General features: G+C 50.7%; 1 protein-coding gene across 1 annotated transcript; it reads left to right on the top strand.

Annotated features, from left to right (window-relative positions):
* Nucleotides 1-36,110: 36,110 nt before the first annotated feature.
* On the top strand, nt 36,111-134,008 carry RAB31 (RAB31, member RAS oncogene family; the record flags this gene model as incomplete). Its single annotated transcript, XM_080714543.1, has 7 exons — nt 36,111-36,146; nt 80,953-81,032; nt 83,016-83,097; nt 102,603-102,674; nt 105,079-105,185; nt 123,636-123,745; nt 133,911-134,008. 7 exons carry the CDS (start codon nt 36,111-36,113, stop codon nt 134,006-134,008), a joined length of 585 nt encoding a protein of 194 aa, XP_080570669.1.
* Between the last annotated feature and the right edge of the window lie 8,447 nt (nt 134,009-142,455).

The following is a 142,455-nucleotide window of genomic DNA, read 5'->3' as shown; positions in this document are numbered from 1 at the left end:
ATATTAGTTTTAAAATCACTGAAGGTACAAAGTGTTTCAATAGTAGTAAAGTCATTTTCTGTGAAAATAATTTCCATTCCGTAAATTTAGGTTTTTTGTACCAGAGACATTGGGATCGGGACATACGAGTATCTTCCCTTTGCTTAGCTACAAGCAGCGCACACTCTCTGGGGAAGAATCCACCACATTTTCCCGGATAATAAGCGGGGATTAGATGGAACATAGCTTTAAATTCCCAGCATAAGGAAGCCAGTCCTGAAATTCTAGTTTCCTTTGCTTATCCTAAGGGATTAAAACTACAAATGGAAAATTGGAAAAGAAAATTACACGCGGAAAATCTGAATGGTTACAAAGATGAACCTTTTCACGAATCAGACAAAATTCTGCCATTTCAGGTCAACGAATTCCCTTGTGTTTATCTTTTAAATCAAGTTCAATCTATTAAAAAGTTTTCTCTGAGAAGACTGGAATGCTTTCTCTCCGTCTTTGAACAAGGTGCAGCTGTTCTGAACTCGGCCTGCGGTGTGAAGATCACATAGGTGGGGCGTGGTGGGCACGTTTGTAATCCCAGCACTGGGGAGGCTGAGACCGGAGGATCACGGTTCACAGCCTCAGCTACTCCTTAATGAGGCCCTTTGCAACTCAGTGAGACACTGTTTCAAAATAAAGAATAAAAAATAAGACTAAGGGGGTAGCTCTGAGGCAAATGATCCTGGGTTCCACCCCCAGTACCACATAAAAAAAAATCACATAGGTATTACTGTCTTTTTCATAAGATTAAAAACTTATTATTTTTATACTGGGGATTGAACCCAGACACATTCTACCTCTGAGCTAAACCCCCAGCACTCCCTACCCCTTTAAAATTCTGAAATAGGATCTCAGTAAGTTGCGGAGGCTGTGGAACCTGTGATCCTCCTGTCTCGGCCTCCCCAGTACTGTGATTACAGCTGTACGCCACCATACCCTACAATAACACTACGTTTTACGCTACGTGTTCAAAGTGCACCTAAAAGCAAATGTGTTTATTAATTAGTATGATAAACGCCATTTGCTAAGCAGAAATACAAATATTTTCTTCTCTAGTACTGATACTCAGTTGTTTTGGAAAATTACACATTAATATATCACTCATAGAATTATGTATTCATTGTAAAACAAGCTAACAAGACTCTTTTAAAACGCTTAAACTGTTTTAGACTAGAATACTTCCTTGCTAGATTCCCACGTACCCAGAGCCGCCGGCGTTTAGGAAAGCTCTTGCCTTTCTAGATTTTTTCTCTCACCTCGTTTTATACTAAAAATTTTCTGTGGATGGATGGATGGATCTCTTACAAACCTACTCTGTCTTGTCTTGTCTTTTTTTTCTTTTCTTTCTTTCTTTCTTTCTTTCTTTCTTTCTTTCCTTCTTTCTTTCTTTCTTTCTTTTGTGGTGCTAGGGATTGAATCCAGGGGCATATTATCTCTGAGCTATACACCTCCAGCCTTATTTTTCCATTTTTTGAAACAGGGTCTCACTGAGTTTCGAAGGGCTTCGCTAAGTAGCTGAGGCTGGCCATGATCCTCCAGTCTCAGCCTCTGGAATGCTGGAGTTACAAGCATGTGCCACCACACCCAGCTTTTCCTTCCTTCCTTCCTTCCTTCCTTCCTTCCTTCCTTCCTTTCTTTCTTCTTTCTTTCTTTCTTTCTTTTTGCAGTATTGGGGATGAAACCCAGGGGCATTCAACCTCCAAGCTACACCCCCTGACCTATTTTTATTTTTTATTTTGAAACAGGGTCTCATTGAATTGCAAAGGGCCTCACTAAGTAGCCAAGGCTGTCGTCTTTGAACCACAATCCTCCTGTCTCAGCCTCCCAAATTCTGGGATTACAAGCATGCACCACCACGCCCGGCCTCTACACCCAGCTTATTCTTTATTTTGAAACAAGATCTCACTGAGTTGCAAAGGGCCTCACTAAGTAGCTGAGGCTGTCCATGAACCCAGATCCACCTGTCTTGGCCTCCCATGTACTGAGATTCCAAGCGCGCACCACCATACCGGCTTCAGTCTGTGTTTTCTAAGAGTTCACTTCATTGCATAAAGACAGGAGAGCTATTGGCCAGCAGGACCCCCATTGTGCAGTCGCGAGTGCCAGCCCCTCCCGTTCACAAATGAGCATTGTTTCTCATTCACCAGACTCAATGCTTCCAGAATCTGGGCCGGCAGTGTCACGGCTGCAGGCAGTTACCTGGGTAATCTCAAGATACCCATCTTTTGGAATGTTTAAAAAGGTAAGAGCCTAGTAAGAGTTTCTCTCAAATAACAGATCAAGAAATTAGGCAGGACTGTCTCCATTTCGGTAAAATAAAACCTAGGCGCTTTCCCAGATAAGAGACTGGCACCAAGATGTCGTAGCCTGGGACAACACAGACAAGCCACTGATGGTCTCCACAGAGGAGAGTTGACTCTTCCTGAAAACGGTGTGACGCTGTTGGCGCTTTCCTGATTCCTTCTCTGTGCCACTTGTTTTCTCTTTGACCAGTTGCACGTGTTTACGTATCTTCATGCCATTCATTCATTCATTCATTTTTTGTTGTACTGGAGATTGAACCCAGAGGCATTCTACCAATGAGCTACACCCCCAACCCTATTTTATGTTGAAACAGGGTCTCACTGAGTTGTGGCCTCATTAAGTAGCTGAGGCTGCCCACGAACTGCCATCCTCCTGTCTCAGCCTCCCGAGTACTGGGATGACAAGTGTGCCCACCACACCCAGTTTATTCATTTATTTATTTGTGTGTGTGTGGTGCTGCGGATGGAACCCAGGGGCAATCTATCTCCAAGCTACACCCTCAGCCCATTTTTTTCTTCTTTATTTTGAAACTGGGTCTCACTGAGTTGCGGAGAGTCTCACTAAGTAGCTGACTCTGGCCGTGAACCCGGATCCTCTTGTCTCAGCCTCCCAAATGCTGGGGTTACAAGCGTGGCCACCACGCCTGGCTTCCAATTTTTTTTCCTTGACCAATTGCACTTGTTTATGTATCTTGATCTTATTTATCTAATTATATATTCATTTATTTATTTTTGTGCGTGTGTTACTGGGGATTCTACCCAGGGACATTCTACCTCTGAGCTACACCTCGGCCCCATTTTATTTTATTTTTTGTGTTAACTCATGTCTTTCATTTTATTTTATTTTATTATTTAATTAATTTATTTGGTGGTACTGGGGTTCCTGGAAACCCTTCTACCTCTGGGCTACACTCCCAGACCCATTTTATACTATATATATATTTTTTTAATTTGGAAACAGAGGGGCAGCCCAGCCCGCTCCTGGGAAGGCCTGTTGCTGGGAGAGAGGCCGAGCCGTGGGTACTGAGGAACTCAGCGCTGCCGTGCTGCGCCGGCCGTGATGCGCTTAGAACAGCAGATCCTGCTCTGCGCAGTGAGGCTGTGGGACTCTGCTCTTGGAAAAAAAATTCATTGCCGAGTGCCTGATCCCACAATCTCTTCAAACCGCACATAGTGTCTTCTCTTATTAAAAAAAAAAGAAAAGAAAGAAAGAAAAGAAGAAGACAAAAGAAAAGAAAAGAAAGAACATTGGAGAGGGGTCAAGATGGCCGCGGCAGCAGCCAGGATTCTGGAGATGCAGACAAAACATGTCCAACTGACCTGGAACTTTTGGAAAAATTCCCCGCGAAGGGGGACTGCTTCTTCCTTACGTGCTGGACATCATTGTAAGGAGGGAGCTCAGCGGAGACCTAGGAGGAAGGCGGTGTTGGCAGCGGTGGCTGCGGTGGCAATAGAGATCTGATCCAACCCATCCTGACCTTCTGAAGAAATTGCCCCAAAGGTGGAATGCTACCGTCGCGCATGCTCAGGAATACTGGACAACATGCAGTGTGGGAAAGGAGTTTGGGAAAGAATTGAGATGGTGGAGCTGTGGCAACGGCAGTGGCCAGTACTTAGGAGAGGCAGAGATCTGATGCAACACACCTGGATCTTTTGAAGAAATAACCCCAGAGGCAGAACGCTACCACCGCGCACGCTCAGCAACTTGGGACAACATGCAGTGTGAAGAGGGTGCTCAGATCGGAGCCTGCCGAGGAGTGAGGCAGGTGCCGGGGACAGCGAGGCCGGGATCAGAGCCTGCCATGAGGCAAGGCCAGTGCAAGGGCCTCTGAGGCCTGGATCAGAGCCTGCTGAGGGGTTAGGCCGGTGCCGGGGCCAGCGAGGCCGGCATCGGGGCCTACCGTGAGGCAAGGCTGGTGCTGGGGCCTCCAAGGCCAGGATTGGAGCCTGCTGAGGGGTGAGGCTGATGCCGGGGCCACCAAGGCTGGGACCAGAGCCTGCCGTGAGGCAAGGTTGTTTCTGGGGCCTCCGAGGCCGGGACTGGAGCCTGCCAAGGGGTGAGGCTGGTGCCGGGGCCACCGAGGCCGGGATTGGAGCCTGCCATGAGGCAAGACCGGTGCTGGGGCCTCTGAGGCTGGGATCGGAGCCTGCCGAGGGGTTAGGCCGGTGCCGGGGCCAGCTAGGCTGGGATTGGAGCCTGCCGTGAGGCAAGGCTGGTGCTGGGGCCTCCGAGGGTGGGATCAGAGCCTTGCCGAGGGGTCAGGCCAGTGTCGGGGCCAGTGAGGCTGGGATCGGAGCCTACCATGAGGCAGGACTGGAGCTGGGGCCTCTGAGGCCGGGATCAGAGCCTGCTGAGGGATGAAGCCAGTTCCGGGGCCAGCCTGGTCGGGATTGGAGCCTGCCATGAGACAGGGCCTGTGCTGGGGCCTCTGAAGCTGGGATTGGAGCCTGCTGAGGGGTTAGGCCTGTGCCGTGACCAGCGAGACCAGGATTGGAACGTGCTGTGAGGCTAGGCCAGTGCTGGGCCCTCCGAGGCCAGGATCGGAGCCTGCCGAGGGGCCAGTGAGGCCAGGATCGGAGCCTGCTGTGAGTCAAGGCTGGTGCTGGGGCCTCCGAGGCCGGGATCAGAGCCTGCCGAGGGGTTAGGCCAGTGCTGGGGCCAGCGAGGCCGGGATCGGGGCCTGCCATGAGGCAAGGCTGGTGCTGGAGCCAGTGAGGCTGGCATCAGAGTCTGCCAGGTGGCCAGGCCAGTGCTGGGGCGGACAAGAGTGGGATCGGAACTTGCAATGTGGCATACACAGAGAAGTATCACAGAAAATAAAAAACCAGATGCTTTCCCTAATATGCAAAAACTAGGAAGAAATAGGTAATAGGAGGAAATCTAGTTGAAGAAAGGGTCCTATAGAGGAGCAATTAAGGTGACCAATCAGAGGGGATGGGATGGGGGAGGATGGAATCTCTTTAAAACTCATGATGTACGTAAACAAATATATCAAAGTTAATCACCAAATCAAGCATGGGATCGAGGGCGGGGGAGGAAATGGGATGGGGATAGGATAAAGGCTAATTGGATGATGTGTGCTTGTGTATCCTCACAAGTCTTGTATTCCATTGTGATGTATGACTACAATGCACTAATAAAAAAATATATATATATATATTTTAAAAAATTGGAAAGAGTCTCTTCAGCCATCGTGGCTGGCTTCAAACCTGCGTGATCCTCCTGTCTCCACCTCCCAAGCATGGGGATTACAAGCGTTTGCTACCACGCCCAGCACATTTTTATTTAAAAAAAAGTGGAACGCTTCATGAATTTCCACGTCATCCTTGCGCGGGGGCCATGCTAATCTTCTCTATCATTCCAATTTTAGCATATGTGCTGCTGAAGCGAGCGCCCCATTTTACTTTTTATTTTTGTTTGTTTATTTGCGGTCCTGGGCATTGAACCCTGGGTGGCCTTTGCGGCGTCCAGCCAGGCCCTTGGGCTCTGCCCTCTGGTTGTCCAGGCCTGACCCTCGTCTGTAAGCCAGGGCTTGGCCTGGTGACACAGCAGAGCTGACCCAAACACAAGCCCCACGTGGTAGGACCTGGTGGGGCCCGTGAGCCACTGCCCTCCCCATGTGCCGGGCCAGCCTCCCTGGTTCTGATGGGCCCAGGGACTCTTACTGGGTCCTTAATTTGGATAAGTAACCGCATTTTTATTTTTTTCTTTGCTGTTTGTTTTTGCAGTACTGAGGATTGAACCCAGGAGCATTTTATCTCTGAGCTACAACCCCCAGTCCTATTTTTTCTTATTTTGAAGCAGGGTCTCACTGAGTTGCAGAGTGCCTCACTAGGTACACCACCACACCACGCCTGACTACATTTCTTGAGCCAGAGGTTTTTCATTTACAAGTAGGGGCTAATAATGTCCAGTTCAGAGGGCAAGTTTAATGAAACTAAAATATCTAGCAAGCTGGTGCCGTGGTCCATGCCTGTAATTCCAGTACTGGGAGGCTGAGACAGGAGGATTGTAGGTTTGAGGCCAGCCTCAGCAATTTAGGGAGCATCTGCTTCAAAATAAAAAATATAAAGGGCTGGGGGGTATAGCTCTGAGGTAGAACATCCCTGGGTTCAATCCACAATTACAGAGAGAGACAGACAGACAAACACACTCAGGGCAAAAGTCACCCCAGAACCGAGTGGCCACTTTATTTATTTATTTGCAGGTCTGGGGATGGAACCTGGGGGCATTAGACCTCCGAACTATACCCCCTGCCCTATTTTTTATTCTTTATTTTGAAACAGGGTCTCACTAAGTTGCAGAGGGCCTCACTAAGTAGCTGAGGCTGTCCGCGAACCGCGATCCTCCAGTCTCAGCCTCCTGAATTCTGGGATTACAAGCGTGCGCCACCACGCCCGGCTTTCTAGCCTAGCATTTCCGTAGTGTCCAGATCCCACTGCCCAGGAAGAGGGCGTGCTGATTCCAGGTGAACTCCTGAGCCTGTGTGCTACCTCGAGCGAAATGGTTCACCTTTTAATTTACTGCTGTTGGCCCAGGACACCCTGGACTTGGTCTCCACTCACCCCCAGGCTCCAGCTGCACCAAGACTGCAGGTCCCATGGGCCTGGCCTCGGCGTCCAGCACAAACAAGGTGGCCCGCGCTCTGACTGCGAAGAATGGAATTCAAAGTTGGGAGGAACCTAGCAAGCATACCTTTTTAAATTTTTTCAGCTTCTCTTATGGATGGGGAAATGGAGACCCAGGATGCTAAGTGGCTTTAAAGAGACAAAGGGGAGGGCCTGAAAGAGGCCAGGGCAGGTCTGTGGGGGCCAAGGCTTTCTCTCCCCAAAGATGGGTGACACTCGAGCTGTGTTGTTGCTGTTGTTGACTGTGTGGCCCAGGCTGGCCTTGAACTCACAACCCTCCTGCCTCAGCCTCCGGGATACTGGGATTTCCCACCTGCGCCACTCGGTCTGGCTGATGAAGTCGCCCTTTAACCACAAAGTCATTGTCGCCCAAGTGTTACAAGACGACCCTGGTAATGGTAGAAAAATAAGGTGATGGTAGAAAAAGAAAAGTCTTTGTTCTAGAAGTATGCATGGGGCTACATGTGGTCCAACTAAATATGTAACAGTGAAAATATTAGATTCTCAACAAGCTACTTGCCTGTGTTTGCAAACTTAGGCGGTGTGAGGTCCCTAGTACTTGCAGGTGTATTGGTGGGGACACCCTCCCCCAGGTCCTGGTACGAGGAGGGGCGCTGCACCCCCGCCTCAGCCTGCGGGTCCAGGAGGGAGCGGGCAGGGACCCCTTGCTGGAGGGTGACCCCGAGCGCCCCAGGCCCTTGCTCAGGATGCAGTCGCTTATTCCTTCACGGCCAACAAATACGTCGTCATTCTCTGTGGTGTAGCTGGCTCTGTAGACACGGAAAAGAATGAAATAACTGTGTGAATTATTTAATAACTGGATGCATAATTGTGTGGTCATTTTTTAATAGAAGCTTACTGCCCAGAAGAATGGTTCAGGATACTGAACCTTCATGTAACCCAATTCTGTTAAATAATCCAGGCAGATAAACACAGCCTTGGTCAGAAGTGCGTGGCCGGCCAACATGGCCCCAGAGCACCCCAGAAAGGAGGCAGAATGTGCCGGAGAACCTCCTCCCGCCCCAGCCTCTGCCGGGCCGCGCCGGGCCGCCAGAGCTGCCGTGCCCAGCGAGGGTGGAGAGCTGCCGTGCCCAGCGAGGGTGGAGAGCTGCCGTGCCCAGCAAGGGTGGATCACCAGGGGCTCAGCAGGCTGCACGAGGCCACGGAGCCACCGCTTGAAAAGCATGCTGGGACGCGGCCTCTCTAGTCAGGACATCTCAGCAGCAATCTTCTCTCAAGCAATCTTATGCTGGCTGCTGTGTTGGGCCCCGAAGCGCAGAGTGGCTTCCTATTTAGCGATTACATTTATATTGTAAATTAGCTTCGAATATTAAAAAGGGAAGAAGGCTACTATAGATGACTTTATCTATTGGCAGTACTGGGGCTTGAACCCAGCAGCACCCTACCGCTGCCCTACACCCCCAGCCCTTTTATATTTTTATTCTCATTCTCTGTGGTGCTGGGGTTGAACTCGGGGACAGCCTACCTCTGATCCAAGCCCCAGCTCTTTCAATTTTTGGTTTTGAAACAGGGTCTCACAGGAGGATGGCGGTTCGCGGCCAGCCTCGGCTGCTCAGTGAGGCCCTCCACAACTCAGTGAGACCCTGTTTCAAAATAAAGAATAAAAAAAAGGGCAGGGGGGTTGCATCCCCAGACCCCCCCCCCCAAAAAAAAAAAAAGTAAAATAGGGCTGGGAATTCCCTGAACTCAGAGATAGAATGTCTCTAAGCACGATCCTCAGTACCAAAACCAAACAAGAAAAAGAGAACAACAACAAAAAAAAGACGGAGAAGGAGGAGGAGGAGGAGGAGGAGGAGGAGGAGGAGGAGGAAAACTAAAACAACAGTGTTCTGGGAAAGGCTCCGAGGCTCACCAGGCTCCCTGGAAGTTCATGCCCAGGAGCCGAAGGTGTCCGCGTGGCCCTCGGTTCTCATCCGCCTGCGCTCCTGCTTCTGGCTCGGGAAAGACAGAGCCCAAGTCTGGACACGCGATTTCCTTCGTAGCCTGCCTCACTGCTTAGCGACTTAGTCACCAGGCCACACCTGCCGTCAAGGGCATCTGGACAAAACACGTGGGCCTTACCTGGGCAGCCGCGTGCTCAGGTCAAGCTCCAGACGTAGGAGGCTGGCTCCCAGGTAGCAGAGGCCGGCCCCAGAGGCAGCCGGCCAGTGCTGGCACCTGGGAAGGGCGACCTCCGCAGCACAGCAGGACGAGAAGGCGCCCAGGCCAGGATGGCGGAGCTGCTCGCTCTCCCCTCTGGTCGCAGAGTCTGGGGCATCTGCGGGAAAACCAGGTGGCAGGTGAGGGCCGGTGGATGGTCCTTGGCAAGGTGTCTCAGATAAGCGCATGACCCTGGGCGAGCAGGGCATTCCACTTAAGTCTCAGAGAAGACTGTGGAAGGTGTGAGCACTGGTCAAATACTGTGAATGGCTGCTCCTTCCCTTCTTTTCTCTTCTTTTCTTTTCTTTTCTTTTCTTTTTTTGGCCCGGGGGATGGAACCCAGGGGCATTTGACCTCCGAGTTACACCCCCTACCCTATTTTTTCTTCTTTATTTTGAAATTGGGTCTCACTGAGTTGCAGAGGGCCTCGCTAAGTAGCTGAGGCTGTCCGTGAGCCGCGATCCTCCTGTCTCAGCCTCCCAATGCTGGGATGACAAGCGTGCGCCACCACGCCCGGCCCGGTGGCTAATTTAAAATATACCACTCAGTGCCTTTGCTCTCTGTGGCTAGGAGCTGAATCCCACGAGCTGGTGAGTCACCAAGAAAAGGTGCTTCCTGTGGCGCCTAGTTCCAGCCCAAGCTCAAGGGTGGCATCTAGCCCTGGTTTTCGTGCTGGCAAAGTCCGAAGGCAGGCCAAGGGTCACGTGGTGAGGGAGGGCATGCCCGAGAGGTCCTGCCAACTTGGCTTTTATAGTGGGCCCGCCCTAGAGATAACCTACTAGCCCCTTAATCAAGTGAACACATTAACCCTTGAATATACCTCTTAACAGCTCCTCATAGGGGTGAAATCTCCATATGAGCGTCAGAGGGAACAGACCACATTCAAGTCACAGCACTTGAAAACAACCAAAGATGGCCCAAACTGAGCACCTCTGGGGAACAGGCTCAGCCCAGCCCTCCCTCCCTGCCTGTCGGGACTCATACCTTTCTTCTCCTGGGAAGCAGGCACCAGCAGACAGCAATGGCGCCCTGCCGTACAACTCAAGGAGAGGTGTTGGGATATGCTAAGACACTGAGAAGGTTCCGGCCTTGAGAACTTGGAGGGGTCAGGGGAGTGAAGCCCCCAAGGCACGGGTGAGGGAGGAGCTTCAGGAGAAGAGGAATTGGCCGGGTACAAGCTGTAATCCCAGTACTTGGGAGGCCGAGGCAGGGGATCGCAGGTGTGTGGCCAGCCTCAGTGACTTAGTTAAGACCCTCAGCAAGTTAGTAAGATTCTATTTCAAAGTTAAAAAAGAAATTAAAATTTAAAACGGCTAGTATTGCCCAGCATGGTGGCACACGCTTGCAATCCCAGCATTTGGGAGGCTAAGACAGGAGGATGTGGGTTCACGGCCAGCCTCAGCTACTTAGTGAGGCCCTTTGCAACTCAGTGAGACCCTGTTTCAAAATAAAGAATCAAAATTAGGGCTGGGGGTGTAGCGCAGAGGTAGAATGGCCCTGGGTTCCATCCCCAGCACTGCAAATAAATAAATAAATAAATAAATAAATAAATAAATAAATAAGGCTAGTGTAGCTCAGAGGCAGAACGTCCCTGGGTCCTATCCCCAGTACAAAAGAGGAGGAAGTGAAGAAAGAAGGAGGAGGAGCAGGAGGAAGAGGAACAGGAGGAGGAAGAGCCGAGAAGGAGGAGGAGGAGGAGGAGGAGGGGAACTAGAGTCATTGCAAGGCAGGTCCCACAGGCTCAAGGGGCTCTCTGAATTGTGCACCCTCCCCTTGGCGACGAGTGTGACTTGGGCCACACCGCAGCAGTGAACGTGTGAACTCCATCCGAATCTGTTCAGAAACTTGAGTTTGGGAAGAGTTATAAATAGGATTCTCATGAACACTTAGGAAAAAATGCAGAAGTTAAATACAGCCACAAGCCAAGGCTGTGGAGACGGAGCTGAATAAAAGCTCCTTGGCGGGCACCAAACTCACCGGGACTTTTGCAATAAGCTTCACTCTGACGCTGCCAGCACCAATGCTGGCCGTATCAAAGAGCACATCAGCTGGGCGCGGTGGCCTGAGATGGGAGAACTGCAGTTTAGAGGCCAGCCTCAGCAACTTAGTGAGTCCCTCAGCAACCGAGCCAGACCCTGTTTCAAAATTCAAAGAAGGAGGGGGCTGGGGACATAACTCAGACGTGAAATGCCCCTGGGTTCGATCCCCAGTACCAAATAAATGAAATAAAATAAAATACGATGGAGACATTGCAAATAAGAGGTAAGAGACAGAGTCAACAAGTAAGCAAAGCAAGACAACAATGAAACAGCGACCACAGGACAACTAGAAGAAAACACACCTGAGTATTAATCAGACCTCTGGTGTGTATGTGTAGGAGACGATCTTTTAAATTTAGAAGAAATTATGCATAAAGAGATGTCCAATATATCTGGAACTTCAATATTTGTTAAGCTATTAGCGCTGGCCTTGAACCTGCGATCATCCTATCTCAGCCTCCCAAGTACTGGGATTACAGGCGTGCACCACCGCGCCTTCCATTTTCTTTTTCTTTTTTCTTTGCAGTTCTGGGGATGGAGCTCAGGAACATTTTATCTCCAAACTCCACCCCCAGCCCTATATTTTATTCTTTATTTTGAAACAGGGTCTCACTGAGTTGCAGAGGGCCTCACTAAGTAGCTGAGGCTGTCCCCGAACCGCTATCCTCCTGTCTCAGCCTCCCCAATGCTGGGATGACAAGCGTGCGCCACCATGCTTGACTTTTTTCTTTTGACGTTATGATTCTTTCTCTTTGTTCTCCTTATGGAAAAAAGGACTTAGAAGAAAATGTGATTTTGTCTGATAAACATGTTTTCAATTTTAAAAAAAGGTATTTTTTTTCATTCATTCACTGAATAATTTTCACTGTCTCTCTGTGCTGAGCGAGGTACTAGCCAAAAGGAAAATAAAAATTTCCTTTTTATAGGGAGCCAGAACTCGTCCAAGCACACCGGTCCTCTGGGAGTCTGAGGAATGGTTTTCTGGAACATTCCACAGCTGGCCTGGCCAGTGCTGTCTTCCCTCTGTCTCCATTTATCTCCACCTGGACAGTTTCCTGGCCGCGTCTCCCTCCCCTGACAGAGCATCCGGCCTCTCAGACCCGCGTTAGTCACTTACGTGTTCCGACATGCGTGGGTCATGGTCCCACACGTGTTTCTTCAGAAACCTCTGCAGGGAGGGCCGGGCGTGTTGGCACGCTTGTGACCCCAGCATCTGGGAGGCCGAGACCGGAGGATCATGGTTCGAGGACATGGTTTGAGGTTCAGCTCCTTAGTGAGCCCCTTTGCAACTCAGTGAGACCCTGTTTCAAAATAAGGAATAAAAAATAGGGCTGGGGGTGTGGGTTAGAGGTAGAATGTCCCTGGGCTCCATCCTCAGAATTGCAAATAAATAAATAAATAAATAAAGTGATACTTAGTAAGTGTAGGCTTAAACATCTAAGAATCTGTTTCTTCTTTTCTTTTTTCTGGTGGTAATAGAACCTATAGGCATTCAATATATGAGTTACAACCGCATTCCTCTTTTATTGTTTTGCGTACTGGGGATTGAACCCAGAGACATTCTACCTCTGAGCTATACTAGCAGCCCTCTTTTTTATTTCTTATTTTTTTTTGAAACAGGGTCTCACTAAGTTGCTTACAGACTCACTAAGCTGCTGAGGCTGGCTTCGAATCTGCGATCCTCCTGTCTCAGCCTCCCAAGTACTGGGATTACAAGTGTGTGCCACCACGCCCAGTTCTATTTTTTTATTTTTGAAGCAGGCTGTCACTAAGTAGCTGAGGCTGGCTGCGAATCTGTTATCCTCCTGTCTCAGCCTCCCAAGTACTGGGATTACAAGTGTGTGCCACCACGCCCAGCTCTATTTTATTTTTGAAACATGGTCTAAGTATCTGAAGGTCTCACTAAGTCTCACCTCCTGTCTTAGCCTCTCTGTACTGAGATTACAGGTATGCACCACCACGCCCAGCTGTATCTAAGAACTTCTAACCTGGATCCTTGTGTGTGTGTGGCACTGGGAATTGAACTCAGAGGCGTTTAGAAAAACTAAACCCCCAGCCCGATTTTATTTCTTATTTAGAAACAGGGTCTCACTAGGTGGAGGAGGGCATTGCTAAGCTGTCGAGGCTGGTTTTAAACCTGCGATCCTCCTCCCTCAGCCTCCCAAGTACTGAGATTACAAGCGTGAGCCACCATGTCCAGCTTCCATTTTATTTAATTAATTAATTAATTTATTTATTGGTGGTACTGGGGTTCCTGGAAGCCCTTCTACCTCCGGGCTACACTCCCAGACCTATTCTTACATTTTTTTATTTGGAAACAGGGTCTCCTAAGCCAGCGCGTGCGGCTGGCTTCGAACCTGTACGATCCTCTTGTCTCTGCCTCCCAAGCGCGGGGATTACAAGCGTGTGCCACCACGCCCAGCTTATTTTATTTAATTTTGAAAAAGGGTCTCACTAAATCATGGAGGCTGGCCTCCAACCTGTAATCCTCCTGTCTCAACTCACTTGTAATTTTTTTTTTTTTTGGTGGTACTGGGGGTAGAACCCAGGGGCTTTCTACCTCAGGGCTATACTCCCAGACCTTTTTTTTTTTTAAATATTCTTTTTTTTTAGGTAAAACTATCATATATTTATATATTTATTTTTCAGAAAAAAATCTATCCTAATATGGAATATGGACTCTGGATACCGCAAATGATCTCGAATAGCCTCTGTTTCAAAATTGAAAAAAATAAACCAAACCAGAATAGGGTTAGGGGTGTAGCTCAGAGGTAGAGTGTCCCGGGGTTCGATCTCTAATATCAGAAAAAAAAAGTTTCTCGCTTAGCGTAACACTCTTTGGTCGCACCCGTTCTCCTGCTGATGGCACGTTGTGGTGTTCTTCGTGGCTGGGGAAAACTCCAGTATGTGTACCAGCACACCTTTGTCATGCTGTCATCTGGCTGGGTCCCCTGGCGGTTCCATAATTTGGAGACTGAATTGTGCTGATATAATGAGATCGGTCAGTCTCAGAAAGTCCAGCGTCAGATGTTTTCTCTCATGCGTGGAAGGTAAAAAGAAAGGAAACCAAAGGGCTTCCAGAGAAACGAGGAGAAAGGCTGATGGCGCAGTAGAAGGGGCTGGGGGGACGCCAGCCATCTCGCCTGTACGCGTGGGACCTCGCACACGAGCACAGCAAGACCCGCGTGCACCTCTGTCTGTATGAACCTGGACCTCATTAGGGTGTGGACTCACAGTGCACCCGTACAAATAGTTCTCAAAAAAGGAATAAGTTCTCTTTTTTTATCCCCCCCCCGGGACTAAGGATTGCACCCAGGGACACTTCTACACTGAGCTACCCACTCAGTACCACAAATAAATAAAGAAATAAATAATAAAAAATAGGGCAGGGGGTGTAGCTTGGAGGTAGAATGCCCCTGGGTTCCATCCCCAGTACTGCAAAATAAATAAATAAATAAATAAATAAATAAAATCTGGGGATATGGGTAGGAGGTAGAATGCCTCTGGGTTCAACCTCTAGTCCCCCCCCCCAATAAAAAGATTAAAAATGAGGCCAGCGTGGTGGCACACGCTTGTAATCCCCGCGCTTGGGAGGCGGAGACAGGAGGATCGCGCAGGTTCGAAGCCAGCTGTGCGCGCTGGCTTAGGAGACCCTGTTTCCAAATATAAAATGTAAAAATAGGTCTGGGAGTGTAGCCTGGAGGTAGAAGGGCTTCCAGGAACCCCAGTACCACCAAAAAAAAAAATTAATAATGAAAAAGATTGAAAGTGTAGCTCAAAGATAGAACTCCCCACCCCCGCTTAATCCCTAGTACCAAAAAAAGAACATGCATAGCTGTCTCAAACTTCCTCCTTATTTGTGTCCCTTTTATTCTCTCTCTCCTCCCCAAATTGCAATATATGGGACTAGATTTGAAGGGACAAAGAACAGTAAAATGCTCACGTTGGTAACTGGAAGCCTGGTTTACTGAAAGAATACCTCTTTAAGTCGAACAACACGAGGAGAAAATAACAGTCAGTGCTTGACAAGGAAAGCACAGACTCTGCCTGCCCACCTGCCCTGCCCGTCTCAGCAGGCCGGCCTCCGCCGGTGCCATCCCAGCACAGGCAGGCTCATGCGGGGCTCCTGCAGCGCAGGCTGAGGCCAGCCTCCTCCTTGGGCCGGTGTGGGAGGCTGCCTCAGGGCTGGGACGCCAGCGGCCGGAGCTGAAGAGGACCAGGACAGACAGAGGCCTGATGCTGTTGTGGCTGTAGACAAAGCCACTGTTTCTGGCCACAGCGTCCGGCCGCCCCCAGGCCCACCTCTTTTCAGGGTGACCATGGGTTATCGTTTTTGTGGGCCAATTTATTTATTTATTTTTGTGGTACTGGGGATGGAGCCCAGGGGCTTTCTACATCCGAGCTACACCCCCAGCCCTATTTTTTTTACTCTTTATTTTGAAACAGGGTCCCGCTAAGTTGCAGAGGGCCTAAGTAGCTGAGGCTGCCCACGAACTGCGATCCTCCCGTATGCTGGGATTACAAGTGTGTGCCACCATGCCCGGCTTGACCTTTTTATTTTTATTTATTTATTTTTGTGTGTGTGGTACTGGGGTTCCTGGAAACCCTTCTACCTCTAGGCTACACTCCCAGACATCTATTTTTTATATTTTTATTTGGAAACAGGGTCTCTTAAGCCAGTGAGGCTGGCTTCTGAGAACTCGGGGTCCCTTCCACACTCTGCCCCACAAGCAGTATCTCGCGAGAGGAGGGAGGCCTCACAAGTAAATCCCACCCCCCCAAGGTGGATACCTTAAAAAGGAAGGTCCCTCCCTTCCAGCCTCAGATGGGCCCGCGGGTCTCCAGGACTGCTCAGACCCCATCCCCGGGAGAACCGTACCATTAAAGGCTGATGCCACGCGTACTGGACCTCTCTCGTGTTTTATATTGTATATGGACTTGCATTTTACTTTACATAATGGTGCCGAAACCGGGTCAGACTCTTATCCTTGGTTTGCGCGGCCTTACAGTGGGCCCCGGGGGAACCGCTGCTTTTTTTCTTTCACTGACCGCCACACCCGCCACTGAACTGTCGTTTTCAGCGCTTCCCGCTGCCTCTATGCTCACAGCGTTCGCACTCCCCATGCCGGCATCCCGCTCTTCCCGGCTTCACCTTCGGCCCGGACTCTACACGCTACATGGACCCCGGCAAGTACTCTGGCCCTCCCTCCCCCCGGTCGGACCCGTGGGGGCGCACGCCACGTGGCCCGGGCTCAGAGTCTGCCCCGTGCCTGGTGCATGGACCCGGCAACCATGCCATTCAACTGGTGGCCTAGGAGCGGGATCAGCCGGCAACCATCTTAGATCCTCCTACTTGACTCCCAGCCAATCCTGGGAGCCGGCAGCCATCTTGAAATCTCATCCTGCCCTGATTCCACCCCACTGCATGCTCCCGGCTCTGCAGCCTCTCAGTGCTTACGCTGCGGTAAACTTCCCCTGCCTTGGGGAAGCGGATTCGGCTTTCAGCCTTTCAGAACTTGGGTTCACGGCTATTAAATAAATCCAGAATTCTGGTACTCAAGTTTTCCTGGGGGCCGGGCCTCCCAATGGTTGTGTAAAAGAAGCGGAGACGTCCTTTCACAAACCCAACCCCATTGTTTCCGGACGTTAGGCGGATTTGGGACGCCCAACCCCTGCTTTCGTCCTGGCCCGGTGACCAGTCATGGGGGCGGTCAGCCATCAAAGATCGACTCCCAGTCCGCACTAGGCCATGTTCTGGTTAATCTCCAGACTCTGGGTTTATCTGGGGAACTGTGCCCCGAGCGGCTCATTTTCTTCTGCACAAGAGTTTGGCTGACATATGATTTAGATAATTTTCGATGGCCTGAGATGGGTACGTTGGATCTTAGAATATTGACTGCTCTCAGTAACTTTTGCAAACGGTCTGGTAAATGGTCAGAGGTTCTGTACGTACAGGCCTTCCTGTGCCTGTGTTCCCGGCTTTCCTCCCTTCCCAGCTATACTGCCCGCGTCATGCTGGCTGGAGATTCCCTCCAGCCGCAGTTGCCATCTTGGTTGCACGTGGCAACTCACAGGCGCCACCTGGTGGTCCTTCTAGGTCACAGGCCTGCAATTCTTCTGACTCACAGCAGCCATTTTGCGAGGACGCGTGGATGCTGGAGTCTGACCCGGCCGAGTTACAGGCCCCATTCCCCTCTCTCTTGGCCCCACTTCGTGAAGTGGCTGGTGCAGAAGACATGGTTCGTGTCCACGTTCCTTTTTCCCTTCCTGACCTTGCTCAACTTGAAAAGAGACTGGGCTCTTTTTCTGCCAATCCCTCCGGTTTTATTAAGGAATTCCAACATATTGTACAAGCATATGATTTAACTTGGCGGGACTCTTCATGTCATTTTAACCTCTTCTTTAACTTCAAATGAACGTGATCGTATTCTGAAGGCTGCCAAAGAACGGGCCGACCGGGCTCACCTAACCAACTCACAGCTCCCTACTGGTACAGCTGCAGTCCCCTCCAAGGACCCGCAATGGAATTATAATGGTGGGGAGGGAATAAAAAAGAGAAATCATATGATGCAATGCCTTCTTGATGGTTTGCGAGATGCCTCCCATAAGGCAGTTAATTATGATATGCTTAAGGAGATCACCCAGGGTCCAAATGAAAACCCAGCGATTTTTCTTAATCGGTTGCGAGAGGCCTTTACCCTCTATACGCGCCTAGATCCATCTTCTGAGGCAGGCTCGGTTGTATTGACCACCCATTTTATCGGGCAATCAGCCCCTGATATTCGGAGAAAATTGAGAAAGGCTGAGGACGGTCCTCAAACTCCAATCCGAGATTTGGTGAACATGGCATTTAAAGTTTTTAATTCCAGAGAGGAACAGGTGGAAGTGGAGCGTACTTCACCAGATGGCAGATCTACAGTCCCAAGCCCTGGTAGCAGCCCTGAGGCCAGTGGAGGGAGGGCAGCCCTCGGGGCGACGAGCGCCACCTAGGGGAGGACGACAGCAACGACAACCACCTCCAGGAGCCCGTTTCAGGTGTGGATCGAATGGCCACTGGAAAGGAGAGTGCCCATGGAAAAGCGGTGAGCCCCAGGTGCCTCAACACAGGGGGAGCACCCTTCCAGGCCAGGACCCGTCGCAGGCCCTGCTCGGCCTGACTGAAGACTGACAGCTCCTGGATCCCTCACCCTCCTTCCTCCATCCTCCTTGCTGGCCCAGGGTAACTACAGGCGCAGGGTAAGCCAGTCTCCTCTTTGGTGGCCTGCTCAGTCTTTCCATCCTCCCAGGCCCTAGTGTCCCTTCCCAAATCTCGGTCCAGGGGATTGATGGCAAGTTCTCCTGCCCTCGCACTACAGGCCCTACTTTACAGGATAAAATTGCTCTGCCCGATGCTCAGACCATATCTAAAAAGGGCTCCGTTACAACAGTCCCATGACAAATTTTCTTGCACGGTGCTGGGACCTACTAAGCTTCGTTTTTCTCAGCATAACTCTCTTTGATGTTTTTATTTTACCAGGTCCAATTGTTTACATACTGCGGTGCTCTCCCTCTTCAGATGCCAAACTGCCATAGGTATTAAACCTCTGACATCCGTTACTGACGCTCCTGACCCAATAGCATGTTTTCATTTGACCAGATGGACCCAAACCCACTCACTGCTGAAAAGAGTGGCAGGTGTTTCTCTCAGGAAAATGCTGCTATTAATGGCTCTGGGCTAATGAAAAACTGCTAAAGGGGCCGTGTATGTCTTCCTCAGGGAAAATGCTGCTATTGTATTAATAAATCTAGTGACAATCTACCTCATATCTAAAAGGGCTCCTGCCCACCCTGGGATCCGCTCTCACGATTTGTTTTTTTCTTGAATAGCCCCTCGCCTGTTAAAGTCTCCTCGAACGCACATCACCGAGCTGTCCAGGGAACCTCCAACTCTTGCTGCAGCCACACTCCCCCCTGCCCACTTCTGGAGGACCCGGCCTCTCCCGGCCAAGGGGCCCCCTGACGACCCCCCTTGACAGCAGGAAGTAGCTGGAGACTCGAATCTTCGCCCAGTACCACCAAAAGGCCGGGATGGTAAGTCGGGGTCCCTTCCACACTCCGCCCCACGAGCTGTATCTAATGAGAGGAGGGCGGCCTCACAAGTAACCCCCCCCCCCGAGATGCATACCTTAAAAAGGAAGGTCCCCCCTTCCAGCCTCAGATGGGCCCGTGAGTCTCCAGGACTGCTCAGCCCCTCATCCCCGGGAGAACCGTACCATTAAAGGCTGATGCCACGCAGTACGTACTGGACCTCTCTTGTGTTTTACATTGTATATGGACTTGCATTTTATTTTACAGCTTCGAACCTGTGCGATCCTCCTGTCTCCGTCTCCCAAGCTCGAGGATTGCAAGCATGTGCCACCACACCCGGCGCCCTTTTTATTTTAAAACAGGGTTTCACTAAGTTGCTGAGGCTGGCCTTGAATCTACAATCCTCCTGTCTCAGCCTCCCCAAATCATGGGATTGCCGGCATGCACCTGCTTCCGGCTCCTCTATCATTTGAATCAGCATGTGCACTTTTGTTTTGTGTGTGTGACATTGGAGATAGAACCGGGGCCTCTGCCTCTGGGCAAGTACAGATTACGTCACACGCGGGGAGGCAGGAGGTTGACTTCCCTTCCAGATGGTCCACAGTGGCCACACTGCTGACCCTGATCCAGAGGCAGGCTCTCCCTCCCTCCGTTCTCTCCTCCCCCTCGGCTGAGATGTCTCTGATCTCTTCCCAGCTGTCGCTCTGAGACCGTTTACAAGGGGCTGTGCCCTTGGGATGGGGAAGGGGCCGTAACTGCAAGTGTCCCAGGAGCGGCCGTTGAACTGTGCAGGAACCCGGCCCATTGACAGGCCATCCTCACAGTTGAAGCAGAAGGATCCAGGTTCAAGACCAGCCTCGGCAACTTAGTGAGCCCCTGCCTCAAAATACAAAAGTAAAGTAGAGCTGAGGGTGTAGTTCTGCAGTAGAATATTCTTGGATTCAGATCACAGTTAAAAGTCACACATGCACGCACGCACACACACACGCACACACACACACGCACGTACATGCACGCACACGCACACACACACACACACACACACACACACACACACACACACACACGCACGTGCGCCCACGGGCGTGGGGGAAGTCCTTTTGGAAGCTGGAGACAGGCTTCAAGGTCGTCTTGCCCAACTTCCTTCTCAGCAGTTAGAGGAAATAACCGACAGCTGGAATTTGATCCTGGAGACACCGTGAGAGTGGGAGCCCCGGCCCTCTGGGGTGTGATGAGGAATCAGGGGAGAGCCAGAGGAGCCAGGCCTGAGGGGCAAGGCAGCCATCGCTAGGGAGACCAAAATTCTGAATTTTAATGCACAGCAGTCGGGCGCGTGCCTGAAATCCCGCACTTGGGAGGCGGAGACAGGAGGAGCGCGGCTCAGGGCCAGCGCCGGCAAGCTTAGCAAGGCCCTCTTTCAAAATGACAAATAAGCCGGGCATGCAGGCGCACGCTTGAGATCCCAGCGTTTGGGAGGCGGAGACAGGAGGAGCGCGGTTCCCGGACAGCCTCGGCTACTCAGTGAGGCCCTCTGCAACTCAGGAGATCCTGCTTCAAAAAGAATAAAAAATAAAAGAATAGGGCTGGGAGTGTAGCTCGGAAGTAGAATGCCTCTGGGTTCCTTTTTCTTCTTCTTCTTCAGAAAGAAAGAAAGAAAGAAAGAAAGAAAGAAAGAAAGAAAGAAGAGAGAAAAGAAGGGAAAAAAAGAGAAAAAACTCACAAAATGCTCAGTGGCAGGGCATCCTTGGGTTTAATCCCAAGTACAAAAAAATAATAAAACCGCACAGATGACTGTACAGAGAGCTTGTCCAAACACAGACTCGGGTTTTTGACTTGGTCATCAACTTGGATTGTTAGCAGTTTCTCTGATGACACTGGTGTTGCCAGCCTGGGAATTACGCTTTGAGAACTGCTGTTAGTATTCAGTCTTTGGGGCTCCAACCAATGTGTAGCGGTGAGAAGGTGGAGCGGGCTGGTGGAGTAAGACAGGGGAGATTTGGTGGAATAGCAAACGCTGAAAGTTGGGGTTTTGTTTGGATAGGCAATGGGGAGCCATACAGAGTTTGGGCAGAGGAGTAGAATTTATTTACTTATTTATTGATTTTGCAGTACTGAGGATTGGACACAGGGGCATTCTACCTCTGAGCTACGCCCTCAGTCCTATTTTTTATTCTGTAATTTTTTTTGTGGTACTGGGGTTCCTGGAAGCCCTTCTACTTCTGGACTACACTCCCAGACCTATTTTATATTTTTATTTGGAAACAGGGTCTCTTACGCCAGCGAGGCTGGCTCCGAACCAGCGCAATCCTCCTGTCTCCGCCTCCCAAGCGCGGGGATTACAAGTGTGCGCCACCATACCCAGCAATTTATTCTTTAATTTTGAAACAGGGGCTCACTGAGTTGCAGAGGGCCTCACCAAGCAGCTGAGGCTGGCCGTGAACCTGCGATCCTCCTGTCTCAGCCTCCAGGTACTGGAATCACAAGCGTGCGCCATTGCACCTGGCTTTGAAACATGTTTTGAAAGAATAAAGAAAAGGAAGAGCAGCACTCAGAGCGACTGAGCCTTGTGCAGGAGTGGGTCTTGAGCCTGAGGGAGAGACTCGGGGCCCAGCCTCGAGGGCCTGCGGAGTGGAATGGACTGGGGCAGAATGGCGGGCACCCACGCCCGCCCCGGGCTCCGTGGCCTCCAAGGCCTCCTCGGTCCCACATCACAGGACTTCATCTGTGCACCTGTCCATTTCCAACAGTACTTACTGAGCATCTGTTCTGTGTTCCACCGAGCGCCTGAGTCCACGCAGCTGGGCGGGAAGCCGTGGCCTCGCTGTTCTGTCCGGGGGCTGGCTAGCACTAGACTTTGTATTCTTTTCTTCCTTTCATTTTCTAGATATGCCAGTGTTCTATTCCTGCATGGAGCCGCAGCCTTCTATCTCTGTTCCCTTGGATAATAAGGAAGCAATGCCTTTTCTCTTTTCTTTCTCTGGATCACGTCCTTGAGACAGGGTAGATAATGCAGTGTAGACAAGGGCCCGGAGACAGACAGTGTGGTCAGTAAAATCTTCCCAAGAGAGCCGGGCGTGGCGGCGCACGCTTGTAATCCCAGCATTCGGGAGGCTGAGACCGGAGGATCGTGGTTCACGGACAGCCTCAGCTACTTAGTGAGGCCCTCCGCAGCTCAGTGAGACCCTGTTTCAAAATAAAGAATAAAAAACAGGGCTGGGGGTGTAGCTCAGAGATAGAATGACCCTGGGTTCCATCCCCAGACCCCCCCACACACACACACACACAAAGTCTTGGCGAGGGGGGCTCTTCTCTGCCAGTGGCCTCCAGCCTCTACCTAGAGGCCTTGCTGCTAGGAGAGGTCCCAGAAGGCTCCTGTGCAGAGTCCCAGCTCAACAGCACTCTCAGCTGGAATGGCTGGGTCAGGGTTCTGATCTCAGGGAATAAGTCCCCTGAGGGGTTAGTGATGTGAGTGGACTCACTGGCTGGTACTTTAAGAGGCAGGGAGTGTCTGGGAGGCAGGAGGCTGAGGTGGGAGGCACCCTGGGGACCACATATGGCCCCGGTGGTGTCCCGTCACTCTCTGCTTTCTGGCTGCCATGAGAAGAAAAGAACTCCTGCCTTCTGCACACGCCGAGCCTCCATCACACCTACCTTGGAGCTGGCGCCTGTGGACTCACCGCCCAAGCCGGAGCCAAATGAACGCCCCTCCTCTCTGGGAGCAACGCAGTCACCGCCGTCAGTTCTCACGTCTCTGTTCCACCGGTGCTCGGCCCCAGTCCTGCAGCTTCTGGGTTACCATGTAGAACCACACAGGCCCGCCCTTCCTTCTTGTTTTTACCTGGATCCCACGTCTCATGTTTTGGGGGCTTGGGCATTATTATTTTCTCCTTGCAGCATTAACGTGGTCCATGCCTGAATGACGAATCCTCATATTGTGGTCACAGCAATAGAAGGTCGGGAAACAAGCCGGACAAGGTGGCACGTGCCTGTAATCCCAGTACCTGGGATGCTGAGACAGGAGGATCACAGGCTCAAGGCTCGTCTCAGATGCTGAGAAGGACCCTCAGCAACTAGTGAGACTGCAAAAAAAAAAAAAAAAGAATGGGGGGTGTAGCTTGGAGGTAGAATGCCCCTGGGTTCATTCCTTAGTACTAAAGAAAAATATTATAAAAAAAGATAACGGTGCACACCAGTAATCTCACAACTGGGGAAGCTGAGATAGGAGGATTGCAAGTTTGAGGCCAGTTTGGGCAATTTAGCAAGACTGTGTTTCAAAATAAAAATAAAATGAAAAGAAAGAGCTGGTGGTATAGCCCAGTGGTAGAATACCCCTGGGTTCAATCTCCAGTACCATACAAAATGAACTTTTTTTTTTAAAAAAAAGGAAGAACTCTAGGGCATTAAGAATAGAATAACAGCCGGTCACGGTGGCATACGCTTGTAATCCCTGCGCTTGGGAGGTGGAGGCAGGAGGATCGCACAGGTTTGAAGCCTTACTGGCTCAAGAGACCCTGCTTCCAAATAAAAGTAATATAAAATAGGTCTGGGAGTGTAGTCTAGAGGTAGCAGGGTTTCCAGGAACCCCAGTACCACACGCACACACACACACACACACACACACACACACCCCAAACAGAATAGAATAACACACTGGGCGTGGTGGGACACGCTTATAATCCCAGCATTTGGGAGGCTGAGATAGGAGGATTGTGGTTCATGGGCAGCCTCAGCTGCTTAGTGAGGCCCTCTGCAACTCAGTGAGACCCTGTTTCAAAATAAAGAATAAAAATAGGAGAGGACTTCCGGGAAGATGGCGACGGAGAAAAGCGGGGCTTACAAGCCCCACTAACAACCAATCTCTATTACCACAAAATCAGCGCCTTTCATAGCCAGAAAACACCATAGCAGAGAAACAAAAAATGTAATTACAAAGGACAGAGGAGAAGAGGGCTGGAAAAACGAGACAACAGAAAGAAACCAGACCGCAGTGCTGCGGCCGGAGCCGCGGTGCATCGCTGGCGCCATCTTCCCTTGTAGCACCAGGCCCCAGAGAGGAGGGGGACTCAGAACGCAGCTCAGAGCCAAAAAGGAGGTATGCTGGCCTCACTCCCGAGGACGCGGCAGCAGCGCCTTACTACAGATGGCAGTGGCGAGTTCACTGTACGGCTCCAGATGAACGCACTCAACAGCCCACCGGGCTCCAGAGAGGAGCCGCGGACAGCGAGCCGAGGTGAGCCACTGTGGAACAGCCGGGAGGAATTTGGCAGATTTTTCGGTGCAGAGAACATCTAAAGCTCCCAAAGGCTGGGCTCAGCACACCCTGCAGATACTCAGAGCAGAGCTCAAAAACAGAGAAGAAATACGCCAGCCTCATGGCCGAGGGCATGGCAGCGGCGCCATATTGCCACCGGGGCGGCAGCAGCGAATTCACTGAGTCCACTATAGCTCCATCAGCGCACTCAACAAGAGTGAGTCAAATTGCACCCCCTAGAGGAGAAATCCCAGTACTGTACTCCTAGGGACTTGACCCAGTGGGGGAGTGGCGGTGGCAGAGATATCACACTATAGGGGAATGCCCAACCTGGCACCCCCCCATGGTCTAAAGCAGCCTCGATTGACTCCCTGGGTCTGAGACTCTGCGATACAACCCAGTAAAGAAGTAGTAGGGACTGAAATACCACAGACTCGAGATCCAGAGCACCTTAAGTGAAGTCGTAGTGACCCAAGGGAAGAACCCAGAGAAGGCACAAACTTCCGAAATCATGGGAAAGAGGAATAACAATGGAGCAATGAGTGCCCACAACCCCACAACATCAGAACCCGATAAAACAGAAATTCAGAGATTTTTAGAAGATTAAATCAGGAAAATAACTGTAGAAATAATAGAGGTGTTTCGAAAAGAATTCAGAGAGAGCCAAAAAAAGATAAAGGATGCAATTAATGAAGTAAAGGCCTCAATTCAAAGTACAAACAACCGATTAGATCACATGGAGAATAGAATCTCGCTCTTAGAAGATGATCACTCCAAAAATGAACGCATAGTTTCTAATTTAGAAAAAGAAATCCGACAGCAGGAATCTGACATTGAAGAAATATGGGCCCATTTTAAGAGAGCTAACCTAAGAATAATTGGAATAGAGGAGGGAAAAGAAGGTGAAACCAAAGGGATTAACAATCTTTTCAAAGAAATAATAGCAGAAAAATTTCCAAACATAGAGCAAGAGGTCGATACACAGGTCCAGGAAACGTATAGAACTCCCTTTAGAGAGGATCGGAGAAGAGGATCCCCACGCCACATCATTGTCAAAATGACCAATGTGGAAGGCAAGCAGAGAATCTTAAAGGCAACAAAAACAAAGGGCCAAGTGACATTCAGAGGCAAACCAATTAGAATCAGTCCAGACTTCCAAAACCAAGTCATGAGAGCCAGAAGGGCTTGGAGTAACATATTCCAAACTCTGAAAGAAAACAACTTCCAGCCAAAAATTTCCTACCCAGCAAAACTTTCTATGAAATTAGATGGGGAAATAAGAAGCTTCCATGACAAACAAAAACTGAAGGAATTTATGTCCTCAAAACCAGGCTAGAGAAAATACTCAAAGAGATTAACTACAAAGAAGAAATAGGTAACACACACCAGAACCAGAGAAACAAGATTTTCCATCCAACAGACAACTAAGATTGGTTATCTGTGGAGATTCATTATTTATGTTAGTCTTATACCTATGTCTAAGTTGTATTGTTTGCTTTTATTGTTGCTAATTTATATTTGGAATATTAATATACCTTCAGATATAGCACTTGAAAGTATTTTATCCCATTCTATTAGTAACTGTTAACTCTGTTTACATTGTCTTTGGATATACAATTTTTTTAGGGAGTTTGTTTACCCTTCTGTTGCCTGTGCCATTGAAATCATATCCAAGAAATCACTGCCAACTTCAACGTTGTGAGGTTTTATGACCCAGATTTTCTTCTAAAAGTTTATAGTCTTAAGATTTATATTTAGGTCTTTTATCTATTTTGAGTTAATATTTGTATATGTGATTAGGTAAGGGTCCAATTTTATTCTTTTTCATGTAATTATTATTTTTCAACAATATTTAGCTAAAAGATTATTATTTCCTCCACCAAATGTTCGTGGAAACCTTGCCAAAAATAACTTGACAATATATGGAAGAATTTAGCTATAGGCTTCTATTTAACTCCAATGGTTTATATATCTGCTTTTATAACAGTACTACAGTGTTTCAATTATTGTAGCTTTATATGATTTGAAATCAGAAAATATACATCTTCTAGCTTTGTTCTTTTTCGAGATCGTTTTGCGTATCTAGAGTCCATATTCCATATTAGGATAGATTTTTTCTGAAAAATAAATAAATAAATGTATGATAGTTTCACCTAAAAAATATTCTCTGGTAAGAAAGAAAGCAAAAAGAAATATTGAAATGTTTTCTTTAAGTCATCAAAAGCCTGGTATCAGACAAATGAAATGGTTATGAGAGAATATCATTGTTAATTTTGTAGAAATTGCTATAAAACTAGATGTCAACCACTAAGCCAAGCATGGGAAGGAGGGATGGGGAGGGAACAGGGTGGGGATCGGGTAGGGGCTAATTGGGCGATGTGTGCATGTATGTCTACAAAAGTTTTTTTTTTTAATCCCATTATGATGTATGAATACAGTGCACCAATTAAAAAAAAAGAATAAAAAATAGGACTGGGGGTGTAGCTCAGAGGTTGAATGCTCTTGCTTTTCATCTCTGTAACACACACACACACACACACACACACACACACACACATACACACACACGAGCGAAGAGAATAACATAGCCAAGTGGGAAATGTATTTCATAGACATTTTTTTGTGGTCAATCAATATTACTATTTTTTATGCTTTGGGAGAGATTCCTCACTCCTGCAGAGAACACTTAAATGCTGGAGATACTCTTGCAAACCCCCCAGAAGCTTCCAGTCATCAGGGAGATGTCAGCTCTGCACCACAGCCTTGTGGATTACGCCAACCTGTGTTGACTCCTTCATCCGGGCCTCACTCCAGATTCTCCACGCCTGGCTCTCATTTTATTTTCCGGTGCTGCACTTTTCTTTCTTTCTTTTTTTTTTTTTTTGGTGGTACTGGGGATGGAACCCAGGGGTATTCGAACTCCGAGCTACACCCCTGCCCTATTTTTTTATTCTTTATTTTGAAACAGGGTCTCACTGAGTTGCGAAGGGCCTTGCTAAGTAGCTGAGGCTGTCCGCGAACCGTGATCCTCCGGTCTCAGCCTCCCGAGTGCTGGGATGACAAGCGTGCCCACCACGCCCGGCTGGGCTCCACATTTTCACCTTCACATCTCTGCCCCCAGCCCCCCAACTCAAAACTCCCTGACGCTGGTCTCCATGAGGTGTGGTGTCTGCTTGCTGGAGCCTCTGGCTGTGGCCCATGGAGGCCGGCTCTCCTTGGTCCTGATATTAGTAGTATTGCTTCCCAGGCAGGCGCCCGCAGGGTTCCGCCTCCGGTCCCGCTGAGGGGTCACGTGAGGGGAGGAGAGGGGAGACTCGACCTATCAGTGTTCAGAAGAGTATCCCCGGTACCTACACCACCACCATCACCACCATCACCACCAACACCATCAAAAACCAGACCTAGGCCGAAACCTTCGGCCTGACTACCTCACTTCCAGTTTCTGGGGGAGCGCCCTTTTCTCCAGCTAGAACTATCATCAGCCCATTGTGGTGAGGCAGAGCACTTGAAACCAATTTTGGTCCAGAGTGCAGCCCGATTCCAGGACCATGTATAAGGCCTGCAAGGTCTGCAATTTCTTGTAATTTTCTCTGTTTAGCCATTCCATAACTTGAAACTCAGAGACCACCAAGTGTGTTAATTGAATAATTGTTTAGAAGAGTGCTTACCCAAGGGATGACTTTGCTATTATTATTATTATTATTATTATTATTATTATTATTTTAGTACTGAGGATTGAACTCAGGGATATTCTACCTTTGAGCTTCACTTCTAGCCCTTTTAATTTTTATTCATTTGTCGGTGGGGGCTAGTAGGGATTAATCCAAGAACATCCTACCTCTGAACTACACCTCCAGCTCCATTTTATATTTTATTTATATTTTATTTTTTATGGTACTAGGGATGGAACCCAGGGGCATTCTACCTCCGAGCTACACCCTCAGCCCTATTTTTGATTCTTTATTTTGAAACAGGGTCTCACTGAGTTGCAAAGGGCCTAAGTAGTTGAGGCTGTCCGCGAACTGCGATCCTTCAGGCTCAGCCTCCCGAATGCTGGGATGACAAGCGTGTACCACGCCCGGCTCAATGTTGTTTTTTCAACCTGGAGTCTTTTCTACATTCACAGCTGAAAAATTGCGGAAGGAAGAGAGGGCGTTTGAAAGTTAACAGTTCCTTTTATTTTTTATTTTTTTGGTGTTGTGCTGGGGGATTGAACCCCGAGCCCTGTGCATCTAGGCAAGTTGCTCCTCCACCGAGCTACCTCCCAGCCCTAACTCTTCCTTTTTAGAGGACAGTTCACAACCCCAAAGCAGTTTTCTGAGTGTGGAGAAGGCTGAGAAGCATTCTGGCTGGCCCCAGGCCAAGGGGTTTCAGGACGTAGTATTTTCAGCACTAAACCTGGCCTCACAGCACTACAATTTGTGCAAATGGGGACAGCTTGTCACCTCTGTTTGCTAGTGACACCACAGGAATCTCATATAAACCACCCTCCCCAATAGTGCACGCCTTTTTATGTCTGTCTTTGACGGAGGATGAAACCATAGGCCGATGGCATTCAGAAACATACTTAAATTCACATGAACTGGCCAAGCACGGTGGTACATGCCTGTGGTTCAAGTACTTGGGGGGCCGAGACAGGAGGATTGCAGGTTCGAAGCCAATTTCAGGATCTTAGAGAGACTGTCAGCAACTTAGAGGGACCCTGTTTCGACATAAAACATAAAAACAAAAACAAAATGAGGGTAGAACTCAGAGGTAGAATGCTCCTGGGTTCAATCCCCGGTACAAAAAAAAAAAAAAAAAAAAAGAAAAAAGAAAAAAATTGCACCGATAGGATACTGGAGCCTAGGTGTGAACTTCATTCCGTGTTACCTGGCGCTGCCCTTCCTGCCTCGCCACCCTGGAGATTTGCCAGTTCAGCCAGTTAATTTACTCTCTCCTTCACCTGCTCACCAAATATTTTCAGAGTGCAGAACGTGCTGCTTTAAGTATAGATCATTCCTAACAGTCCCTGTCCTGGTGAACTGAGAGGGTTGCTGGATTACAGTAAGAGCAACCCTTGGATAATAATTTGGGATGAAGTCCACGGAGCTCACGCACCTCACTAAGCCTCTGAGGCTGGCCGCAAACCCGCCGTCCTCCTGTCTCAGCCTCCCAAGTACCGGGATTACAAGCGTGCGCCACCTCGCTCGGCTTGAAATTGTGTGTGTGTGTGTTTTAACAATAATAATTGCAATGATAGAAACAAAATTTTTAAGAGTTCCAATGGGATTCGAGCTTTATTGGAACTTGGCTAGTGATTGAATACTTAGTCCTTCAATATTCTTGGTACAGTGCAGTATTTAGTCTCAAAGGTGATTTAAATTCATGCATGTTAGCAGAAGGCTCTGCCGAGTCTGGGGCAGTCTTGGGAATTCAGACAGAACAAAGATATGTCTGTCCCTCTTTTGCACACTAACATGCACACACGCTTTCACACACGGACTCACACATCAGTTCTTACACGCCCTTCCCGGGTCGTGTGGACTTTTATCTTTACCACAGTAATTTAATTTTTCAGTCATACCAGTAAGCAAGGACACAGAACAGGACAGGGAGTCAGGGGCTACCTTCCATGGGGGTATTAATAGATTGCTTGTATTTTATTTTCTTTTAACCCAACACTCCAGGAAATACAAGACCCCCTAAGATTAAGAGAATAAAATCTTTCCATGGGGATGAGACAGCCAAGCCAGCTCTTGGTCTTGTGGGGTTGACACACATACCAGAAAATGAGTTAAAAGTGGCGAGTCAGCCGGGCATGGTGGTGCTTGTAATCCCCGCGCTTGGGAGGCTGAGACAGGAGGATCGCACAGGTTCGAAGCCAGCCTCAGCTACTTAGTGAGGCTCTCAGCAACTTAGTGAGACCCTGTTTCCAAATAAAGTATAAAAATAGGTCTGGGAGTATAACCCAGAGGTAGAAAAGCCCCCGGGTTCCACCCCCAGTACTACGAAATAAAATAAAATAAAAGCTGCGAGTCTTGAAGACGATGGAGTGAGATCACATACCTGGAGACAGGGGTTAGAAAGTCAGCTCAGTCTTCAAAGACTGTGTAATGTGGTTCCCAGAGATGCCAAGAAGCCGGAGCCAAGAAAAACAAGGCCGTTAAGATCCGTCCCATGCAGATAGTCTGCCCTGTTTTGAAAATAATGTTAGGAACTCTCAAGGACAAATCCTTGAGAGTGGGAGGCACATGCCCGCAGAGAGCAGTCACTAAGGTAACCCACGGCTATCTGTATTCGCATAGTAAAAAACCGCACTCCAAGATGGGGACGAGACAGGCTGCAGAAAGAGGTGCGACTGAACCCCCAGCTGCACTTGCAGTGACGCTTGGACTCCAGGTCCCTGCCTGCCCCGTAGAGCCAGAGCCGTACACCAGCTGGGCACGCTGGCACATTCGGGGATCCCAGGACTTGGGAGACTGAGACCAGAGGATCGCAGGTTTGAGGCCAGCCTCAGCTACTTAGTGAGGGCCTTTGCAACTCAGTGAGACCCTGTTTCAAAATAAAGACTAAAACATTCTTTATTCTTTGGGGGTGTAGCTTGGAGGTAGAATGCCCCTGGGTTCCAAGCCCAGTACCAAAAAAAAAAAAAAAAAATCAACTGGTTAAGAACAAGGCTCTCCCTGTCACCCCAGCCTTGCCCTCTGTGGTTGGAACAAGTTTTACTTATACTATTTAACATGAAAACCCCACTTTGCGTCATATTATTTGACAGAACCTTATTTACTATACTTCTCCATATGTGTGAGTAGTAGTCACATTCCATTTTGTGTGTGAGTGCATGTGTATGTTTGTGCACACACGCAGGCGCACGCATGTGGTACTGGGGAGTGAACCCAGGAGTGTTCTGCTCCTGAGCCCCAGCTTGTTTTCTGTTCCTGTTTATTTCTGTGTTTATTTGTTTGTGGCACCGGGGCTTGAACCCGGGACACCCTTCCTCCAGATTACATCCCAACAGGATCTCGCTAGGTGAGTAAGAGTCTCACTAAGCTGCTGAGGCTGCCTTTGCACCTGCAGTGTGTCTGTCTTGGCCTCCCAAGTTCTGCGGTTAAAGGTGTACACTACCACGCCTGGCCGTTTTATTTTATTTTTATTTAAAAAACAGGATTTCAGCCGGGCGTGGTGGCACACACTTTTAATCCCAGCACTCGGGAGGCTGAGACTGGAGGATCACGGTTTGCGGACAGCCTCAGCTACTTAGCGAGGCCCTTTGCAACTCACTGTGACTCTGTTTCGAAATAAAGAATAAAAAATAGTGCTCGGGGTGTACCTGGGAGGTAGAAGGCCCCTGGGTTCCATCCCCAGCACTGCATCATCACCATCACCATCACCCTCATCTCACTAATTTACTGGGCTCTGGCCTTGAACCTGCCTCCTTCCTGTCTCAGTCTTCAAAACTGTGGACGTAAACCTCTCTCCTTCTGTAGTTAGCCCACCTCAAATATTTTGCTATAGTAACAACAGCGACAACTGACTGACACAGGAACCCTGTTACAGTAAGCATAGTGTGTAATAATAGGCAACGTCGTGCCTTTAAGCAGCCGGGGGCCGCCCAGGACCTGTCACTCCTAAAATATGTCTCCTGGCAGTGGCCTCCCTCCTCCGGCCTAGAGCTCTGTGCACTGCCACGGGCTGATCACGAGGACCTGAGTGTCCTGGGGCGGGAGAGGAGGGGTCGACACTCATCAGTCCATCTGCTCAACAGACTAGTTTGCCGTTTTCTACAGCTCAGGGCAAGTCGTGATCCTAGTGAGACACGAATGAGGTATTTCAGTGGGGCTGGGAGTGGGCGGAAGGACCAACGGGCGGGTGAATTTCAGGTCGGGAGGCTTGGACAGGGGACCCTGTCAGGACAGTCTAGAAACCATGTGCGCATCTCGGTCACCCAGGAGAGCGGAGAAGAGAGAGGAACGAGAGGAGCCATGACAAACAACAAGGAAGCTGGGCCTGGGGGGCTGAGAGCCGGGGATCCCGGGTTCAAGGCCAGCCTCAGGAACATATTGAGACCCTTGGCAACTTAGTGACACCCTATTATTATTATTAATTTTTTTGGCGGGTCTGGGGATGGAACCCAGGGGCATTCTATCTCTGAGCTACACCCCGGCCCTATTTTTTATTCTTTATTTTGGAACAGGGTCTCACTAAGTGGAGGACCTCACTAAGTAGCTGAGGCTGTCCACGAACTGTGATCCTCCAGTCTCAGCCTCCCAAATTCTGGGATTACAAGCGTGCGCCACCACACCCAGCAGTGACACCCTATTTAACAACAGCAACCGAGAGAGAGAGAGAGAGAGAGAGAGAGAGAGAGAGAGAGAGAGAGAGAGAGGGAGAAAGCGCGTGCGCGCAAGCGAGCTCACGCAAGCGGACTGAGGGTCTAGCTCAGGGGTTGAATTCTCCTGGGTTCAATCCCCAGTACAAATAAATAAAAATATTGATCTTGTTATTTTACAAGAAATAAAGAAAAAAAAAGAATAAATGAGAATAGAAAAAAAAAACCTCTCACTTCTGTGTCGGGATGGCCCTGTCCTCAGCTACCTGTTAGTCTCATGGCTCCCCATAACTTCCCCCTGGGTTTGACGGGCTTCTGGAAAGGAAACCCAAAGACTGTCATCCAAGCCCTGGGAGGCTGGCACGGGAGGGTCACAAGTTTGAGGACAGCCTCAGCGGCTTAGTGAGACTTTCAGCAACCTAACCGAGACCCCAAAAAGGCTGGTGGGATAGCCTGACGCAGAATGCCCTGAGTTCAACCCCCAATACCAAAAAGGGGAAAAATAAAATTGCCCAAGAGCCTTGGGGCACACTTCTGCTTGGAGCTTGTAGTCCTGGTTGCGGATGGCACCTGCTGGGTGTTGGAGAAGGGCTGGGAAGGCCTTGGCCGGGCGGCTCTGCAACTGTGTAGCGGGCACCCTTGCTCGGAACCCCAGGACGACAGGACAGGGTTATCATGTGGGAGGTTTCTCTTCACCCTGCGGCTTACAAGACTGTCTGTGATTGAGATACGGGTGAGGTTGGAGTTGGGACCCGTAACTAGCCCATGCCTATGCGCGGAACAATTGGTTCCAGATAAGCGGGCATCCGAGAGCCGGCGCCTGGCCAAGGTAGGGCTGCAGCTGGGGGATGTGCTGCTCTTTGCCGCCTGTGGGGCCTGCCGCCATCCAGCGCTCTAGGACTGTTCTCTCTGGGGCTAGCTTTGGAAGTCCCCGGGGTAGAGGGCCACTCGGTGTTAGGAAGCTCAGGCTCGGCTTCAGTTTGAACAAGCCAGATAATCAAGGTGGCTGGTTTGCCGGGAGAATTGAAGCGCTATCGATCCACCTTGGGAAGGCAGAAGAGAGGCCACATGTGGAGGGTGGGTGAAGTCTGTTGAAATCGGGTTTAAAAACAGACACGTTTTTTTTCAAGTTGGCCGTTGTGGCACACGCTTGTAATCCCAGCATTCGGGAGGCTGAGACAGGAGGATCACGATTCACTGCTAGCCTCAGCTACTTAGCGAGGCCCTTTGCAACTCAGTGAGACCCTGTTTCAAAATAAAGAATAAAAAATAGGTCTGGGGGTGTAGCTCGAAGGTAGAATGTCCCTGGGTTCCATCTCCAGTACCACAGACACACAAAACAAAAACAGACATATTTCCAACCTGAAGTGCCAGCAAATTATTCAGATTACATCCAAACATTTCTGTAGCAGCGACAGGTGACGTCCTCGGAAGCACACAGGCCACTGTGGAGAAGAGACCGCCTCCCCACGGTAGCCATGGCCTTTTATTCCCCAGTCCTGGGCTCCTGAGGGTCTGCGGGAGGCCCCACTTTTTAGTGGGACTGCAGAGGGCTGTGTTTCTGCCCACTCCACTTGTGGAAGGATTTTCTTTCTTTCTTTTTTCCTTTTTTGCAGAACTGGGTGTTGAACTCAATAAGTGCAGGTATTGGAAAACTGCTTTGGTATTAATTTCAAAAATGTAAAAGTTGTCCGGGCCTGGGTGCTGCGCAGGCCCTCAGGCAGCGAGGGGAGGTAGCTGGTACAATGCAGAGTTCCCCTCATCAAAAGTGATTACCAAGTACACAAAAGAGTTGTGGCCCAGGGCCTTCATATTTTAAAGACAAGTTTACAAAATAAATAACTTCTAGCAGATAGAGATTTTAAAAAAAGACCAAAGCTCCCCAAGGACTCTGGAGGATGGTACAGGCCTTGTCAAAGAGGGCATATACCATGTGACTTTGTAACCAAGTAACACATCTTGGTGTTATCTCAGGCTTGGACCTGAGATAACCGGCGGACCCACACCCGCGTCAGGTTAGGGGCAGGTAGAAAGGCTACTGACCAAGCAGGATGGGAGGCAATGAATCTTTATACAGACTGTTCTGTGTTCAAAACCCTGGTGTCTTACATTCAAGGAACTCCACTGTGTCACTCTCTGACGCCGTGCTCTGATGGTCTGTCCCTTCTTTACACCTTGGTCATATACAAATTGCTTAAGCTTGTGACAGTATTTTCTTTCTTTCTTTCTTTCTTTCTTTCTTTCTTTCTTTCTTTCTTTCTTTCTTTCTTTCTTTTTTGGTGGTGCTGGGGTTCCTGGAAGCCCTTCTACCTCCAGGCTACGCTCCCAGACCTATTTTTACATTTTTTTTTTTAAAATTTGGAAACAGGGTCTCCTAAGCCAGCGCGCGCGGCTGGCTTCGAACCTGTGTGATCCTTCTGTCTCTACCTCCCAAGCGCGGGGATTACAAGCGTGCGCCACCACGCCCGGCTTGCAGTATATTTTTTCTAAACTACCTAAGAACCCACGTCTACATCTCACACTGTTGATATATTTACATATATTTCTTTTTGTGTGTGTGTGCAGTACTGAAGATTGAACCCAGGGGCATTCTACCTCTGAGCTACACCCCCAGTCCTATATTTTTTATTCTTTATTTTGATACAGGGTCTCACTAAGTTGCAGAGGGCCTCACTAAGTAGCTGAGGCTGGCTGCAAACCTGTGATCCTCCTGTCTCAGCCTCCCAAGTCCTGGGATTACAAACATGAGCCACAATGCCCAGCTTGAAAGGATTTTCTATACCCAGAATGAAAGCTTACTCTGAAAAATGCAGTTTCCAGCAGGGCGCAGTGGCGCGAGCCTGTAATTCCAGGACTTGGAGACTGAGACAGGGAGGAGGGTGGCAGGTTTGAGGCCAGCCCCAGCAATTTAGCAATACCCCTATTCAAACAAAACAAAACGGCTGGGGATGCAGTTCAGAGTCAGGACGCCCAGATTTCATCCCTGTATAAAGCAAACAAACAAACAATTAAAAAAAAAAAAAACCCGAGTTTCCTTTTCGGATCCTCGAAGGCCAGTTCTGGAGGGAATCGCCTTGGGCTGGGAGGGCAGAGGTGCGGGCACCTGGTTGGTGGCAGAGGGCCGAGCGGGGGTCCCCAGGGCGCCGGGCGGCCGGCGAAGGCTCCCTCGGGTCTGGAGGCCCTGGGGCGGCGGGGTCCGCACTCGGGCCGGCCGGGCTGGCCGGGAGGAGCCGGCGCCACGTGACCCTCGGCGGCGGCGGGCGGCCCAGAAATAGCCGGGCGAGGCGCGGGCGGAGGATGCTGCGGCGCCCGGCGCGGCGATGGCGATCCGCGAGCTCAAAGTGTGTCTTCTCGGGGTGAGTCCCGGCGCCGCCCGCCCTGGGTCCCCGCGCGCCGAGCCCTGTGCGCCCCCGACCCCGCGCCCCCGGGCCCCCCATCCCCGCGTCCCCGACCCCGCGTCCTATCCCTGCGCCCCCATCCCCGCATCCCCGGGCCCCCCATCCCCGCACCCCCGGGTCCCCCATCCCTGCACTCCCCGGGTCCCCGAGCCCCCCGCCAGCGCCCCCTGTGACTCGCGCCGGCGCCCCCCCCTCCATCCTCCTGTTGCGGCCCCGCGGTCCCGGATCGCCAGCTCCGGGCAGGGCGGGCGGAGGAGCCGGGCCGCGGGTTCTGGCCCCCTCCGGCCCCTCCGGCCCCTCCGGCCTCCTCCTCCTCCTCCTCCTCCTTTAAGAATTTCCTTCCGCCGGAATGTTTAAGTTCCTTTCCGAGGCGCCAGCTTTCTGGCGCTTCCCGGGGCCACTTGGTTTATTCACTCTTAAAAGATAGTCCAAACAAGGCCGAGAAATCTCAGGGCTCGGCCAGGCTGGGGGGTGTGTGTGGGGGGCGCCGGGCGGAGTTCCACCGTGGACCCCAAGCGGCCAGATGAGAAGGCCCCTCCCCCGTCGCCACTTCCCTTCCCAAACTGGGTCTCTGGCCCAGACCAACCACCAGAGACAAAAGCAGCAGCCAGGCTCGCTGCAGACAGCCCCTGGAAACCCAGCACTGCCCCGGGATTCAGATAAGGCGGGGGGCTTCCCTCACCCTCGGGGCTGTGCTTCGGGGAGGCCAGGTCTCCAGCAGCCTGGGCACCCCGCCGTCTTAGCGGCCAGCAGCCTCCCCAGAAGACCTTTCCTAAGTAACAGCAGCAGGGCAGACCCGTTCTTGTTTGTCTTGAAGAAGCTAGCTGGTCTGGCAGGACGGACGGATGTGCAAGCCGTGTATAAGAGAAAATGATTGTAGGTTGTAGAGTTGTGCCAGACAGGGCGTATCTAGGTGGATCTAGGCTCTTCCAGATCCTTGGGCACAGCGTGGCCAAGGACTGGCCCTGCCACAGCCCTCTGGCAAATGTTTGCTTACACTAACTAGATGGTCTGGCTGGCTGGCTGGCTGAGAATCCCAGGGGCAGAGTCCCTCCCCCTTTTATATTATTTTGAAGCAAGTTCTCAGTAAGTTGCTGAGGGTCCAAGTTGCTAAGCCTAGCCTCCAACCTGCCAACCTCCTGTCTCAGCCTCCCAAATCCTAGCATTAAAGGTGTGTGCCAGCGGGCCTGAGGCCGTCCTCCTTACTCCTCAGCACAGACCGTGCGGTGTGGACGCCCCACCACAGCAGGGCGCGGGCAGGGTGCTGTGCAGTGTGGACACCCAGCCACAGCAGGGTGCTGCTGTTTGCTTGGGCTACATGTATGCAACAGGCTGTGTTTGTAGCTGCTAATAATCCAAAGGCCTGTTTCTCTGGGTGAGAACATTTGAGGGAGTGAGGGAAGTCAAAACCTGTGTGTGTGTGTGTGTGTGTGTGTGTGTGTGTGTGTGTGTGTGTGGTGGGTCCCGTGGATTTAACCCAGGGATGTTCAACCTCTGAGATGCACCCCCAGTCCTTTTTATTTTAAAACAGGTTCTCGTTAAGATCTCTCTAAGGTACTAAGGCTGCCTCCGACCTGCGATCCTCCCGTCTCAGCTCCCCAGGTACCGGATCGCAGGCGGGCAAGACCGCGCCTGGCCGGGTCCGAGCCTTTTAAATGGCTTGGTAGACTGCGATTTGTGCATCAGTGGATGGGAGGAATCAGGGCTAAATCCAAAAGTCCTTTCAAAATTTTAGCGGGAGCAGGGCGTGATGGCGCACGCTTGTAATCCCAGCTCTTGGGAAGCTGAGACAGGATCCCAGGTTTGCAGCCAGCCTCAGCAACTTGTGAGGCTCTCTGCAACTTAGCGAGACCCTGTTTCAAAATAAACAGAATAGGGCTAGGGTGTAGCTTGGAGGTAGAATGTTTCTGGGCTCTATTCCTAGTAACACACACACACACACACACACACACACAATAAACACCTCAAGCTCCTGGGTTCTTTGTGTAGGGAGGTCTGTCCCTCCCTTTCCCTGGGGCTTGAACCCAGGGATTTTGTACCTTTGAGCTATACCCCTGGCCCCTTTTATTTTGAAGTAGGGCCTCCCTAAATTGCTGAGGCTGGCCTTGAACCTGTGATCTTCCTGCCTCGGCCTCCCCAGTACTGGAATTACAGGAGGCTCTCGGGGAGGACTATGTTTCTGCAGGAAGTCATGCCTGGGCCTAGCACTCAGCTTCCTGGTTTTTAGCCACACTGCACTCCCTGAGGTCGTGGCGGTCACAGCCTCGGAAGGTGACCGACGGGCCACACCTCAGAAGGTGCCGGAGGGCAGGCCTCCTGGAGCAGCCTTACTGCCTCAGTGGAGAGGCCAAGGGGCTGCTGCCTCTGTGTTGGGTCACTTGCTCACTGATGGTTGGGGTCACGTCTCCCACTTAAGTGGCAGGCTTTTTTACACCTGCTGTGTACACACTTTTTTGTGTGTGTGGTGTTTGCTGGCTTGCACTCTCACGTGTGGACTCTTAAATATGTTTATTCCACATGGAGATAGTGCCGGGACGGCCCAGCAAGTCTTTGTGAATGCCCCTTCCTGGAATAAGCCAGACGCTGGACATGCTGGGGGGGGGGTATGTGCGTGCGTTTGGCGGGGCAAGCATGCTGGGCAGGGTCAGTGGACACCCAGGACCCTGCGTGCCCATTACCCGCTATGGAATCTGAACTAGTATTACGAAACGTGTAGCTTAAAAACAGCACCCATGAAAACACACAAAAGCCAACAGAAACAATATCGAGGCAGCAGCTGTTTCAACCCCAAAGGTGGAAAGCGTCCCAGTCTGCATCTTTAATACACAGGGCCACGTGGCCCAAGCAGGAGGAGGAGGAGAGGAGGAGGAGCCTGAGGAGTGGGAGGAGGAGGAGCAGGAGGAGGAGGGAGGGAGGGGAGGAGGAGCCAGAGGAGGAGAGAGGAGGAGGAGGAGGAGGGAGGGAGGAGGGGATCTTGATTTTATAATTTCCTTTGGGAGTGTGTGTTGTGTTGTGTGTGCGCTTAAAAACTGCTTCCGATGGAATCCCCAGGAGGTTTGTTTGTGCTTTGGTTGTCTTGACAACCATCTAGATCTATCTGCCACTTCCTCAGCCGCTGAGAGTGTAGTTAGAAGATGACCCAGGACGCCCCTGCTTCATTAGGAGCTGGTCGCGCCATCCCCTCTTGGCGTCCTTGGCGCCGGTGTGCTGGGTCATCAAAGGGGCATGCGCCTGGGCCTGGTGAGACCTCTGGACCATGGGGATTCAGGTTTGTGCAGGGCTGGCAGGTGGAGGGGCGCTGTGGATCTGAGATGGACCGCTGGGAGCCAGAGAGCGCTCCAGTACTGGAAGCACCCCAGCACAGGTACGCAGAAGGAACGAGTGCCGGGGACGCGGGTCGGGCTCGGCAAGCCAGTCTCTTGGCAGTTTTCTGGGACTGTAACGCAGTACACACGCTGGGTACTCTATGAACAGGTTCTCTTGGCCCATGATTCTGGTATCTGGAAGAGCCAAAGAGCGTGGCAGCGATGCTCTGGCTGCACCCACCCTGGCGGAGAAATGGAGGGAGGCAGCCATGAGCGAGCTGAGCGGGTGGCCTGTCTCTCCCTGTGATCCGTGCTGGGAGAATTCCCTCGCTGCTCTCTGGGGCCCAGCACCCATCCTTCCCAAGGGAATGAGCCCATGACATAATCACCTTGTCTGGGCAACTTCTTGAAGTCCCACCACCTCAACACCACCACCGAGGGCCAAGCCTCTAGCACAAGTACCCTCCAGGGTCCAAGCTGCATCCAAACCCCCACAGTGACCGGGACCCCCAGATCCGCTTTACAAGGCTGACATTTTTTTTCTTTTTTCATTTTTCTTTTGGTGGTACTGGGGTTCCTGGAAACACTTCTGCCTCCGGGCTACACTCCCAGACCTATTTTTTTAAAAAATATTTTTTATTTGGAAACAGGGTCTCTTAAGCTGGCGCTGCTGGCTTCGAACCTGCGCGATCCTTCTGTCTCCGCCTCCCAAGTGCGGGGATTACAAGCGGGCGCCACCACACCCAGCCTTATGAGGCTGAGAATTTATTGGCATACTAATGTATCTCTTTTTCTTTCCGAGAAACTTGCATTTCTCTTGGGATGGGGGCAGGGAGGCCGGCAGGAGCATTTTGGGGCCACACCTGATCTTTTGTTAAATTGAAACCTTTTTTTTTTTTTTTGCAGTACTGGGTTTTGAACCCAGGGGTGTTCTACCTCTGAGCTACAACCCTATCTCTTTTCAGCCTTTCTTTTAAAGCAGGATTTTGCTAGGTTGCTGAGTCTTGCTACGCTGCTGAAGCTGTCCTTGAGCCTTCCATCCTCCTTTCTCAGCCTGGCTAAATTGAACCTTTTTTAGAAAGTATGGTTTAAGGCCAGGTGTGGTGGCGTACACTTGTAATCCCAGCCTTTGGGAGGCTGAGAGAGGAGGATTGTGGTTCGTGGACAGCCTCAGCTACTTAGTGAGGCCCTCTGCAACTCAGTGAGACCCTGTTTCAAAATAAAGAATAAAACAATTCAGAGGTAGAATGCTCCTGGGTTCAATTCCCAGTACTGGGAAAAAAAAAAAAAAAAAGAAAGAAAAGGAAAGAAAGAAAGAAAGGTTCAGTTTCTGAGGTTTTCACTAAGTTGTTGAGGCTGGCCTTAAACCTGTGATTCTTCTGTCTCAGCCTCCCAAGAATTGGGACTACAGGTATGGGCCACTACACCTGGGCTAATATCTTTGTTTTGTTTTTGTTTTTTTCTAGTGGGTCTGGAGATTGAACCCAGGAAAATTCTATTTCTGAGTTACACCCCCCAGCCCTATTTTTTATTCTTTATTTTGAAACAGAATCTCACTAAGTTGGGGAGGCCTTATGAAGTAGCTGAGACTGGCCGCGGACCCGGATCCTCCTGTCAGGCTCCCGGGTACTGGGATTACAAGTGTGCGCCACCATGCCTGGCTTCTATCATTGCTTTAATGATTGTGTTTTATCTGGGTTTGGTCCAAGGCCATAGCCATCAGAAAATAAGAAAACTTTGCATTCTAAGGTGCTAGGACATGGAAGGGTTTGAGCCACTCTCTGGGAAAGGGCTTCACCTTTTAAGCTGTGCAGCGGGCTTGGCTCACCCGGGGTTTGCGTGCCTGCGGGGCCATTACACTTTGGTGCGTTTCAGTTTTCACGATTTATATTTGTTTGAGTATGGACGAAGCATCTTTCGCCGGCCTTGCGGGTTTATCGAGTGCGTCGTGCATGCTGGGAACTGCGGGGCTCCGATGGACCTGGCGGCGGTCCTTGCCTTGCGGCACTCGCATCCCGCGGCGAATTACCTGACGTTTCCCGTGTTTTCACGTCATGCTCAACTCAGTGTGCCCCACGGCGGCCGCGGCTAGTGTGGCGATGTTGTATTAGCTGTCGGATGCCCCATGTGAAGGGCACTCACATTTACTTAAGGTCTGGAGTTTTCGTTTTCTTTTTGCTACTGGGGATTAAATCCAGGGGCATTCTACGTTTGAACTACACCCCAGCTCTTTTTGTGTTTTATTTAGAAATAAGAGTTTCGCTGGGCATGGTGGTGCTCGCTTGTAATCCCAGCATTCGGGAGGCTGAGACCAGAGGATCATTGTTCACAGACAGCTTCAGCTACTTAGTGAGGCCCTCTGCAACTCAGTGAGACCCTGTTTCAAAAATAAAGAATAAAAAATAGGACAGGGGTGCAGCTCGAAGGTCGAATGCCCCTGGGTTCCATCCCCAGACCCGCAAAAAAAAAAAAGTTCACAAAGTCGCAGAGACTCCTGCTAAGTTGTTGAGGCTGATCTTGAACCCGTGATCCTCCCGACTTAGCCTCCTAATTCCTGGGATGACAGGCACGCACCAGTGCACCTGGCAAGGTCTGTTTTGAGCACCTTGCTGTTGCAAGGTGCTAAGCTAGCTTTGCTGGAGATAGCAAGTGGGGGGCGGGGAGGGCTGACTCTGGTGAGACTAGAGCTGGGCCCAAGGACAGCCACATGCTCAGGAAGCACAACCGTGGCCCCGCTAATGGGTGTGATGGTGCAGTTAAACAAAATACGGCCTGGGAAGGGGCCTCTGGGAAGGCCGCTGCATCTGAGCAGTGCCTTAAGGGCTGTGCAGGGGGGGAAGGGGCCAGGACTCCACTCTACCTCGCCCTCTTCCGCTGGCCCTCTTCCGCTGACCCCACCGTCTCTTTAGTAAGCACTCTTAGTTTTAATTCCCCTCTTCGTGTGTTTATTTTGAAAAAATTCAAACTTAGAAAGCAGTTGAAAGAGCAGTAGACACTCCCTAGTCACCATTTTCCATTTGAAAATATCAAATGGAAATTTTCAGAAATGCTCCATGTTTTCAGCTGGGTAGCATTCCCTGTAGTGTGATGGAGTCTTTATCCCATTTGGCCCTGACCCATCCTGAGTCACCGTGGCCGAGGGTATAGACCACCCACCCCTTAGGTACCCCGAGGCTCCCGGATTCTGAGAGCAACTGTTACAATGTCACGGTGCTTGTGTTTAACTTAGTAATTTGACTTCGTAATTATCCAAAAGCTCAGGAGTCATGATGTGTGCAACCCAGATGGCACAGCGGAGCCATAAAGTACTTTCACTGTAGCCATGAAGTACTTTCACTGTGTCAAAGAAGGAGGAGTTCAACCCTAGGAGATCTTTTGAGACAGGGAGACAGAGGAAGCACTCAGGTGAATTTTAGCACAATATGTTGCCATCATTATTTTGTTATCCTTGTTAATCTCTTGCTCTGCCTAAGTTAAATGTAATCATAGGTCTGTGTGCATAGGAGAAAATGTAGTGCTTAGAGTTTGGTGCTCTGGGGTTTTAGGCATCCACTGAGGTCTGGGAACACGTCCCCATCAGTAAAAGGGAACTGCTGTCCAGCGAATGTCTGTCTCCCCTTCCTCCGGGGTCAGCAGGGCAGTGCGTTGCCTCTGCCTCTAGTACATAAATACCAGTTTTTCCTGTACCATTTGCAATAAGTTGCAGACATGGCACTTTAATCCTCGGTACTCTGGTATGTCTCTGAGGGAAAGGGCATTTCCCCACAGAATCACAACACTGATGTCTCACCCCTCAGGCTGAGCACAGCTGCACAGAGTCTCGGACGTAAAGTTCACGTTCCGACGTTTCCGGTGTCCCCAGAAGGTGCTGCGCAGCTGTTTAAAAGCATCCGGGATGCAGCCAGAGGTCATGTATCACATTGGATGGTCCCTTTTCATCTAAACAGCGCCCCTCCTTTTTTTCCCATGACACCAGCATTTTTCAAGAATCCTGGCCACGTGTCTCGTGGAAAGCCCCGAGGTCCGGGTCTGTCTGCTGCTGTTTACTGCTTTTCTGAGGATAAGCGTCGGGCGAGAACACAACACAGACGCTGCTAGAGCCCACATGACCACGCGCAACGTTAAGATAGTCTCCTCGTCACCTCTGTGGCATGCGTTCAAAAATATTTCTTAAGCCAGATGGGGTGGCTCGTGCCTGTAATCCCAGGACTTGGGAGGCTGAGAGAGGTTTGAGGCCAGCCTCAGCAATTTAGCGAGGACCTCAACAACTTAGTGAGACCTTGTTTCAAAATTAAAAGACAGCCGAACATTGTGGTGCACGCTTGTAATCCCAGTACTTGGGAGGCTGAGACAGGAGGATCCAGGTCCATGGCCAGGCTCAGCTGCTTAGTGAGGCTCTCAGCAACTTAGGGAGATCTTGTTTCAAAATAAAGAATAAAAATAGTGCCGGGTGTGGTGGGCACGCTTGTAATCCCCGCGCTTGGGAGGCAGAGACAGGAGGATCGTGTAGGTTCGGAGCTAGCCTCGCTGGCTTAAGAGACCCTGTTTCCAAATAAAAATATAAAATAGGTCTGGGAGTGTAGCCCGGAGGTAGAAGGATTTCCAGGAACCCCAGTACCCCCCAGAAAAAGAATGAAAATAGGGTTGGGGGTGTAGCTCAGATGTAGAACGCCCCTGGGTTCAATCCCCAGCAACACACACACACACTAAAAATAATAAAAAAATAAAATAGGGCATGGAGGCTAGCTTAGAAGCAGAATGCCCCTGAGTTTAATCCTCAGTACCAATATATATAATATATATATTATATATTATTATATATATTATTATATATAATATATATTATATATAATAAAACAATATGTATATATTTTACAATAAATAAATGATGTAGATAGGTAGATACAGATATGTCTATGTATGTTAGCTCTTACATGTGCCAGGCTGTGGCATACCTGAACTAAATAGACACAGGACTTTGGTCTTGTGGGGCCGATGTTTTTAGCAAGAAGGTGGAAGAAATCAACTCTGAGCTGAATGTCTTTGATCTGACATGCTTGAGGTGAGAAGTGTTTCGGATCCTGGAGTTTTTCAGATTTGCAGATTAGCTCAGCATCTTTAACTGAAAATTTGAGATCCAAAGTAGCCCCGGATCTGAAACTCCTTGAGCGCCAAGATGGACTCAGAAGCGATGGCTTTCAGGGCATTTCTCGCTTCAGAGTCCTGGAGCAGGAACGCCATCTCGGCCTGTCCATGGTCTGCTCAAAGGTGGCAGGTGCCATGTGGCAAGGTGGCCTGAGCCACGGGGCCCTGAGGAGCCCGGGAGCCCGGAGTGTCTGCTGCAGGCTGGGCAGAAGCATCGGCCTGGCCTCTGCGGGCCTGAAGTTGCTCCTGCCGCTCCTGCCCCGCCGCGCCTGGGGGCCGCCCCGAGGAGCCTGTGGCCCGGAGAGCCAGCACCGACTTTCTCGTTGCCTGACTTTGTCAGCAGGAATAAGGAAAAGAAAAATGGGATTTAACGCGGAGTCGCCCAACAGGTTTCTCAGTGGGGCATCTCGTGCCCGTGCGTCTGCGTCTACTATTTCTTATTCTTGGTCCCTGGCCGACTGGACTTCTCTGGGAGCCATGAATGTCACTTCTGTTTGCTCTGTATTTAATCTGGACACTATCTATCTGCTCTCAATTTCCCTGGAGACGGCCACAGGACCTGAATTATCAGAAAATTGAATGGGGCCTGCAGGATGGCAGGCAGAAGCCCAGGGCAGTAATTCCCTCTCTGTGTTCTTTCCTTTGAACAAGGTCCCACTGAGACTTAGGTCTTTTTTGTCATGGTTTGCAGGCCGGGCTCGGGGGAGACCCTGCTTGTGTTGGCAGGGTGGGCTGCTGGGCCACGGAGCCTCGCCCCGGCCCGAACGCGCTGCTTATGAAAAGCAAGGAAGATTGCATCCTGGACCTGCTAGCCACCATCTTGGAACAGAAATCGGTGTCGGGATTTTAATGCTCATTTCACTGGCCCAGAGGAAAAGGACAGGGGCAGAGTTGGAGCAGAAAGCGCTCCGGGCCTGGCGGAGGCAGCGTGACTCCCGGCCTTCGCCTGCGGTGTGCCAGGTGCGTTCCAGCGGTGGTGGTTCCTGACCTCGTGGAGCTGACGTAGTAGGAACACTTTCCAAGCAGGACAGGCCGGGCGGTGCAAAAGAAAGGGCCCAGGAGAAGGAGCGTGGGGTGGGCTGCGGCGTCTGACCAGCTGGGGCTGCAGCTGGCTGAGACCAAGGGGGAAGAGGGAAGAGGGCTGGTGTGGTGATGTGGGCCTGTGGTTCCAGACTTGGGAAGTGGAGGCCGGAGGACCGTAGGTTCGAGGCCAGCCTCTGCAATGTAGTGAATCCCTCTTTCAAAATAAAAAGTAAGAGCTGGGCGTGGTGGCACACACTTGTAATTCCGGCATTCGAGAGGCCGAGGCGGGAGGATTGCAGTTCACAGCCAGCATCAGCTACTTAGTGAGGCCCTTTGCAACTCAGTGAGACCCTGTTTCAAAACACAGAATAAAAAATAGGGCTGGGGGTGGAACTCAGAGGTAGAATGCCCCTGGGTTCCATCCCCAGTAGTGAAAAAAAAACCAACAAAAACCTGTTTTTGACGTCATACACTGTGTTGCTTCCCGTGCCGTGCGCCCACGAGTGCTTGGCCCACGCGTACCTGGACTTGCGTCTTGTGGCAGTTCTTCACATGCTTATGAACAGAGTCCTTACACTCCATCGCTGTCTTCTTGGTATGTTCTTGACGTTCTTATCCACGGGTAAGCCGGGCGTGGTGGGCACGCTTGTCATCCCAGCATTCGGGAGGCTGAGACCGGAGGATCGCGGTTCGCAGACAGCCTCAGCTATTTGTGAGGCCCTCTGCAACTCAGTGAGACCCTGTTTCAAAATAAAGAATAAAAAATAGGGCTGGGGGTGCAGCTCGGAGGAAGAATGCCCCTGGGTTCCATCCCCAGTGCCGAAAAAAAAAGAAAAAAAGACCAGCAAATTCTCTCCAAAGACTCTCGCACCCCAGGACAGGCGCTAATGTCAGGATGTGACTCTCGTGTCAATTGAAATCAACTTATTTCTTTTTCTCTTTTGCTGTACTGAGGATAGAACCCGGGAGCACACCCCCCAGCCCTATTTTTAATTCTTTATTTTGAAGCAGAGTCTCACTGAGTTACAGAGAGCCTCCCCGAAGTAGCTGAGGCTGGCTGAGAACCTGCGATCCTCTTGTCTCAGCCTCCCTAGTACTGGGATCACAAGCGTGCGCCGTCACGCCCGGCAAAATCAACTTACCTCTGAATTTAAACTGCAGAGTCACTAGGATGTGGCATTGTTTCCTGTGCTTTGCACACTTTGCACACACAGCATTTTGCAGTTGTGGAGTCAGCACTCTTCCTCCTGTCGCCCAGTGAGCCTGACCACACACAGTTTGGAGGCTGATCTGCTCACAGTTCTGGGGATTTCAGGATTCGGTCCACATGAGGCCAGGTCTGGACGTGGAGCCGGAAGCAGAGACAGAGAGGGGAGCGGAACTGCGCGCACTCCCCAGCCCCGCTCCTCGCTCCTCGGGAGCCAAGCCCTGCTCCCAACACTGCGGAGCAGGACAAGGGGGCGTTCTAAATCCAAACCATTACAGTTGTAGGCAAGGAAAAACATAGTTTTGAACGAGACATCTAAAGAAGGACCTTTGTCTACATGATAAATATGGAGATTCTGAGTTTTTCTCTTTTTTTTGATAAAAAGATCTCTTTGGGAGGAAATGTGATCCGAGTCACTCAGACAAGCTGGTGAAACAGCCCATCTCCCCGTCATGCTGGGTGTAGGGAACGTGACATTTGAGTCTTGAAAACAGAACTTCCGCATGGTGTTTGGGAATACCTTTGTACTTAGACTCTCAACCAGCTCAGACTTAATGGGCAAGTTTAAAACACGCATCTGGTATCTCAATATATTGGAAACGCAGCCTTCTGCAAAGCGCCTTGAGCTTCATGCTATTTCTGAAAACTTGCTTACAGCAGCAGTTACATCCGGAGAGGCTAAAATGCTTTTTTATGTTTTGTGGTTCTGGGGGTTGAACCCAGGGACAGCTGTCTCTGAGCTACAACTTTAGCCATATTTTAATTTTTATTTTGGAACAAAGTCTCAACATTGCTACCTCACTAAGTTGTGGGGGCCTTACTAAATTGCCGAGGCTAGCTGTGCACCTGTAATCCTGCACTCTCAGCCTGCCGAGAAAGTACCAGGATTCCAGACATGCGCCACCGTGCCTAGTGAGAGGCTGTACTTTTATATTATATTTTATTTTATTTTGGTGGTACTGGGGTTCCTGGAAACCCTTCTACCTCCGGGCTACACTCCCAGACACTGATTTTTTATGTTTTTATTTGGAAACAGGGTCTCTTAAGCCAGCGCGGCTGGCTTCGAACCTGCGCGATCCTCCCGTCTCCGCCTCCCAAGCGCGGGGATGACAAGCGTGCCCACCGCGCCCGGCCAGAGGCTGTACTTTTAAATATCAACCTCATTCCTGCTGACCAACTTACTCCCAAAGCAACGTGTATGAAGTGCCATGCAGAGTTGACACCAAAGGATTTGGCATGGCTGGGACTTGGGGCCTGAGACAGGAGGTTTGCAGGTTTGAGGCCAGCCTCGGCAACTTAGCAAGACCTTGTTTCAAAATACAAAGGTCTGGAGGCACAACCCCAAGTACCACAAAACGAAGGGTTTGTTGTTCAGGGTACTGTGTCTCAGCATACTCAGCGAAGCGTGCCTTGCTCATCGCCAGCTGTGTCGGGGGGTCGGGGAGCGCGAGCTCTTCAGCACCCTGAGCTGACAGCTGTAGATCCTGAGAGTTCTGCTCGAAGCTCAGTAGAGGCGAAGTCGGGACCAGCGATGAGCAGCGCTCTGCCTCCTCCGTCTCTGTCTCTGCTCTGCGGCTGCTGTGTTTCCTGCGGCTCCAGGGCAAGCCTGACCTAGCCGGTCTTCCCCGGTGCTTTCTTTCTCTGGTCTTTTCTTCCGTTTGGGGGAAAATTCTTCCTTGCCATTCCATAATTTATTACCTCTCCTGGGTTGCGGATATCAGAAGAGGGAATGATTAACTCCTGGTGGCACACGCTTATAATCCCAGCGCTTGGGAGGCTGAGACAGGAGGATCGCGAAGGTTCAAAGCCAGCCTCAGCTACTTAAGTGAGGCTCTCAGCAACTTAGTGAGACCCTGTTTACAAATAAAATCTAAAAGAGGTTTGGGAATGTATCCCAGAGGTAGAAGGCCCCTGGGTTCCACCCCCAGTACCACTAAATAAATAAATAAATAAGGAAATGAAGGAAGGAAGGAAGGAAGGAAGGAAGGAAGGAAGGAAGGAAGGAAGGGAGGGATCCGAGGTGGAAGCTCGGCAGGACGCCTCTGTTCCAGTGCACAGAGCCTGCCCTCCCCCGGTCCAGCCTTTCGGGGCTCAGGCTCCGTGGCCTCCTCTGACTCGCCGGCACATGGCGGTGGTATCTGTCCCTTCGTGGTTGGCACTGGGTGGTCTGCACCAGGGGAGGCAGGGGAGCCCTGGGGACGCCTCCTGGGGCGGAGGCCCTGTGGCTGCCAGGAGGGGTGCAGGTGAGCCCAGGTGCTGGCGCCCTTGAGCAGGGCGGCAGTGCCCCGGGCCACCCTTAGAGCGTTTGCGGCAGGCAGGCGGGGCAGGGCTCTAACTGGGCCCTCACGCTGCAGACAGAGGCCCTCATGGACGTCACCCCAGCCGTCTCTGCAGCCTCCCCTTGGTGCTGAACTGAGTGTTTGGGCCCACGAGGACTCCGTTTCCATCTCCTCTTAGTCTCTTGGTTTGCCCCTTTGACAAAGCCTTACTGAGCCACTATTAACAAAGAGTTTTGCTGGAGCTGAGTGGACTGGGAGTTTCCCCATCTTCTGATGGCGTTCATTTTAGCAAGAGTCACGCCAGGGAAGGGCGCCCCGCCGCGTTCACCCTGGGTGTGCGCCTTAGGATATTTAGGTGAGTGCGTTAGTGAACCCGCCAAGGGGAAGCGCGGCGTGGGATGTGTTTGCTCAGTGATGAAGACCCGGCCAGCTCCCTGGTGCGTCTCCGCCATCCATGGCACTTGCTGGCTTGCACACGGTCAATCTTCATTTTTTCCACTGGGAGGGGGATCGCTCCCATCGGAGTTCATCCTGAGAGCGCTGAGTTATGGGAATTGTGAGCTGAAAGTTAGGGCTAAACTGAGCATGACATGCAGTGTAGTTTCTTTACCTAAGAGCCTAACTCCTCCTTCTTCCCAAATAACGAGCAGTGCCAGAGTCCTGTGGGGGCCAGGCAGAGACTTCCGGAGCCCATAGGCCTGGGGTACCAGTGCTTACCTGGGGGTGGAGCGATGGCTGGGGTACCAGTGCGCACCCAGGGGCTGGAGCGATGGCTGGGGTACCAGTGTGCACCCAGGGGCTGGAGCGATGGCTGGGGTGTCAGTGCATACCCGGAGGGATGGAGTGATGGCTGATGTCGTGCGTACCCAGGGGCTGGAGCAATGGCTGGGGTACTGGTGTGCACCCAGGGGCTCGAGCGATGGCTGGGGTACCAGTGTGCACCCAGGGGCTGGAGTGATGGCTGGGGTACCAGTGTGCACCCAGGGGATGTAGTGATGGCTGGGGTACCAGTGTGTATCCAGGGGATGGAGCGATGGTTGGGGTACCAGTGCACACCCAGGGGCTGGAGTGATGGCTTGGGGTACCACTGCGCACCCAGGGGCTGGAGCGATGACTGGGGTACCAGTGCATACCCAGGAGATGTAGCGATGGCTGGGGTACCAGTGTGTATCCAGGGGCTGGAGCGATGGCTGGGGTACCAGTGCACACCCAGGGGCTGGGGCGGTGGCTGGGGTACCAGTGTGTACACAGGGAGGTGGAATGATGGCTGGGGTACTGGTGCGCACCCAGGGGATAGAGCGATGGCTGGGCGCCAGTGTGCACCCAGAGGGATGAAATGACAGCCCCAGTCTGCAGAACATTGCTTGTTTCCAGCGAGCCCCGAGCCCCGGGACAGGCTGCTTGAGGGAAATGCCGCTTCCTGTCCCCAGGGCAGTCCGTTAGTCAGCATCTCTGGCATTCCTAAAGCCCAGGTCCTCCCTCATTCTGATTAATTGCTTGGCCTACAATTCTAATTTCTGTTCTCTGCCTGGAATCCTGCCCAACCTGGACTCGAGGCCCATCCCATTTTCCCAGGACCTGGTTACCTCGAGGATTCGGCCTGTAGGTGGGATGAACAGATATCTGTGACCGTGGTTGATGCCTGCCCCGGGGCCCTGTTCCCTTCTCTGCAGATTAGATTCCCAGGACTGTGGGCACCACCTGCCAGTCCTGCGGCAGGCCTCCGTAAGTTGTCTGCAAATCTTAGCCTGTCTTTCTTTTATATAGACAGAGGGACCTCATACCACATTTTTGGGAGTTCCTCTAGAGAAATTAGGTCCCTAAGTTTTGTTTGCTTTGATACTGGAGATTGAATCCAAGAGCATATTACCACCAAGCTACACCCCCAGCCCTTTATATTTTATTTTGTATATTTAAAATAATTTTTTCGGGCCGGGCGTGGTGGCGCAGGCTTGTAATCCCTGCGCTTGGGAGGCAGAGACAGGAGGATCACGCAGGTTCGAAGCAAGCCGCGCGCTGGCTTAGGAGACCCTGTTTTCAGATAAAAATGTAAAAGTAGGTCTGGGAGTGTAGCCCGGAGGTAGAAGGGCTTCCAGGAACCCCAGTACCACCAAAAATAAATAAATAAATAAATAAATAAATAAATAAATAAATAAATAAATAAAAATAAATTTCTGTGAAATCAGGCATGGGGGCGCACGCTTATAATCCTGGCATTCGGGAGGCTGAGACAGGAGGATCGCAGTTCGCGGACAGCCTCAGCTACTTACTTAGTGAGGCCCTTCGCAACTCAATGAGACCCTGTTTCAAAAATAAAAAGACTAAAAAGTAGGGCTGAGGGTGTAGCTCAGAGGCAGAATGTCCCTGGGTTCCATCCCCAGTACAGAAAAAAAAAAAAATTGTGGCACTACGGATGGAAGCCAGGGGCATTCTACCTCTGAGCTACACCCCCAGGCCTTTTTATTTTTTATTTTGAAATAGGGTCTCATTAAGTCTCTGGGGCTGGCTTTGAACCTGATTTCTCCTGTCTCAGCCTCCTCAGTACTGGATTACAGGTGTGCACCACTGGTAGGGAAAGAAGAAACTAGAAGAGTTAGCACAGTTTTTGGGGGGGACGGAGGGGGTGTCTGAAAAGTGAGGCTATTTAAAATACATAAGTTACTTCAAAGTAAATTTCTGTTTCTTATACTTCTGTCGACAACGATGAATCCCACTGTTAGGGGTCTAATTTTGACTACCTGAAAAGGAGAAATCTCTAAGAATGTGGAGAGGCCAGGCATGGTGGTGCACGCCTATGGTCCTGGTACTTGGGAGACTGAGACCAGATGATCGTAGGTTCCAGCCCAGGCTCAGCAACTTAGGGGGATCCTGTTTTAAAACTAAAAAAGAAAAAAAGCTGAGTGTGGTGGGTCACATTTGGGAGGCTGAGACAGGAGGATCACGGTTCACAGCCAGCCTCAGCTACTTAGTAAGGCCCTCCGCAACCTGTGAGGCCCTGTTTCAAAATAAAGAATAAAAAATAGGGCTGGGGTTGTATCTCAGAGGTAAACTGCCCCTGGGTTCCATCCCCAGTATCGCAAAAAATAAAAAATAAATAAAAATAAAATGAAAAGGGCTGGACTTGTAGCTTGGAGGTAGAATGACTCCGGGTTCAATCCCCACACCACATAAGTAAATAAAACAGTGGAGGGAAGGAATGTGCTCTGTTAGATGGGGAGGACTGCCAGGGACGGCGGGAGGAAGGAGGTGAACTGAGGTTGTCTGCGGTTGAGTGGAGGGCTCTCAGGCCACGCCCCACGAGGGGGCCAAGGCCTCCCACTCTTGGGCTTCCTTAACTGCCATGTGCATGTCCTTTTACATTAGTACTGGGTATTGGACACTTGGACCTATACCCTCAGCCCTTTTTATTTTTTATTTTGAAGCAGGAAGGGTCTTGTGAAGTTGCTGAGGCTGGCCTTGAACCTGTGATCCTCCTGTCTCTGTCTCCCAAATACTGAGGTTACAGATGTGCACCACCATGCCTGGCTTACATGCATTTTGTGTGTGTGTGGTACTGGGGATGGATGGAACCCAGGGGCATTCTACCTCCGAGCTATACCCCCAGCCCTATCTTTATTTTGAAACAGGGTTTCATTGAGTTGCAAAGGGCCTCACTAAGTAGCTGAGGCTGTCCACGAACCGCGATCCTCCATTTCTGTCTCCCAAATGCTGAGATTACAAGCGTGCGCCACCACGCCCGGCCAATTAAATTTTGAAACAGAGTCTCACTAAGTTGCTAAGGGTCTTGCTAAAAAGCTGAGGCTGGCCACGACCCGGGATGGTACGGTCTCAGCCTCCTGAATGCTGGGATCACAAGCGTGCACCACCATGCCCGGCTTACACAAGCGTGCACCACCATGCCTGGCTTACACAAGCGTGCACCACCATGCCCGGCTTACACAAGCGTGCACCACCATGCCCGGCTTACACAAGCGTGCACCACCATGCCTGGCTTACACACGCGTATTTTAAAAGCATAGAACTCTTTTGTGGTCAGTTTCCAAGCTTTCCTGTGACACATGAGGATGTTCTGGTACTGGTGTTTTAATATATTATTGGATGGCCAGTGTCAGCAACTAAGATGTGATTGGACGATAGGGCAAGGGCTCATTGTGTGGATTTTTTAACCGGCGTTATCTCTAGTTTACACTTTTAAAAAGCTATTAAAATTTATTACATTTTTGCACCTATAAATACTTTATATGTCGACTTTAAGATGACCGGATCAATAAGTGTGTACATACCACAGAGAATCGATCGACTAGTTTTGAGCGACGTGCCCAGGGGACACTCAGCTTCCTGACTTTCCAGAGGGCAGGGGCTCCGCTGCTGTGACACGGCTGAGCACAGGAAAACTCCGATCGAGCCCCTAAAACGGCTTCCACATGGCAATTTAACTCTCTCACCGTCTCTGTTGTCAGCACAGCCAAGGATACCATCTGTTTCCCTTTAAGATCAGCCAGGCCTCTGTACATGGCGACTCACACAGACACAGTTTCCATACATACCTGCTTTAAATGTAGTATTATTATATAAAAATAACATATTTTATATACATATATTTATATTTGGAAATATTATACAGTACTATAAACCCTATATAATGTAATTATATATGCAAAGATAATGTTACTATAATTTTACATAATAAAAATATGTGTATGTTTTCAGGTTGTGGTAGAGGCTGAGATGTATAAGGAACAACTATAATTTAATGTCTAGAGCACAAACCTGTGTTTTTTTCCTTCGTGGAATAATTTGTCCTTCCATTAATTGCGTGGCTTTGGGTGGGTAACTGACGGATGCCGTGACTTATATGATACCAGGTCGGCAAACCCCGTCCCCTACTGGCCGTCTACACAGACGCAGCTGCGGCGTGTACTCTGCGTTTATAATTCTGGTCACGGGTTAGCGCCAGGTGCTGGAGTCGGTCAGTCTTGGGGTGCTGGTAGGTTGTCACGAAGGCAGAGGATCGCCGGCAAGAACACATCATCCTGTCTCTGTGACCCAGTCCCCAGGGACCCTGTTAGGCACCGCGGAGCTCCAAGGAAGCAGGTCAAGCGGAGGTCTCTAATTAGGTCAGAGGTTCCCAACATAGCTGGCTCCTGCTGCTTTTACAAGCGCTTGCTACTGAACAGCCATAAAGGAGTTTTGTCCAGCCAACAGGACAGGATTACCAACGACGTGGCCCTGGCAGGCAGCCAGGGTGCTGGCATCTAGAGATGCCCGCTGCTGGGGCAACCCCGCGGCCCGTTGGTGAAAGGGGACGCAGCTGGGAAAGAGGGCTCGCAGCCCCGAGGAGTGGCCAGAGTCCAGCCCTGGTCCCCATGGACGCTGGTGGGGCCCGGCCCCTGCTGGACGGCGCCTGTGTGCTGGGGTGCAGTACCGTGAACATACACATTTGGTCTTCATCTCTGCTTCCTGACGAGGAAGGAGGATAGGGCTTCTTAAATCCTGGCTTCTCCAGAGCCATGGAGTGTCCTTTCCTCCGTTCATGACCGCTGCTGACCAGTGCCCCTCTGTGACTTCAGGATGGGCACTGTCCAGGAAGGACTAGCAGGCTCAGGAGGTGAGACTTTTTGGCTCCGCCCCCTTACCTCTGGGGAGGGGAAAGGGGCCGAAGATGGAGTTGATTAGCAGCGCTGACGAGTCAGTCAGCCAGGCCCGTGCAGAGAGGTGTCCGCACAAACCCCAAAGGACTGGGTGGAGAGCTGCGGGCAGCTGCCATGCGGGCACTCTGGAGGACGTAGCCCTGGAGGGGCTCGAAGCTCCGCGCCGTGCATCTCTTCAGCGGTGCCCTTTCTAATATCCTTTATGATAAACCCGTAAATGTGCTTCCCTGAATTCTGTGAGCTGCCCTGGCAAGTTCATTGGGCCTGAGGAGAGGCTGATGGTAACCGTGACTTATAGCCAGCGGGTCAGAAGTGTAGATCATAGCCTGCTCTTTGCAGTGGGCATCTTAGGGCCCGGGGCCCTGCAGTCTCCAGGGTCTGAGCCTGCAGTCTGTGGGATCTGCCGTATCCCAGCCAGGCAGCGCCGGCATCGAGTCAAATCCCATAGAGGATGTGCAGTAACCGTGACTTATAGCCAGCGGGTCAGAAGTGTAGATCATAGCCTGCTCTTTGCAGTGGGCATCTTAGGGCCCGGGGCCCTGCGGTCTCCAGGGTCTGAGCCTGCAGTCTGTGGGATCTGCCATATCCCAGCCAGGCAGCGCCGGCATCAAGTCAAAGCCCATAGAGGACGTGCAGTCAGTGCTCCGCGGACAGCCAGGTGCCCGGGAGCCCCAGCCCTACACACGCATGTGGTCACAAAGGTGTTTCGTGTTATGACGGTATTGTAGCAGAGGGGAAAACTCTCTTCTACCCAGGTGGCATTTTCCAAATAAGGACATTGGGAAGAATGTGTATTTAAAGAAATGGGTTGTGCTGGCTGGTAGTGGCATGCTCGAGCAGTAAACCACAGCAGTTTGGATGCTACTTCTTAAGGAATTTGTGAAAATTCAGACACAGAATCCGGGATGGTTTTGCCCCTTTTGTGAAACAGCATCTATCTTAATCTATTTAGCAAATAGATTAAACAAGCTATTAGGATAATTCCTTTTTTTTCCTTTTTTTTTTTTTTTGCGGTATTGGGGATGGAACCCAGGGGCATTCTACCTCTGAGCTACATTCCCAGCCCTATTTCTTAGTCTTTATTTTAAAACAGGGTCTCACTGAGTTGCAAAGGCTCACCAAGTAGCTGAGGCTGTCCACGAACCACGTCCCTCCTATCTCAGCCTCCCAAGTGCTGGGATTACAAGCGTGCGCCATCATGCCTGGCTTTATTAGAATAATTCTCTTTTTTAAATTTTTTATTGGTGCACTGTAGTCAAACATCTTGATGGGATACAAGATGCTGAAGACATACACGCCCACATCACTCAATCAGCCCCTACTCAGTTCCCGCCCCATTCCCTCCCCTCCCTCCTTCCCATGCTTGGCTTAGTGATTGACTTGTTTGTTAAAGTCCACCATGTGCTTTAGAGAAGTCCCCTCTCCCCCTCCCATCCCCTCAGTTAGGTCGCCTTATTTGCTCATGGCTTCTCCTTCTTCATCCAGAGTTCCTCCTATGACCCGTTCCTCCCTAGCTTTCGCATATTAGGGAGAGCATCTGATCTCTTGTTTTCTGAGACTGACTAATCTCACTTAGCATAATGTCCTCCAGTTCCATCCATTTCCCTGAAAATGATGTAATTGTGTTTTTCTTTATGGTTGAGGAAAATTCCATTGTGTAGATATCCCACAGTTTTGTAATCCATTCATCTGTTGATGGACATCTTGGCTGGCTCCATAGTCTGGCTATGGTGAATTGTGCAGCTATGAACATAGATACACATGCATTAGTTTGGTAGTTTGGTTTCTTTTCTTTTGGGTAGATACCCAGAAGTGGTATTGCTGGATCAAATGGTAAGTTCGTTCCATTCTTCTGAGGATCCTCCATACTGTTTTCCAAAGTGGTTGCACTAATTTGCAATCCCACCAACAATGTTTTAGAGTTCCCACTTCTCCGCATCCTTGACAGCATTTGCTGTTGTTTGTGTTTTGAATGATGGCCATTCTAGTTGGAGTTAGGTGAAATCTCAGGGTAGTTTTGATTTGCATCTCTCTGATTGCCAATGATGTTGAGCATTTTTTCATGCACTTATTGGCCACTTGAGTTTCTTTCTTCGTGAAGTGTCTATTTAGTTCACTTGCCCATTTTTTGATTGGGTTATTTGTTTTCTTAGTGCTAGGTCTCTTGAGTTTTCTGTATATTCTAGATATTAGTCCTCTATGGAGGAGTAGTTGGCAAAATCTCCTCCCATTCTGTTGGCTCTCGGTTGAGGTTCTTGATAGTTTCCTTTGCTGAACAGAATTTCTTCAGTTTCATGCAATTCCACATATTAATTCACCTTTTAGTTTCTTGTGCCTTTGGGATCTTGTTGAGAAAGTTTTTGTGTGTGCCTGTATGTTGTAGTGTTGGACCTATGACTTCTTCAAAGAGCCTCAGGGTCTCTGGTCTAATTTCCAAGTCTTTGGATTTCCAAGTCATTTTGAATTGATTCTTGTCCAGGGTGAGAAAAGTGGGATTTGTTTTCATTTTTCTGCATATGGTTAACCAGTGCCAACACCATTTGTTAAACAGGCTATCTTTTTTGCAGTGTATGTTTTTGGTTCCTTTGCCAAAAATCAATTGGCTGTGTGTGGATTTCTTTCTTTCTTTCCTTCTTTCTTTCTTTCTTTCTTTCTTTCTTTCTTTCTTCTCTCTCTCTCTCTCTCTCTCTCTCTCTCTCTCTCTCTCTCTCTCTCTCTTAGCGGGTCTGTGGATGGAACCCAGGGGCATTCGATCTCCAAGCTACACCCCCTGCCCTATTTTTTATTCTTTATTTTGAAACAGGGTCTCACTGAGTTGCAGAGGCCTCACTAAGTAGCTGAGGCTGTCTATGAACCGCGATCCTCCGTCTCAGCCTCCCGAATGCTGGGATTACAAGCGTGCACCACCACTCCCGGCTTGTGTGGATTTATTTCTGAGTCTTCTATTCTGCTCCATTGGTCTATGTATCTGTTTTTGTGTTTGTACCAAGCTGTTTTTATTACTATGACTTTTTAGTATAGTTTAAAGTCAGGTATTGTGATTTCTCCTGCAGAGATTTTGTTGCTGAGAACTGCTTTGGCTATTCTGGGTTTTTTGTTCTTCCAAATGAATTAAAGGACTGATTTTTAATGTCTGTGAGGAATGATATTGGTAATTTAATGGGTATTGTATTGAATCTGTAGATCACTTTTGTAAGTATGGCCATTTTGGTATTTATTCTGCCTATCCATGAACATGGAAGATCTTTCCATCTTTTAATGTCTTCTTTGATTTCTTTTTTCAGTGTTTTATAATTTTCTTTGTAGAGGTCTTTTACCTCCTTGGTTAATTTTATTCCTAAGTATTTATTTTATTTTTTTTTGTGGAAAATCCTGAGTAGAAGTGTTTTCTGAATTTCTTTTTCAGTGGATTTATGGTTGGTGTACAGAAAGCTTCTGATTTTTTTAAGATTGATTTTGTATCCAGAGATTTTGCTGAATTTGTTGATCAGTTCTACCCATTCACCATGATTGGGTGGTCTGTGGTGATCCCAGAGATCCTACTACTTGGGTCTAGTGTTAAGCAGTCTCCCCCCAACACTTTCCACTGGTCAGAGCCTGAGTCTGAGCTTCTGCTATGTCCAACAGCAGACTCTATCCCCACCTTCTCCGGGTTGAACTGCAAAGTCTCAGACCCAGGGAATTTATCAACTGCGCGAGTCCCTGGAGGCACTGCACTGGGCATTCTCCCATGGGAACCGTGACTTCACTTATGGTGTTATTGAGCACAGCTTTGGATTTCTGGAGAGCATGGTAAGCTCTGCCACTACTGCTGTAAGTTGTAGACTCCACCCCTTACTTTGCCAGGTTGAACTGCAAAGTCTCAGATCCAGTGAGTTTATCATGGCTGCGTGAGTCCCTGGGAGTGCCACGCTGGGCGTTCTCCTGCTGGAACCATGGCTTCACTTATGGTTTTGGTGCGTGCCAGTCTGGATCTCTGGAGGGCATGGTGGGCTGGGCCGCTGCTGCTGCAAGTTGTAGCCGGTGGGAGGAACTGATGACTTACAGTTCCGATGATCTGCAGCTGCTCACTTCAGGTCCCTGGATGTTTTCCTGATCATCTCTGGAGTCAGGTGCAGTGAGGCAAGACTGCGCCGCTGTGGCGCCCACTGCCGCAAGGCGGGCCGGTTTCTTTTCTGCTCTCTGATTGGTCTTCTAATCTTTTTTCCTGCCCCTTGTGTCTATCTTTTTGTTTTCTTCTTCTACTGATAGTATTTTCTGGCCTTGTAGAACGCCGTTTTTGAGGCAGTGGAGATCGGGTGTCTGCAGGACTGGTATGTGCTGCATCCCTCGGTCGCCATCTTCCTGGAAGTCTCGGATAATTCTTAACCTAGGGAGGAAAACACTTTTTAGAAGTTCTTTGAATACTTTTCTTTCCTTCCTTCCTTCCTTCCTTCTTTTTTCTGAGATAGTTTGTTAAAGTTTTTCTTTTTCTTTTTTTCTTCCCACGGTGAGGATTGTACCTAGGGACATTCTGAGCTGCACCCCATGCCTTTCTTATTTTTATTTTTATTTTGACACAGGGTCTCAATGAATTGCTGAGGCCAGTCTCGGATCTGAAATCTTCCTGTCTCGGCCTCCCAAGTACTGAGATTACAGACATGCACCACTGTGCCTGGCTAGAGCAGGGTCTTGCTCACTGTCTGAGCTGGTGTTGACTGTCAGCCTCAAGTGATCGTCCTGTCTCAGCCTCCTGGGTAGCTGAGATGGCAGGCCACTGGACTGGGGTCTAGATATCCTGGCTTGAAAAGACACAGGCTAAGCTGCCAAACAGAGAGCCCCAAATGCAGTTTGTTCACCAGGACGGAAGTCGTCTTTCTTCTCTTGGCCCCGGTAGGTGGCTCAGGGGTTGGTGGCTCATGGTGTCAGCCTGTTGTTGGTTTCCCTTCTAGTCTCCAGAATCTAGTCACACGGCCACCTCTACCTTCAAGGGAGATGAGAAAATGTAGTTGTCAACAGGGTGACCGAGGGCTCTTCCAGATCTTTTTTTCCCTCTTAGATGAGTGAGTGGGTATTGTGGACGGACCTTCCTTCCTTCCTTCCTTCCTTCCTTCCTTCCTTCCTTCCTTCTCTTTCTTTCTTTCTTTTTCTTTTTCTTTTTTTGTGGCACTGGGGAGGGAACCCGGGGCATTCTACCTCTGAGCTACATCTCCAGCCCTATTTTTTTTTGTGTGTGTGTGTGGTACTGGAGTTTCTGGAAGCCCTTCTACCTCCGGGCTATACTCCCAGACCTATTTTTACATTTTTATTTGGAAACAGGGTCTCCTAAGCCAGCGCGCGTGGCTGGCTTCGAACCTGCGCGATCCTCCTGTCTCTGCCTCCCAAGGGCGGGGATTACAAGCGTGCACCACCACGCCCGGCCCCAGCCCTATTTTTTATTCTTTATTTTGAAACAGGATCTCCCTAAGTTGTGGGGGACCTCACTAAGTAGCCGAGGCTGTCTGTGAAACACAATCCTCCTGTCTCAGACTCCCTAATGCTGGGATTTCAAGTGTGCACCACGCCTGGCTCCTAGGCGGTTTCTTGTAAGCATCTTTGTGTTTCACCAAGCACAGGGCCAGGCATCAAAGCCTGGATTGGAGTTGGGATGTGCAGACTGCAAATTCATTCTTGCCTTGACTCCAGACACTAATGAGAGAAAGGAGCTTGCGGTCTGCTTAGACCATCCCGACACTGAGGAACCAGACACCTTGCTGTCCCCGGAGTCTCAGATTACTCCTCTGCGGGACTGAGAGGATCACCTTCTCTGAGAGGATCACCTTCTCTGAGAGGATCACCTTCTCTCAGAGTTGTTGAAGCATCTGGGAGCCAGGAAGCCTGAGCACATTTGTGCCTGTGCTCAGCCTCCCCCTCTCTCCAGGAGGAGGGGAGGCCTCACCTGCTCTGCTCACACCTGTAGTACAGCAAGCTGATCTGCTCAGAAACTTGGCCTAATATTACTGCACCGGGATGACACCTCTTTACGGTAAAGCATCATTTCTCCCCCAAGTGCAAATTTAAAAATCTATTTCAGGGCTGACATTTGCCCAGAGGGGGCCCGGATTGTTGCCCCAGGACCTGTCTGGCCACGCCCTACCAATGCTGGGTTAAAGGGGCAAACAAAAGGTGTCTTCAGCAGCTGCGTGTACACCCTGGGGGCCGCGACAGTGTGTACATTCTCCAGACCTGTAACAAATGCCCCTGGATTTTTTTGGGGGAAGGAAGACTGGAGATTGAACTCGGGGGCCTTCTACCTCCCACCTCCAGCATGTTCTACTTTTTATTTTGAAAGAGAGTGTCTTTAAGTTGCCGAGTGTCTAAGTTGCAGGGTGGCTTCAGACCTGCCTTCCTCTGTCTCAGCCTCCCAGCACTGGACTCTTGTGCTCAGACCTCAGTGTGTAGGCTGCCGGGCTGGGCAGGCCTCGGGGGCGGGGGGGGGGTCGCAGGAAGGTGGGTGGGACACTGCCGGGTCACTGTGTGCCCTAGTGTGGGTGGGGTCCCTCTGAGCACCCATGGGCTGCGGCACTTTAGACCCTAGTGGCTAAGATAGATGCCTGTGGACGGACTGCAAGGCCTGGAGGTGTGGGCAGCGGCCAGGGAGTTACTGTGAGCACCGTGCGGGGAGCCCCTTCCCTGCACAGGGGCGGTGAAGCCCCAGCCTGCCCAGCGCCAAGCCCTCTGGCGGGCGCTGACCCTAGGGCGTGGGGACTGAGCTCGTTGGGAAATATCGCCTCATTTCCCCTGGGCTCCTCTGGCTTTTGTGACCGGAACGTATTCCTCATTTACTTACTGCACACGGCTTCCCAGTGTGGCAGGGCCCCAGAGACCCTGGGCAAGGCGGGGAAAGTGAGTCAGTGGTCCCCCAAAGTGGCCGCCGGGCCTGTGGTGGTGAGGCTCCTGCCCTGCACTGTGCGGTGCCGCTCGAACGCGGGGCCAGTTGAGATCAAGCGCATTGTCCCCGGGGTCCAGGCCACTGGCCACAGCTGGACGGAAGGCCGTCCTTCAGAGCAGGGCTCAGGTAGGGCCGGTCAAGAGGCGCTGTAGTGCAGGTGGCTGCCGTGGCAGGACCTGTGATCCCAGTCCCAAAGAGGCTGAGACAGGACAATTAGGTTCAAGGTCAGTGTCATTAATTTAGTGAGACCCCTAGCAATTTAGTAAGATCCTGTTTCTAAAGAAAAAGGGGTGGTTTGCTGACAGCCTCAGCTACTTAGTGAGGCCCTCTGCAACTCAGACCCTGTTTCAAAATAAAGAATAAAAAATAGGGTTGGGGGGTGTAGCTCGAAGGTAGACTGCCCCTGGTTTCCATCCCCAGTACAGCAAAAATAAATAAATAAATAAATAGATAAGGTATACCAAAAATATCCAGCCTTTATCATAGGTTTCTACAGTGGGCCATACCCCCACTCCCAGGTGGTTCTGGACCAAAATGCAGGTATATAAAGAATGAAAATTTGGCTGAGAAAGAAGATTGTAGGTTCAAGGCCAGCCTTGGCAACTTAGCTAAATAAACAATAAAAATAATAAATAGCTGGATGTGGTGGTGCATGCTTGTAATCCCCGCGCTTGGGAGGCGGAGACAAGAGGATCGCGCAGGTTCGAAGCCAGCCGTGCTGGCGTAAGAGACCCTGTTTCAAAAATATAAAATAGGTTTGGGAGTGTAGCCCGGAGGTAGAAGGGCTTCCAGGAACCCCAGTACCACCAAAAAAAAAAAATAAAAATAAATAAATAAAATAAAATAAAATAAATAATCAAATAGAGGTAGAATACCACTGGATTCTATTCCCAGTAACACACACATACATGTGCACACACATGCACACACACATGCACACACAAAGAAAGAATGCAAAATTGTCACTGAATCTTTGTTAATTTGCTTAAGGGAGGTTGATTTCCAGGAGGTGCTGAGCATTTTTTTTTCCCTAAAAAAGGGGCAGTGCATCAAATAAGCTCGGGACCTCTGCTGGACCTACTTGTGCTGGGAGGGGTCTTGCCTGGGACAGTTTACTCTGCCTGAGCTCGTGATTTTTATTTTTTCTGCTCTGGGAATCGTTCCTTGACAAGCGGTACCAGCATGTGAGAAAGATAATTAACAGATGTGCAATAACTTTAAAGTTCGTAAAAGGTATAGAACAGTGGTATTGAAAATAGAGGATAATAGATGTAATATGAATTATCTATACATGTTTGAATCACTTGAAAATGAAATATTGAGCCGGGTGTGGTGGCGCACGTTTGTAATTCCAGCTTTTGGGAGGCTGAGACGGGAGGATCGTGGTTCATAGACAGCCTCAGCTACATAGTGAGGCCCTTTGCAATTCAGTGAGACCCTGTTTCAAAATGAAGAATAAATAATAGGGCATGGGGTGGAGCTCGGAGGTAGAATGCCCCTGGTTTCATCCACAGTACCTCAAAAAAGAAAAGAAAAAAAAAAAGAAAATGAAATATTGTCTTAAGTCAAATAATCAAATGATTTATGATTTCATAATGCCTATCAGAAAAGTATTTTATTTTATTTTTACTTTTTGGTACTGGGATTTGAACTCAGTGGTGCTATACTACTAGGGTACATTCCCAGCCCTTTTTATTTTTTATTTTGAGACAAGGTCTCACTAGGTTGTCCAGGCGGGCCTCAAAACTGCAATCCTCCTGTCTCAGCCTAACCAAGTAGCTAGGATTACAAGCCATCATGCCCAGCTTGAAAAGTAATTTTTTGTTGTTGTTAGGGGGTGGAGAGTGTACTGAGGATTGAACCCGTGAATAGGATTGAACCTATCTCTAGCCATACCCTAAGCCCTATTTTCTTTTGTATTGAAACAGGTCTTGCTAAGTTGCTGAGCCTAGCTGGCCCTGAACCTGCGATCCTCCTGTCTCAGCCTCCCAAATTACTGGGATTACAGGTGTGAACTACCATGCTGGGCAAAAAATATTCTAACGTTCCATTTAGGGGTGGACTTCCAGAAGGGCTGGTTCTCGGGAGGGCTGGTGTGCGAGGCAGGGATTGGGCTGCTCCTGGCTCCCCTCCTGGACCCAGGCTGGGCCCTGGGCGGGGTGGGTTCCAGAAGCTCCTGGGTCTAGACCACCACCGGATGTGCTTCCTGCTCCGGGCGGCTCCAGGGCATCTGCCCTCGCAGCCAGGCAAACCCAGCTCTATTAGTCATCCCTAGCGCACTTTGAGTCACGGCCTGTCGGGCGCCAGGCTCCGCCAGTTGCCTCCACGGCCCCAGGCTGTGTCTTCGCCTTTGCCTGGTGTACTGAGCCCTGAGTCTCCTGTCTCCAGACCCGGCTCTCAGTTTGCAGAGAAATCTGGATTTAGCTTGAGATGCTACCTGCGCCTTCAGTGTGCTGGAGCTGGAGGAGGAGAAGCCGTGTGTGTGTGTGTGTGTGTGTGTGTGTGTGTGTGTGTGTGGTGCTGGGGATGGACCCCAGGGGCACTCTACCTCTGAGCTGCACTCCCGGCCCTTTTCCTTCTCCTTTTTGGCCTTGAACCTGCAATCCTTCTGACCCTCCTGATTTTAGTTCCCATTTTTATGTGGTGGTGAACTTACCTTTGTGAGTTCCTTTTTCTCGTCCACACCCGTAGCTCTTATTTTCTGCATCCTCTTGAGAGGAAAATTGGCGTCAATAGAAGAGATTACAGTCTTCAGTAGAAAAATGCATTGTGTGGATATAACCCTGCAAGACATCTAATTTTAGCCTTTCCCTGTCTTGGATCAATTTTACACCCTGTAGGTTATAACAAGTGGCAATGAAAAGCAGTTAAAATTTAAAATATTGTTAAAGAATGAAGCCAGGTGTGGCGGCTCACACTTGTCATTTCAGTACTTGAAAGACAAGACAGGAGGATCGCAGGTTTGTTGCCATCCTCAGCTGCTCAGCAAGGCCTTCTGCAACTCTGGGATTACAGAGGAGCGCCGCTGTGCCCGGCTATCTACATTCTGAGATTCTGTGCGTTGGATCAGTCTGTGCTCTGACCATACACAATTCTGCTCTCCTACACAGTGAGGTCGTTTGGGGGAGAGCAGGAACCGATCCTTTCCAGTTTATGTGCAGCCTAATTTTGCATTTTATTTCTTGATTTGTCAAAGTGTTTTCTAAGCTGAGTGTCTCGGTGACCTCCTGAAATCTCCGCCTCTCTTTCTTTACATTGTCTTCCTTAAATTTGAAGAGAGGGAAATCGGAGGAGGGTAAAACAATTTTGAGCCAGGTTGCCACAGGGCTCCCGAGAGTGGCTGCGAATCTGGAGGTCTAATCTTAGCCGGAACAGGGAGTGTCTATAACTCCTCTTTCTTTCTCTCTCTCTTTCTTTTTCTCTCTTTCTTTCTTTCTTTCTTTCTTTCTTTCTTTCTTTCTTTCTTTCTTTCTTTCTCTTTCTGCAGTGCGGGGATTGAACCACTGAGCTACACCCCCAGCCCTTTTTATTTTTATTTGCTAAGTTGCCCAGGCTGGCCTTAAACATGCACCTGTCTCAGCCTCCCGAGGAGCCGGCATTACCGGCGTGCACCACTGCATCTTTAATTTTTGTAGCTTGGAGTGAGGACAAAAAAAAAGAAAAAAAAATCACAAGAGGCTGCTGTTCTGTCCTGAGGAGGGCAGGCCGCGCCGTTCCCGCGGGCTGCCCTGTGAGCAGGCCGGCCACTGAGATGCTCGGGGCGTCCTGCCACTGGAACTGGTCCCGGAAGGAAGCGCTGGGCGGGGAAGCCGACTGCAGCCAGAGGCCCTTTCCTTCTTTCCTTCTTTCTTCACACTGGGTCATTGTATTTCCCCAAACTGAAGGCAGTATTGAATTGTAGCTCTAGCTGGGTGTGATGGTGCAGGCCTGTAATCAGTACTTGGGAGGCTGAGATAGGAGGAATAAAGGTTTGAGATCAGCCTCAGCAACTTTGCGAGACCCTTGGCAACTGAGTGAGACCCCGTTTCAAAATGAAAAATGAAACGGGCTGGGGCATGTGGCCAGGAGGAAGAGTTCTATTCCCCTAGGTTCAACCCCAATACCAAAAAAAAGTAGCTGTAACTGCAGCTAGCCAACAAATGCCATTTGAGTTAGCCAAGAAAAAGAAGTAAAAGACATCAAATGTGAGTTGGTTTTACTTTAAAAAGAAAAAGAAAGCTCAAGATAGTCTGGATGGGGGAGGGCCCCTGATAGTGTGGATGGGGTGTCCCTGCCTGTAGCCTTGCAGCCCTGGTCTGGGGAGCACCGCCAGCTCTCGGGGTTGCAGAGGGATCCGGAGGAAGGGGCAGGAAGCTGAGCTCCAAATGGCCCCTTTGGTCAGCAGAGGGGCAGCGTGCCGCCGCGTCCTGGCTGACCCTGCGGCCACGGGCCATGTGCTTCACCACAGACCCCCTTGCCAGAAAAGGGCCCTCTCCTGGCAGGTTTGGCACGCTGCCGGGAACTCGGTCTTGGTGTATTCACCCTTTCTTGTGGGAAAGGGACAGGCAATTGCACACAAACCCAGGACTCCTGGAGCAGATTGAACCACAGCAGCCACTCTGCCGGGACCCTCTGTGCCACTGCGGGTAAGGCCAGGTCCGGGGTAGGAAACCAGAGTCCCAGGTTGGCTGCCAAGGCCCTGCGGCCGGAACAGCAGTGGGGCTGGGCTTTCAGGGAAGGCCTGCAGTAGCTCTTTCTTGACCGCTGAGTTTGTCCACACCGCCAAGTGAAGAAACATACTTCCTTCGGTTCATCTGACCAAATTATTATCTGTAAGCTTCCGCCTGGTTAGCTCACCCTAACTGTAATCTGCCTGCCTGCTCGGGGTGGGGGGAGTCAGGGGCAGTGTATGGGGGCTCCCGAGATTCCAAACGTGAATGGACAGAAGGAGCCAAATTCAGCCGGGCGTGGTGGTGCATGCTTGTAATTCCAGCACTTGGGAGGGTGAGACAGAAGGATCGCAGGTTCGAGGCCAGCCTCAGCTACTTACTGAAGCCCTGGGCGACTTAGTGAGACCTTGTTTCAAAATAAAGAATTAAAAATAGGGCTGGGGGTGTAGCTCGGAGGTAGCATGCCTCTGGGGTTCAATCCCTAGTATTACCCCCCAAAAAATAAAAAGGCCAAATTTAAGTTAACCAGAATAATTCCACTCTGGGGCAGGTCACCATCTTTCCTACCACACTTCCTTTTCTTTTTAAAGTAAAGTCAGGCCGGGCATGGTGTCTCAGGCTTGTAATCCCCGCGCTTGGAAGGCTGAGACAGGAGGTTCGCGCAGGTTCGAAGCCAGCCTCAGCTACTTAGTGAGGCTCTTGGAACATAGTGAGACCCTGTTTCCAAATAAAGTGTAAAAAATAGTTCTGGGAGTATAGCCCGGAGGTAGAAAGCCCCTGGGTTCCACCCCCAGTACCGCCCCCCCCAAAAAAAATAAAGTCAGTATTTTTTTTTCTTTTTCTTTTTCTTTTTTGTGGTAATGGGGATGGAACCCAGAGGCATTCTACCTCCAAGCTATACCCCCAGCCCTATATTTTATTCTTTGTTTTGAAACGGTCTCACTGAGTTGCAGAGGGCATAAGTAGCTGAGGCCGTGCTTGAACCAGGATCCTCTGTTCTCCTGAGGGCGTCGGCCGGGCTGTGCAGTGCCTGGGACATCTCCAGCATCGGCTCTGGGAGTCTTGGCTCAGAGCGGCTCGGCCCAGCGAGCTGACCACACGGCTGGACGTGGGCAGTGTTCCCAAAAGGTGCCTGTGGAAAGCCTGGAGCCAGCAGGGTGCTGGCTGCTCCCCTCTCCTTGCCTGCCGGCCCCCCTCCGCAGGAAGTGAGAGGCCGGCTCAGCAGGACGGCGGCCTCTGCAGGCTCCCAGCCTCTGCAGGCTCCCAGCCTCTGCAGGCTCCCAGCCTCTGCGCGCCAGGGCTGACGGTGCACCTGCCCCGGTGCCACCCTCGTCCCTCACGCCCATCAGTCACAGCTTGCGTCAGTGCACGGTTAGCTTCGCGGTACTGTAACCAAGTGCCCGAGGGGGCTGCTTAGGAAGAAACGACGGGTTTGGGGTTTTTAGCTCACAGTTTTGGAGCTTCAGGTCCCAGAGGGCCGCCGCGTGGCTTGGGGCCCCTGGGGAGGTTAGCGGATGGCGTGGCGCGAGGGCCTGCGGAGCCAGTCGCCCGTGTTGAGCAAGAACAGAGCAGGGTCCCAGAACCCCTCCGGGCACACCCCAAGCCTAAGGACTCCGCAGGCCCGCCTGAGGGGCCCCAGCACCCTCCAGCAGCACCCTGCTGGCTCCAGGCGTTCCACGGGCACCTTTTGGGGACACTGCCCGCGTCCAGCCGTGTGGTCAGCTCGCACTCCCTGCCGGGCTCTGCACCTTGGTGGCCCCGCGGCCCGCGGCCCCCGACTGGGCAGATCCTCCTGTGCATTCTTGTATATGTTTGCCATGTGCCTCAGTGTCTTGGCACACGGATGTACGCGTGCAATTTGAAAATAAGTACAGACATATTAGAGGCTACACACAAGCATTTTTGCCTTTTCTGTAGCTGGGCAGTGCTATCAAATTGGTTTGGACCCTGTCTTGTTGGGATGTTGATTTAAAATATGTTTGGGACTGGGCGTGGTGGGCACGCTTGTAATCCCGCGCTTGGGAGGCGGAGACGGGAGGATCACGCAGGTTCGAGGCCAGCCGCGCTGGCTTAAGAGACCCTGTTTCCAAATAAAATATAAAATAGGTCAGGGAGTGTAGCCCGGAGGTAGAAGGGCTTCCAGGAACCCCAGTACCACCCAAAAAAACTATATATATATATATATATATATATATATATATATATATATATATGTTCAGTGATTCAACAGAGTGGACAGGCCAGTTTTCCTCCTTCTTTCTTTTCTCTTTCTCTCCCTCTCCGCGCTAGTGGAAGTTGAACCAACGGGCAGTCTACCTAGAGCTATACCTTCAGCTCTAGCACGTTTTTATTTTAATCTATATTATTTTTCTGCGGGTCTGGGGAAGGGACCCAGGGGCATTAGACCTCCGAGATACACCCCAAGCCTATTTTACTTTTTATTTTGGAGCAGATGTCCCTGAGCCTCTCACTAAGTCCCAAGGCTGAACTCTGACCTGCAACCTTCCTATCTCAGCGTCCCAAGCACTGGGAAACAGGTCATATCTTGATAAGCACGTACTGCACATGGTCTCTCCTGACCTTAAAGTAAACATTTTAAGAATAAATATTTCTGTTGTGCTGGTAGTTAACAGCTCTGCTGTTGAGCTGTCCCCCAGCCCAAAGTAAACACCTTAGAAATCTGTAGCTCCTGAGGGTTCACGGTTCAGACATTTACTAATAAGCCTCACATCATCTGGAAAAGGAAGTGCTTGGGCTCTGGGATTGGTATCAAGTTGTTTATACTTAATTGCATAAAAATTATTAGTTTGTTGCTGGTAGTGGGGATTGAACTCAGGGGCATTCTAGCTCTAAGCAGCCGCCCTGTACCGGGATTGGGAAATGTCTTTGGTACTAATTTCAGAAAAATCTTTGGTACTAATTTCAATATGTATTGACTTCACATGCTCTGGCATTAATTTTAAAATATAGAAAGTAACCGGAGGATCGTGGTTCGCGGACAGCCTCAGCTAGTTAGTGAGGCCCTCTGTAACTCAGTGAGACCCGGTTTCAAAATAAAGAAAAAAAAAATAGGGCAGGGGGTGTAGCTCGGAGGTCGAATGGCCCTGGGTTCCATCCCAAGACCCACAAAATAAATAAATAAATAAATAAATAAATAAATAGATAGATAAAATAAAATAAAATATAGAAAGTAGTCAGAGCTTGGGTGCTGCAGGCAGAGGAGGAGCCCCGCAGAGTTCCCAGCACCACAAATGCTTAGCGAGAACACAGTAGAGATAGCTCAGACAAGTTTTACATAATAAATAACTTCCAGCGGACAGGCTAAAATCCCCCTAGGATGCAGGAGGAGGGTACTGGTCTTCCTCAAAGAAGTTAGATACCTGAGATCCCTGCCTCGGGTCTGTACCAGAGACAGGGTGGGCCCACAGGAAAAAATCCGGGGTGAAAAGGCTCGCCACAGAAAAGGGGCGGAGCTAGTCGGGTCGGGAAGGTGATTGGCTAAGCAAAGATGGGAGACAAAATTCGTTCTAAAGCCTGTTCTGTATCCAGAGGGCTTCCGCAACTTATTTACAAGTTACTTCACTGCAGCCCTCTCATGCAGGGCTTTAACTTCTCTCCCATCTCCCTGCCTTTGTGAAGATAAAATTGCTTAAGCTTACAGCACAAGCGTTCTGGCTATTCTTTTCTAAAATAGCTAAGAACAAGAACCTGAGCAAGAACCCGCAGCTGCGTCTCGCACTGGAACAGGTGTTGCTGAACCACCGTAACACCCCCGCCCGGCTTTAGTTTTCATTTCGAAACGGGGTCTCACTAAGTTATTGAGGCTGGCCTTGAACCTGAAGATCTTCCTGTCTCAGCCTCCCAAATACCGCAGTTACAGTTCTGCACCGCCACGCCCACTGTAGAATTATTTTGTTAACATCAAGATTAGCCACAGCGAGTAACTTACGAGAAGTGGGCTGCGTGTCGCTTCACTCTGAGATCCTGGCTCTGACCTGCTCTTCCCTGCGTCTCGAGGGGCCCTCGTCGTCCAGTGTGTTGAGATGCTGTAGAGCTGAGTGGGCGTTCTTAGGACTCCAGATGTGGACTGAAGGTCTTCCAGTGATGGGGAAAGAGAGTACTGGGAGACGGGGCCTGGGAACTGGTCCCACGCCATTTCTCCAAGCAGTGTGACCAGGAGTTGTGCAGGCCCTCCAGTTCTTCATGTGTAACGTGAGTAGTGCCGTGCACAGTTGTGAAGACCGACTACACTGGAGGTCGCGGTACTGCTGCTGAGCCAGCGAGTGCTCAGAGCTGGGCTGGGACACCGGGCGGCGATTGTTCTCCGCTCTCTTGAGCCTTTGACAAAGGGCCTGCCGTAGTGTCCCGCACAGAAGGAATCCTGTACGAATTAGAGAAGAGAAGGAGGTGTAAGCTGCTGCCCCCGTGTCTGAAGTCTTACCCCAGGACAGGAGGGGTGATTGTCCCTGCACAGCTCACTCTGTTTCATGAACAGAATTGCAAACAGAACTCCACCCCTGTTAATACCTGGAGGCTTGACGCAGGTGCTATGGTGCACACCTGTGATCCAGCACTGGGAAGCCGATAGGAGGACTGCATGTTCCAGACCAGCCTCAGGAAACCAGTGAGACCCTGTTTCTAAGTAATAAAAAAAAAAAAAAATCTAAACAGTCTGGGAGTGTAGCACGAGGTACAATTCCCTGGGTTCCATCCCCAGTAAAAAAATAAAAAAAGAACGCCGTAGCTTCTTCCAGTCTGTGCGTTGCGCTTGTAGGATGTGTGATCCCTCCCGAAACCCCCAGCGCCTGGTCACGCCGGCTTGTCTCTGGGGTGCCTCCCAGCATGGGGCTGGAGGTTTTGTGAAGAGGCAGGAGGAGGCCCCGTCGGGGGTTCAAGAGCTGGGTTTCTGAGGCCCAGACAGGTTGGACGGGTAGCCTCCCTGGCCCTGTCCCAGCCTGAAGCCATCCTGAGAGACATCTGTCATGACTGCTATTCAGTTGCTTGCTATTCTAAACTTCAGACACGTTTCTTAACGTTTGGAGTTTTGTCCCACACCTGGACCAGTGGAAGTACTGATTTACAAACTAGAGCTCCTAATGCTTGACGCTCTGAGGTTTGTTTTCACTCTGCTTGGATTAGTGATAAGCAGAGAGGCCCTGACATTATTTTGTTTATACAGTCCTGTTGGAAATAGAATTTACTTTTGTAACTCTGCGCATCTCATCTCTGTTAAAGCTGTGCCAATCTTTTAAAAATGCAATTAAAATTTTTTTTTACAAAATCCCCCCAAGAATTAACGTTTCTAATGCTAATAGGCATTTCACTCCATAATTATGTATTCCCTGTACCTGAACGATTGTTGCTGCCTCACAAGAAAATAGACTATTATGTTAGAAATAAAGTCTGTTCTTTTTGAAAAGAAAAAAAAAGTACATCTCTCATGGCATCAGGTTAATGTTAAACGAGGTGGTGCAGATGAACTCAGAGTCCAGCACAGTTAAGGCTTAACAAAAAACGTGGCCTCTCACATCACTGGGAAGGACAGCAGGGGTGCGGCGGTCTGCTGATGGCCGCGGCGAGGAGCCCGGGAGCCCAGCAGCTCCGACGCTTCTGCTTCCTCCGTATTTTCCCTAGCCACGGGCTTGCTTCAGCTCCAACCCAGCCGCGGCGTGTACCTGCTTTTGAGCCGGGCGCATGTCAGAGCCCTACCCTGACCTCTGTCAGCCGGAGCTCCCGACCTCCAGCGAGGCTTCCGTCCTGGCCTCTGAGCTGAGGAGTCTGTCCTCTGTAAACCAGGGTCGGATCCTAGGATCCACAGGGCGAGGGCGGCTCCGTGACACCCCGTCTCAGCGGCAGCGAGGCGTTCATCTACGGTCACTAAATTCCCTTTTTTTTTTTTTGGTACTGTGGATTGAACCCAGGGGGATTCTACTTCTGAGCTCCACCCCCACCCCCTTTAATTTGTTTTAATTTTTTTTTTTTTGAAATAGGATCTCACTAAATTGCTCAGGGTAAGTTGCTGAGGTCGGCCTCTAACCCATGATCCTTCTGACTCAGCCTCCTAGGCTTGCGCCACACCGCCTGGCCCCAGTCCTCCTCTTTGACCTTCCGCTCCTCCTCAGGGGGAAGGCGTTAAGAACTCTGTCCAGTAACCACTCCCTGTATTTCTGTGGCTTTGCTGCCAACCGCTAGCAGAATGCTGACTAAGGTTCTTTTGGGGAATTTATTTTTTTTTTGTGGTACTGACTGGGATGGAACCCAGAAGCATTCTACCTCCGAGCTACACCCCAGTCCTATTTTTTATTCTTTATTTTGAAACAGGGTCTCACTGAGCTGCAAAGGGCCTCACTAAGTAGCTGAGGCTGGCCACCAACCTGCGATCCTCCTGTCTCAGCCTCCCAAGGACTGCGATGACAAGCGGATGCCGGACACTGCCCTTGCTCAAAGGCTGCAGCGTGGGGCGGCTTCTTCTGTAGCCGGGTTGCATTTCCTTGTAACATTTCTTAAGCTCCGGGTCATATTTTAGCAATTCCTTCCAGAGAGCAGAGATGGAAGGCGAGGGCCATCGTGATTTCCCCAAGTTGAAAATTAATTGGTGACTTTTTTTTTTTCTAGGGATGGGATGGAATGGGAATTTAATTTAATTTAATTTTGCCGATTCATAGTGGTAGAAATAATGACCATCAAGTCTCTACCTCCCTCACTGGGGATTGAACAGAAGGATGCTCTCCCTCTGCCCCTTCAATTTCTTCCTTTTCTTTTTCTTTTTCTTTTCCTTTTGGTACTGGGGATTGAACCTAGAGGCACTCGACCTCTCACCTATACTGCCTGCCTTATTTTTATTTATTTTTATTTTTTTATTTTTGGTGGTACTGGGGTTCCTGGAAGCCCTTCTACCTCCGGGCTACACTCCCAGACTATTTTTACATTTTAATTTGGAAACAGGGTCTCCTAAGCAGCGCGCGCGGCTGGCTTCGAACCTGCGCGATCCTCCTGTCTCTGCCTCCCAAGCGCGGGGATTACAAGCGTGCGCCACCATGCCCGGCTGCCTGCCTTATTTTTAAAACAAAATCTCAGCCGGGTATGGTGGCGCACGCTTATAATCTCAGTACTTGGGAGGCTGAGACAGGAGGATAGTGCAGGTTCGAAGCTAGCCTCAGCTACTTAGTGAGGCTTTCAGAAACCTAGTGAGACTCTGCTTCCAAATAAAATATAAAATAGGTCTGGGAGTGTAGCCTGGACATAGAAAGCCCTTGGGTTCCATCCCCAGTAACACACACACACACACACACACGAAGAAGAAATCTCGCAGGGTTGATGAGAGTCTCACTGCTTGACGAGGCTGTCCCTGAACCTGCAATCCTCCTGCTTCAGCCTCCCAAGTACTGGGATTACAGGTGTGCACCACCACGTCCAACTAATTTTTTAACTTGAGGCAGAGTCTAGCTGAGTTGCTGAGGCTGGCCTTGAACCCTGCTGAGACTAGAGGAGTGTGCGCCAGGCCTGGCTTGAGGCTCGGCTGTGTCAGTGCCAAGTGCTTCAGAGGGTGCGGAGGGTGAGGTCGAGCCCGGGCCAAGGTGGTCCGAGGTTGCCTGTTCTCTCATCTGACACCACGTACTTCCCTGCTGTACATTTTCCAGAGTGCCTCAAGACCTACCTAAAGAGAGGTTCTTTAGAACTGTCTCCAGAGGGGGGGCAGAGAATTATCTAAAGCCCAGAGATAAGGAGGTGAGCCTCGCAGGATGTGTTCACATCCAGCTCTCTGCTGGGCCGGAGCATTCCTGTCCTCCCTCCCAGGATGCGTGGAGGTCCTGGCCCACGCGCGGGAAGCCCTGGCAGGGATGGGAGGGCAGCTGTGGCCCTGCCCTGGGCTGGAGCTGGCAGGTTTTCTAGTGAGACGAAAGGGCACTTAATAAAACCAGGCCGCGCGTCACGGGGGCCTCGTTAGTGCGGCCGCTCCGAGCTGTCCGCTGCCCAAGAGAGCTTAGGAGCAAGTCCTGGGGTCTGCGTCCTCTGCGTGGCCTTGGGTGTCGTGGTCTGCTGCCTGGAGACTCACTCTTGCATTTAACTGTTGTACACAGCCGCCCCTCTGTCCAGGCTAACTTCATTTGCTGGCGTTAGGAGGAATTCCTGAGTCTATAGGTCTTGTTAGTTTTGTAATTTCATTCCCATAAGAGGCGTGTTGTCTCATAATGTTATTAATAATACATATTTTTATACAAGTACTCTTATTGCTGCCTTATAATTATGGGTAATAGCGGGATTCGTTATACCTGCACACGTGCCCGTGACTCTTTACCACCGGCAGTGCTTCCTACAGCATCTGCAGAGCATGTTTCTTGCGTCTGCAGGGGAAGAGCGGGTTGGAAGTTGTGACCAGGGAGCGAGGAAGGCTGCTTCCTCTCAGCGCCCACCTTGATTATGGCACAGTGATTCCTGAGTTGAAAAGCTTTGCAGGCCCTTCTCGGTTCAGTTGTATGACGTGCACAATTGACTAGTGATGTCTGCCACGAGAGCAGGGTTGCCTGGGTGAGGCAGTCACTACAGGTGCCCTCTTTATCTTGCGGGGTAGGAAGGCTGAAGGGCGCCCTGGCGGTCCAGGTTTGAAGGATGGACTCGGACTTGGTCCTCGTGGACGGGCAGTGCAGCCCAAAGCACGTGTTCCTCATTTCAAAATTATAGGTTGACGTGCAAGTAACAAGCGTGACGGTTCAAATGGTTAGACTGTCATCGCAGGGTGGGGGTCTTCCCGGGGTTGGGAGTGGGAGGAGTCCAACATGAGGGCTCCGTGCCCGTGTGAGTAGCTGGGGCCACTTGCAGGGCCACGGCACCCTGTATGAACCCTACAAAAGAGTGCAGCGCAGGTGGGCAGCACTGCTGTGTGGGGGCTACTGGCTTACTGCTGGGATGAGGAATCAGATTAATGCTTTTGGGGGGCTGTTACTGGGGATTGAGCCCAGGGGCATTCTATTTCTGAACTGCACCTCTAACCTACTTCATTATTATTTTTGAAACGGTATCTTGCTGAGCCGCAGACAGTCTTGTTAAACTGCCAAGGCTGATCTCAAACCTGTGATCCTCCCGTCTCAGCCTCCATGTGCTGGGACCACGTGGTGAGCCACCAAGCTCAGCTAGAATGGGTTTTATTCCGTTGCCTCCTCAGCAGTAGGATGGCCATCTTCCTCTGCTGTCACGATAACGGCAGTTAGCCAGGTGTGGTGGCTCACGCTTGTAACACCCGTACTCCGGAGGCTGAGACAGGAGCGTCACAGGTTCAAAGCCAGCCTTCAGCAACTTAGTGAGACTCTGTTTCAAACTAAAAGAATAAAATAGGGCTGGGGGTATAGCTTGGAGGTAGAATGTCCCTGGGTTCAATGCAGTAACACACACACACACACACACACACACACACACGCACACGCACACACGCACACCAGTTACAGCTTCAGAACGTAAGGCTGCTGTGCCGTGTAATTTGAATGGTGCAGAGTGGAGCTCAAGGCAGTAAGTTGTCTCTTTGAGAGCGAGCTCCCAGAGCCAGGCAGGGCGCCTGAGTCAGCCTTACCAGAGCCTCCGGGGGCAGATGGACACGCAGAATATTGGGTTCTGACTCTACCAACCAACCTGGTGAGCTTGAAGAGGTCACACCACATCTTCATTTGCCAGATCAGAAGATGGGACTAGACGGGCTGTGATTTTCTCTGCACCTTTTCTTTTTCTTCTTCTTTTTCTGGAGCCGGGGGTTGAACCCAGAGGCATTCTACCTCCAAGCTACATCCCCAGCCCGATTTCATGTCCTACTTGCAAACGGGATCTCACCGAGTTGCTGCGAGCCTCTCTGAATTGCCCGGGTTGGCTTTGACCTTGCGATCCTCCTGTCTCAGCCTTCCCAGGTAACTGGGATTATAAGCGTGCACCACCACGCCTGGCCTCAGCGTCTTATAAAATGAAAAAGCCATACATACACGTTTCTATTAGTGTAAGTTCACAAAAACTGAAGTGGCCTCTAAAGACTGACCAGTCTCTCTCCGTGTACTGGGGGTCGAGCCCAGAGGTACCTCTGAGCTCCTCCAGCCAATTTTCTTTTTTGTTTAAAGCAGAGTCTAGCTAAGTTGCCGAGGGTCTTGGTAAGTCACCGAGGCTGTCCTCACACCTGCAATCCTCCGGTCTCAAGCCTCCCAAGTCCTGGCATCAGGAGTGTGCGCCACCCCTGCTTCCCCATTCCTTTAACTGCCTTTCTTCCTCGGTGGGCTCTGCCGTTTCCTGCCCTCCCCCTCTGTGACTCACTGGTCCTTTTCCTGTGTGTCACGGTGCGTCACAGCCCCAGGGACCTTATAGCAGATACAGATCCCAGGGCTGGGGCCTCATGGTGCTCAGGTCTTCCCCTTGTGGCCACCGGAGAAACAGCAGATGTGTGGAAGAAGGAATCTGGTAGACCCATAGCTCAGCGCCCTGGCCAAGGGCCTGCGGGTCCTGCTCCTGGAGCTATCTGCTTTCTTGAGACACACTAAAATCTCCCTGACCCTTTGTCCTGTTATTTCTTTCCTAACAAATGGATAAGAGAGAGAAACGTTGAGAGTTGAATTATTAAGGAATTCAATAATTCTTTGATATTATGCATTTAACTGGCAAATCAGTGGTGGCCTCTAGATTGAGCAGGCTTGCGGCCCTGACTCTTCAGAAAGCTGGTGTCCGAGCTCGAGCCACGTGCAGGAGGCAAGGGGTCCAGTAGATCATTGCCAGGCGGCTGTTGGGTTTTTATCCCAAGGGCCGGCCTTGCAGGCAGTGCTTGGGGCTGGGTCAGCTGCTTGGAGCAGAGCCCTTCGGAGCATGAGTGGGTTGACTGCAGAATGAGCTCCGCACAGCAGCAGCCCCAGAAGACGCAGCGTCTGTCATAGCTCCCAGGTGACCTGGCGCATGGCCACCCTTGTAACCTCGTACTAGCGAGTCCGAGACAGGAGGATTGGCTTCGCGGGCAGCCTCAGCTACTTACTGAGGCCCTTTGCAACTCAGTGAGACCCTATTTCAAAAAATAGGGCTGAGGGTGTAGCTAAGAGGTAGAATGTCCCTGGGTTCCATCCTCGGTACCACAAAAAAAAAAAAAAAAAAAAGAAAGAAAGAAAGAAAGAAAGAAAGAAAAAGAAAAAAGAGAGAGATAGAAGTTTCTAGAGCTGCAGTTTCTCGCCTAGGAAGGAGACTGAGCCCGGTGTCATAGGAAGGGTTCCCATGGAGGGTGCAGCGGGGACAGAGCTTGGAGCCAGTTGCTTGGGTCCCAGGTGCCTGAGCTCACTTCAGCCCTGCCCGCCTCTGTGGGCTGGGTCTTCCTCCTGCGGGCACTCCTGGAGGCCAGGAGGGTGGTCGCCCTCTCCCTGGGGAGCGGGGTCTAGCCTGTTGTTGGCGTGGCAAAGAGAGACAGAGACTGATCGATTGATCGATTGATTCTGAACCGCTAGTGTCAGCACTGGGCAGCAGTGTGTCGGGCCAGCTGATTTCCTGGGAGCGCAGGGCAGGCCGGGTGTCCTGGCCTTCAGGGGCCGCAGAGCGGCTGGCTGCTCCTCTCATCCACAGGGGCTGAAGAGCAGTGAGTCCCATCTCCACTGTGTGGTGGGACTGTGCGGTGGTTTGGGGGATGGAGCAGGAACCTGAGCCGGAATCCATCAGAAGGTGCAGCTCAGAAATAGCCGTGGCCTCTCTGCGGGCTGGCAGGCGTCACCTCTTTGAACCCTGCGATAGATGGATCAATTGATGTTGCACACTGCAGAGAAACAGCCTCGGCGCTGCTGTGGGGGGCGTGGAGGCACTGGGATTGGGACCCGGGGGCGCTCTGCCATGGAACTACACTCTCAGCACTTAAATTATTTATTCATTTACTTTTAGTTTGGAAACAGGGTCACATTAAGTTGCCCAGACTGGTCTCAAAGCTGCGAGCCTCCTCTCTCAGCCTCCCCAGGATGGACTCCCGGCCTAGCCCTGCACGTTGCTGGGGCTCAGACACCCATCGGCCCCCTCACAGGATGAGGTCTGCAGCAGGACTGTAGATGACGGCCACAGGCCTGGGTCCCTCTTACCGCGGGTTTGCAGGAACCATCTACCCCCAAGCCCCGTGTCTTGGAGGGTGGTCCTCCCATTCCTCTGGAACCTGAGGGGCCTGCGTCCTGTTTGCAGCCCTAACTCCAGTTCAGTTTGGCTGTGTTCTGGGGTTCCCTGGCGTGAAGTGACTTTTTGGCTGGCTCCCACCCCCCGGGACGTGGGGTTCGACCTCTTCTTCCCTACGGCTGCACTGCTATCACTGGCGTGGGTTGTCTCTTCCTATCTCCTTGACCTTGTGAATTTGTGGCTTTTATTTCTTAAGCCTCTTTGCGGGGGCTCTGGAAGGGAGTGGAGATATTGTCTTCTATCTGCAGGGTGTAACTGGACTCCTAGTCCACTGTGTGTACTTGGGAGGCTGAGACAGGAGGATCGCATGTTCAAGGACAGCCTCAGCTACTTAGCAAGACCCTGTTTCAAAATAAAAATAAAAAGAGCCAGGATGTAGCTCAGGGGTAGAATGCCCCTGGGTTCAATCCCTAGTACCCCCCCCAAAAAAAAAACCCAAACAAAACAAAAAACAAGGAAAACTGGACTGGGGTTGCTTATTATCTAGCTATCAGATTCAAAAAAGAAACATTAGAAATGTAGAAATTAGAGAACGCATGGGTCCTGCAAGGAGACACCGGGAAAACAAATTATGTTGTTTTTTTTTTTTTTTGGTGCATTGTAATCATACAATTGATACAATTGTAATTGATACAATTACATACAGAGTATGTAATCATACTCTGATTGGTCACTTAATTGCTTCACTATAGGGCCCTTTCTATAGCTTGACCTCTTCCTGTTGCCCCTTTCTTCCTAGTTTTTGCTGATTAGGGGAAGCATCTGATTTTTATTTTCTGCGATATTTCTCTGTGCATGCCACGTTGCAAATACCGATCCCACTCTTGACGGCCCCAGTAGTGGCCTGGCTACCCGGTGGACTGATCCAGACCTCGTTGGCTCAAGCAGTGACCTTGCCTCATGGGAGGCCCCGATTCTGGTCTTGCTGGCCCTGACACCAGCCTAACCCCTCAGCTGGCTCCAATCCCGGCCTCGGAGGCCCCAGCACCGGCCTAGCCTCAAGGCAGGCTCCGATACTGGCCTTGGAGGCCTCAGTAGCGGCCTTGCCTCACGGCAGGCTCCGATGTTGGCTGCTGGCCCTGGCACCGGCCAAACCACTCGGCAGGCTTCGATCCCGGCCTCAGAGGCCCCAGTTCCGGCCTTGCCTCACGGCAGGCTCTGATCCCAGCCTCGCTGGCCCTGGCACCGGCCTAACCCCTCGGCAGGCTCCGATTCTGGCCTCGGAGGCCCCAGCACTGGCCTTGCCTCACGGCAGGCTCTGATGCTGGCCACTGGCTCCGGCATCGGCCTAACTCCTTGACAGGCTCCGATCCCGGTCTCGGAGGCCCCAGTAGCGGCCTTGCCTCACGGCAGGCTCCGATGCCAGCCTTTGGCCCCAGCACTGGCCTAACCCCTCGGCAGGCTCCGATCCCAGTCTCGGAGGCCCCAGCACCGGCCTTGCCTCACGGCAGGCTCTGATCCCAGCCTCACTGGCCTCAGCACCAGCCTAACCCCTCGGCAGGCTCCGATCCCGGCCTCGCTGGACCCAGCACCGGCCTAACCCCTCGGCAGGCTCCGATCCTGGCCTCGGAGGCCTCAGTAGTGGCCTTGCCTCACAGAAGGCTCCGATGCCGGCCGCTGGCCCAGGCACCGGCCTAAGTGGGGTGTTTTTTTAAAGTGCAAATAAGGTTTTAAACAAAACCGGTTCTGTCTCTACCAAAACAATACTGTGTGAGCCAGGCATGGTGACGCACGCTTGTCATCCCAGCATTCTGGAGGCTGAGACAGAAGGATCACAGTTTGCGGACAGCCTCAGCTATGTAGTGAGGCCCTCTGCAACTCAGTGAGACCCTGTTTCAAAATAAAGAATAAAAAATAGGGCTGGGGGGGGGTGCAGCTCAGAGATAGAATGCCCCTGGGTTCTGTCCCTTGTATAGCCCCCCTAAAATACTGTGTGATGCCCTGTTGTCTCTAGGCTCCGCCTCCCACTTCCAAATGCTGGGAATTCTGTCTGGACGCCCTCACTCTGGGCGAATCACTGTACATAGGAGTTTCTTTCTTGGTATTGGGGATCGAGCCCATAGATGGTCTTCCTTTGAGCTACACCCCCAGCCATTTTTATTTTGAAGCAGAGTCTAAGTTGTCAAGGGTTTTGATGAGTGGCTGAGATTGGCCTTGAACCTGCCATCCTCCTCTCTCAGCCTCCCAATATGGGGATTACGGGCGTGTGCCGCCGCACCTGGCTGTGAGGCATCTTTCTTAGACTTATTTTTCCCATACGTCTTTTCTTTCTCTGGGAGCAATAAATACAATTACATGATAGGAAATAGAAGAAGTCATGCCGCCTTGCTCTGCCCGCCCACCCTCCAGGAACGGCCAGTCGTGCCTGTCCTCTGGCTCGGCACTGGGCGGGCAGAGGTGGCACCGCTGGGCCTCATGGGCGTCCTCCCTCTCTTCCAGGACACCGGGGTCGGCAAGTCAAGTATCGTGTGCCGCTTTGTGCAGGACCACTTCAACCACAACATCAGCCCCACCATCGGGTAAGTCGCGGCCCCGAGAGCTCGGCCGCTGTGGGGACGGGCAGCGGGACCTCCGACCCTCCGTGACAGGGCTGCCGGAAGCAGCCTCCAAGCCCTACATCTGGGCTGTGTCCCTGCCAAGACTCTTGTTTCTCCCAGCAGCGGCCCCGGGCTGTTTCCTTTTCTCCCAAGCATGATTCTGCAACCCACGTTGGCTTTATTTCCAGACAGAGATGCTCCACAGGACAGGTTCTTGACGGTTCTGCCCTGACTTGCTCGCTGGTAAACTCCGGCCTGTTGCTCCCTGCACATCTGAGCCCGGACAGTGCGCAGAGCACATGATTTTCCTTTCCCGGATAAAATGAATGCCAGCTGCTGGGCGTGGTGGGCACACTTGTAATCCCAGCATTCGGGAGGCTGAGACAGGAGGATCGCGGTTCGTGGACAACGTCAGCTACCTAGTGAGGCCCTCCGCAAATCAGTGAGACCCTGTTTCTACATAAAGAATAAAAAATAGGGCTGAGGGTGTTGCTTGGAGGTAGAATGCCCCTGGGCTCCATCCCCAGTACCACACACACACCCACAAAAAAAAAAAAAAAAAAAAAAAAAGAAAAAGAAAAAGAAAGACTGCCGGCATTTTCTCTCTTCCTTACACTTGGAGGCGCAGGGAGGTGGGGCCACCCTGAGACCTCACAGTGCAGGAACCTGTTCCCCTCCTGTCCCCTTCCTTGGAGAGCCACCATCAGAGGTGCCTGTGTCCTTTCCAGCACCTCGCCTTGGCCTCGCCTGTCTCCCTCTCTCTCTCTCTCTCTCTCTCTCTCTCTCTCTCTCTCTCTCTCTCATCTTTCTGCCCTCTTAGAATTTGGCTTCCTTCCTTCCTTCCTTCCTTCCTTCCTTCCTTCCTTCCTTCCTTCCTACAGAGCCCAAGGGCATCCTACCTCCAAGCTACAGCCCCACTCCTAAGGTACTGAGTCTCACTGTGTTACTGAGGGTCTGCTAAGTTGCTGAGGCTGGCCTTGAACCTGCGGTGCTCCTGTCTCTCCCCCAAGTGCGGGGACACCCGGCTGGGCAGGTGCTCCACCTGCCACATGCATCCTCCTCACTGCTCTCTGGAGCCCAAAGGAAGTTCAGGCCTGCGCCCATCATCCTTAGGTACTGACTTTTACCGACATAGTTTAATTTCACAATTTATAAAGCACTCAGAAGCCGGGCGTGGTGACGCAATCCCAGTGAGGCTGAGACAGGAGGATCGCAAGCAGTGGGACTCTCAGACCCTGCTTCAGAATAAAAAATAAAATAGGGCTAGGGGTGTAGCTTGGAGGGAGAGTGCTTCTGGGTTCAACCACCAGTACAAAAAAAAATTACTCAAAATATCTTTTCTGGAACTTTGATAAAATGTTTCAAAGCCCCAGTTTCAGAAAGGTAGCAAGAATACTTCTAAGGGAAATGTATGATATTCATGGAGGACTTAACCTTTTTTTCTGGTACTAGATATTTTACCCAGGGACGTTTGACCTCCAACTGAGTGTATCCTCAGCTTTTTTTTTTTTTTTTTTTTGTTTGTTTGTTTGTTTTTGTTTTCTTCTAAACTGGGCATGGTGGTACATGCTTGTAATCCCAGTACTTGGTAGGCTGAGACAGGAGGATCGCGGGTTCACAGACAGCCTCAGTTACTTAGTGAGGTCTTCCACAACTTAGTGAGACCCTCTTTCAAAATAAAGAAAGAAATTAGGGCTGGGAATGTAGCTCAGAGGTAGAAGGCCCCTGGTTCCATCCCCAGTACCTCCAAAAAAAAAAAAAAAAAAATCAAATCAGTTTTCTAAGTGCTTTTTTGTTTTGTTTTGAAATTTTAGAGCATTTCCCCGAGGGGGGGCTAACCGGAGTACCTGCTCTCCCATGAGTGGATGTGGGAGCCGGGAGCCCTCGGCTCCGGCCGAGGGGTTCTACTGACTTGTGTGACCACGGCCCTTTGGCGTGATGAGGAAGTCTTGGCTGTCTTTTCAGGGCGTCTTTTATGACCAAAACTGTGCCTTGCGGAAATGAGCTGCACAAGTTCCTCATCTGGGACACGGCCGGCCAGGAGCGGGTGAGTGCGCCCTGCTGTGGGCTTTCGGGGGATGGAGGTAGGCTTCTGAAGCTTCCTGCGTGTTGGGCAAGACTCCACTGTCTGCGAGTGACAGAAACCGGCTTGAAAGGATGTAAGCAGAAGGGGCCCGAGGGGCGAAGCTTGGCGAGGCCGGGTCAGGTCAAGTCCCCACCGGGGCGCCAGGGCCTGTATTTCTGTCTATATTTCTGTCTGTATTTCTGTCTGTATTTCTGTCTCTTCCCGTCTACTGGAAGTGAAACGGGCGTTCCCTTTCCTTTCTGGGGTTCTTGTCTATGAAGTGCAAATACTGACACTTTCCGCCAGCAGGAAGCCGAGTGGGAGTTATTGTAGAGACCGGGGATGGAGGAGACCGAGCACCCTTGCGGGCAGCGGGAACCAGGAGTCCGCAGCTGCCGTCTGGACACTACTTGGGAGGAGCCGGAGCCACAGGTCACATGTGGACCGCTTTCTCCAAAGTCCATGCGATCGCCAAGAGAGGTGCGGGCCACGCCGAGGGCCTGTGGGCCCTAGTGCCCGGCAGAGGCCTTCGGGTCCCACCTGCGAGTTGCCCACTTACACCCTCAAAGCCAACGCGGCCTGCGTTGCGATCGGGGAAGGCTCCAAGTGTAGAAGCCGAGGAGAGGGGCTGGTCTAGGGTGTAGCTACTCCCGAGGCTCCTTGTTTACTTGGCGTCTTGGAGGTAGTTTCCTGGGATTCGCATAGTGTATTTGCACAGTGTCTTTTTTTTTGTGTGTGTGTGGTACTGGGGATGGAACTCAGGGGCATTCTACCTCCAAGCTACACCTCCAACCCTATTTTTTATTCTTTACTTTGAAACAGGGTCTCACTAAGTTGCCGAGGACCTCACTAAGTAGCTGACGCTGGCCGTGAACCGCCATCCCCTGGTCTCAGCCTCCCGAATGCTGGGATTACAAGCGTGTGCCACCATGCGTGGCTTGCACAGGGGCTTTTTTTTTTTTTTTTTTATCTCCTTCTCTCAGTTGGGGTCCCAGATCCTGGTTTCTAGGATTGCTTCTCTGCGGGAGCATCTGGAGTTTGGTGAAGCCCTGGTCACTCTCAGGAGGCTTCTGATCTCAAATTCACGCTTGAGGCGTTTCTGGAGTTGGTTGGCACGGGCAGTTTTCCTCCCGTAGCCCGCCGCCCGATCTGCCTGCTTCTTTTTGCCTCGTCAGAAGTGAGGCTGCACACTCAGTTGTTGGGCCCTGTTGACCCCCTCCACGTCTGTGAGCCCCACCAGACCCAGACCCGCCGCTCCAGCAGCCCCAAGGGACAGCGCAGTCCCGCGGTGGGTCCCATTGGCCTGGGAAGTCGAGCGGTGGGGCTCTGGCGCCCCTACCGACAGGGCCGGGGAACACACCCACCGAGGCGGGCTGGTGTCTGGCTGCAGAAGTCAGCGGCCCGGAGGAAAATGCAAGCTCTCTTCTGGACAGTGCAGGGATGGATGCAAGCTCTCTTCTGGACCTTGCGGCTGCCTGGGCTCCTCTTAACTCTTGAGTTGCTGGGGCCGGCTGCACCCGCCGTCTACGGAAATAGCCAGCTCAGGGACTGACCTCTGTGCCCTGCCCGCGTCCCGAGTGGATCTGCAGGCTCTGTGTGTATTTTGGGGATTGTTATATAACAGAGCAGGGAGCTTTTTGGCTTTCTGTTGTCCTTCTGGCCCTGAAATCTTTGTTGGCACTGAGCATTAGGTGTGAGATTATGCATTGCTGCCGTGTGTGTGTGGGGGTGCTTCCTGGTGACTGTGTGTCCCGCGCATGCACGCACGCACGCACACATGCAGCCCACATGCATGGTGTCTGTCCCCACTGACGAGTGAGGTCGTCGAGGCGCAGAAAGGTTAAGCAGCCTGCTCACCATCACGTGGCTAATCAGGAATAAAGCTGACATTTGAATCTCACCGTCTGACACCTGAGCGCTGTCGTTCTGTTCTGATAGAAAAATCCCGCAAAGGCCATGTGGTTGAAGGTAAAATTACACAAACTCCCACCACCCAGATATCTCCAGTATTAACATATTAACAGCAAATAATCATTCTTGCTGGGCGTGATGGCGCACACTTGTAATCCCAGCATTCGGGAGGCTGAGACAGGAGGATCGCGGTTCACGGACAACCTCAGCTGCTGAGTGAGGCCCTCCGCAACTCAGTGAGACCCTGTTTCCAAATAAAGAATAAAAAATAGGGGCAGGGGGTGTAACTCGGAGGTCGGATGCCCCCAGGTTCCATACCCATCACTGCAAAACAAAACAAAACAATCCTTCAGCTGCCTCTCCTGTGTTGATAGTGTATGCTTAGCGGGGTCTTCGGGGTCTTCATTCTTTATGGAGGCTCTTCTTGTTCTCTAGTACACTGTCGTGAAGGAGAGGTGTCTGTGGATGGAAACAGAGCATTGAACGTTTACTACCTTTTCTAAACGCCACTCCAAGGGCTGACGTCTTCTGATGAAACGTGGTACTCTGCCAAGCCACTACTGCAGTTTGGCAGTTACTATCTTAACAAAAAAAATTAATAGCAGTGGAAAAATTCCAGTTGGTTGTATTTCTAATTCTTATCATTGTTTTTCCTAAAATATAGCTATAGGTTGTAGACATGTGATTGTATTAATACAGAATTGTGTGTGTGTGTGTGTGTGTGTGCGTGTGTGCGTGTGTGTGTGTGTGGTGCTGGGGATGGAACGCAGGGCCTTGTATATGCTAAACAAGTGCTTTACCACTGAGCTACATGCCTAGACCTTCAGCCATAGTGTGTGTGTGTGTGTGTGTGTGTGTGTGTGTGTGTGTGTTTTGATGGCGAAGTTTTCGATTGTTTTGGCAGCTTGTCACTGGCTTTAATTGTGCTTGTAATGACACCGTCTAATATTTGAGCTAAAAATAAATCCCCACGGTTGCACGCACTCACTGCTAATTGTTCTTTCTCATTAATTATCGAGCCCCGTGAATTTTATTAGCCATCCTCATCTTGGTAGAAATCTGCTACTGTTCTGTCTTTTCGTGCTTTCAAGCAGTGTCTCTGGGTTTATGAAGGGACAGTATAAAGATGGTGATTTCTGCGCCCGCAGGGGAGGTGAACGTGCGGCCCGGCGTCGCGTTGTGCGAGCGACTCTGTGTGGTGCACCTTGAGCGACAGCTCTGAGCGCTGCTGACCGTGCTGCGCTCTGGGGACCGTCCTACTTACCGCCCAGTACTAATTCCATCTTTTATTTGTGGCACAGAGTTGTGTGTTCTTGAAAAATTGTTTTTCCCTGCTAGCACTGGAAATTTATTTAAAAGGGCCTTCTATTGCCTTTCTGTTTTTGTTTGTTTGTACTAGGAATGGAACCCAGGGGCATTCTACCTCTGAGCTATACCCCCTGCCCTTTTTATTTCTTATTTTGAAAGAGCATTTCGCATAGTGCTAAGAGTCTCACAAAATTGTTAATGTTGGTCTCAAAACTGCTGTTTTCCTGTCTCAGCCTCCCAAGTGCTGGAATTACAGGCATGAGCCGCCAATGCCCAGCCGGGTCTGTGTACCTTCTCCTTCCTTCCTTCCTTCCTTCCTTTCTTCCTTCCTTCCTTCCTTCCTTCCTTCCTTCCCTCCTCCTCTTCCTCCTCCTCCTCCTCCTCCTTCTTCTTCTCCCCCCACCCCCCCCCCTCTCTCTCTCTCTCTCGTACTGGGAATTGAACCCAGAAGCATTTTACCTCCAAACTATACCCCAGCCCATTTTTAAAAATGTGGAAACGGGTTCTCACAAAGCTGTGGAGGGCCTCCCTAAGTAGCTGAGGCTGGCTTTGAAACTGCAGTCCTCCTGTCTCCGTCTCCTAAGTACTGGGTTTATGGGTTCACAAGCGTGCACCACCACGCCTGCCTGGCTTTTTGTACTCTTGAAAAATTATTTTTCAGCCAGGATGGTGGCAAATTCCTGTAATCCCAGAACTTGGGAAACTGAGATGGGCAGATTACAGGTTCAAGGCCAGCCTCAGCAATTTAGCAAGACCCTCATTAACCTAGTGGGACCCTCACTGAATTGTAGGGGGCCTCATTAAGTAGCTGAGACTGTCCGCAAACCGCAATCCTCCTGTTTCAGGCTCCCAAGTGCTGGGGTTACAAGTGTGTGTCACCACGCCCAGCTAACATTTCAGTCTCAAATGAACCAGTTGCAGATGTCAAGTTGATGGATTGGTGGTTCTGTCGTTAGGATAAAAACTCTCCAGGAAGCTGGGGATGGTGGTTCGTAACTCTAATTTCAGTACTTGGGAGGCTGAGACGGGAAGAGCACAGGTTTGAGGCCAGCCTCAGCAATATAGTGAGATTCAAGGACTGGGAGCCTAGCTCAGAAGCACAGTGTCCCTGTTCAATACTCAGTAACAAAAAAAATAATCTGCAACAGTGTTTGACTCTGTAGTGTTTCTTCTCTCCTCCTCCTCCTCCTCCTCCTCCTCCTCCTCCTCCTCCTCCTCCTCCTCCTCCTCCTCCTCTTCTTCTTCTTCTTCTTCTTCTTCTTCTTCTTCTTCTTCTTCTTCTTCTTCTTCTATTAACATCAACTTTCCTTTTTTCTTGTGGTACTGGGGGTTGAACCCAGGAGCATTCTCTCTTTGAGCTACACTCCCAGAACTTTTCATTTTGAAAAAGGCTTTGCTAAGTTGCTCAAACCTGTGATTCTCCTGTCTCAGCCTCCCAAGTATTGGAACTAAAGGCATACCTGGCTGTAACCATGCCCGACTCACCAAGGGGTGTGTGTGTGTGTGTGTGTGTGTGTGTGTGTGTGTGTGTGTATTACTGGGGATTGAACCCACGAGCATTCTACCTCTGAGATACATGCCCAGCTTTATTTTATTTTTTATTTTGAAACAGGGTCTCACTAAGTTGCAGAGGTCCTCACTAGGTAGCTGAGGCTGGCCATGGACCTGCGATCCTCCTGTCTCAGCCTCCCAATTACTGGGATTACTGATGTGCGCCACCACGTCTGACTTTTCCATGGCCTTTAAAAGACATTTGTTAGCAAGGCATGGTGGCGCACCCTTGTAATCCCAGCATTTAAGAGGCTGAGACGGGAGGACCATGGTTTGTGAACAGCCTCAGCTACTACTTAGTGAGGTCCTTTGCAACTCAGTGAGACCCTGTTTCAAAATAAAAAATAAAAAATGGGGCTGGCACCGGGTGTGGTGGCATACGCTTGTAATCCCCACACTTGGAAGGTGGAGACAGGAGGATGGTGCAAATTTGAAGCCAGCCTCGCTGGCTTAAGAGACCCTGTTTCCAAATAAAAATATAAAATGGGTCTGGGAGTATAGCCCAGAGGTGAAGGGTTTCCAGGAACCCCAGTACCACCAAAAAGAAAAAAAAATAGGCCTGGGGGTATACCTTAGAGGTAGAATGTCCTTGGGTTCTATCCCCCAGCACCGCAAAAAGAAAAAAAAAATTTTTGTCCCTTCTTTTTGGCTGAGAACGGCCCTTCCCCAAGATGGAAGATGGTTTAGAAAGAGCCCTGTGGAGCTGTGCTGTGGCTGTTGAGTTGTCCCGACGTTCCCCGTGGCAGGAGGACACTTTCCCTGGACCCCCCCTTGCCTATTCCACAGCAGGCAAGCCCAGCCTTAGAGATGTTGGGTCTCTTTCTCCAACTTGTCTTGAAAGCGGCCGAGCCCTGCGTTCATCTTGTCTGCGTCATGCATCCTGGAGTGTTAGCTGTTAGAATCACATTAACTGAAAGGTGCGCTGGTCCTCATTTGTTTCTGTGCTGACTGTTAGTTTCTGGGGCATCACCAGGTGCTTTTCTTTTAACGTGAGTGTTAATGTTGAAATTGAGTTGGGGGTTGCAAAGGAGGCAAAACCCAACCAAGTTATTGTGTGAGACCAGGCCTCTTTAATTAACTGGCACCTTTGGGTGAGGTCTGCCAACTGTAGGGGAGGGACCGATGACCGGGCAGCAGAGTCACAGGCAGCAGAGTCACGCTGCAGAAAGGAAGTGAGGGTATTTACGGGGTGGGGCTGGCGGCACGGGAATGCCAGTCCTCTGGTGACATCTGGAGTCTGCCCCGCGATGTCTGGAGTCTCGCGATCTCTGGAGTCTCGTGACATCTCTGCTTCTGGCTTCTGGGGTTCCGCCTCCTGTCCCGTGAGGGGAGGGGGAGGGACCCGACCTATCAGTAAGCAGCTGGGTTGGGAGCTGATTCAACGCCATACTCAGTCCTTCTCCACACTCTGCTCTTCACATGCTCAGTTCAGTGGTTCTTGTGTAAACAGAACTGTGTAACCAGCACCACCATCAATTTCAGAACACTCGAACCACTTCAGAAGGAAACTCTGTGCACACTGGCGGGCACTCCCCATTTCTCTATGAGTTCCCCAGCCCTAGGCCACTTCCTTTTTTTTTTCTTTCTTTCTGTAGATGTGTGATGCTGAGGATCGAACCCAGGTCCTTGTGCATGCTAAGCACACACTGAGGTATATTCCCGAACTCCCAGGCAACTTTCTATCTCTCAAATTGCCTATTCTAGACATTTCTTTTTCTTTTTCTTTTTTCTTTCTTTTTTTTTTTCTTTCGCGGGTCTGGGGATGGAACCCAGGGGCATTCGACCTCCGAGCTACACCCCAGCCCTATTTTTTTTTTAATTCTTTATTTTGAAACCGGGTCTCACTGAGTTGCAGAGGGCCTCACTAAGTAGCTGAGGCTGTCCACGAACCACGATTCTCCGGTCTCAGCCTCCTGAATTCTGGGATTACAAGTGTGCGCCACCACGCCCAGTTTATTCTAGACATTTCTTAAAAGTGGAATTATGCAAACTGTGATCAGTTGTGATTGGCTTCTGCCAAGGATTATCCATGTTGTAGTATGGATGAGCATTTTTTTTTTTCTTTTTGTGATACTGGGTATTGAACCTAGAGGCATTCTACCTCCAATCGACACCTCCAGCCCTATTTTTTATTCTTTATTATTCTTTATTTTGAAACAGGGTCTCACTGAGTTGCAAAGGGCCTCACTAAGTAGCTGAGGCTGGCCACAAACCATGATCCTGTCTCAGCCTCCCAAATGCTGGGATTACAAGTGTGCGCCACCACGCCTGGCAGCATTTCTTACCTCTTTGTGGCTGAATAATATTCCATTGCATGGATATACAGTGGATCTACATTTCTGGTGTCAAATACCCAAAATAATTGACACTAGAAATGCCTTAGATTTGGGATTTAGAAACTTTTTTTTTTTTGGTGGTACTGGGGTTCCTGGAAGCCCTTCTACCTCCGGGCTACACTCCCAGACCTATTTTTTAATTTTTGGAAACAAGGTCTCTTAAGCCAGCGCGGCTGGCTTCAAACCTGCGCGATCCTCCTGTCTCCGCCTCCCAAGCCCGGGGATTACAAGCGTGCCCACCACACCCGGCTAGAAGCGTTTTTTGAATATTTGCATATGTATAATAAAGTACCTTGGGGTAGGAGCTAAGTCTAAACACAAAACTCATGTATGTCTCATGTATACTATCTGCACAGGCTGAACGTAATTTTATATGGTATTTTTGGTGTGCCTTTTTTTTGTGTGTGGTACTGGGGACGGAACCCAGGGGTATTCTACCTCTGAGCCACACCCCCAGCCCTATTTTTTTTTTTTTATTCTTTACTTTGAAACAGGGTCTCACTGAGTTGCAAAGAGCCTCAGTAAGTAACTGAGGCTGTCTGTGAACCGCGATCCTCGGGTCTCAGCCTCCCGAATGCTGGGATTCCAAGTGTGCGCCACCACGCCTGGCTGGTGTGCCTGTGTTTTGACTCTGACCTGTCACCGGAGGTCAGGCGTGGAATTTCTACTTGTAGAATCACATTGACACTCAGGTTTCAGGTTTGGAGCATTTCAGATTTTGGATTTAGGGGTTAGGGTTGTTCAGCCCGTACCATATTTTGTTTACCTCTTCACAAACTGATGGATGTTTGGGCTTTACAGTTGTGAACCATGGTGCTGGGAACACTTGTGTGCAAGTTTTTGTGCGGACGTATGCGTTTCGTCTGTTGGCTGTGCATCTCGTGGTGGGATGGTGAGTCACTGGTAGCTCTATGGTTGGCCTTTACGAGAACTTCCAAACCGCTCCCCAGGGTGCCGCTCCCGTGTGTCCCATTGGCAGTGTCAGGGGTTTCGGTGTCTCCGTGTTCTTACCAGCGCCCGTGTCTGCCCACCGCAAGGTCTTCAGAAAGCGCCTGCGTTTTCTTCTAAGGGTTCTACAGCTGTAGCTCCCCTCGTTCCCTGCGTTTTCTTCTAAGGGTTCTACAGCTGTAGCTCTCCTCGTTCTGTGATGCACTTGGACTTCGTTTCTGTGTATCTTATATGAAATAACTCTGCTCTGTTCCCTTGCATGTGGTATTGCAGTTTGTTGAAAAGACTATTCTTTGCTCAGTTGATTGTCTTGGCGTCTTTGTGGAAAATCAATTGACAATAAACGTGAAGCTTTTATTTCGATTCTCAATTCCTTCCATCCATATTCTCATCCTTATGCCAGCACCACATTGGCTTCACTATTGCAGCTTTGTAGAAAATTTTGGAATTGGGAGGTGGGAGGTCTCCAATTTTGTTCTTTTCCAAGATATGTTGGATATTTTGGGTCTCCTGCATCTCCACATGAATTTTAATATCAGCCCATACATATTTACAAAGGAAAATTTGATTGGGATTTTGATAAGGATTGTGTTAAATCTGTAGATCTTCCAAATTAGAAACGATCATTTAAATTATAAGTGGCAAGCGGGTTTCATCTCTTTAGAAATTACTGTAGATTAGAAATGCAACACTGATCTCGAAGAAGATTTTCTGAATAAATCATTAAATCTTCTGGCTTTTGAAGTGTGCTCGCTATAGTACACCCATAATGAACTATGAACAGAGATATGAGCGTCGAGCCATCACTCACTATACAACCTGCCGGCCCATCAGTAAGCTTCTGCTGTGGTTGGGTTTGAAATGTCCCCTAAGACCTCAGAGAAAGCAGCAACGTTCAGAGGTGAAGCCCTTGAGTCGCGAGATGGACTTAAATGGGCCTGCTGGGTGGTGACATAAGCGGGTGGGATGTGAATGGAGGAAGCAAGTCTCTGTGGGCGTGGCCTTGGGCTATCTCTGTCCCTAGTTCCCCCTTTCTCTCTCTCCCCCTCCCTCCCTCCCTCCCTCTCTCTCTCTCTCTCTCTCTCTCTCTCTCTCTCTCTCTCTCTCTCCTTCTTAGCTGCCATGACCTGAGCAGCTTTCCTCTGCCGCCATGATAGTTCTGCCTTGGAGCCAGCCAACCCTGGACTGAACCTGAAACCGTGAGCCAAAACCCCTTTCCTTGTCTAAGCTGCGCTGGTCAGGCATTTTGGTCACATTGACAAAAAAAAAACAACTTACGGATACAGCTGGAAATTTATGGTATGTGACTAAGTTATGTTTTATTAAAGGAAAAGTCACCTTCAAAATGGCATAACTTGCAGCTGATTTAGTTTTTCTCAGCAGTATAAAATCTAACCGAGGTCCAGACTTTGACAGAATGTGGTGGTGCTCTTCAGTGGCGGATTCAAAAGGCCTGGACCAGCCGGCGTGGAGGGCACGCTTGTCATCCCCGCGCTGGGGAGGCCGAGACAGGAGGATCGCAGGTTCAAAGCCAGCCTCAGCTACTTAGTGAGGCTCTCAGCTACTTAGTGAGACCCTGTTTCCAAATAAAATATTAAATAGGTCTGGGACTGTACCCCAGAGGTAGAAAGCCTCTGGGTTTCATCCCAGTAACACACACACACACACACACACACACACACACACACACAGAGGCTTGGGCCACTTGCTAGTGTGCATACTCTTGTTTTCTTTTCTTTCTTTTTTTTTTTTTTTTTTTTTTTTAGTGGTACTGGGGTTTCTGGAAGCCCTTCTACCTCCGGGCTACACACCCAGACCTATTTTTACATTTTCATTTGGAAACAGGGTCTCCTAAACCAGCATGCACGGCTGGCTTTGAACCTGCGCGATCCTCCTGTCTCTGCCTCCCAAGCGCGGGGATTACAAGTGTGCCCACCACGCCCGGCCCATACTCTTGTTTTCAATTGTGAAATATTCCAAGCATTCCAGAAAAACACAGAAAATAATGTAAACATCTGTGCTGGCACCACCCACGCTTATTTAACCTTTTGGGCTTCATTGTTTTGTATTTTTTGCTACTGGAGATTGAACCCAGGGCCTCACACGTACACGGCAAGTGCTCTTCCCCTGAGCAGACAATCCCAGGTCGTCCCCTCTGTCAAGAGCGGCCCCTGGGACCAGGGAGAAAAGGTCATGCTGCTCCTCCAGGAACTGACAATTTAATGGACACAGTCAGGGAATTTAGGCACCCTGTGCTGCTGAGCTAGACTGAGTGTTCACCTACTTTTGGTTAATTTTTTTTTTATTTTTGGTATGGGGGATTGAACCCAAGAACATTCTACCTCCGAATTATACTCCTTAACTTATTTTATTTTTTATTTTGAAACAAGGTCTGGCTAAGTTGCTGAGGCTGGCCTTGAACCTGCATTCCTCCTGTCTCCGCCTCCCAAGTATCTGGACCACAAGTCAGGTTAATTTTGCATGGCTCGCCAGCTCCATACTTCGCAAGGTTAGCTGGGGCAGAGCGTGCCGTCAGAGTGCCAGGGCACACTGCCTCCGCTCCCCAAGGCCTGGCCTTCTTATTCGTCATTTGTTTTTCGGTACTGGGGATTGAGCCCAGGGGCATTGTACTTCCGAGCTACACCCCCAGCCCTATGTTTTAGTCTTTTTATTTTTTTTTAATTTAATTAATTAATTTATTTTTTGTGGTACTGGGGTTCCTGGAAGCCCTTCTACCTCCGGGCTACACTCCCAGACCTATTTTTACATTTTTATTTGGAAACAGGGTCTCCTAAGCCAGCGCGCGCGGCCGGCTTCGAACCTGCGCGATCCTCCTGTCTCTGCCTCCCAAGCGTGGGGATTACAAGCGTGCGCCACCATGGCCGGCCTAGTCTTTTTATTTTTGAAACAGGGTCTCACTAAGTTGCAAAGGGCCTCGCCAAGTAGCTGAGGCTGTCCGGGAACCACGGTCCTCTCTGTCTCTGGAATGCTGGGATTACAGGTGTGCGTCACCACGCTTACAGGTGTGCGTCACCAGGCCCGGCTTTGTATTCTTAATATTGAGATGGACGGTGGCTAAGCTTCCCAGGCTGGCCACAAGCATGGGGTCCTCCTGCTTCGGGTTCTGGAGTAGCCGGGGTTCCAGGTGTGCACCCAGGCCGGCTCTTCCTTGGCTCGTCTCAGATGCTGCCCACATTCCTGGCTTGGAGCCGCCCTCCCTCCATCTTCGAAGCCAGCAGCCTGGCAGCTGTAATCCCTCCCTGGCTGCTGCCTCCACCAGTGAGGACCTCGCGATCACGGGGCCAACTAGATAAGTCATCTTCCTATCTGAAGGCCAGCTGATTTGCAGCCTTAATTCCTCCCCACCCCAACCCCGCCTTGAACTGTGACCGAGGCACAGGTCCTCAGGGTTAGGGCATGGACAGCCTTGGGGGCCCTTACCCCCTGCCACCCCCTCCCAGTGTCCCCACCGCTGGATGAACAAACTCAGTGTAGACCTGGATCTTAATTCCCTAACTTGAAGCAACACTGCACTTCAGAGGAGCCACGGGAGAGCAGGAAAAGCCCGGATTTGGAGTCAAGAGCCCTGGCTCAAGGTCTGGGGCTAGCATTTAAGAGCTGTGTGTCTTTGGGCAATTGGCCAAGCTAGTCTGAGCCTCGGTCGTCTTACCTGAAAAGCGGGAGCCAGCCTTCTCCTCTAGCCTGTGCTCAGGGGGTTGGGGTGTGACCCAGAGCAGGTGTTCAGTCATTAATTGTTTGTGGAGTCCCTGCCGTGGGCAGGTTAAGGGTTCCGGGAAGGGTCCTTGGGGTGGTGGCAGCTGAGAAAAGGCCTGGGACGTGGGCGAGTGGCCAGCGGAGGGCGAGGCCTGGGAAAGGCCCGCATGGTCCGGCCCAACAAGGAGGCCAGCGGGAAAGGGCTTGGCCTTAGACGCCACAGCGTGCAGCTTTTACGCTTGGTCAATCAGAAGGATTTTGAACAGGAAAGTGACACCATCTGACGTCTCTGTAAGAGTCGTTCCAAGTTCAGTTAGCACCGGATGCTGGTGTTCAATTCAGAGCTGGGGCTGCTGCATTAGGGGTGACCTTGAAGCTGGGGCTGCGGACGTGGACATTCTTAATACTCTGCTCTCCTCCTGTGTGTACATTAGAAACTTTCCACAGGAAGAACACAATAGTGTCTACAGTCTTTGAAACTAAGTGTCATAATCCAGGCCAGGCATGGTGGCACACTCCTGCAATTCCAGGACTTGGGAGACTGAAAAAGGAGGCCCTCAGGTTTGAGGCCAGTCAGCAACTTAGGGAGACCTGTTTTAAAAATAATAAAAAATATTATCCAGGCGTGATGGTGCACGCTTGTCATCCCAGTACCTGGGAGGCTGAGACAGGAGGATCACGGGTTTGAGGACAGCCTTAGCTATTTAGTGAAGCTCTCTGCAATTTAATGAGATCCTGTATCAAAATAAAGAGTAAAGTAGCCGGGCAGCCGGGCGTAGTGGCTTACACTTGTAGCTCAAGGGAGGTTGAGACAGGAGGATCGCGGACAGCCTCAGCTGCTTAGTGAAGCCCTCTGCAACTCAGTGAGACCCTGTTTCAAAATAAAGAATAAAAAATAGGGCTGGGGGTGTAGCTCGGAGGTAGAATGCCCCTGGGTTTCATCCCCAATAAATAAATAAATAAATAAATAAATAGTAAAAAAAAAAAAAAAAGCTGGGTGTGGTGGTACACCCCCGTAATCCTAGTATGTGGGAGGCTGAGACAGGAGGATCACAGGTTCGAAGCCAGCCTCAGCAGCTTAGTGAGGCTCTCAGAAATTTAGTAAGGCCCTGTTTCCATTATAAAATATAAACAAATAGGTCTGAGGGAATAGCCTAGAGGTAGAAGACCCTGGGTTCCATCCCCACTACCACCTAAAAAAGAAAAAAATTCACAGCATACAACTTAGCATATCAGCTACTGTCACCCAGTCCGACAGTGCTCCTCTGTTCAGTCCCTGTGCCCCGCAAATAAGAAAGAGAAAAAGCCAGAGAGGAAAAGAAAAAGAGAGGAAGGAAAATAGGAGGAAAGATAGGAAGAGAGGAGGGGAGGGAGAGACAGACATCCCCTGTCATTTGCAAAAGTCGCGTATCCTCTTAAATTTCTTTGAGAATCTGGACATAGCTAAAGAAGGGCCACCGTCACCACTGGCCGTTACCAGGAACAACCCTTGCTAATAATTTGGCAGGCCGTCTCCACACTGCCAGGTGCTGGGCTGTCTGAGCAGGCATATCAACTAGGCCCTCTGCTGTCTGTGGAGGGCTCTGCGTTCCAGGGGGCTTCTGAATGGTGCAGGAAGGGCGTTCAGCCACGGGGTTCCCATCAGCCCTTGCCAGCCCCTTGGGGTGCGTAGGAATGTCAGGAATTCTCTTCTACCACTGCCGTCTTTACTAGAGTTGAATCCAGGGCTGTACCTCCAGCTACACCCCCCAGCCCTTTTTAATTTTTTATTTTGAAACAAGCTCTCACTACTATGTTGCTGAGGCTGACCGTGAAGGTGCAGTCCTCCCATCTCAGCCTCCCAAACCCGGGGCGACTTCCTTCTCAGACCCCCTGCTGCTGGCCTCTTTTGGCCTCGGCCCTGGCTCCTGCGGGCCCAGCTGTGTGGCTCTCCCGGGGGTGAGGGCTGAGCACAGGCTGCACGGAGTTAGCTGGACACTCACAGAGCGGATGGGCTCCCAGCCTGCGTTGTAGCCGCCAGCCGCCCGGCCCAGTGTTCTCTGGAAATCAAGCCAGGGCCCGGCTGGGGCGGCTCTCCTGTGGAGGCAGAGCCCCGCTGAGCCGCTCGCTGGTCCCCGTACCTGAGGGACCACTGCTTATTCCTGACTCGCAGAATTTTCCTACTGTGAGATTTCCCACGCTGCCAACCTGCATTTAAGGGATTTTTCCTCTAGCGGTCCCGGTGGTCTGAGGGCCTGAACGACTTCCTGGTGTCCTGCTTTCACCTTGCCGCGTGTGTTTATGTATGCATAGACGGGCGGGTGTGTGTGTGTCTACACGTGTGTGTGCAGGTGTGTGCATGTATTGTGGGTAAGGTGGTTGGAAGAGTCGTGAGCAGGCCAGCGCACAGGCTTCGCCTGGAACCACGGGTTCCTTGGTGACAAGTGTTGGCACAGGCCTGACCAGCCTCCGCTCCCCTCTCTGGTCCCCACCCATCTCCAGTCTAATTTTACACACTGAAAACCAGGACCTTCTCTGAGTTCAGTTCCCTCCACACCATGCCTCTAAGGAGGGTTGTGGTCACACGAGGTTCCTAGATGCAAAAAAACTACAACCTGAAAGAAGTTGAAAGTTTTTGGCACATTATGAATTAAAATTAAAATAAAAAAACCTAGGCGCGGTGGTACACACCTATAATCCCAGGGTTTGAGAGGCTGAGACAGGAGGACTGCAGCTTTGAAGCCAGCCTCGGCAACTTAGCAAGCTTAGTGAGACCTTGTTTCAAAATAAAAAATAAAATAGGGCCGGGCGTGGTGGCGCACGTTTGTAATCCCAGCATTCGGGAGGCTGAGACCGGAGGATCGCGGTTTGTGGACAGCCTCGGCTACTTAGTGAGACCCTTGCAACTCAGTGTGATTGCTTCAAAAGTAAAGACTAAAGAAAATAAGGCGGGGGGTGTAGCTCGGAGGTAGAATTCCCCTGGGCTCCATCCCTAGTCACACACAGACCAAAAAAAAAAAAAGTAAAACTAGAACAATTAACAGGTTTCTTTTCCACAGAACTTGTCAGAGTCTTTCATATGCTACTAATAAATATAAACCTCCCAGAGACCATGATTCTATGTAGTGTTTCTCAAACTTATTTTGCCAGGAACCCTTTTTTCCCCCCTTTAAAAAAAATTTTTTTTTTTAAGCCTGTCGGGACGTAGTGTTCTGCAGCAGAATGTTGGGAAAATACTGTATTCTGCCACCTTGCCTCGTGGGTCACGTAATCGTTTTCAAAAGCTCGTGTTTAATTGCTATGCCCAAATTCCATGATCTGAATAAACCAAAATTTATTATTTCTATTCCCTTAACATCGAGATCGCTTTCAAATTTTTACTGTAGAAGGAATTCTGGTGGCTTTGTGATCATCAAGTCTGCAGACATTTGCAGGACCCCAGGAACCCGGTTCCCCTGGCCCTGCCACTTGCTGGAGCTGGGGACGGCCGGGTCGGCGGCCTTTGGGCCTGGGTGTCCAGCGAAGGTCACGGGGCGGGAGGTCACGGGGCGGGGCTCGCCGGGGAGGCTGGCCCCGCCCCTCCCTTTCCTGCGCTCCCACCCGCTGCCATCAGGAGGCGCTGCTGCCCCGCCGCGGGCCTGCCAAGATGCGCCAACGAATCCTTTGCTTTTCAAGTTGTTTCAGGTGTTTCCTTAGAGCGATGCAAAACTAGGCAGCAGCCACCTGCGGAAGCGGAGTCCACGTGCTTGAAGGGCGTCGCCTTTGTTTTTACCCTCTACAACCCAGCCATGAAAAAACAGAGTCAAAGCTACCATTCCCTTCTTTTTTGGGGGGCTTTTTGAGATTGAATCCAGGGTGTGCCCCCTCCAAGCTCTACCTCCAGTTCTTTTTCTTTTCTTTTTCCTTTTTTTTTTTTTTTACTGTCGTTGTTTTGTTTTGAAACAAAGTCTTGGTAAGTTGCTGAGGGCCCTGCTAAATTGCTCAGACTAGCACCCAGCCTGTGATCTTCCTGACTCGCCTCCCAAGTGCTGGGACTACAGGCAGGTGCCACCACGCCTGGCTCCCATCCGGTTCTTCGGCTTTATGCAGTCCCCAGCTGCTAAAGTGTGTGTGTGTGTGTGTGTGTGTGTGTGTGTGTGTGTGTCACACTGGGGATGGAACCCAGGGGCTTTCTACCTCCAAGCTACACCTCCAGCCCTACTTTTTATTCTTTATTTTGATACAAGGCCCCACTGAGTTACGGAGGGCCTCACTAAGTAGCTGAGGCTGGCCAGGAACTGAGATCCTCCTGTCTCAGCCTCCCAAGGGCTGGGATTGCAGGTGTGCGCCGCCACGCCCGGCTCCCGCTTCAAAGTAATTAAATGACACCAGAATGTCATCTGAACCCTGCTTTGACCTTCTAAATATCGCATTGGGTCATTAGGGGAGGAGAAATTTTGAACTGGCCTCTATTGTGCCGATTTCCAAACGACCTTTCAAGGTGAGACCTAAAAATGCAGCTGTATCAGCTTCTTGTGACTGTGGACTTTATTTCCAGAAGAATCTCTTTCTGCGAGCGTTCAGTAGTTCTTAATTCTGACCTCAGGGGAAATGGACTCGTGCCCCGTGGGTCTGGGGCTGACTGTGGCGCGCTGCTGTTGTATTTTATGGGAAAGCAGTACGTCCACCCTAGGCTTGGGCGATTGATTGCTTTGTCCTCCACAAATACGGCCCTTTGGCCACTGCATTATTGGGTTTGGGAACTGAGATGCGACCTTTTAACTCATCAAAACCCCAAGTCTCCAACAATAAAGCCCTTTAAGTGGTTTCACCAACAGATTTATTTCACAGCGATTCCGTTTGGAGGAAGGAAAGAATTACTAATGCACCATACGCCGGCTTCTTTTCAATAATTCATGAGACCCGAACACCACTGGCCTTTTGAGATTTCGCCAGGAAGGAGCTCCGTCTTACACCTGCCCACCGTGTGTGTGTGTGTGTGTGTGTGTGTGTGTGTGTGTGTGTACACATGGCTGTCTGTCTGTTTCTCTTTCTCTCTTTCTCTTTTTGCAGTAGTGAGGATGGAAACTAGGGGCATTCTACCTCTAAGCTACACCCCAGCCCGATTCTTTCTTTCCTCCTTTCCTTCTTTCTTTCTTTCTCTCTCTCTCTTTCTTTCTTTCTTTCTTTCTTTCTTTCTTTCTTTCTTTCTTTCTTTCTGTGGTACTGGGGTTCCTGGAAGCCCTTCTACCTCCGGGCTACACTCCCAGACCTATTTTATTTTTGGAAACAGGGTCTCTTAAGCCAGCGCGGCTGTCTTCGAACCTGCGCGATCCTCCCGTCTCCGCCTCCCAAGCGCGGGGATGACAGGCGTGCCCACCGCGCCCGGCCTTATTCTTTATTTTGAAACAGGGTCTCGCTGAGTTGCAAAGAACCTCAGTAAGTAGCTGAGGCTGGCCTCGAACCGTGATCCTCCTGTCTCAGCCTCCTGAAGGCTGGGATTACAAGGGTGCACCACCACGCCCATCTCTTTTGATTGAGTTACAAGGGTCTTGCCTGTGTGTGTGTGCGTGCGTGTGTGTGTGTGTGTGTGTGTGTGGTACTGGGGATTGAACCCAGGGGCATTCTGCCTCAGAGCACCACTCCGGCCTGATTTTTTTGTTCTTTATTTTGAAACAGGGTGTCACTAAATTGAGGAGGGCCTCACTAGGTAGCTGAGGCCGTCCCGAATCTGGGATCCTCCTGTCTCAGCCCCCCAAGTGCTGGGATTAACCGTAGTGTGCTACCACGCCAAGCTGGGTCTTGACTTTCGAGAAATAGTTTGCATTGACTCTTTTCTTTAGGCGAAGGCTATTTTTAAAAAAGGAGGGGGGAGCGTTTTTGTGAATTTGGGCTGGGAGGACACTGGATATGCATTCCCAACTCGCAGCAAAACAGGATTGTTTCGACGACCCATTGCCTTTCCCCGTTTGAGCAGCGATTCTGATCAATTCTGATGGTTTTTGACGGGTGAGGAGGAGATGGCCAAAGGGTGGGCTAAACATAGTTGTAAGGAGCACACGGGGCTGGGTGGCCTGAGGGGCGGTCAAGGCCTGCGGGTCTGGAGCTAGGTTTGCGGTGGGCGGGGCCTGGCCGGTGGGCGGGGCCGGGGCCCAGCTGCCGGGGATCCCTCCCCATCCCCCCATAACAATGGCTGCTTTTTAATTTACCTATTTATTTGAGTTGCGAGGCTTTCTACCTCTAAGCTCTACCCAAGGCATCGTACCTCTAAGCTACACCCCCAGCCTTTATTTTATTTTATTTTATTTTATTTTATCTTTTGGGAGCCGTGTCTCACTATGTTGGGGAGGCTGTTGCTAAGTTGCCAAGGCTGGCCTCGACCCTGCGATCCTCCCGTCTCTGCCTCCCAGGTATTGGGATTACAAGCTGGGCCACCATGCCCGTCCTGTTGTAGTTTTTCATTTGGAAGCGGGGTCTTGCTAAGTTGCTGAGAGCCTCGCTAGGTTGCTGAGGCCACTGAACCAGGGATCCTCCTGTCTCAGCCTCCCGTGTACTGGAATTACAGGCATGCACCACCATGCCCGGTGCCACTTATTAATCTATTAAATATTAAGGAGATCTTTCAGGTCCAGCGCTGGCGTGGCTTTGGGAAGGGAGGTACTCTCTCGTAGGCAACATGGAAGCCTTTTGCTTCTTAGCTTCCCAGCCTCCAGGACTGTGAGGAATAAATGTCTGTGTTTCCAGCGGAGTCCAAGGTATTTTGTCATAGCAGCCAGAGCTAAGACGTATGTGCATGTAATGGAATATTCCACGATTGTTGTAATGGAATATTCCACGATTGTTAAAATGACGGCGAGAAGTTTTGTTTATAGGAAAAGATATCTTTGATATACTATCAAATGAAAAAATAGCACCAACGCAGCACATACAGTATAATTTAGGATAAAATGTGTGACAGTGGATTGCAGGTTCGAGGACAGCCTCAGAAACTTAGTGAGGCCCTCAGCAACTGAGATCCTGTTCCAAACTAAAAATTAAAATAGGGCTGGGGGTGTGGCCCAGAGGTAGAATGCCCCTGGGTTCCATCCCCAGCGCCAAAAGTATAAATAAATAAAATAGGGATGGGGTGTAGTTTGGCAGTAGGATGCTCCTGGATTCAATTCCCAGTTCTAATAAAAGACCGGACTCTTTCTCAAAATACACATAAGATCCATGTGTTCTGAGAACAATCATGTGCCTTTGGGGATGGAGGGCCCTAGAAAGCAAAGTGTGTGCTTCCTTAGCTTTCTGGAGTGCAGTGGTCTGACCGCCCACTGCTGGCTAGGCCAAGGTAGACCAGAAGGCCCTGCGTGTGGGAGCGCCACAGCTCCTCCACAGCTCCTGGAGACGGCCCTGCAAGGACCCATTGCCCTCCCCGTGGAGTACAATTCCCTGCCGTGTAATTCTAATGAGATTGCCCTGAGCCGGTCACGTTGCAGTAAACAGTGGGCAGCAGAGAAAAGAGACTCACAGGACGGCGCCATTTAGGATAAACTTCGGTCTGGGCTTCTGCCCAAGAGGAGACTTCATGGTCCAGAAAGCACGCATGTATTTGCAGTGAGGGTGGCAAAATTTATTATTTAATACGAGCCCTGGAAAAATCCTAAGGGGAATTTGCAGATCCCAGTGGGTGAGACAGGATGCACGCTTTAATGTTTAATTGATGACGGTTTAAAGTCTGTCCTTTCAGTTGACCCACACCTGTCCGTTGTTCTTCTGCAGTTCCACTCGCTGGCCCCCATGTACTACCGAGGTTCCGCCGCGGCCGTGGTGGTGTACGACATCACCAAGCAGGTAAGAGCATCTCCTGCAGACTCGCCAGGCCGTCAGGCTGACTCCGCTGTCCCAGACACCAAAGCAGAGACTCACTGCACAAGTCTCGCTAGGAGCCTGCGCGAGACTTCACTGGAAGGTGGTCAGGCTAACACCTGCTGTACGCTGAGTGTATTCCACTGATGTGCAACAGAGCGTCTCAGATTCATCTAAGTTAAACAACAAGTGTTCATGTAAAAAACTGACTGTCAGCTGGGTGTGGGGGCACATCCCTGTAATCCCAGTATGGGGAGGCTGAGACAAGGAGGATTGCAGATTTCAAAACAGAAAATAAAATAGGGCTGGGGATATAGGATGGAGTCCCTGGGTTCAACCTCCAATACCACATGGAAAGAAAGAAAGAAAGAAAGAAAGAGAGAAAGAATTGTAGAGGCTAGTGACCTTGCCTGCCATTACTGTTCTCTAGAATGTCAACTTTTAAGGAAAAGAAAATTTTCTTCTCTGCATGTTTTCTACTTTTCCTTCCTTCCTTCCTTCCTTCCTTCCTTTTTCGTAGTACTGGGATGGAACCCAGGGGCATTCTACCTCTGAGCTACACCCCCAGCCCTATTGTTTATTCTTTATTTTGCAACAGGGTCTCACTGAGTTGCAGAGGGCCTCGCTAAGCAGCTGAGGCTGTCCGCGAACCGCGATCCTCCTGTCTCAGCCTCCCGAGTGCTAGGATGACAAGCGTGCGCCACCGCGCCCGGCTACCGAATCCTTATTTTCTGTGCGTGTTTCGGTTGTACCACGTAGACCGCCAAGGGTGTTTTTACGTGTGCGTAGTAGAAGGTCAGGCTGACGTGTCATTGTCCCCCCTTCCCCTGAGATTTCCGTTTCTTCAGTTTCAGTTGCCCGAGGTCAGCTGCTGTCAGAGAATAGTACACGGAAGAATCCAGAAAGAGAGTGCAGAAGCGTGACTTTTTCCGTAGTAATAGCTAGAATTCCTCTGCTTTGGTAATGTCGCTGTTAATCTCGTACTGTGCCTACCACGTAGACTTTCTCAGCGATGTCCGCAGAGGGAAAGCAGTCTGGGAGGCCCTGGGAGGCTGGCGGCTCTCAGACGACCTTGGCAGTGTCCCCAGGGTGAAGGAGGACTGGGTTTGATCACCCCGTGGAGGCGCTGAGGTGTCCATCGACAGATAATTGCAGCGGCCGATGCCTTTCTCTCTTCCTGGAAGCTGAGTCCTTTCTTCCTTTCTTTGACACGTGACTCGGCGCAGGCAGCAGCGTAACGAGCTGTTGCTGTCAGAGTCCACGCGTTCTGGCACCTTCCGCCTAAACGTGGCGCCCGCCGTGGCCCGTTTCCCGGAGGAGCCGGGTGTGGGTGAAGGCCCAGGAGAGCAGGACTCCACAGAGATGTATTTCTTGCCCGAAGTAAGCGTGAACGTTTAGTGTTGCCATCCGTACGTGGAATCAAGCCAGGCGCAGTGGCGCAGGCCTTATCCTAGTTCTTAAAGCTAAGACGAGAACATTACAGGTTCGAAGCCAGCCTCAGCAACTTAGCGAGACCCTATTTGGAAATAAAAAATAAGCCAGACGTGGTGCGCACGCTTGTCATCCCAGCATCGGGGAGGCTGAGACAGGAGGATCGGAGTTCGTGGACAGCCTCAGCTACTTAGTGAGGCCCTCTGCAACTTAAGAGACCCTGTTTCAAAATAAAGAATAAAAAATAGGGCCGGGGGTATCGCTCCGAGGTAGAATGCTCCTGAGTTCTGCTAAAAAATAAAAATAAAAGTAAATAAGCCGGGCATGGTGGCGCACGCTTGTAATCCCCGCGCTTGGGAGGCGGAGACAGGAGGATCGCGCAGGTTCGAAGCCAGCCCTGCGCGCTGGCTTAGGAGACCCTGTTTCCAAAATGAAAATGTAAAAATAGGTCTGGGAGTGTAGCCCGGAGGTAGAAGGGCTTCCAGGAACCCCAGTACCACCAAAAAAAAAAATAAATAAAATAAAATAAAATAAAAGTAAATAAAAGTAAATAAAAGTAAAAAGAACTGGAGGTGCGACTTGGAAGTAGAATGCCCTTGGGTTAAACGAATCCCAGCACCAAATAACAACGTGTGTGTGTGTGTTTTATGGGTGTGTGGTGCTGGAGACTGAACCCAGGGCTGCTCAACCGCTGAGCAACATCCCCAGCCCTTATGATTTGAAATTAACATTATTTTTAGAACAAAAAATTGCTCATATGATTTTCTTCAACTTCATCAAGTTTAATTTTGGGGAAAAAGGAGCCTTTTATGTGTGATTTGGGTCTAATTTGGACAATGTTAAGCACAGGCGTTTCCTAAGAATGTTTCTCCCCACCGAGTTCTGGGGTTTTATTGCTGCTGGGTTGGAGCATTGTGTCGACAGCCCTTCTCAGCCGTTTGTTACTCATCTGGTTTAGGATTCATTTCACACCTTGAAGAAATGGGTCAAAGAACTAAAAGAACACGGCCCCGAGAACATCGTCATGGCCATTGCTGGAAACAAGTGTGATCTCTCGGACATCAGGTGAGGCTCATTTCATAGTCCTGCCTTGTTGTTCTTCCTGTTCTCGGTGGAGTGGTTTAACTGATGGCTGCTCTCTCGTGAGAGTCAGTGTGGTACGATTCCACCGGGGTAGCATTGAGGGAAACGACACAGCCTGGTGAGCCGCGCAGAGGGGACGGCCGGACGAATCCCGTGCGGGCGCTCCCCTGGCTGCCACGGCCCCTGGCCGTCGTAGCTTTATTGTTGTTTCTTATCCTATCGCTCCCGTCATTTTCACCACTTACACGAATTTAGTGACACTTCCGTGGGGTAAAGGGGCATTTGAGCTCTTAATATTTTCCATAGCATCCCGTGTGTGTGTTCTTTCTGGATTTTAGCCTAGTCCGGTCTGTCTGATATCACCGTTTTGTTCTAAAATCTGAGAGAGAGATGTCTTAAAGAAGTACTACAGCCGGGCATGGCGTCGTGTGCTTGTAATCCCAGGACCTGGGAGGCTGGGAGGAAGGATCGCAGGTTTGAGGACGGCCTCAGCAAATAGTGAGACTCTTATTAGCCTAGTGAGACCCTGTTTCCAAATAAATAAAATTGGGCTGGGAGTATAGCTCAAAGGTAAAATGCCTCTGGGTTTAATTCCCAGTTCCAGAAAAAGAGAAAGAAAGAAGGAAAGAAAGAAAGAAGGAAAGAAAGAAAGAAAGAAAGAAAGAAAAAATTAAATAAATAAATAAATAAATAAATAAAGGAAGGAAGGAAGGAAGGAAGGAGACCTTTGAGCGCCAGCTTCCCCAGTGACAGTAGTTCTCAGGATTCCCTTTGCCTGGTGTCTGCGTCTGTTTTCGGTAGCTGTATCAGAATACCAGAGGCTGAGTTTCCTATAAAGAAATCGTATAAAGAAAAGATGCTGCCGTGTTTTGCCTGGAGGTTCAAGGACAGGGCACTGGTGGCGTGGGGAGGGCTCCCTGGCTGCAGGTAACATGAGAGAAACAATCAAGGGGAGCAGCTGTGTGCAGAAGAGATCACTGGCCAGGGAGGAAGCCTGAGATTCTCTTTACATAACAAACTATTCTTGCAGGAACTCGCTAGAATTCCAAGAGAACCACATTAATCCCTTTCAAGGGTGGTACACAGGAGGACCTAATCACTAAGCCCCGCCTCTTAAAGGTCCCACCACCTCAACACCACCACACGGAGACTGTGCTCCCAGCACCTGAGCCTCTGGAGGACACACTCCAACAGACCCACAGCCCGGCACTCAGAGGGAAGTGTGTAGGGACCCGTCATGTGGACTGGAGATTGACGATGACTTTATCTCGCATGGGGAGCTAGCCATTTTATTAAAAAAAAAAAAAAAAATCTTACTAAGAAAAATGTAAGCCAGGCATGGTGGGCACAAATATGTAATACTTGGGAGGCTGAGGCTGGAGGGTCCCAGGTTTGAGGCCAGCCTCAGCAACTTAGCAAGACATTCAGCAACTTAGTGAGACTCTGTTTCAAAATACAAAATAAAAAGGGATGGTGATAGAGCTCAGAGGTCGGATTCCCCTGTTTTCAAGCCCCAAAATCAAAAAGAATAAAAGAGAAAGAAAAAAGAATGTATAGGAGGCCTTCTTTGTCCATGGTAGACACAGTGTGAGATCCCGGTTGAAGCCTGAGACTGCAGATTAATTAGTGCCTAATCTGTATCCAACATATTTTTTCTTTACATACATACCTATGGTAAAGCTTAATTTATACAGTAGGAACAGTAAAAGGTTAATAATAGCAACTAATAATAAAATAGAATAGTTATAACAATACACTATAATGAAAGCGATTTAAAACTTATAAGTTGCCGGGCGCGGTGGGCACGCCTGTCATCCCCGCGCTTGGGAGGCGGAGACGGGAGGATCGCGCAGGTTCGAAGCCAGCGCTCTGGCTTAGGAGACCCTGTTTCCAAATAAAAATATAAAAAATAGATCTGGGAGTGTAGCCCGGAGGTAGAAGGGTTTCCAGGAACCCCAGTACCACCAAAAAAAATAAAGAAATATAAAACTTATAAGTTGTTTATTTCTGGAATTCTCCATTTGATATTCTTGGACCCAGTCGATTGTGGGTCACTAAAACCATGGAAAGGAAGATCACTGCTAAGGGGTCCCCTGTATTGAATCTGTGCTGTCTGTATCCCCTCGGCCAATTTAATTCTCAGGAGTTCTAGCTGTTGGTTTTCATAAAGACAGCTGCATTGTGCTTCTGGTTCTGTTCCTCAAATATGATTAAACCAGAGTTAAATAACCGATGAGAGTGGGTCTTGCAAAAGCCCTTGCCATGGCATTTGACAAATCGCTGTTTTCTCTGGGATTTGAAAGCTTTATATCACGTTGCTTGAGTTGGTTTATCATAACAGCCATGAACACCGCTTAATCGTTTGTTTTTCTGGGGGCCGGGCAAATCTTCTGAACTCCCTGGACTTGGTTCAGGGATCTGCTGCTTTTCTGTAATCCCGAGATGCTTGCGGGCCTATGGCTCCCTGGAGAGAGGCTCCAGCTTGCTCCCGGGAGGCGCGGTGGGCAGAGGGCCTTCGCCGGGCGCTCCTGACGCCCTCGGGTGGTAGAGGGGACTTTGGGCAGAGCCCAGCCTCGTGTGTGGGGACGCTGATGGACTGGAATTCCTGAGGAGAACGTTTTCGGGTTGAATGGTGTTAGGACTCTTGGTCACATGGAACTGAAATCACACTGAAGTTATTTTTAGGCGCAAGGGGGACGTATTGGAAGTTACTGGAGTCCACGTGGTAAGAAACAGGGTTGCCCTGGCTGGTACTGGAGAGCTCCCAGCAGTGGCCTTTGTAGAGGTTAGCCTGGACTCCCCCGTGTTGCCAGGAGGTGCCCGTGATCAGGGAAGGGGTTCAGGTTCAGGAGATGACAGTCCTTGAAGGGGGGCCTCCCTACATGGTTGCAGCTCGGTGGACAAAACCTGTCTGCCACTCTGCCTCCAGGATCTTAAGACACCCCACTTCTCGGGGAAGCCGCCATGCATGGGTACCGCCTTCTGCAGTGCGGGCACTCTGGTGCCAGCTGATGCCTAGAGATTCAGTCCTCAAGATGCCCGGTTAACATAATCCACCCGTCTCATCCGATGATAAATGCTCCCCATTCCCCCAATGGGGAAGAATCCGGGGCGGTCAGCTGCTGCCGTCAGGTGTTCTGGGAAAGTCCTGTTTCCACTAGTCCAGCTTCAGCAAGGTCTGAACGGAGCTCCCCAAGACCCTGCAGTTGCGGTTTAAAGCGCAGAATATATATCTTTTGTTAGATACAAAATTATTTTATTTTTTTTGGTACTGGTGATTGAACCCAGGGGCATTCCACCTCCACGCTGCACCCTGAGCCCTTTTAATTCTTTACTAAGTAGCCGAGGCTGGCCTTGAGCCTGCTATCCCTGGGTCTCATCCTCCCAAGCGCTGGGATGGCAGGTGTGTTCCACTGTGCCTGGCTAACAGGAATGATTTCACATGGGGGTTGATTTCTGAATCATGCAACAGCCGACTATCCTTCAAACGCGACTAGACTAGATCAAGAAGAAAGACGAATTGTATCCTTTGTAGGTTTTGTTTTTAATGGTGTTGGGGATCGACCCTAGGGCTTTGCTCCTGCTAGACAAGCACTCTACCACCAGCCTCTGCCACCGGCCCCTCGGGGTACAAGGCTTGCATTTCTTATATTTATTCTGTGTGTGTGTGTGTGTGTGTGTGTGTGTGTGTGTGTGTGTCTGTGTATGTTTTCCTGGGGATGAGATCCAGGGGCTTTTCGACCTCTGGGCTATACCCCTAACCTATTTTATATTTTATTTTGAAACAGGGTCTAAGTTGCTGAGAGCCTCACTTAAGTAGCTGAGGCCAGCTTTGAACCTGTGCGATCCTCCTGTCTCAGCCTCCCAAGCGCGGGGATTATAAGCGTGCGCCATCTTATATTTGTTAAGTGATTTTTCCGGACGGTATTGTAAATGGGATTATTTTCTTAATTTCAATTATGGCATGCTCATTGCTAGTGTATAAAAATGCAATTGATATTTATCATATATCCTAAATGAGTTACCAAACTCATTAATTCTAATATATATATATATATATATATATATATATTTTTTTTTATTTTTACAAATTCTCTGGAGTTTTCTTTTCTTCTTTTTCTTAATTTCCTTCCTTCTTTTCTTTTTTTTTTTTTTTTTTTTGTGGCACTAGGGATTGGACTCGGGCATTTTACCTCCAAGCTACAACTGCAGCCCTTTTTATATATTTATTTTATTTTATTTTTTTTAATTTTCGCTACTGGGGATTTAACCCAGGGACAGTCTACCTGTGAGTTACACCCCCTAGCCCTATTTTTTATTCTTTATTTTGAAACAGGGTCTCGCTGAGTTGCAAATGGCCTAAGTAGCTGAGGCTGGCCACAAACCTGCGATCCTCCTGTCTCAGCCTCCCAAGTATTGGGATTACAATCGTGCGCCACCACGCCCGGCTTTTATTTTATATTTTGAAACATGGTCTAATGAGGTCCTCAACAACTTTGCTGGCTTCAAACCTTTGATCCTCCTATCTCAGCCTCACAAATACCGGGTTTACAAGCCTGGGGTTTCTACATACAAGATTACGTTATCAGTAGATAAAGAGTTCTGCTGCTTTTTCTGTGACCTGGGTATCTTTTATTTCTTGTTGCTGAGTCGGCCTCACTAGAATTTCCAGTACGATGCTGAATGAAGGCTTATTGAATAACTACAGTAAATAAATGTATAAAGAGTGGACGACATTCTTCCTTCGTTTTGAGCTTAAGGGCAGAGCATTTCATCTTTTTTCATTAGCCATGATGTTAGCTGCGGGTCTGCTCTAGACGGTGGGCATATTTGTCTGAGATCTTTTGTCATGTGGGCAGTTACAGTCGCACATTTCCCTCTGAGCACTACTTTTTTTTTTTTTTTTTTTTGGTGGTACTGGGGTTCCTGGAAGCCCTTCTACCTCCGGGCTATACTCCCAGACCTATTTTTACATTTTTATTTGGAAACAGGGTCTCCTAAGCCAGCGCGCGCGGCTGGCTTCGAACCTGCGCGATCCTCCTGTCTCCACCTCCCGAGCGCGGGGATGACAAGCGTGCCCACCACGCCTGGCTCCTCTGAGCACTACTTTTGAAGCATCCAGTGAGTTTGGTTGGCTATGTTCTGTTTTCAATCATCTCAGAACATTTTCTGACCCATTGTTTACCTGGTAGTGTATGGTTTAATTTCCATACACTTGCGAATTTTCCAAATATCTGGCTAGCAGTGATTTCTAATTGAAGTCCATTGTAACCTGAAACATACTCAGTATAATTTTAATTACCTTAGATGTTTTGAGGTTTGTTTTATGGCTTAGCACACGGTCTATCATAGAGTAAGTTTCGTGTGAGCCCGAGGCTAGTAAGTTGCTGTTGCTGTTGTTGCTGTTGGTGTGTGTGTGTGTGTGTGTGTGTGTGTGTGTGTGTGTTGCTGGTAGTTGAACCCAGGGACATTCTACCTCTGAGCTATTAGTCCTGTTTTATTTTTTGTTTTGAAATTGGGTCTCACTAACTTGAGGAGGGCCTCACTAAGTTGCTGAGGCTGGCCATGAACCTCTGGTCCTTCTGTTTTACCCTCCCAAGTACTGGGATTATAAGCATGTGCCATCACACCTGGCGGGTAGTAAATTTTTAGTATCTATTTTTATTTCATGCTCTTCTCCCTTAGAAAGAGAAGAGAGATTGACATTGAAGCCCTTCTGCAGATTACCCTTATCTTGCTAAAATTAATTTTAAGATTATTTATTTTTAGGATTATATTTCCATGAAAATTGATACTAGTATCCCATTCATAGTAGTATAATTTCCTTTTTAAATGTTTAAAAAGCTGACATACGTGTATATGTCCACCCTGAAAATCTGAAGGAATATGAACCCCTACAAAAACCTTCCTAAATCTAAAAAGTGGGTTCAGCAAAGTGGTGGACACAAGGTCACAGTGTGACGCAAGCACCTGACACACACCGCCAAGACGAGGAGGGTTGATTTGCTCGGGCTCCAAGCAGGAGGCTGGGATCCTTGGGGTAACATGGCGGGGAGCAGAGAAGAGAGGTGAGAGCTAGTGTCCACTGCTGAGTGCAGGGAAAAGAGGAGCCCTGGGGACACCACTGTCTCTGGCCTCGCCCCCAGGGACCCCACCTCCAACCGAGCCCCACTTCCGACACAGCTGCCCGTCTACCGCGTGAGATCTGTGGTGCTTTAAATCCAAACTGTAACCGTGTTAGAGCACTTGCCTAGCCTGTGCCAGGCCCTGGACTTGATCCTCAGCATTAAAAACAAGCACACAAACAAACAGAAACCCAGCCATAACAACGGTAAAAGCCTCCCATCTGGAAAAAGGGAGGGGCGTCGGCTGAGTTGGTCTCTGCCCAGGGCATGTGTGTTTCCGCGAGACAGGAATGGTCTGGGAAGCCACGGGGCTGGTGGCCTACGGGGTCCCTGCTTGTTGGACACTTTTCCAGGGCAGGAGAATCAGGTTGTTGGCCAGCCAGTCTGGCTGCTCTAGATTCTGCTTGCTGGCACGGATTTTCTGGGTAGTTAGCCAAATCCCTAAGCCCCAGACCTTACCCAGAGCTTGGCCTTCTTTTACTCTAATCCACAATGCTTTGCTCTCCTCCAGTTCCCAGAAGATATTTTTCTTTTGCAGAGGAACAGAATGTAGGTGCGTGTGTGTGTGTGCGCGCGCGCGCGCGTGTGTGTGTGTGTGTGTGTGTGTGTGTGTGTGTGTGTGTGAGCAGAACTGGTCTCTAACATTGATCCTATAAGCTTGTCAGTCCTAAAAAGGAGCAGAACTGCCTGGGTGTATTTGAGTTTGCTGGGATGGAGGTAGAATGAGCTCTCTGAACCCGACTCAGCCCACGTGCGGCATTAGCGTGTACACGTGCTTGGCAGAGGAGAGGCCCCTTCAGCACGTAGTGTGTTTCATGTCCGTGCATGCTCCAAAAGATGCTACAGAGTCGGGCGTGGTGGCACACACCTGTGATCCCAGTACTTGGAAGACTGAGATGGGGCGATCGCAGGTTCAAGGCCAGCCTCGGCAACTTAGCGAGACCCTGTTTCAAAATTAAAAGTAAGAAAGTCTGGCAGAAAGGAGGGGAAAGTATGTGAGTTACCTGGTCAAGATGACAGGAGACGCCGGTGCAAGCGCCAAGCCAGGGCCCGTGACGAGGTTCTATAGCACTCAGGGCCTGGGGACTGCTTAGAAATCTTCAGAAAGCCTGGGAGCTCACGAGAGATTGCACAACCCTGTCCTGGGCAGAAAAGTGGGGTGATCGTATGTTGAAAAGAAAGAGAAAAAAAGAAATAGGCAACCTCACCTCTTTGGCTTTAGAAGTTTCATGAATATAAGAATCCACAGGGCTCTTGTCAAAAAGTGATCCGAGGATCCAGGTCCAGAGGTTCTGATCCAGTGAGAGGAGGGAGGTCTGTGGTCCTGGTGCTTGGGATGCTGAGTCTGTGGTCCTGGTGCTTGGGATGCTGAGTCTGTGGTCCTGGTGCTTGGGATGCGGAGACAGGAGGATTGCAGGTTTGATGTCAGCCTCAGCACTTTAGCAAGACCTTCGGCAGCGGAGAGATTGGGTTTCATTCTCTAAAGGGCTGGGGTGTGGCTTGGTGTGGGATGCAGGAGATGCTGGGGCTTCTTCCCTGTCCTCTTCCTTCTTCCAAGAGATGGAATCGCGTTCTGCAAGGTCCCATGCACTGGCGTCTCTTAAGCGGGGCACTGAGAGACGCTGCCCGAGAGTCAAGAACTTCCCTTTAGGGCAGAGGTTGTAAAATGTGAAAGTGGGACCGGAGAGTAAGAGGGAATTAGGGAGATTGTCCTGCCAGTTCGCAGTCATTTGTCAGCGGGGGAGTTCTGATGGTTTCCGTGTGCAGCGGGCTCCTATGGGAGTACAGGAAAAGCGTAGAAGGACCTTTCTTGAAGCTTTGTACTCCATTTGTGAGGCCAGGAGAGGAGCCAGGAGATACCTCATGAGCACGACACCACCGTGTTTAATAAAGTTCCAAGTGGTGCGATGCAGTCCAGAAAGGACAAAGGAAATTAGGGAAAGTCCAGTCACCTAGAGCAGTAAAGTGTGGGTGACGTGTCAGGGGCGGGGCTGTGACAAATGACGTCAGAGACGGAGCTGTGGTGATGACGTCAGAGGCGGGCTATGGTGGATATCGTGTCTCATCCCAGTATTATGGAGGCTGAGACAGCCTCGGCGATTTAGTGAGACCCTGTTCCAAAACTAAAAATAAAAAGGGATGAGAGTGTAGCTCGAGGTAGAATGTTTCAGTACCCCTCATATACTAAGTAAATGAACAAACTAAATAACAATTTGAGACGAATAATAAAACTGTAATGGATTCTAAATACTAAAAATACAAAATCAACACATAAGCCACCAAAAAGGTCCGGAGACTTCATGGCGAGCATGAAATGCACTCTGCACTTTTTTTTTTAATAGTGGAACTAGGGATCGGACCCAGGGGCATTCTACCTCCAAGCTACACCCTCAGCCCCTTTTTATTTTGAAACAGGGTCTCTCTAAGTTGCTGAGGGTATCCCTAAATTGCTGGGGCTGGCCTTGAACCTGCAATGCTCTGGACTCAGCACCCCAAGTACTAGGGTTGCAGGCGTGGCCAGCTATTACCTTCCGCGCCCAGCCTGCACTTCCTTCCTGTGCAATGGGAAGGCAAAGCTGAGGGGGTGCTGTTCCAGGGTGCTTGTGCTCTGGGAGATGTGCCTTCCCGCTTTCCTGGCATTTGGGAGTCTGAGACAAAAAGATCACGGTTCAAGGACAGCCTCTGCTACTTGGTGAGGCCTCTGCAACTCAGTGAGACCCTGTTTCAAGATAAAGAATAAAAAATAGGGCTGGAGGTGTAGCTCGGAGGTAGAGGCCCCCACCCACAAAAAAGGAGGGTTGGTTGGGAGGGGTAGAAAGCCCCCAGTTTCAATCCCCAGTATGAAAAGAAAAGAAAGAGTAATGGCCAGGTCCCTTAGAGAACCCTGCTGCTCTCCGTAGGGAATCCTCCTTCAATATCACATTCTGGTATTTTCCATGAGAAACCGCCCATGTAAGTCTGGGGAGCGCCTGGCAGGGCCTCCTGGAACTTGACACCGGGACTTTGGCCCCAGGTGGGCAGCAGTCCCCGTGACGGGATTAGGTCAGCAAGGCCCCGTGGGAACAGGCATTCTCCCCAGGTCATGGAAACGCCACTGTCCACTTAGACACTTGCTGTAAAGGTGGTAGTTATTTTTAGTTTTGTGAGAGAACTTGATTTTGGTTTTAGTTCTACCGCACGAGTAAACCAATAAGGACCAGCGTTTCCAGCAGAGATTTTTCTGCTGCCGGTACTGCTAAGCTGCTGCTTTATCTGCGCATCACACAGACGTTTTGGATATTTAGGGAAAATAAGGGCTGCTGGGAGCATAACAAACCCTGGCTGTGCGTTTCCGCGGGCGCCGGAGGGCCCCGGGAGGCGGCCCGGGCATCTGCCTCCTGGCAGCTGTCAAAGGCCCGCAGTCTTCCTGGGCTTGATGCTAAGGGCATGTTATGGGAGGCTTGGGGGGATGGAGCCCAGGGGCACGCTACCTCTGAGCTACCTCTGAGCTACACCCCGGCCCTATTTAATTTTTATTTTGAAACAGTCTTGCTAGATTGATAAGTGTCACTACTTGCTGAGACTGTCCTCGAACCTTTGACCTTCTCTCAGGTGCGCACCACCATACCCAGCTTCTGAGATGGGTTTTTCTTTTCCCCTTCCCTCCCTCCCTCTTTCTTTCTTTCTTTCTTTCTTTCTTTCTTTCTTTCTCTCTCTCTCTCTCTCTCTCTCTCTTTCTTTCTTTCTTTCTTTCTTTCTTTCTTGCGGTACTGGGGAAGGAAACCTGGGGCATTTGACCTCTAAGCTACATCCCCTGCCCTGTTTTTTATTCTTTATTTTGAAACAGGGTCTCACTGAGCTGCGGAGGGCCTCACTAAGTAGCTGAGGCTGTCCACGAACCGCGATCCTCCGGTCTCAGCCTCCCGAATGCTGGGATGACAAGCGTGCGCCACCACGCCCGGCGTCATGTGCCTTTATTTAATTAGGATTAGGACTACCAGGATTGTCTCCTGAGTAACTATTAGAGTATGTGTTCTTAACCTATACACAGAAAACAACCAGGTAGAAAATAAAAGTTAAATCCTCCATTTTAATAGCAATACAAATGTATCATACCTAGTACAATTTCTTATACACTTTTTAAAAATGTCTGAATATGTAAATTTTAGGAATGAATTTAGCAAAAAGTGAAGAAGACCTAAACAGATAAAATTTTACACTCTACTACAGGACAGAAAGAATATGTAAATGAAAATGTGCATTTTTTACTTGAATAGGATGACTGTATTATGAGAATGTCGATTTGATCTAAGTCAATCTGTGATCCACTAAGATATTGGTCAAATTACCAAAATAGCCTTTGTAAAAGATTTTACAGATAGATCCTAAAATTCATCGAGAAAAACAAACAGGCAAAAATAGTACTGGCGCAGTACTAATCCCAGGAGATATGGAAATACACCTTAATGATTCAGCAGTATACCCCTGCCAGAGAACTACACAGAAAGATCCATGAACAGCCCAGAGAACCAACACGTGGGGTGGAATGTAGAAGGAGATTTCCTTGTGGTAAAGAGCACGCCGAAACCCATTGTAAAAAAGGAGTGATCCAAAACGTACTGTGGAGAGAATCAGTGAGTCAGAGAAAAACAAGAGAAGCTAAATTCAAAGTGGAACAAAGATCCAAGCATAAAATAATACGAAACTCTAAAAATTAGACAAACGGAAGAATTTTAAAATAGTTTTGGAATCGGAATGAATTGTTTAATAATGATATGAAACCCAGAGGCCAGAGGAAAACGGTTAGTAAGCCCGACAATTTAAAAACCTGCTGTGTGGCAAAGATGCCACAAACGAGACCTAAACCCAGATGAAAAATGTGGAAAATATCACATAACAGGCTTCATATATAAAGAGCACTTACAAATAAATAGGGGAAATTCTCAAATAGCGCCAAAACCAAAACCGAGCCGCGACACTGCCCAAGGACGCTGCAGAAAAAGAAACGCCCGTTGGTGCTTGCGAAAAGTTGCTCACAAGTTAGAATTACTTTCATTGTTTTAATCAAGAAAACACTTCAGCACGGCGTGGTGGGCATCCCCGTAATCCCACCACTTGGGAGACGGAGACAGGAAGATTGCAGGTTCCAGGTCAGCCTCAGCAACCTAGTGAGACCATGTTTTAAAACAAAACATAAAAAGGGCTGGGGGTTTATCTCATAGGTAGGATGTCCCTGGCGTCAATCCTCGGGAGGGAGGAAGAGGAGAGGAGGAGGAGGAGCAGGAGGAGCAGGAGGAGGTGTACTGTTGGCTCATTTATGGAAATTGCTGTGCCTAGCAGTTGGCTAACAGGGCCTGAGCTTCCGGTTCGCCCGTGGAGTGCCGGGAAGCGCTGGGAGCCTTGGGGACCTTGAGACGAGGGTGGTTGGACGAGCGGGGTGAGGGCTTCACTGTCCCTCCCATGTGTATCCTTAGCAAGAAGCTGGCGCCATGCCGTCGTCCTCACTAACACTGCTTGTCAAGATAAAACGGCTGGGTGAGGTGTTGCACCCCGGCAATCCTAGTACCTGGGAGGCTAAGACAGGAGGATGGCAGGTTCAAGGCCAGCCTCACAACTTAGACCCTGTTTTGAAATAAAGAGCAAATGGGGCTAGAGATGTAACTCAGAGTAGAAGGCCCTGTAGTTCAACCCCCGGTACCACAAGTGAGAAGAAAACACTGCCGCAGCACTTTATGTGCAGAGCCTTGCTCCAAGGTTTTAAAAATAATATCAGCTTACTTAACACTTAAAATTATAAAGCAGTTGCTGGCGTGGTGGCGCACACTTGTAATCCCAGTACTTGAGACAGGAGGATCTTGGTTCGCGGACAGCCTCAGCTACTTAGTGAGGCCCTCTGCAACTCAGTGAGACCCTGTTTAAAAAAATAGACTAAAAAATAGGGCTGAGGGTATAGCTCAGAGGTAGAATGCCCCAGATTCCTCCCCAGTAACACACACACACACACACACACACACACACACACACACACACACAAAAAAAATCTTCCAACCCAAAAGCCACTGTCCGCTGCCCCTCAGGTAGCGGTGAGGAGGGGAGCTCAGGAGGGGAACCGGGCTCCAGGAACCTTCTGCCATCCTGCAGGGGAAGAAGCCCCTCCTGCTTGTAAGCCGTCCCAGGGCCCTCCCATGGGCTGGCTCCTTCCTGGAGTTCCTGCCTTCCCTGCCCCCTGGGCCTGAGGCAGCTGCCCTGTTGCTGGGTGACACCCACACACAAAACACGGGGCTCCGGTGGGCGGCACAGGCTGCTGAATGTTCCAGAGCCCACAGGAATGTGCCTGGCCTAGCTCGGCTGGGAAGCCTCTGCCGCCTGGGGATGGCTCTGCCCAGGCGCCTCCCCAGGGGCCTTCCTGCCCGGCCCCCTCCTGGCCCTCTACCCCAGGGCTTTCTGCTCCCTCAAGGCTGACCACACTCTTGTTAGTGTCCCCTGCCCGCTGCCCACCTGACTGGGGTGTTTGCCAGGCAGCCGGTCCTGGGAGGGTCCCTGACACCAGAACCCATGCTCCCGGCCTTGCTGGGTCGGCCCGCTGGGGAGACGGTTTCTTAAGGAGGAAGGGCGCTCTGTGCCCCGTATCTCGGTAGCATCATGCTGGGGCCGTGAAGGAGCCCACAGGATGCTCCTGGGGCCGGGCAGCAGTGCGGGCCCAGAGAAAGGCAGCGGGAACAGGGAGGCAGGGGAGGGGCCGTGGGCTGAGCCCGAGAAACAGCAGAGCACATCTGTGCAGAATGCTTTGGGTAAACTGAGGAAGGGTGGGACACCGAGCCCCCTCCTCCCGAGGCCCCGGGTGCCCCCCGAGTGCTCAGAATCCACTGAAGAGTCTTGGCAGAAAAGCTCCATGGACTCGGCTTGAAAGGCCGCGCTGCGCTCAGGGGCTGCCAGAGGCTGGAGGAGCAGGCGGATCCCGCTGCCGTCAGAGTCAGAAACAAAGAGGCCAGCGGCCTGGGGCGGGCCCAGGTCCCGGGACCTGGCTGGCTGAGACGGGGCGATCGCAGGCTCGAGGACAGCCTCAGCAACCTAGGGAGACCCTGTTTCAAAATAAAAAAATACAGGGGGCTGGGGATGTAGCTCAGAGGTAGAATGCCCCTCAGTTCAATTCCCACTTAGAGCGAGGAGGAGGCGGGGCTTGGCCAGGATGCTCAGCGTTAACACTTGGCCCGGGGAGGACAGGTGGCGTCCAGGGACTCAGCGGCTTTGGGTTTGGGAAATTAGCAGGCTTACGGGGCGAGCTGCACGTGTGGGTGAAGGTGTCCAGTCAGACCGCGTGTGTGTGTGCGTGTGTGTGTGCGTGTGTGACTGGTGATTGAACTGGGGCATTCTATTCTGAACTACCACCCAGTCCTTCTTATTTATTTATGTATTTATTGACTATACTGGAGATTGAATTTGGAGGCGTTCTACCTCCAAGCTACACCCCCAGACCTTTTTATTTTTTGAAACAGGGTCTTGCTAGGTTGCTAATGTGGGCCTCAAACCTGTGAGCCTCCTGTTTCAGCCTCCCAAATACTGCGGTTACAGACAAACGCCACCATGTCTGGCTAAAAGCTGTCTCTGACATCAGAATTGACGAGCCGCGTGTTTACGCCTTCACAGTTCGTGGCAGTCCACCCGCTCACTCGCCTGCCATGGCGCCCGGCATCTAGCAGGGACCCAGTGCTTGTTGAACGGTGGCCCAGAGCCGCGAGCCCCAGAGTCCCACGTCGTCAGCGTGGAGGCCGGCACCGGCCGCCTTCAGGGTCTGTGCTGCTCAGACGGCTGGACGGTTTCTCCGGGCTCCACCTTCATGGCTGCAGGAGGCTGGCACCACACGCATGCTCACTCCACCCAAGGCTCCTCTCAGCTGCAGGCACGCTGTCCTTCCCATGCCGAAAGATGGCCGCCCTTGAGCCAGTCCCAAGGCCAGCTCCCCGGCACACGCGCAGACCCTGTTTCAGGCTCCAGCCGTGCGTCCCAGGATTCTCAACCTAACCACACTCTGTCCAGCCAACTACAAATTACGGGGCTCCGGGACTTCTCAGACTCGGAGATTTGCTAGAACGAACTCAGGGATTCAGGAAAAGCTGGTCATGTCGGCACAGGCCTCTGACAGAACTCAGGAGGCCAAGAGAGGAGGGCCGCAGACTCCAGGCCTCTTGTGCACAGAAACTTAGCAAGACCTCATTTCAACATAAATAATAAATTAGGGCTGGGAGGCGACTCGGGCAGAATGCGCCTGGGTTCAGCCCCTGATACCAAAAAAGAAAAAACCCAGGAAAGCACGTTATTTATGATTAGAGTTCTGAGACAAGGGATGCCGCTCAGGAACCGCCATGGAGGAGAGCTCAGAGGAGACGCGGTGGGGTGAGGGCGTCCAGGCCTCCTGGCACTGCACCTGCTCACCAGCCTGGAAGGCCTCCAGGTCTCGTGTTCTGGTCTTTGTTGAGGCCCCGTTAGCTAGTCATGATTGATCAATCCTGGCCTCAGGAGCTGGAGAGGAGCCCATCGTGGGCTTGGTTTCTCTGCAAACAGCCCAGTCCTGCTGCTATCCAGGGGCCCCAGAGTATCAGAAATCCAGGTGCGGTCAACCTCCGCTCCCTGTGACTGTCAAGACTCTCCACTGGCTTGAGGAGCTCTGTACCAGGAACCCAGAGCAAAGACCACATCTGTACTTTCTATTAGAGCACAGTAATGCAGACATTATGGCCGATTCCAGTGGCCGGAGCCGGGCGCGGTGGTGCACACCTGCCATCCCAGGGACTTGGGAGGCCGGAGTGAGAGAATTGCAAGTTCAAGGCCAGCCTGGGCCACTTAGTGAGGCCAAAGGGCTGGGATGTGATGAGTTCGGTATCAGGACAGCCTGGGGTCGGTCCCCAGCAGTGGAGGAGAAAAAAGGGAGGGAGGAGAAAAGGTTAGTGCATCTGTTCACACTGGAAGGACTTTCATTGGTCCTCCATAGCCTTTGAGTAATTATCTGTTCTTTAATCATGTTTTAAAAAAAAAAACATATTAAGCCGGGCGTGGTGTCGCAGGCTTGTAATCCCAGTGCTTGGGAGGCTGAGACAGGAGGATCGCGCAGGTTCGAAGCCAGCCTCGGCTACTGAGTGAGGCTCTCGGCAACTTAGTGAGACCCTGTTTCAAAATAAAGTATAAAATAGGTCTGGGGGTATAGCCCGGAGGTTGAAAGCCTCTGGGTTCCACCCCCAGTACCACAAAACAAATGAACACACAAATTGTGGGCTGGTGGTGTCGTTCAGTGGTTATGCACTCGTCTGACGTTTGTTGTAAGAATCAGGGTTCAGTCCTAGCCCCCCCACACACACACAGGAAATCTAGTTTTGCAAATTTTAGTCGGCTTCGTTTATATTTCTAGATCAGACGCCAGTCTGGCCCCCAGCTGGTTCTGGATGCTCTGCCCCGGCACATGGGAAGGTTATATTTATAGCCAGAAAACTGACCTAGGGAAAGGAAGTACGGTAGAGAGAGCGCGTGACTGATCACAGCTCACATCTGTCCTATTCACACATGGTTTGAACAGTTGTGACTGGCTGAGACTAAGCCACTTTTCTTTTCTTGAAGCCAGGAATCGAACCCAGGGGCATTCTACCTCTAAGCTACAGCCCAGCCCTATTTTATTTTCCATTTTGAAGCAGAGTCCCACTAAGTTGCTGAGGGCCTCACTAAGTTGCGGAGGCTGGTCTTGAGCCTGCAATCCTCCCGTCTCAGCCTCCTGATACTGGGATTACGAGCGTGCGCCACCTCGCCTGGCCGGCTATGGTATCCTTTACAAGCATAGGCTACAGTCTCTGCACACATCAAGTCAGGTTAAGGTTCACGATGTAGAGAGAAGCCTTTAGGCCAAACATAAACTATGAATGGAGGTCGGCTTAGGCCAGACCTAACTAAATTTAGCAGGTGTGTGGGATGACGCTCCCCGCCCCGCTCCACCTTGACTCCGTGTATTTAGCAGTTTGAGGCCATGCTGAGCCCCTCCGGCCTCTGCTGCGCCTGGAAGAACAGCCTCGGGGCGCGGGTGCAGCGGGTGGTCGGGCTGTCTGGGTCACCTGGAGGACACCCCTCCATCTCCGTGAGCGTGCCCTCTGGGGCAAGCCATTTGTCTAGGAAGAGGGCTGAGCACCTCTCCATGTCGAGGGCTGGTGCCGTGGCCCCGTCGTCCTCAGGACGGATTGTGTCACAGGGACTATGGGTTCTCTTTTCTCAGCCATCCTTCAGTCTATGTTGCCTCGCACCGCCGCCATTAGAAGAGCTTCCAGAGTCTCTGCCTCCCTCCCCTCTCCTCCGTAGACCAGTTTCCCTTGACCTGGAGCTGCCCCTGTGACCCCCTGTTCTTCAGAGGCCACAAGGTTTAAGACAAGGCCTGGTTTCTTCCTGTCCCCGGCCACGACTCCCACGGACTCTCCCGGCACCGGCACCGGCCACCGTGACCTGCTGCCACTCACACAGCGTACCGTGCGTGTGCGAAGCCACCACAGCGCCCGACGGCGATGGGTGGAGACTCCATCCACCTTCGGTGATCCGAGGAGAGAGGCACGCTCCCGCTCTGGGCCTTCGCCTGTGCTGCTGTGGTACAAATTCTCACCCGTCTTTTTGGGTCTCGTGATCACGCTGAGGGCGACTCCTCCAGGGCATCTTCCTGAGTCCCACGGATCAGAGCGGGTCACTTTCTACCCTCCTCTCCTGAACTGCTTTGTGTCATGGGTCCAGCCACCGTGGATTTGTCTTGACTGCTCTAAGATGTAGGTTCTAGAAGGCAGGGCCGGTGTTTCCCTGGTACCCGAGGAGGAGCTGGCATACAGCAGCTAATAGCCACACGGTAAACACTCACTAAATAGATAAGTAAACTTCTTAGTTGACGTATTTTAGAACTACGGCTGTTTCAAGTCTATGGATCGACTACAGCATCTTCACGTTGAAAAAGAGATTTTTAGATGCTCCTTTAGATGGCGTCCGTGGCCCCAAACCTTTGCCTATGAAGGTGAAGGTCCAGGGGCGAGAGCTACTACCGCTGTCATCCCAAATGGTCAGAGCGTTCCGAGATTTTCTCTGGTCTGTGAAAGACAACACGCGTGTCCCTCATTCCTGGACCCCTCATGAATATCGACACCTGTAGTAGTGTTCGGTCCCACAGACGGCAAATACTATATTATTTGCATATGACCTACGCGTCCCCTCCAGTGTACCTGAAACCATCTCTAGATGACTCCGATGCTGAATCCTTTGTAGCGAAGTTGTCATACTCTGTCATTTAGGAGGTGACTCGAGTGGGAGGAGTCTGTACACGCTCGGCACAGGGACAATTATTTTTCAAATATTTCCAATTTCCAGTTGGTTGAATACCTTGCAGACGGTGAGGGACTACTGTTTACAAAATGCCCCACAAGAGCTTGTACACGCTGGGCGCAGCGGCACACGCTTGCAATCCCAGCATTCGGGAGGCTGAGACAGGGGAATCACGGTTCGCGGCCAGCCTCAGCTACTTAGTGAGGCCCTCTGCAACTCAGTGAGACCCTGTTTCAAAAAAAAAAAAGACTAAAAAATAGGACAGGGGGTGTAGCTTGGAGGTAGAATGCCTCTGGGTTCCATCTCCAGTACCGCAAAAAAAAAAAAAAAAAAAAAAAAAAAAAAAAAGCATGAAACACAGACACACCAACAAGGTTGTTTTAATAATTTTGAAATAGAGAAAAGAAAAATTGAAACTAAGCTGCCTTAGTGCTCTGTGCACGAGTGTGTGGAGGTCATATGCAGACACCAGCGGGCCTGGGGTTCCAAGATGGCGCCTCGGGTGGCAGGGAGGGACACTTTGTTTTCATAGGTGTGGGGGCAAAGAGCACGAGGGGCCCAAACTCGCCCTTTTATAAGGTTGTAATCCCACATACGAGGGTGGAACCCTCGTGGCTTAATCTCTTAAAGTTCCACCCCTTAGTATTCTTTAATGGCAGCTACATTTCACCGCGAGTGTGGGAGGGGGCAGACATGCGAGCCCACCCCAGCCCGGGCTCTGATGGGGAGTGGATGCCGCCGTGGTCACTGTCTGTCCCGCCCTGACACGCGCTCCTCCGTGGGGACGGGGAGTCTACTTTATAGGCGCGTCTCGTCTCCACGGTTGTCAGAGACCACGTCTCCAGGCTGAGCCCACACTGGGGTTTGGTTACGTGCCAGGTGATCAGGCTGGTATCTGTAGGGAAGGAGGGGCTGTCCCACGCGCCCTGAGCGCCGGCTCTTGGCGCTCTGTGGCTGTTGGCGTGAGCGCTCACGCCTCTCCGGGTCTCTCTTCCAGGGAGGTCCCCCTGAAGGACGCAAAGGACTACGCAGACTCCATAGGAGCCATCGTCGTGGAGACGAGCGCCAAGAACGCCATTAACATCGACGAGCTCTTTCAAGGAATCAGTAAGTGCCTGGGATTGCATCTCTTCTGTCTTCTCTTCTTTCTTTTTTTTTTGGTCCTGGGGACTGAACCCAGGGGCAGTCTATCTTTTAGCTTTTTTTCTCTTTTGAGGTCCTGGGTTTTTGTGGGGTTTTTTGAACTAGGAATGGAGCCCAGAGCACCGCACCTGCAAGGCAGGCACTTTGCCACTGAGCTACATCCCAGCCCCCAGTCTTTTAGCTACAGCCCTTTTTTACTTTTTATTTTACAACTGGGTGTCATTAAGTTGCTGAAGGTTTTGCTAAATTGCCGAGGCTGGCCTCAATCCTGCGGTCCTCCTTTCTCGGCCCCCCACGTACAAGGATTACAGGTGTGCCACACTGTGCCTGGTCTCACATTTGTGCTTCAGGGAGTCCGAGGATAAAATTGTAGTGCTCTGAAGTAGAACTTTTCCTCCGCGGGAGTTCTGTCTGGTGCCATGGCTATGCGTGCTCCTGAGCCCCCGGGGCCGTCGGCCGTTCCAGTCCCGAGCCCACTCCACCTTCCCTTCCCGCTCCCCGCAGAGGAGTCGTCTTCCTGCTCTTATTTACACTCTCATCCGAGGCGCGTCGTCCACGCCGTGGTCGCCTGGTTGAACCCTTCTTGCTGGCGCTCCCCCGTCCTGTTGGAAATCACATCCTCCGTCCCCTGCCTGTTCTGACGACGGCGCTCTCTGTACTCGCCCCTCCGGGGACATCTCAAGTTTGGCTTGAACTCAGGACGGGAGTTCTTCCCCAAGAGCAAACTCATTCTTTCCTCGCGGCGTTAGGTTTTTCTGGTATGTTCAGCTGTTCCACGTTGGGGCTTCACAGGTGGTTTTCTTAACGTCCTGTAACCGGTACGGGAGCACCTTTTCTTTTTTTTTTTTTTTTTTTTGGTGGTACTGGGGTTCCTGGAAGCCCTGCTACCTCCGGGCTACACTCCCAGACCTATTTTTACATTTTTATTTGGAAACAGGGTCTCTTAAGCCAGTGCGCGCAGCTGGCTTCGAACCTGCGCGATCTCCTGTCTCTGCCTCCCAAGCGCGGGGATGACAAGCGTGCGCCCACCACGCCCGGCGCGGGCACCTTTTCTTCGCACAGCTCCTCTGTTTTGCAGAACCGTGCCTCCGCGTGCGCTCTCGGGCCCACAGGGCACACGGCGGGGCTCAGGCAAGGGGCTCGGTGTCCTATGGGCCTGAAATTCGCTAAGCAACTGAGATTGACGGAAGTCGTCATGAAAACAAAACTCACACGAGAATCTCAGAAAGAACAACATGCCGAGTGGCAAGCACTACTGTCTTTGTTCTGTTTTTCTTTTCTTTCTTTGATTTTTTCTTTCTTTCTTTCTTTTTAGTACTGGGGGTAGAATCCAGAGGCATTCTACCTCCAAGCTATGCTCCCAGCCCTATTTTTTATTCTTTATTTTGAAACCGGGTCTCACTGAGTTGCGGAGGGCCTCACTAAGCAGCTGAGGCTGTCTGTGAACCGCGATCCTCCTGTCTCAGCTCCCGAATGCTGGGATGACAAGCGTGCCCACCGCGCCCGGCTAAACATTACTATCTTAGAGGATTTCTTTGAATGGTTCAGCCAGTGCACATCCTTTCCCGGGTATGAGGTCATGATGGCTCACCATGATGGAGATTTTGAATAATTAATTCCTTGGATCCTGGCGGTCTGCTTCATTTGGGAAGAAATGCTGTTTCTCTTAAAGCACTGGGTACTTATGGCTTCAAGGTCACTGATTCCTCTGACTCACACTTTCAGGGCTTAGCCCGTAGTTGGCTGACGCCAAGGCAGAAACGGGATGGCGGCAGGGCATGGCAGCGGAAAAGCTGCTCGGCCATAGCTGTCAGAAGCAGAGAAAGAGCCGGGCGGGGCGGGCACGCTTGTAATCCCCGCGCTTGGGAGGCTGAGACAGGAGGATCGCGCAGGTTCGAAGCCAGCCATGCGCGCTGGCTTAGGAGACCCTGTTTCCAAATAAAAAAAAATGTAAAAATAGGTCTGGGAGTGTAGCCCAGAAGTAGAAGGGCTTCCAGGAACCCCAGTACCACCAAAAAAAAAAAAAAAAAAAAAAGAAGCAGAGAAAGAGCCGGGCGGGGCGGGCACGCTTGTCATCCCAGCACTCAGGAGGCTGAGACCGGAGGATCGCGGTTCCTGGACAGCCTCAGGTCCTTAGGCCCTCTGCAACTTAGTGAGACCCTGTTTCAAAATAAAGAATAAAAAATCGGGCAGGGGGTATAGCTTGGAGGTCAAATGCCCCTGGGTTCTATCCCCAGACCCGCAAAAAAAAAAAAAAAAAAAAAAGAAGAAGAAGAAGCAGCAGCAGAGAAAGCCGGGCGTGGTGGCGTATGCTTTTGATCCCAGGGCTTGGGAGGCTAAGACAGGAGGATCACAGGTTTGAAGCCAGCCTCAGCTACTTAGTGAGACCCTGTTTCCTAATAAAATGTAAAATAGGTCTGGGAGTATAGCCTGGAGGTAGAAAGTCCCTGGGTTCCATCCCCAGTACCACACACACACACACACACACACACACACACACACACAAAGAAGTGGATAGAGACAGCAAGCAGCCAGGCAGACATAGTCCCCAAGATTACACGCCAGTGATCACCTCCTCCAGCCATGTTCAACCTCTGAACCTTGCTGCATTGCCAAAACACAAGCTTTTCTGAAGCACAGTGCGTAGACGAACCCTAAGTCCCCAACACCCATCTAGCTCTGCCTGCCTGTCACCCTGTTCACCCATCTCTCTCCACCTCTCCATTCTCCACCTGTCTTCCTGTTTATCCGCAACTCTATCCATCTGTCTTTCCCTGTCTGTCCATATACCTATTCACCCATCTCTGGCCATCCATTCCTCTCCCTCCCTCCCTCGCTCCCTCTCCTGGACACACTGGGATTTCCACTGGCCTCTTTGGTCCTTCAGGTGAATTTCTTCACAGTGGGGTTTGTAGCCAATTATAGATTGATTTAAAACACAATTCCAAGCATGCTTGAATATTTTGCAATAAACTTCTGGTGTGTTCCTTTCCTCCATTCCTACTTGTACTACACGCGCACCTCCCCAGCTGAAAATAGAACTAGATATTGCTGACCCCCATGTGCCCCAAACAGCGTTCCAAAGGCCAGTGTGCTGGGGAGAAAAGACAGTCAAAAGCCAGAACAAGCGGTGGGAGCGAGCGGCCTCTAGGAAGGTATGCTCAGACGAAATCATTCGCAGCGGCTTGGTGGAGAGACAGGCGATCTCTTTTAGATCCAGGGTGATCGGAGCGAGACAGCTGCGTTTTATGAACATGAACTAATCTGTTTTCTAACTGGAAGTCGCCTGCCAGCCGCTGTCCCCTCTTGAAGGCGGTGACCTGCTTTGTTTGACGTGGCAGCTTGCCCTCGTGCGTGGGTCCTCTGCTCGGTGTCCCTCTGGGCCTCTTCTGGGGCTCATCTGGACCCTCCATCTGCATGCACGTGACTACTGCCCTTCCGAGCGTCTCTACCCAGGATCTGCTCCTCTCTCTCGGCGTCTCAGTAACCCACTCACCACTGACCCAGCACCTCACCACCACCACTGAGAGGAACGGAGGCTTATTTGCTTACGGTTCTGAAGATTCAGTCCGTGTTTATGCACTTACCCCTGCTGCCGAGCAGGAGCTGGAGGTACAGGACCTAGGGCATGATGGTGGGACACAGTGAGCAGAGGAAGGAGGTGAGGGACCCGGGTGAGTTCCCAGGGACCATCTGCCAGGGACCCGCCTGCAGTCACGCCCTGCCCGCAGAGGCCACGCCCCAGGACCCGCCCACGGCCACGCCCAAGGGACCCGCCTGCAGTCACGCCCTGCCTGCAGAGGCCACGCCCCCGACACCCACCTTAGAACAGGGCTGCCTCCAGAATGCTCAGAGGCATTTTCAAATAATAATGCTTGGGTTCTTATACCTTGAATTTGAACGTTAAAGGTTTCCTCTGTGAGTTATAAGAAATATCTTTGACCAAGAAAGTGATCATATATTTGAATTTTATTTATTTATTTTGTGGTACTGGTGATAGAACCCATTGTACCTCTGAGCTACAGCCCCATTCCTATTTTTTTATTCTTTTATTTTTGAAACAGGGTCTCACTAAGTTGCAGAGGGCCTCACTAAGTAGCTGAGGCTGTCCGCGATCCGTGATCCTCCTGTCTCAGCCTCCCACATGCTGGGATTACAAGTGTGTGTCACCACGCCTGGCTTGAATTTTTAAATCAGTATATGAAAACACAAAGAACCTTTAGTTGCTGTTTACATACTGCCGTGTTAAACACACAAACCAAAGGATCTCAGGGCCTTCCAGGTGAACTTCTCCATTTAGGAGATGGGTTAAAGCTGTGGTTTCAGCGCCTGATGCTCCGTAGCCGGATTTGTGCCCCATCCTCCTGGGATGTAGGCTGGCTCCAGACCCACCCCGAGTGCTCCTCCCTCCCCTGCGGACCTCCCTTCCTTCCTGGTCCAGTCCAAGCCTCTTTGTGTCCCCTTGCTCCAGCTCTCACTGAGAGTGCCTGCCTTTTATTTGAGTACTCATGGTTTGTCCTATAAATTTGACGTGTGAGCATATTCTATCTGGAAAATAAAGAATAAAATAGGGCCAGGGGTGTAGCCCAGAGGTAGAATGTCCCTGGCTTCCATCCTTAGTAACACACACACACACACACACACACGCGCGCGCGCACACACTACTCAAGAGATCGTAGACAATGGAGCAGAATCATTCCTGAGACGGCTCGTCCTGTTTTATGAGCCCTTACTACCTATTGCGTTAAACAAAATGGAGCTTGCTCAGCTGTAAAATAGAACACATTCATGTCATTTGCAGGAAAATGCATAAACTAGAGAATATTCTGCTGGGATCAGCCAGTCTCGGAAAGTCAGGGGTCATAAGTTTTCTCTCATCTGTAAAAGCTTGAGAGAAATAGGGAACGAAGGGCCGTCGGTCACGCAAGGAGCAGTGTGTGTCAGAGGAGGCACCCGGCCGCTCTAACACGCCCGGGGAAGGAGGAAGGGAGACGGGTGCGTGCGGGGAAACCTGCCAAGTAGTGTGTGCCCTGTGACTGTCATTTCAGACTCACTAAGATGGATAATTAAAACGCACCAATCAACAGATTTTAAAAAGAGAAAGTACCGCCAAGTGCTGGCGGGCTTGATTGGTTCACCAACCTGGATGACTCCAAAAGTGAGGGTCCAGGACAGAGGCCGTGCAGCTGCGCCCGGGCCAGGCTCCCGCAGGGCTGCTGCGGAGGAGCCCGCGCCCGGGAGGCCCCAGAGCAGCTGCGGTGCGCGGATTTATGTGTGTGTGTGTGTGAATGCATGCTAGCCCCCGCTGAGAACTGTGATCAGATGTGGAGTCTGGACTTTGTTCTCACTGCATTCCCGTGGGGGCATTTATAAAACCCATTTTTTGTCTAGACTCTCAGGGAAAGAACTCCAACAACAACCCTAGCAGAATCTTACACAATCCCAACCATATTCAAATAAACACTCTGGCCTAGAATTTATGTTTGAGAACAGTTTGTTACGGAGACTGTGTGCTTGAAGGCTGTTTTTTAAGAGCAAACGCACGCAGGGGATCTCAGAGCCTTTTGAGATGTTGGCCTGGGGACTTGAGTCTGGTGATTGAGCAGGCCCGAGGACCACCTGGCACCCCGTGTGTGGCAGCTTTCCAGAAGCATTCTTCCACGCGCGGTGAGCTTTGGTTCCTGGGACCGCAGAGTGGAGCTGCCTGTGTTGGTCCACAGCGCCGATCTCTGGTCTCAGGAAGGGCACTGCCTCTCCAGAGGGACTGGCTGGCCTCTGACCTGCTTGAAGGTGACAGCGAAAGCGTTTCCTCTCTTCCTGCTTCGTTTGAAGTAGGGCTGATTCCACCTTGGCCCAGGCCACGTATTTTTTAGAAGAAAAGCAGGTCCCCAATCCTACTAACTTGTCCCTGGAAACGGACCAGGCCCTGGCCAGGAAGCATGGGCGTTTCTTCCCACCAAAGGCCAGTGAGCCCACCCAGAGCCCGGGCTTCTGGGGACCCCTGCGCTGTCACCCATTCCTTCCATACTGGTTATGGAGGGACTCACTAAGTAGCCGAGGCTGTCCATGAACCACTATCCTCCGGTCTCAGCCTCCCAAAATGCTGGGATTACAAGCGTGCGCCACCACGCCCGGCTTTTTTTTTTCTTTAAAAATTATTTTATTGCCGGGCGTGGTGGCGCACGCTTGTAATCCTGACCTCGGGAGGCGGGGACAGGAGGATCGCGCAGGTTCGAAGCCAGCCGTGCTGGCTTAAGAGACCCTGTTTCCAAATAAAATATAAAATAGGTCTGGGAGTGTAGCCTGGAGGTAGAAGGGTTTCCAGGAACTCTAGTACCACCAAATAAATAAATAAATAAATAAATAAATAAATAAATAAATAAAATATTTTATTAAGGCGAGCATGGTGGCCCCTACCCGTAATCCCAGTACTTGAGAGGCTGAGACGGGAGATTCACAGGTTCAAGGACAGCCTCAGTGACTTCGCGGGACTCTCAATATTGTAGCGAGACCCTGATTCAATATAAAATATTTGAAAAAGGGGACATTCTGGGGATGTAGCGGAGAGGTAGAATGCCTCTGAATTCCCAATGCCCAGTGTCACCAAAACAACTTATTTATTAGTGCATTAAATTATACGTCACAGTGAGGTTCCGCGTGGTAAAAACACACAGGCACACGGCTGTTGGCGTGCCCCACATCCCGCCTGCGCCCCTCTGCCTCCCCAGCGAGTCAGCGAGGTGGGTAGCTCACCTTCGCGGGGCCGTGCGCCATTGGGACAGGGTCTGTCCTCGGGCCTCCTCCCGCCCTCTCGCCCTCCCGCACCCCTCAACCCGGGGTCTCCCGATACGTCCTGTAGGGTCTGTCTGCTTCCACGTAGGAGAGAAGACACACCACCTTGACTTTCTGAGACTGACTAGCCGCACTCACGTGAGGGTCTTCTCCCAGGCACATCCATTGCCTGCAAATGGCGACCTTTTTCTTCTTAATGCCTGAGTAAACCTCCACTGTATGCAGATGCCACGTGTTCCTTTTCCGCTCATCTGTTGATGGGCACCTGGGTGGCTTTCAGAAGTCGGCTCCTGTGAATCGTGCTGCTCTAAGCGTGGGACGCGCGCTCGAATCCCAGCACTCGGGAGGCGGAGACCGAGGGTCGAGGTTCCCAGGCAGCCTCAGCTACTTAGCGAGGCCCTTCACAACTCAGTGAGACCCTGTTTCAAAAATTAAAAGGCTAAAAAACAGGGCTGGGGGTGTAGCTCAGTGGTACAATGCCCCTGGGTTCCATCCCTGGTACTGCAAAATAAATAAAGAAATAAATAAATAGACTAAAAAGTAGGGCTGAGGGTATGGCTTGAAGGTAGAATGCCCCTGGCTTCCATCCCCAGTACTGAAAAAAAAGGGGGATGAATGTATCACCCTATTATATATATGTGTGTGTGTGTGTGTGTGTGTGTGTATAGAAAAAAAGTATATGACACTTTTGTTGTCTTATAGTCCTGGGGTGAAGCCCAGGGCCTTCCTTCTGGCTGCCAAGCCCGCAGGCTGCGCTGAGTCGCATCCCCGGCACCGAGAGGTCTGTACAGGATACAGTGTGATCTCGTTTCAGGCGTTCACTGGGGTCTTGGAACACATCCCCTGTGGATAAGGGCAGACGACTTAAAACATTCTCTTGAGTGAGAATTTGAGCATTCTGAAGATAAAAGACCCTGGCCCCTATAAAAGCCAGGTTCCACACCTCATTGGAACACATTGCTAAGAGTTTCAAGCATGAGACGCCTCCCGGAAAGACTGTGCACCCAAGACCCTCGCTCGTCCATTCGGGAAGGAAAGGAGGGGCGGGCAAGAAGGGAAAGACGCGGGTGGGCAGGCTGCCGGGTCGCTCCGTCCGCCGGGTCTTGCATACGGGTTTTCTGACTTGGGGTGCTTTTCCTGGGAAGAAACCCTGGGAACTTAAGACACGAGGCCCGTAGGGGAGGCGGAAAGGGAGGCTGGAAGGCTACTGCTGCTTTGCCCACGTTCCAGTTCACGCAAGGGCAGCGTGAAGTTGAGGTGACCCGGGATTCGACTTTGATGCTGCCCCAACTGCTCAGACTTCAGCTCCTCGTGCTGATCCATGATGCCTTCTAGTCTTCTAAGTGAACCAGGGCAACAGCTTGTGTCAATCAGAATTACAGTTCTAGCCAGGAATCTTTCCGATGCATAAGCTAACATTCCCATTGTGGTGCGTAGTACACACCCCAAATAGTGCCAATTTAAATAAGGATATAGCCGGGCATGGTGGGCACGCTTGTCATCCCCGCGCTTGGGAGGCTGAGACAGGAGGATCGCGCAGGTTCCAAGCCAGCCTCAGCTACTTAGTGAGGCTCTCAGCAACTTAGCGAGACCCTGTTTCCAAATAAAGTATAAAATAGGTCTGGTCTGGGAGTGCGGCCCAGAGGTAGAAAGCCCCTGGGTTCTTCTACATACCACTTAAGGTTAACAAAGTAGATAGATGAAGTATTCTGTTTATTTCCCATTCATTGTGATTAAAAGAACAAACCAAAAACCAGCAGGGCCAGAAGAGGGAAATGCACACTTGCTGTGCTATTTTTTTCTAGATTAGGACTGGACTTTTTTTTTTTTTTTTTTTTTTTGCGGTACTGGGGATAGATTCTACCTCTAAGCTACACCCCCAGCTCAATCTATCTATCTATCTATCTATCTATCTATCTATCTATCTATCTTTCTTTCTTTCTTTCTTTCTCTCTCTCTTTCTTCCTTTCTTTCTTTCTCTCTATCTTTCTTCCTTTCTTCCTTTCTTTGTGGTACTGGGGGTGGAACCCAGGGGCTTTCTACCTCCGGGCTACACTACCAGAACTATTTTATACTTTATTTGGAAACAGGGTCTCACTAAGTTGCTGAGAGCCTCACTCAGTAGCTGAGGCTGGCTTTGAACCTGTGCGATCCTCCTGTCTCAGCCTCCCAAGCGCGGGGATTACAAGTGTGCGCCACCACGCCCGGCTTATTCTTTATTTTGAAACAGGGTCTCACTGAGTTGTGGAGGACCTCCCTAAGTAGAGGCTGGCTGGGAACCTGCAATCCTCCTGTCTCAGCCTCCCCAGTACTGGGATTACAAGCGTGTGCCACCACGCCCGGCTAACACAGCCCATTTTAAAACATTTTATTGTCTTAAGAAGAAGCATATACCCGTTAGTTACCACTTTCCTATCCCCTTTTGTCTGTTTTGTGTTTATATGTAAAGGAAAATTTTTAAATTAAGTCAATATAAGATTACTTGTATACAACATCAAATTCTGTTTCTTATGACTGATATTGCCATAGGACATTCTAGTTAATGCTCTAGGTACATTGGCAAAATGAGGGCTGGCCAGCTAAGAGTTAATAACTGCACCACCAGGAAGATTAGACAGAAGCCTGTTGACTGTATCCATTAATGTCAGGCAGCGGGAGAGAGAGGAGCCATGGCGGGAGCCATGGCGGGAGCGCGCTGGTGCCAGAGGCTGGGGTCTCCCACTCCCAGGAGACCCTGGTCAGGAAGCCCGAGGTGCTCATTTGACTTTCTATATGTGAAGTTAACTTCTCACAGTGAAGCTGCGGAGGCCAGAAAGCGGGAGGGGCAGGCATCCTCCTGAAGCACCTGTTTCCTCTGTTTTGCGGTGGTACTGGGACGGAACCCAGGTGCACCCTACCCCTGAGCTACACCCGCAGCCATTTTGGTATTTTAGAGTGAGTCAGTGTCTCACTAAGTTGCTGAGGCTGGCCTCGAACTTAAAACCTCCTGTCTCAGCCTCCCAAGTTCTAGAATTGGAGGTAGCACCTCTATTTTTTCTTTTAGTACTGGGGATGGAAACCAGGGGGATTCTACCTCCAAGCTACACCCCCAGCCCTATTTTTTATTCTTTTATTTCTTTGAAACAGGGTCTTACTGAGTTGCAAAGGGCCTCACTAATAGCTAAGGCTGTCCACTAACTGCGATCCTTCTGTCTCAGCCTCCCAAATGCTGGGATTACAAGCCTGCGCCACCGCGCCCGGCTAGCACCTCTATTTCTATATGGCCAGCACATGAAGTCGAGGTGTTGAGGCAAATGTGTGCAGGGTTGACTCAGCCTTGATTGCCTTTCTGTTCCAGGCCGCCGAATCCCCCCCTTGGACCCCCACGAAAACAGAAACAACGGAACAGTACAGCTGGGGAAGCCCCCCGCGCAAGCGGGCCGGCGGTGCTGCTGACCCGGAGCCTGGCGCGCGCTGCCAGAAGAAGCCAGGGCCCCCGCCAGGGCCTGCGAGGACCCTGCCTGGAGTCGCTGGAGGAGGGCCGGCTTCCTCCTGGAAGACCTGCAGGGACCAGGGCAGGAGATGTCCCTGGAAAAGGACCTTAGAAACCCCTGGAAACCCCACCACCACCACCACATGGCCTTGAGTGCGTGGAGTGCACCCAGTGGGATTACACTTGCTAGGTACTAGGGATGGTTGCCTTTTGCACTAAAAACATCAGAAAATTGGTGGATTTGAACAGTCCTAATGTACTGTGCTCTGCTCTCCCGTCAGCGAGCAGAGTCCGGTACCTTCTCCAGTGCCATTACTTTTGTCTAACCAGCCTTCAACAGAAGGCAAATTGATGGTAGAAGGTTAGTTTCACTGGCTTTGGAAATAAGTCTTTGTTTATTACTTTTCTGAAGGCGCCTGGAAAAATAAAACGGGCCCGCCCATTCCAGCTGCGACTTCAGCAAGTTTCGGTCAAAGGAAAATGTATCAGAAATTGTCATCTGTATCTCTTTTAATTGATAAGCATTTTTTTTTTTAAGTTTTGCTCATGTATACACAAGCCCACCAAATCAGACCAAAATACGGCATACGACTTTGGATGGAGTGGCCTGGTTTGGAAGAGTCCGTCATTGATTCCTACAGAAGCAGCAACAGACGAGGTTAGATATTCTGCAGGGGCCCACGGGCTCACATCACCCGTGGTAATGAATTCCTACTGTCTTAGAGACATTTCATGCACAGAGTATTACTTTACTGAGAGTGTATGTCATGGTATCACGTCTAGGGGAAAAAATAACGAGGATGTTTGCCTCTAAATTGTAGGGCAAACTTCTAATAATAGCAATTAATCATAGGTTACAGTAAAGCCAGCTAGAGGAAATATTACCACCTTAAAATACTAAAGCCTGGAGCCTATAAAACCAGTGAAAGCATTTTAAAGGTTGCCAAGTTTGGGAGGAGGTAACGGTGAGCTGGCGGCCCGGCCCCGCGGTGCCAACAGACTGAGTCTACGACCCCACGGAAACCTTCCCATTTGGTTAAAGGCGTTTGGAGACAAAGGGCTTTGGGGAGGTGACGCGTGGGAAGGAAGAGAGGAGGCCCACTGAAAATTCAAATCCTGCTTCTGCTCCAACCTGTGAACTCCGGACTGAGAAGCAGCTGGTTTCCTAACGGGGCTTAGATTGAGAGGTGCAGTGTGCGGGCCGGTGGGAACCGTGGAAGGCCAGGCAGGAGATGGGCCGCCGTGCATGCCGCATGATCTTGGCTCCCTTCGCCCTGTGCGTTGAAGGGCCAGCCAGTCTTTATTGACAGCCTCCGGCGTCAAAGTCAGAAGAACCCAAGCGCCATCTCAACTCAGGGGGGAGCCGCGTGTGGGGACCCGGCATGGCTGATGGCTGTGCCACCAGGCTCCTGGTGAGAGATACTGCACCGGCTGTCTGGAGAAAGGGCAGGCCTGGAGAGCCTGGGGCCCGGTTTACACTTTTTTCTGTTTTCAGTAATCAAGGAAACGGCCAGGTTCCAGTCACAAACTTAGGCCTTTTATTTCAAGGATGCGCTGTTGATTTGATGGTCTTTCGGCTCTCCGCAAGCCAGGAGAGAGTTGATCGACACTCTTAACAGTGTGACAGCTGGAAAACGCTTATTTTGGTTCAGAATGTGTCACCCGCAGACAAGTACCTCAGCTCCCTTGGCAAGGCCGTCCGTGCGTAGACAGCACCCTGCAGGCATCGCTAGGGGTTCACTGCTCTGCACACAGCCGGCATTGCTGCTGCCTCTGGAGGCTGAGCAACGCTCCTGCCTCTTGCCACAGGTTAAAGACAAAAAAGAAACTGCGTTGAGCGCGATGTGCCCTATTCCCCGGTGACGCGCGGGCTTACTCTTGGACCTCTCCTCGCGCAGCTGTCCCTGAGAAGACTTGCTGTCTCTGTAGCCAGCTGCTCAGGCTTCTGAGCTAAGGTGGGCGCACCCCTGCGGAGACCGTCACCGCTCTGGGCTGGGTGCGGTGGTCTTACATAACGTGGCATCTTAATCGCATATGCTGAGCTACCCACCAACAAGCCCCTGCTTTTATGTTAGAAGCACACAGAAGATAAGAAACTGTTCTCTCACCATCCATATTGTCTTAGTTATGAAAGCTGGTCCGAGGGGAGACACACACACACACACACACACACACACACACACACACACACACACACTGATCAGAGCAACCAGCAGAGAGAGCAGGTTGTACTTGGACTCAGCGCTGTCTTCTCTGAAGGTCTATGCTCGGGCCTTGCTTCTCCACCCTTTCTTTGGCTGGGGATTTCTTCCTGGCCGCTCTCTTCCCTGAACCATACCCACACAGTCCTACGGAAAGGCCTGGGAATCCCTGTTGTCCCAGACTGTCAGGTGGCTCCGTGCCATGGAGCATCCTTGGCATTCGTTTTTAAACTTTGCTCCCCCATCTTCTTTCATGTGTGGGACGCATGTGTATATGTGTAGATATGATTTTAGATTGGTTGCGCCAACATGTGCTCCATTTCAAGCTGGCCGGGCTTGGCTCGTGGCTTGTGCTCTGGAAGGCAGCCGTGGCCGCTCTCTGGAGCTCCCCCGTGGGGACCCCTCAAGGATGTCAGTGCATCCTGCAAACATTTTACTTAGGTACAGAACCGACTGGCCACTTTACAGTTTAAAATGGCACACCAGGGTACTGCATATGACGTTTCCTTGTAAATAAGAGGCTGAACACCTGAATCTAGGTTTCCGCCAACAAGAAGGGCTGCGCCCCGTTTCCCGAGGGAGGCTGAGCTAGCTTCTGTCCTGACTCGGAGCCGGGCTCAGACCACTCCGGCGTCTGGGTCTCCATCGCTGGCACCGTGAGCCCCGCCCAGTGGCCCAGCGGCGATGCTGCTGCGTGCAGCGGCTGCCTCCCTGGGGTTTCTGTAAAAGGCTTCCGTCTGGGCTGGACCCAGGCTTTGCATCTAGAAGACGCCGCCACACAACAGGGCCTTTGCACCTTGTACTTACAGTAAAGCAGTTCCCTCGGCAGGGCCCAATTGTATCTATTATTTTGGTTTAACATACACTGATTCATACTAATAAATATTTTAAGTGTTGCCGTGTTTGTCCTTTTATTAAGATGTGCGGTGTGGTTTTTCAATTATGGTCAACTCTGAGTAAAGAGTGGAAAGTCCCCACAGAAACGCGCGCTTGTGCAGAGACACGGCAGGGTCCCTGAAGCCCTGCTCGCTATCGCAAAAGCTTGTCTTCCACCAAGGGAATAAATAAAATGCGTCACGGTCGTATGACGAGTGCTGGGCAGTTAAAGTGAACGCGTCGGCATGCCTTTCAAGACCAGTCTGCAAGCCGGCGTGGTGGTGCCCGCCTGCAACCCCGGCACTTGGAAGGCTGAGACACGAGGACCGCAGGGCAGAGGCCGGCCTCAGCAACTCACCAACTTGGGAGACCCTGCTTCAAAACATAAGAAGGGCTGGGTGTAGCTCAGACTAGAGTGCTTCCAGATTCAATCCCCAGTACCAAAAAAGAGAGAAAGAGAAATAGAAGACGGTGTGTGTCGGTAAATATAATGAAAAGAGCCTCCCGCGAGGAGGGCAGCGTGTAAATTGGCACCCTCTTTCTAGACAGCGGGCTGGCCATCTTAAATCTGAGTATTTGATTTGATCGTGTCCTAGTAGAATTAGACCCCAATTCTACTCTGCCATTTCTAGGAATTAATTCTAAATACGTAAGTGTGTATACCACACGTGTGTCTGTATGTACCTACTGCTGTATAACACGTATGGCCAAAAAAACATGGTCTGCTTGCCATCGTACCGTTGCCGGGGGCCAGGTGTGGGGCCCGGCGCCTGGCCGGGGACGGCTGACACGCCGTGCAGTCCTCCCGCTGTCGACTGAAGGCCCCACCTGGCTGGGACTCAGCCCAGGGCCGGCTCCCTGGCTCTTGGCCCCTCTCCTCCTCAGGTGGGCTCCACGGGCTGGGCAGCCTCCCCATGTGCCGGGAGCCCCCGTGGGTCCAGTGCCAAAAGCGGAATCGGGTCGGCCTTGCTCTCTCCGGTCACGCGTGACTTCAGTGACTTCTGGCTTTTTAGGCTTACATATATTATCAGGATCCGACACGCCGGGCGTGGTGGGCACGCTTGTAACCCCAGTACTTGGGAGGCTGAGACAGGAGGGTCGCAGATCCACCGCCAGCCTCGGCTTCTTAGGCCCTCCGCAACCTGGTGAGGCCCTGTTTCAAAATAAAGACTAAAAAAATCGGGCTGGGGATGTAGTTCAGAGGTATAGAATGCCCCTGGGTTCAATCCCAGCACCACAAAAATAAATAATAAATAAATAAATAAATAAAGGATCCAATGCTCTGCCATTTCTCCATGGGGCGGGGAAAGGTGGGGAGGATACTTAAAGTTTCTGGAAGGTTCTGGGTGGTCGGGCGCCACGGAGAGCAGTGGTCTGCTGTGGTCCTTGTTGCCAGGCGAGGGCTCCGTACCAGCTGGGGTGGGGCCCCCTGCTCAGCCCCTGGGAGGGGAGTGGGGAGCCGCCCAGGACTGTCTTTGAGAATCTTACCTGCAATGCAACGGGCTGATTCCTCCAGTGCACCCCTGCCTGCCCTGGAGGAGGCGGGAGAGGGACGACAGATGGCCACCCCGTAGCAGCTTCCCGCCCCAGCTGCTCGGCTCACGGCCCTTCACCCCGCAGCACGTCTGAGGGTGAGGCGGTGCTGGGAACACTGGGCTACGGCCGGCCCGTCCCCCTCAAAGCCCATGTGGAGACCTCGCAGCTGCTAAGGGGGGAGGCTTCGTCAGACTGTCGTATTTAGAAGGGGGCCTTGGGATTGATTAGGATTAACTAGGTTCATCAGGACAGAGCCCTCCTGGTTGAATTCTGAGGATTTTTTTTTTTTTTTCAGCACTGGGGATGGAACCCAGGGGCATTCTACCGCCAGGCTACACCCCCAGCCCTATTTTTTATCCTTTATTTTGAGACAGGGTCTCACTAAGTTGCTGAGGCTGGCCACGAACCATGATCCTCCTGTCTCAGCCTCCCAAGCGCTCAGATTACAGGTGAGCACCACCGCACCCGACTTGAAGGTCTTTTCTTTATTTGCCCAGCTGTAGAATCCTGCTATGGCAGCGGCCACAGCAGAGCTGGTGTTGGCTATGATAACGGGGGGTGGGCTCGTCAGCTCAGGGATGCCTTTCTGTGACCCTACTGTCGCTTCGGTAGGTCTCCAGCCATCAGCCCGGTGGAGGCCCCTCTAGTCCACCCGCCTCCCAGTGCACCCCCTGCACGGCAGGCCTTCTCTCCCCTTCAAAGCCCCCGCTAACATGTGCTCCCTAGCAGACCGCCACTGGGCTGGGAGGCAGAACTCAGGGTTCTCTCCTGGGGAATGAGCATTCTTTCCCCTGATCCTCAGAGAGCTGGAGACAGCAGGCTGATCTGTAAGTCAAGCTTAAACACCGCGTGTGAGAGCTGGGCGTGGTGGGCACGCTTGTAATCCCAGCATTGGGGAGGCTGAGACCGGAGGATCGCGGTTCGCGGACAGCCTCAGCTCCTTAGTGAGGCCCTCTGCAACTCAGTGAGACCCGGTTTCAAAATAAAGAACAAAAAATAGGGCAGGGGGTGTAGCTCGGAGGTTGAATGCCCCTGGGTTCCATCCCCAGTACCACCACCACAACAACAAAAACAAAACAAAACAAAAAAACACCGTGTGTGAGCAGCAGTGTATATTTTGCACACATCACAATGAGTCTGGGGCAAGTGTGTTATTTTTATTCTTCACACTCAGGTCTGTGCACAAGGCCAGGAATTCATCAGGTATTACCTTGGAGGGTCAGGAAAGAAGAGACACTCACACTGCACGGGCCCTTGTCCCTTGTGTGCACTGACATGGAGCGTCTGAGGTCCTCACTCGGCTGGAGACGGGGCCAAGGGCTATCTCTCACCCAATCACGAATCTTGATTGAGCTGGCGAGGAAACACTTGTGCCGTGTGACTTCATTCTTTAATTTTCTTTTTTCTTTTCTTTTCTTTTTGGTACTGGGGATTTTAGTCCAGGGGCATTTTACTCCCTCCTCCCTGATGCCCTAGAGACAGAAGCCACACAGGAGGCCTGTTCAGTAGTGCCACGCGGCGCTCTGGGAGTTCCCGGACACCTGGCCTAAGCAAGACCTCTCCAGCTGCTCCTCCGCCTAGACTACCTGCTGGTTCTCGTTTCCCGAGACACAGCCCTGACTGACATAAGGGCTCTGGAGCAATCTGGAGACAAAGTCGTGCTCAAGGAAGGTATATGTTTTAAGAAAAGTCAAGTGAAAATTATTCAAAGCCACCAGTATCTCAAGTAGCTTGGAGTCCATTTGAATTGCAGAAAAAAGAGTAAAAATAATTGAATCGACTCTGCCAAACCTAAAACACAGCCATCTCCAAGAATATAGAAATGGGACAGGGACACAGGTCTCCCCACGTTTGCTCTGACAGGCAGCTATGCAGCTTAAAGTGTTTTCTAAAATGGACCAGCCTCTCCCTGTGAGCCCCGTCTCAAGGAGCTTTGGGGAGAGAGAGTGAGGACCAAGGATTCTGAATTAAATGTGCCTCTTTGTGGAATTTCATCTTTAAAAACTTTTGTGTGTGTGTGTGTGGTCCCAGGGATGGAACCCAGGGGCACTCTACCTCTGAGCTATACCCCAAACCCTATTTTTTATTCTTTATTTTGAAATAGGGTCTCACTGAGTTGCAAAGGGCCTCACTAAGTAGCTGAGGCTGGCTGTGAACCCGGATCCTCCTGTCTCAGCCTCCCGAATGCTGGGATTCCAAGCGTGCCCACCACGCCTGGTGGCTCATGTGTTTTAAAGGGTTTGTTCCTAACCCATGTCACTACTGGGAGGCAGTGCCACCTTTAAGAGGCAGGGCCTAGTGGGAGGTTTCCTGGTTATTGGGAGTGTGCCCTTGAAGCCCTGATATTAAAACCCCAGCTCTTTTCTGCCTCTCTTCTCTCTCTCCCCCCTCCTTTTCCCCTCCCTCTCCCTCTCTCCTTCCTAACCTCCATGAGGTGAACAGCTCCCTCTGCACAGGCTCCCATGATGCATTGCCTCGCACATGCTAACGGGCTCCCATGATGCATTGCCTCGCGCATGCTCTCTACATGTCCACCAGCTCTATTTTGTTATAGTATGGAAGGCTGAGTAACACAAGTGTGAAGGCTTGGGGCTGGAATGTCCCCAAGAGCTCATATGTAGATCCCTGTCCTCCCTGCAGCGAGATTCAGCGTGGGGCGCCCGGCTGGAGGCCACTGTGCAGGGCGTGGGGCCACACGCGTCCCTGGGACCGTCCTCTCGCCCTGTCCTCTGGCTGAGAGAGCTCTTCCCTGCCATGTGCCCTGGCCCTGTGGCTTGGAGCTCACCAGCACTGGACTGAGCCTCCCAAACGTGAGCCAAGGAGGCCTTTCCCTCTCTCCTTGCTCTTGTTGGGTGTTTGGTGATGGCGGCGGAAGACTGACTAAAACGAGGAGGTGTTACCTGACCTGTTTTCCACCTCACTGCCTCTGCTCCCTCTTCCCTAACAGTCATTATGTGGGGAGACATGGAGCATGAGCTCTCACCTTGAGAAGGTTAGTGTTGTCAAGAAACAGGAAGCCGGGCCTGGTAGCGCACACTTGTCATCCCAGCATTCTGGAGGCTGACACAGGAGGATCGCGGTTCGAGGGCAGCCTCAGCTACTTAGTGAGGCCCTCTGCAACTCAGTGAGACGCTGTTTCAAAATAAAGAATAAAAAATGGGTGCCAGGCGTGGTGGGTGGCGCACACTTGTAATCCCCGCACTTGGGAGGCGGAGACAGGAGGATCGCGCAGGTTCGAAGCCAGCCGTGCTGGCTTAGGAGACCCTATTTCCAAAAAATAAAATAGGTCTGGGAGTGTAGCCCGGAGGTAGAAGGGCTTCCAGGAACCCCAGCACCACCAAAAAAAAAAAAAAAAAAAAAAAAAAAATTGGGCTGGGGGTGTAGCTTGGAGGTCAAATGCCCCTGGGTTCCATCCCCAGACACACACACACACACACACACACACACACACACACACACACATGCTAGGGTATAGCTCAGGAGTGGAGTGCCCCTGGGTTCAGTCCTGGGCGACACACACACACTCACTCACCTGGCTCCAGCCCTCCTTGCTTCCTGACTCACCTGTCATCTCGCCCTCTTACATGTGCTCCTACATTCTGATTCCACCCACCACGGAACCTTGACTAGAGCCAAGCTGATGTTGGCTCTGGAACTCCCCAGGTCTGTGAGCTAATACATCTCTTTATAAGCACCCCACCTCCGGCATTTTGTTACAGTAACACAAAACGGACTGAGATAGGGAGTCGCAGAGAGGGAAGCTGAGGCTGGGCCTCTGGAGGGACGTCACAGGGAAG

Source organism: Muscardinus avellanarius (genome assembly GCF_963383645.1).
Source record: "Muscardinus avellanarius genome assembly, chromosome: 17".
Lineage (NCBI taxonomy): Eukaryota > Metazoa > Chordata > Mammalia > Rodentia > Gliridae > Muscardinus > Muscardinus avellanarius.
The sequence above is the reverse complement of the archived record's forward strand: the minus strand, read 5'-3'. Positions and strand labels throughout refer to the sequence as shown.